The 144,179-nt window shown below is 45.8% G+C and overlaps 2 protein-coding genes across 2 annotated transcripts; both read right to left on the bottom strand.

Annotated features, from left to right (window-relative positions):
- Positions 1 to 15,464: 15,464 nt before the first annotated feature.
- Positions 15,465 to 18,789, bottom strand: SNTN (sentan, cilia apical structure protein). The gene is made up of 4 exons (XM_009479307.1): positions 18,680 to 18,789; positions 18,009 to 18,043; positions 17,108 to 17,247; positions 15,465 to 15,623 (listed from the first exon to the last, which is right to left on the bottom strand). Exons 1-4 carry the CDS (start codon positions 18,787 to 18,789, stop codon positions 15,465 to 15,467), a joined length of 444 nt encoding a protein of 147 aa, XP_009477582.1.
- Positions 18,790 to 26,919: 8,130 nt separating this feature from the next.
- SYNPR (synaptoporin) lies at positions 26,920 to 134,493 on the bottom strand. The gene is made up of 6 exons (XM_075714403.1): positions 134,291 to 134,493; positions 134,147 to 134,212; positions 54,967 to 55,091; positions 37,314 to 37,512; positions 27,952 to 28,143; positions 26,920 to 27,186 (listed from the first exon to the last, which is right to left on the bottom strand). Exons 1-6 carry the CDS (start codon positions 134,306 to 134,308, stop codon positions 26,920 to 26,922), a joined length of 867 nt encoding a protein of 288 aa, XP_075570518.1. The 5' UTR covers positions 134,309 to 134,493.
- Between the last annotated feature and the right edge of the window lie 9,686 nt (positions 134,494 to 144,179).

Genomic DNA, 144,179 nt, shown 5'->3' with positions numbered 1-144,179 from the left:
TTCCTTTTGATGCTACTTTACACATGCAATCAGCTGTCATGGGACCTTTTTTATTTCATTTATGCCATTCCAAAGTGAAAATAAAATGTTGCCATGCTAAAACCGCAGCCCCTTGCTCCCACTGCAACTGCAAAAAAAGCAGGTTACAGCTCTGCTCAAGAAGTTTACAACAGTAGTGGTGGTGCTGGACTTGTCCAGGGAAGACAGCAGGTTTGAAGGTTAAACCATGGCTGGGCTCACAGGAGACAGCTTGGCATGGCCAGCAGGCTACAAAGGTTGATCCGTTAAGACACAACACACCTCGAGGGGTTTCACCTTCTGATCCCAAGCAACAAGAACGGGAATGACCAGGTGGAGTCTCTCCCAGGGCATTTGCACTAAAATGCAGATATCTTGTACAATAATGTTGGTGGAGGGTGGAATGGAAAAAGTGAAGGAAAAATTAAAAGATGAAACCCAAGTTTCAGTTGAAATTTAATGATTAAAGGAAGCTAAAGAAAAAAAAACCTGGTTTTCCCTGTAAAAAAAAGAGATGTCAGAACATTTTCATTTCACAGCCAGAAAGTATCATCTTACTTCTAGTGCTCTCTTCTTTTTACTGAGGTGCTAGAAGTCTGCAGAATGAAACAACACTAGGAAGTATCACTTAGTAGAAAAGCAAAATTTTTGCTGAGAAGCCATTTCTGGGAGTTTTAACCATACAATGGGATGCAACACAGCATCTGCTCCTTTGGCAAACTACTGCCTCACATTTGTTTTGGGACATCAACAGCTTTATTCATTATTAAGGATTATTCACATGCCAAGGAAAGATTGGCATTTCTGAGTGATGCTCATGAAACTTCCGTGAGTTTTAGCACATGCCTCCTTATTCAAAGTTTGCACCAGAAATATGGCATCCACCATCCTCTTGTCCTTAAAAATATTTCTCATTCATCAGCGCATGGTTGAGATCAAAACCAGAAGGCAGGAACAATTCCTGTCTAATGGATACACATCCAGAAGTGATGAGCTGTTGATCACTTGAAAAAAAAAAAAAAAACCAAACACCACGAAAATGATTTGTAAAGGAACTGCTTATTGAGAAGGAAATCTAATTTGCAGCTCATCACCTGTGTCAGCTCCACATCGATTGCTGCTACCACCTTACTGATGGATGGCACTTCTGGAGACCACGGTGCTGCTGTAATGATCCCGCTCCTTGCCAAGGGCCAAGGCATGCACACGCTGCAGGCTCTTCCCCCAGCTTTGTGCACGTGTGGGTAAGATAACAGATGGAAAGATTATCAAAGCAGAGATAAAACCAGACTGGCCCTGGTCTGTGATGAACTGTACATGAAATCTGCGTGTTTCTTAACACAGATGCCCTCAAACTCTTCCATCATACCTGAAAGAAAGCCCAGCTCTCCTGTACACGAGCCCCTGGCTGCCAGCTGCCTGCAAGGCTTTACCTACAGCAAAGCTGTGCAGGCACAGAGAGGTTTTGCCCAACCACCATCCCTGTGCCTGGCAGAACTGGCAAGACAGCACCACTTTCAATAGGGAAACATGGACAAAACACCAGCAGAGTGGAAGATGTAACTCTTCCCAAGATGATAACCAGCTGAGCTTCATAAAAGCCAGAACTGATTCAGAAAAGGCAATGAGAGACCCTCCATGAGCAAAGCACAGGGCTGACCCCTTCCACATGGGGTCCCAGAAGGTTCCGTTAGCAATAACCCCATTCCAAGAATCCCTTTTAAGTCACAATTTCAAGGATTTTTTAAAACCATATATTTGAATATTTTCATGCATATAAAGGTCTGCTTCACTATCCTTTTAGGATAAGCCAGTTAACTGATAACCTCCACCTATAAAATCTGTCTTCTGGCTGCAGCAAGCATCAAGATGTGAACAGAATCAAGGCAGCACAAGGGTATGTCTGCGTAACTTCAAGCTTGAGCCGAAAGCCTGTGTTTGTGACTCTAAATGCTTGTACACACACACCTAACTCTGATTTACCCATGGAAACAGCTTGTTTGGGAACAAATGCAGCAATTGTGGCCTGCTCCCCACACCCATTCCCATGGCTGCTGCAGTACATCTCAGGCATCTATCAAGTAGCCACAGCTCCCAGCTCAGCAAATCCAGCCAACTTGCACAGGCTGTGCTGTGATGTACTCGTCTGCGCGCTGCAGCAGCTGCTTTACAGCCGATTGAGATGTCTCTGCCTCTGGCAGAGGGAAAAAGAAACCCAAGAAAGCCATCCTTTTTGTGAGTTAGAGCCCAAGCACGCACTTATATCAGGCTTTAAGTTACTTCACTTCATCCACTACGTAGGCAAGGGCAATCTTCTCCCCCTGCACACATGTAGCCATATTAAGTGTCTCCCTCTACTTATGAGGGTGCTCCATCTGCATCCCTCACCCCTAGGACATACCTTTTGCCAGGTGACACCATTTATCAAGCATGGCACACTCCCTCTTTCATTGGGTCAGGCACAGGAGCTAGTTTTTGTAGGCTTTCATGGGCCTTGGATACCTTAAATATCTTCCTGTTACTATACACAGAACCGAAGTCATTTCCAATTTGGAACAGGGCCAGTTGTAGCATGGCTTCTTCAACAGACAGGCTTAAAGTCTGTGTTCAACCCTGCAGACAGCACTGCCAGAGGCTGAGAGCCAGCGGCGGCGTAGGAAAGACATACGTACGTGCTGTTAAGTCTCTAGAGGTACTCTTCGTGTCAATGGCCACCTGCTGACATTGCTTACCAATTATTTACACGAAGGTGAGTTTATACAGGGAGGCCTCCTTTACGGAGCAGTGCTATGATTTTTGTGCACGCCTTTATTTAGACAGTTACTCCAGTATTGCAATACAGACAGAAGCTGCAAGGCACATCGGGGGGTGCCAGGTGTTTGAGGCCCCCAAATAAAGACGTCCTATTGCAAATCCTGTCCCAAAGTAACTCCAATTTTAGCTTGGGGAACCTGAGACCCTATAAACCAAGGCATCATGTCTAAAGTTAGAGTGCTTTTTGGGTTTTCTAGTAGATGTCTTAAAATGAGTTGTTTGAAGATACAGTACTACAAAGCCTAGGTTATTCATGCTTACATTAAAAATCATTTACCCTTCAGAAGAAGCTGTATTACAGAGACAAGGAAAGAATGTCATATATAAGGTGGGGGTAGAATCTATTGTGCATGACACACAGATTTCTGCAAAGATTTGTCTGGGTAAAGGTCATTTAATTTAGTGAGATATGTGGTAGTCAAGTGTTTAAATTAGAAACCTGCTCTGAGCTGAGGATCTTTGATTAGACAAAGAGAACAGTAATCACTTGGAGCACTGCACACAAGGGGCAAGCAGCCACTCAGAATCCCTAATTGTAACTTATTTATGCACTGCAAAGCCCACACACCTTAATGGTTTAGATATTCTGCTGTATGCCAAATGACTAAACGCTCCTTGTGTGAGCAGACAGCCACTCGCAGCAGGTCATTTATCTTTCAAAATAGCAACAGAGCAATCTTGTCCCCTCTGGTTGGAGGTCTCTCCCTAGGCACAGCCTTCTCGAGGTGGCTCCATTTCAATATGCATCATCTGAGAGCCTGCTGTGGGCCAGTTCAAGCAGACAGCAAAGTTGTAATGTTGCTTCTCAATATGCAAACCGCAATCGTTACTCTGTGCCGTGAAAGTACCAACACGTCACTGTGCACAGTGACCACAGGAGAGCTTCTAGAAACACAGTAAGAGTTTCCTTTATCCCAGCAACAGACCTCTATTTAGATAGGTTATGCGTGGAAAGCCTGAGCCAATGAGCTACCTATTCAAATACATCAGGACCAAGGTAGCATCTCCCCCGCAGGCACTTTAACCCGGCCTCTTCCAAGCCCAGTAACAGGATCATGGGGCTTCCTGATTTGTCTTCCAATCTAGATCTTTCCCTGGGGTTGAACTGCAGATGTAGGAGCTGGGAGCTTCCTTCCTCAAGCTCCAGCCCCCAGCAGTCACAGCTGCTTGCTGCAGCACCAAAGCCCTCACAGCAGGGAGGATGCACTTCTTGGGCAACCAGTGCAGGAGGATCACGGCATGCAGGATGGGGTTCACCTTCCACATCTTTAAAAGAAACCCTCTGGAGAGAAATAGTGTCACTGCTCAAGGACAGATAAAGCACTGGTAAAACCCAAACAGACTAAGGGGGGAAAAAAAAAAAAAGTATTGTTAGAGCAAAATAGCTCTGTGCCTGTCACCTCTGACCTAATGTGAGCTCTGTGGTGGAGTCAGAGATGGTCTGAGCCTTCTTTTTTGGGGGGAGGGGTGAGGGGCTACACTTTTAATAAAACGTACTGCAAAGCCTGTATTGCAATGAGCTAGAGACTCATAAAAACACCCCTATGATCTCTCCAGGAATGAAAGACCCCTGTAGTGAGCCAGGAACCCATGCTGGGGTCTTAGGCTGTACGGGCTGGTAAGACGCACCTCTGTCCTGTGCACTTGGGAGCACATTCCCACCAGCCTGCTCCTGTCTCGCAAAGACCATTGCTCCCAGTCCTATCTCAGAGGGAGAAGAGAAATGAAAAGCCACAAGCATCTTCCTCCAAGGTAAGCACAGATACTGCTGTTATTGTTATGGCAATTTTTTGTCGCATCAGCACGCACCATGCTCAGCAGCACAGTTGAAATCTGTTGTGTCTGGGATCAGCAGACAGATCTTTGCCTGCTGTCTTTGCTGGTACATTAGCATGTATTACACTAATTCATCAAATTAAGAGCCCTGCAGTAAAGCAGAGAAAACTTGTTGGGGAAAAAAGGTTGTTAAAAATTACACGCAATTTTCTTTTTTGCTACTTCGACCAACAGCATCCCTACCCCACTGTGTAGCAGTCACACAACAGAGTCCCTGGGACAAAGCCTGGGCAGGGGGAGTCAGGAAGGCTCCCTTAGCACAACGATCACAAACAGCCAGGAGCTGGGCTTGTACATCTTGAAGCATATGGAAGGAGACTGCTCAGTACAGTGCCTTCAGAAGACGTGAAGATACACTTAATGTGGGATATTTGTTCCAAAGGACAGGCGTCAGGGCAGTTTTGCAGCTTGCACTATTAACATAGGCAAGCACCTATGAGCAGAGCACCAGGAGCAGGGATTTGGCTGGGCTAACACACATTTAAAGAGAACACATGGTGTTGTGCTATACATCTCAGCGCATGAGTCACTCCAGTTACCCCAGTACAGGCACCATTCATCACCAGTCTGTCTCTCAGAGCTCCACCAACAGCGTGGCAGTCCCAGGAAGGTCACTTCCCAGGGACTCCCTGCTCACCCTTCCTCACCCCAGGCCACAGGTTTGGGGATTCAGCCGGATGAGTTTTTGATGGTTGCTCCTTGAGTCAGTCCACTCACCACAGCGGAGAATTTAGGGTTGTGCCCTTCTGAAACCAGGTTCACACAGAGCATCTCCAGGACATCTGTTACTGTAAATAACAGAAACCCTTTGTATTTTTGGTCTGGGGAGCCTGTCTAGAAATACAAGTCCCAGCCTTCCTTACATCCCCAAGGAACCATTAACTAATGAATAATTGAGAGACACGATTTTGGAGCAGTGTCTCAGAGCTCACTTGAGCACACGTCACGTGGGACCCGGCATTTGGCTCCCACCGCATGCACCTGTGAAAGAGGATCTCTCGAGAAAGAGCTGATGACTTTTCTGTGGTAATTACCTTCAGCGAGATGCAGTTACAATGCAGCAGCATGTTACAGACAAAGTGGCAAACCTGCAAGTCTCTGCTATCATCATGGCCTCCCTTCCTCTGCCATTTCCCTATAAACTAACAGGCTATATTAAAGTGGAAGAGTTTCTGAACAATCAGATAAAAAAAAAGTTGCCTGTGCCAGGAAAAACCCAAGCCTTCATGAAATATGTGGCACTTTTTGGATTCTAAGAAGCAGGAAAGGAGAGAAGAGAAATATTAAGCTATGAGAAAGACTGGCTTTGTACTCTTCATGCTCTTACTGCCAGTAAACCAGTACTCAGCTCACAGATTTTAAAATTAAAGAAGTATTTTTCAAATATCTTCCACCACAGATGCTAGCCACAACTGCCTATGGCAGAGTAGACAACCCCTCCCTCGTTAACATCAATACCAGAGACATGAGAAATGACAAACGTGATACCAGGTTTTAAGAGAGAGCCCAGGGACAGGGGTGGGGGTATGGAGACCTGCTAGCTTCAGTACCTGGCAAGCTGGGGGAACACTTTGTCAAGAACAGCATCAGCAGCAAGGAGGGACCAGGATGGCTCCGGGCAGAGGAAGGCACTGTTGCACCAGCACACAAGAGGAGCAGTGACCAGCAGAGTGGTTGCCTACTCCATTTAGCAGCATTTTAATGCCAAAGGGCTTTTGACAAAGCCCCTCTCCAAGGCACTTAAAGCTGCTAGGATGTCACAGGATGAGAGGGAGGATCCTTTAATGCATTAATAACTAGAGGGATTAAAAAAACCAAAACCCACAAGGATGGGAATAAGCCTCAGTTTTTCCACAGAGGAGGGATGTACCCAGGGATCTGTACTGCTCACTGTAGTCATAAGTGGCCTAGAAAGTCACTTGGAAGTGAGGCAAAGTTTGTAGGTGAGATAAGTCAGGAGAGTGAAAACTGGAGGAGATTTTATATATGTATATGCACACAGATATTTTATACATAGTTTATATATTAATAGCTCTATATTGTACATATTACATCTATAACATATTATAACTTGTGTATATAAGCCAAAATAAATTACATGTTATTTTTAACATCTATATTTTATATATATACACACACAAGTCTATATGAGCTAACGGCCACCCCCTTTGGTACAGTCTTTCCCCAGGTACTGGGCACTAGCCACTCTCACAGGGCAGACGTGGCAGGAGGCAGTTGGCAATACCAAATGCAACACAGCAGCATGCAGGGCTCCGCGAAGCGATGACAGCAGAAGCACCTTAGCAGCAAGTTAAATGCACTCCTTCAGAGCAAACTGAGTGCCAAACCCTGAGCCTGGGCTCCGCTGCTGTCCCAGAAGCCAAAGCCTCCTGTTCTCCCCTGGGGCAGCACACCCAGCCGGGCTGCATCAGACAGTTTCCATCCCAGCCAGGCAGACAACCAGGACAGCCACTCTCCACCGAGACCCACGCAACAGTTTCCAGAAGAGCCCATAAGGGCAGCGTGTGTTTTTATGAGTAATTACAGAGACCCGAGATGTTGCAGCAACTGGTATCATGGAGTTAAAAAATGTAACTGTTTCAATTAATTTGCTTATTAGCTAATAATTCAGGCTCTAGTCTATTATTTTAACAAACTGATTGGGTACTTCAACTGATCTTAAATTACCTATTGGCCCCTATTATAGTACTCATTAGTCATTAGGACGCATATATCTAGCCAGGAATCTTGTTACAAAAAGGTCATCAATAGCAAAACTCTCCCAGGTTGCAGGAGACCATGCAGATAGCTCACATGGCTTCCAGCTCAAGGGGACAATCCTGCCTTTCCTAAGCTCTTAGTGCTTACAAAAAGAAGCAAGGACAGACTGAACCTTCTTGAAGCTACTAGGATGCAAGCTTTGTGCTCAAGACAGCTTCACAACCGAGTTAGGTCAAGGACACCAACAACCCCCCCGCTCTGATTAATACCAGTGTTTGTTTTCTTGTATATTAATAAGTCTCTGATGCAAGGAGACATTTTACATACCTGTAAGGCAGTACAAAACAGCTCTTCTGTCTGCTCAGCCTGGGAAGTCCAGCACCCTGACCTCTCTCCCAACAGCTCTGCAGAAGAGGAGTGTTTTCCCTTTATCAGAATTTCTGAGCTGATTTGAAATGCTCAGCAGCTGAGAGATCCCAGTTAAATGCCTAAGGAAGAGCTGCTAAACATTTTTCTGGGCTAGAAGAAAGGAGAGAACCAGAGCCAAAATGTTCTCTTTTGAAGCCTCTAGCTATAGCAGCTCTGGGGGGCAGCAGGCATGTCCAGAGCATGGCTGCCACCCAGTAAAGTTAAAAGCCAGTTTCCTTAGGAGACCTTTTCCACCATGTTATGATCCAACATCATAAGAAAAACAGTCACATCAGATTTCAAAAGTCTCCAGACTCAACCTTGAGCTTCTTTCAAGTCCAAAGCCTGCTCTGCTGCTGTATCAGTGATCTCTTTCCTCCCACAGAGGAGGTAAATCCCCCCAGACCCTGCAGCAGAGACCTGCCTCCTCCACCACATCTCTGAGGTGCTGCCTGCCTGTCCTGGGGCATCAACACGTCATCCACACCCCAGAACCCAAACAACCACCCCAGCATCCCCAGCCCCGCTTTGCACCCATGCACTGCCCAGGCTGCAGGGCTGGGATGACCTCTCCCTCCTCGGGGGGCAGCTGGGCTGCGGCTCTGCAGCACCATTGCTCCTCAACCAGAGTCCAGCATCCCAAGCTCAACATAGCTTGGGATTTGCCAGATGAATTCAGACGCATATGGAAGAGCCTTCCATTTAACCCAGCTCTGCTACAGGAGCAGCTCTCGTCATCCTCTAACAGGGGTAAAAAGTCTGCAGTTCTCCTGTGGCCTCAAGGGCTAGAATAAATATTGGAGAAGAATTAAGCATTGCTCTTTTATTTGATATGCTTACCTACTCTTTCCCTCCCATATACTTGAGCACTCCCAGCATCGCTTATGCCTCAGGATACATTCAGCAGAAGGCTTTAGGTGCTCATTAATTAATGCCTAATTTGTGTGGGCCTCTGCTTACCATTCTTATGCAAATTGCTCTCAAATTGTGTTCTGTTTTCAGCTGAGCTGAATCCAAGCCCTAAAAACCCAGAAGAGGAAAGACAAATTGAGGAGTATATGTGCAGGTAATAAAGTCTTTCTCTTCCTCAGAGGCTTTGCAATAACCTTGGGTCATGTGTACTACAAGCATAAATTTAGAGAAGAGATAAAGAGCACTGTAATAGCTGAGTCTTGCAGAACATGCAAGTTAAGAGCTGCTGTTGGAAAGAAACTATCGATAAACACTCACTGCTGTGTTGGTTATTAATGTGATGTTTTTATATAAACTCTTCTTTCTCTAGGAATTTGATAGATTTTTACCAGAGGAGAAAAAAAGAGCTTTTTCTGTATGATTTAATCATTGTGTATATAGCCCAGCATTAACACAGCATTTGACAAAGCCTTGTCTAATATGATCTGGTTTTAATTTGTGCTCTTTATTACAGTTTGTTGTAGCTACCTAATTAAAGTTTGTCAGGGAAGTAATCAGCCTTATTTCCATAGTGAGATCAGTTTAATAAGAAGGTAATTTTGCAATTTGTTTTCATTAATTAATTAGGTAAAACCCTAATAGAATCCACATAGTGGGGTATAAACCCAGGGAAGCTGTGACACCAGCTCCAGCGTCCAAGGGAAGAGGGATATTTACCTGTTGACGTTCTGTCCCCAATGTGGTTTTTGCCCCTGCCAGCTTTAGAGAAGCAAGCTCTGTCATATAATGCTTAACCTGGATGTCTCTACTAGTGCATGTTGTCTCCAAACCCCCAAAGAGCATCATGTGGGGATGGAGGCAGGACAACTAGATTGAGAGAAATCCAGCAGCAGATGTGGGAAATGGGTCAACATCTGTACACAGGTTTTCTCCAACAGCCCCAGGTGTCAAAGTAAACCAATCTTATACTCCTGGGAAAAGGAATCCAATCAATAGTGGGAGGGCTCTCTGGGCCACTGCTGGAGGAGAAAGAAAGGTCTCTGGGTTGCACTGTAGATCTTTCTACTTGTCCGCACTGTAAGAATACTTGGACTGTTTCCAGTACTAGCCAGCTTTGGTTTTCAAACTCAAGCAGAGACCTAGCATACATCAATTTATCCAGTCAACGCTTTGTTCTAGCTTTAGCTGCCTTTCCAGAAAGTTCATATTTCATTTTGTAACATTGACTGATACTTAACAAGCCATGCAGTAATCACATGCAGCAAGACAAGACTTTCACCAAAGATCATTTACTGCGATGCTGATTCTCCTTTTCTCTGGTGATGCTAGGGTGCCCAGAGGCCAACTAGCTGCTGCGTGCAGGAGGTTGCAAGGGTGGAAGAGCTCCTGGTATCCTGTACATCATTTACTGATCATCTCAGGACAAACAAGGGCTTGGTTTTGCCCACTGATGAACTTCTGCATCTGTTTGGGCTGCCAGTTTTACTGGAGGGTTAGAAACGTGCCCACTTGAGGAGCTGCTTCTCTCCACCTGAGAGGTCTTGGCCTCTCATTGATTTCAGCAGCAGCTTCACAGGAGCATGTGCTGTGGTTTGTTTTTCTCTAGACATCAAGATCCAGCAGACAGCAACTGAGAAAGCTGGATCATGGCAAGGGGAAAAAAACGAAGAGGAAATCACAAAAAGAAATTGGTCCCTTGGCTCCAGGGGTTGCACTGTGGGTGTCAGAAATGTGACGGTGCCACCCATCCCTGCAAGGGGCTGCAGCTCGTGCTGCCATCACATGAGGAGCCATCACCTGGGGGACAGCTCAGGCAGTGGGGGTCCCTGCCTGCCCAGAGGCCCTTGGTACTCCAGGTCCTGTTTGAGACTCTTTGTCAAGCCATTACATGCTCATTTGCTATAAAACCCAGTTTGTGTTTTGGCCCCAAGGAACTGAGCACCGCCTGTGATTCTCTGCACAGGAGATCCTTTCCAGGTTGGACTTTTTGGGACCTTTGAATGGAAGGAATGATGATCGAGGGATTACATTAGATATGCACAATGATCCTCTGCTACAGACAGAGGGCTTGGGCTGATCCCATTTCTTTATGTTCATTTTGGGGCATCATGGTTTCAGCTTCTCTGTATGTGCTGGATGTTGGGACTGACTCTCGTTATGGCTATGCATAGCATAAACCCACAATAACAATGAATAAAGGATAAGTCCCATGGCTCTGAATCTATCTAAGTCTAATGGCTGTTTTGTGTGGTTGGGGATTAGAGAGACAGCCTGATATATCTGGCTGCTGAACATTATTTGCTATTTACCTTTGCTGGAGGAGGGCTCAGAACTAGGGCCAGAAACACTTGCAGGGTGAGGTAACAGAAGATGAACAAAGTGAGGAGAGAAGACAGCTTCACTGGAAACCTTGTAAGCGACTGGCTGCAGTAAAAGTGCAGGAATTAAAAGCTGTCAGTTCAGAAAGCCATAAAACCACTCTCTCTTCTTTATCTAGCTTCCCTGACTGAGCTTGAAACAAAGCAATTTTCTTTTTTCTAGGAGGCATTTCAGAGTGCTCCTTTATGGCTCACCAACTATCACACTTTGGAGAGAACATAATTCTGGGACAAAGCTTTCCCTCTGTTCTGTAGTGAGCTCCAAAGGGGATGCACCATGTAGCATCTTTCTGAGTCGTTCCAACACACTTGAAGAAGGTTTTCCTACCATGTAGCCACAATTTAACTGCTACCTTGGCAGGCTATGATGCAAACCTATACCTCTCTCTCCAAAGTGACCTGAGGCAATAACCACTTGAGTGGATGTAGCAAGCAGTTGCCAAGAAGCTTTCAAGGGCCATGACACATGGAAGTACCGAGGTTGGGGTGTGCATTACACACATACTTGCAAAGTGTGTGTAACCAAGGCAAGTTTTCTTTTACGTGAAGAAGTGACACAACACTTACTTTGAGGGAGGAGGAGACAGGCAAAATGTCTCTGAGACTGCAAGGTTTCCTCAGCATCCAGGCTCCCAACAGGAGATCTTACTGAAGGGGCAATAACAGCAAGACAGTTGGGGAGCATAGTTCTCTTTCCTGAAAAATTTATGCAAAATTGCAAGCACAGTGCATGTGGCCCTAGGCTCCTGGCAAAAAGCTCAACTTGCAAAACTCTGCTGTGACTCAGCCCCTGAAAGTCAGTGGACTGGATGTGAGAGCTCCCCTGTGATCTGGGAGAGGGAGAGCACGTTAGAGATTAGACTAAAGCCAGATTTTCAAAACCTTCCACGTCCAGCAGGCCATAGAGTTAAGGCCAGATATGAAGTAAGAAGTCATGGGGAGAAGCTGTAGGTGTGCTAATTGAAATATGAGAATGAACATGCCTTCCTGAGCTATTTGGAAATGGAAGCTAGAGATCTGAGGCTGAAGCTCTCCCTGACCCCTGTTTCTCCTCTGGCAGTCATTTGAAAGCTCATGTAACTGCAGAGATGACTCAGACTTTTCAGAACAGAACTTTAAACTTAGATCCAAAATCTGCAGAGCCTCCCAGAGTGGCTGTTCACACCTGGACAGTGTAGCTACACAAATCCCAACCCAACCTACACAAATCCCAACCCAACCCCAAGCCCACAGAGGTCAGGTTTTGACTAGCTGCTCTTCATGCTGCCTTCACTTCTAGGGGTATCAGATATTGACATGATGTTCACACTGGCTGAGGCAGAGGAGCCTGCAGATTTCATCAATTTAGCTGCCTGTTCAACTCCTTAGCAGTTGCGTGGGCTCTGATATGAGAAATCGATGATGAATTCCCATCGCTTCCAATAGGAGCAAACTAGGAACAAAATAAAGCACAACAGTAGCCTTTTAAGCAAGCTTTTAGCCAGCTCCCCGAGGACACGGCCAGACATGCTGTCTACGCCAGATCAGCTTCAAAGCCGTTAGCTGAGCGTGCTCAGGGCAGCCACAAATAGTCTGAGCTAATAAAAGAGCATCTTCCACAGCAGAGCTGCAAACTTCTGCCTACTCATAACTATAAGAAGATACTGGGGCTCTTCCAAGTGCGTCCTTCTGCTTATGAGCATCAGGTGGGACTTTCAAGGACTGATGCAGATCAAGTCTTGCACAGCCCATTCACTTTGTTCAGAAACTCTTGCAGAAACCATCACAGTGCCTCTTGGAAAGCCATGGTCTTGTGTGTGAGAAGCCCAGTGTGGATTGGCATCCAGTTCCAGCTCTGCTACGTGCGCCAAGCAAGGCACTTGGTTTTTCTGTGCCTCTGATTCCTTCCCTATCATTTGAATATCTTTGGTATTGAGTTGTTCAGGAATTGCTTCTTACTCTGGATTTTCACTGTGCTTAGCACAAGAGGCTTTTGATCCAAGCCAGGGACTCGGGATGCTAGCTCACAACACACTGCATTAGAATGAAAAGGGCTTGCGTACGCTGAGACGACAGAGTGAATTGATCTGATAAAAGGCTCTTAAGTCATTAATTCAAGTCACGCAAGATTAAGAAACATTTCAGCAATAACAGAAACTGTGTTAGGGCCTTAGCAATTTCAAAGAACTCTTTCTTAATTGGCTTCACAATATTGTTCCTTTCGTCTTTTTGTTGTAATAGAGGGATATTAGGAAATTTATGCTTTCAGAGTCACCAGCGGCTCTCAAACAAGCTTTTCAGGGCTGTTCCATGTTTACTTTAGTAATGGGAAAGCCTTCTAGGGACTCTCACATTCAATCCATCTTTCTGCCCCAGAAAAGGAGCATCAACTGATTTTTTTTAAGCTTTCACAGATCTACCTGGCCAAAAACCAAGGGGACAGAGGAAGAGACTGAGCAACACTAGGGACACATAATCAACAGGAGCTGTGATACCTGCATGCATGAGGCTACCAGATTAAGTCCTTGTTTTGATCCAGGGTGCTTGGTAAAGGTCTGCTTCCTCAGAGGACACAAGCCCAGAAGGGATGGTCTCCGTGAGAGGTTTTCCCTCCTCACCGATCCCTGTGCTCCCATATCCCATCTCTGGGCGATTTGGCATGCACCCCATGGGGGCAGTCATCCTCGCAGCATGGGGCTACTGGTCCCTCAGTGGGCAGTGTACAGGAGGGACATCTCCATGAGCAAGCAGATAGAAACAGCTGCTTGCTGGTTTTGTCACTTCTTGCAGCAGGATTGATACTGCCTATTCTTGCAACCCACCATCAGAACAAGGGACTTGGCTAGTAAGAGTATTTATCTGTAGAAAGACCATTTGTGAATGTTTAGCCTCCAGGCCAGGCCATGTCCTGGCTGAGGTTCAAACCCCACGGAGCAGCACCTTACCTGCTGAGCTTCATTTCAAAACCCACTGCGTCCATTTGCATTTCTTCTTTCAGCTCCATCCCATACCACACAAAGACACAGACCTTCCCTCTCAAAACAACTGGCTGCCGGCCTCCTGCTGCAATGTGTCTTTCCTTTGCACCAAAATCCATTACAAAACATCCTCCTTAGCTTCTGGAAACACTAAGAGCCTTTTTATGACAAGGAGTTAAATCTTGTTACTCAGCTGGCATTAATTTCCCTCTTTTAACACCAAAGGTTTTGATCCCTTCCTGTTTAAAAAACCATGCACCAAAGCTAAATCATTCTTGTCTTCTTTACAGAAGAGAAAATGAAAAGGGTTGCAATGTTTTGCCAGCTCACTCATCTTAACTGTCTTGGTAGAGGCTTGTTAAATTCTTACAGAGGATATTCTGTTTCTGGGGTGTGAGACTGCTTTTTGTGCCCCAAAGGGATGTCACAGTGGACTAAATGTTGGCTCTGAGCCAGGACCTTAGAGGTAGGAATCAAAAGAAAGATTAGGAAGATGAACATTTAATACTGAAGCTCTGGCCCTAACCAAGCCCATGGCTGGGTGGCCAATATCACTCAGCTCCAAAACAAACACTTTCTTGGCCACCCTTTTTCCCCCACCATCCCTCATCTGGACCACCTCTTAGCTTATCTGGTTTCTCCTCTCCACCGTTTCATGGAACAACAGACTCAGCTGACTGATGTGTTTAACTAAGTCATCCCAAGCACAGCACTGCCAAAGATGCATTGCAAATGCTGGACTTTAAATTCTTTCCATAGTAATCACTCAACGAAGAGGTCAACTGGAGGAAGAAATACAAATAAATAAAATGCCCCTTTCAGAAGGGTTAATGGTGGGTTGGAAACCACGCAGACAAAAGTCAATGTTTACCAAAGGCTGCAACAGATTTTGCGGTCACTGCCAATTGTGAAACCCATCACTGGGATCACTCTGCTCAGGGCTGAAGCAGCACAGGGTAACTGGGAGAGCCCTGGGGAGCTGACCAGCCATGCCATGCATGCTGCTGCCCCAAAGGGAGGTGGGGCTGCACATTTTTGCAGCGGTCTCCCTCTCACCTCCCCACAATGGTGCGGGAGATGATGGAGAGGTCTAGGAGAGCTTGGGCTGCCTCTGCCTGGCATTAAGCTGGACTGGGGGTGCACCCAGCTGCTAACTGGTGTTGGGGCCTCACGACCCACCAAGAGCCAGTCAGCACACCCCCCAAAGCACGTATGTAGCGCACACGAAGCCCTGAGCACCAACATCTCACTCCACGGATTGTTTCTACAGAGCAGTGAGTTCATCCAGGTTTAGACAAGACTTTATTCCATTTAAAAGGGACAAGCACAGGCTATCCAGGCACTCGGCATTATCTCTGTGTATGGTTCACACCTGCTTTCCTTATAAAGTGCCAAGACATTTCTTCTTTTAAAGCGCTGATCATTTTGTGGTTTTCACATCTTTGATCTCCCGCAGCAGGTCAGACATTAGAGTGAGACTGACCAACAAGATCATGAAATCTTCAAAATCAATTTTGTTCTCCGACTCCTCATCCAGGGCAGAAATTATTTCCTGGTATTTTGGTTTGTTTTCTTGGCCCTATGGAGAGTTTTAAATTAAAAAAAAAAAAAAAGTTAAGCATAAAGTTCCTTTTTTATTGCATCATTTAAAAAAAAAAAACAAACCAGACAGACACTATTTTTCTGTCTTCCTATTCAGGTTTTTATGTCCAAATTCATATTAGTTTTTCTAAAGGTATCCCAAGAAACTCAAACAGAAATATTATTGCAATCAGATAGAAGAACAACCAGTCCACAAAGTTTCCACCTGAATCCAGAATACATCTTTTAAAAGACACCTAGTCATAACTGAAAATCTGGCAACGGTGATGATGTAGCTAGTAACTGCTGAAAAAAAAAAAAAAAAAAAAAAAAAGTGGAGTCCTGTGTCTTGATAAAACCAGGAGGAAGAAACAACCAACCAACCCTCCTAACATTAATATTCAAGACAGGTCCTTAAATATATACTGTGAAGGTCTCAGAAACTGTTGATTTTACAGACATAACTTCAGTAGCTGCTATTCTCTGTCCTGTTGGACATTACCTTTGGAATGGAAGAGGTTATTAAAATCATGTCTGCTATTAATATTTTCTTATTAAAAAAAAAAAAGACTTCCAGAATATTTTTTCAGCTTAATAATCTTCCAAACATCTCATGATTCCAAATTTGATTGGCTATTGATATTTTCAAATCCTTTTCTGTAAGGTGCCTAGTTTCTAATTTGGTACCAATTTCCCCTCCCCAACCAGTCATGTGATTTTGTTATTCTTGGAAGCAAAGGTATCGTCAAGAATGTCTTTACTCCTAAACATCTCTCTCATTTACTTAGTTGAGTGCTTTTTCCTAGTCCTATATGATTTTTTTCTACCACTAGATAGAACTGTTTTGTGGTTTTTTATTTAGGGTGGGGAAAAAAAAAAAGCCTGCAAGAAGTTTACAGCCACAAGTGCTGATATAGCTGTTTTTCACCACACCCGGTGCCACTGACACCAGGGTGGGTGGCCGACAGACAGGTGCTTTCCGCTCCCTTTTTCCCAGTGGCCCCACCAGTGACCACAGCGCATGCAGCTCTGCAGCACGGGGCTGGCTCTCCTGCTACCGGGTCAGTGCTCTGGCAAACTACCGAATGCTTCATTAAAAGCAATGGCTTTCTTCTCTTCATACAGTCTCTTGTCATTGTCTGAGGGGTTTTTTTTTGTTTGGTGGTTTGTTTTTTGGGGGGATTTTGTTTTGTGGGTTTTTTTTTTTTGCAATTGCCCTATTTTCTTTAAAAAATGCAAGCAGGCATGTCAACCACGGTTTGTTGCCGTCGCCCCTCCTTTAGCCCTGTGTTAGACACAGGCTCACCATAAAGCAACTAATTCAGTGAAGATGTTTGCACCAAATTACTAGAGTCTCACCTGGGATTACCCCATGGACTGATGCCTGCCCAGCTGCAGGACAGCCCCCGAGGTGCCATTCCTGCACCCAACGCACCCGGCCAGCGCCGGCCCAGCGCCACCCACTCACCCAATCCCCCTCACCTGTATGAAACCCCAAAACTGGGTTTGCAGCAAGCTTTTGGTTTCAGCTTTGCTGAGCTTGCCCTCGGGGTCAGCGGAGTTGTTATACACCAAAGCTGCAGTAGCAAAAGCTTTTTCAAGGTCTGAGCCTTTTCCTAGAGCTAGGTGGAGGAAAAAAGGTTATCAGCCTGTGAGAAAAAGTGGCATTTGAGATATAATTGAAAGGAATCTTTCAGAACCAGCCTGAGTGGGTGGAAATCTGTGTACTTTCATTAAAGTTAATGAGACTGAAACTGTTTATACCCACAGAGGACCTGGCCCAGATTTTATTTGGAGTGGGCCAGCAACATGCCTCACGTCCCATGGAAACACATCCCGACAAGAAGCTTTCGATTGGAGCTGGGGCAGTAACTCAGGGTGATGTGTGAGACCCATCTAGTCTACCCCCACCCTGGGCATCCAGCAAGGACCTGCCATGCTGGCCATTTCCTGGGTGCGTTTGGACTCCCAGGATCCTGTATCAGGAAAAACGTGGCCCATTTGGGAAGCCTGGCTGAACAGAAGCGCCCGTGTCTGAGCATCAACGCTGCACTTCAGCATGACAGTACACTTGGGATTTTGGCTGGATCCATTCCCACCACTCCTGAGCCGCATCCTAAAGGCTGCGCACTCACAGCCCTCAGTCAGCATCAGCTACCACAGATGATTTGGGTTGTGATTTTTAACAGAAAGGCAAGCAGAAAAGGAGATGCGGATCAGCGCAGGAGCACATTGCACAGGAACCCACAAGACCCTCTCGCCTTGCACCGGCCAAGGGTCCGCATGGCTTCTGCGGCTCTGATAAATCACCAGGATTTACTGCACTTGGGCTGTGGCCTTGGAAGACCTGAATCCCCAAGGGGCAACGAATGGGTCCCCTTACCTTTTATTGATGCCAGCTGCTTGGCTATAGGTATGCTGGTAGTGAGAGAGAAGAGAGGTATAGTTATCACCTGGTGAATTGTGTGTGTATATATATATAGTTTCTCCATGAGCGAGCTTGCTCATTTCTGTTTCATTTAATCCCCCAGGAACTCAGGGCTTCCCAAGGGAGATTGGCTTTCCTTCCCAGAGGAAAGGAAAATGGCTTTACAAGCAGCACACAACATCACACAGCTTCTAATTCTTCACCTAAGCAAGTAGCCTGGGGTTATTATTAAAGATAGTCATTAAATAACTTCAAGAGGGGGGCATTGCAACATCCTTCAAGTAATTTCTTCAGAACATAGAAGAGCTCCAGGAAGTTTCTCAGTTTCAAGCCCATCCCCAGGGAAGTGCAGAGGGGTCTGTCATCCCCAACACACCAGTGCTCCCAGTTTGGAGCAGACACATAGCTTTTGTCTCCAGCAGGACTCACATCTGTGAGAAGCACCTCCCTGCTTTCTATTAAAACTTAAAGCCTGCTTGCTTTTGTTAAAGTGCTGGAAACTGATTATAGGGCAGCCAACACACAGCAGAAGAGTTTGCTTGTGACAGAGACAAATACATCCAAATAATGAATTTCAAGACAAATGGCAGATCACCAAAGATGCAAAGACCAAAATGATGACTTACCGCTTGGGCATGCCTGCTGCAGTTGCAGAGCTTTTTTTGGTGGAAGCAGGACCTGGCTGATTGACCGAGTACTGCTTCGTGCTGGGAACGCTTGCTGTACAGCCACACATCTCGAGGACGGGGTGTTTGTGATCTCTAAGCAACCCGAGTAATAGCAAACAGGTGAATTCAAGCTCTGCCCCGTGAAAGCAGCCTCCTTGCAGCCATGCCCTATCAATAATGTAAATGCTACCTGGTGATCACAGAGCTGGCTAAATACATCAGTCTAAAGCAGCCCCTCTAAGGCAGCACAGCTGGGCTGGCAAGTAGCATGGCTTTTATTTTATATGAGAATTTGACAGAAACAAGCCAAACTAATGGAGCCTGAATCCTCTTAGATCTGTAGGGATGTAACTGTGCATCAGGAATAACTAAGACACTGAATCCATTCAGCTATACACATTATCATTTTAATGAGAAACCTTTCTAGCGTGGGCTAATGTAACTTGCCCCAAGCTATAAAGTGAGTTGTTCCTATAGACAGAGTCAGAAACCAAGCGTTTCCCAATTCCTGACCCATCATTTTTCCTAGATGAGCATGCTCCTGCTCTAATATTTATTCCCCTGGCGCAGTGCACAGAGGAGATCTGCTCTTCCTCCGAACCACTTGCAAAGCAGCATCCAGCACAGAGCCTCTGCTTCGGTTTCTACCCGAACGGATACTGCCTGCTTCCAAAAGCAGCACGGAGCCATATGGCAGAGCAGTCGCACATTAGAGGAGCTGGAAGGGCTCCGATGAACTTTGTTATTTATTGGCATGGATATCGCTATTAGAAAACACACAGCTTGTCACACTGCCTACCTCTGTGCATGGTCTCCTTTCTGCGGATCCTTTGCCTAGAGGTGTCTAGACAGGATAACTTTGATCTAAAAGACCAAGCGGCCATTTTAATCCCAGGGTGGTCTGTTAACAGGTAGTGATTTCAACTACCTTATCCAGCTCATCATTCCTGGTGAAAGGATACAATGCTGATGTTAAAACTACCCAGGATGAGACTTTATGTAACAGGACACACAAAGGAGACTGCAACAGATGGCCTAGAGAATTAAAATGTTTTCTTCATTTAGTAGAAGCTAAATTACTGAAGGCTAATGAATAAGGATGTTCACCACCTTACTGTTCCTGGATTTTAATTATCTTAAAAAGCATGGGAAAAGAGAACCTTTAATTTTCCATCTAAGAGTGTCATTACTCAAACAATTCAGAGCCTTTCTCTGAGAGGTTTAAGCTGTCTTAGATCTCTAGTGCGTTCTTTAGGACTGGCTCATGAATAAAACAGAGCCTGTAATTGCAATGACGCAGCCAAAACACATATAATCAATGCTCATTATCCCATCAATTAACACGCTAAAATTAAACAAGAATTCAGGCTTAGTAATCTGCCATCAGCTAAAAAAAAGTCTTGATACCATGTTGAAGTGATAATTCCCTTTCACATCTGTTGAACCATACAACGAGGCATGAAAAGCCTTACATCGCGGTTAATCCGCAGAATGGTAATGTTTGGTCTTAGTGTCCAAGGTAAAAATGGGAGTGAGAAACAGACTCTGTTGCATGTTTATCAGCTACAGGCAGTGCTGTGAGCTGGCTGGCAAAGCCAGCCCTCTGCGTTTTGGGCTCTTTCCACCGTAGATCAGATTTCAGCTCACAGTTTCTTTAATCTAACTGACTTTGGAGAGCCGGAGCTCTAGAACAGGTGATTTGCTTTGCTGAGGTATTAACAAGTTCAAGCAAGCCTGGGGTACATTATCCCTCTAGGATATACTAATTAGTGTATGCAGGAGTGTTAGTGCCTACCCGTTAAAGGGTAGCATGAGGATAACCCTTGCCTCTGCAGATGATCAGCTTTGAAGACAGCAACATTTTGGCTGTACGTGTTGCTCGAGTATTCTGGTCAGCAAGGTATGCAGGGAGCCAGGCCATCTGCTCTGTATCTATTTTGACACACACTATTTATGTTTAAAATATCCAGGTGCTTTTATCAGTCAATTTTTAGCATGTTTCACACATTACCAATATTGTCTGCACAAAATACGCAACCTGATGCTTAAAACTGCAAAATCTTGCAGGCAGTTCCCTTAAAATAATCGCCGCTGCAAAAAGCCGCAGTCTCCACTTCACTTTTGGTATTTTCCCAGAGTTTTCCCATCCTTTTTTAAGCACTTTCTGTGATTCAAGATGGTTTACATTGTGAAACATTTGTGTGTGGTGGAGCCCCGGCTCCCTTAGAGATGACCCTACAACACTCGGCAGGGGCAGGTGTGGGCATGCCTGCGGCGGGCAGGCGTAGCCGAGGGACAGAGGCACAAGGGACGTGTGCCATCCAAAGCCAAAGATGCATTCACACCATTAGCCACTCAGACTTCATTTCTTCAGTCAACTCTTCAGCAGCTGCAGGAAAAGTGCTGCTAACTTGCACCCAGGGAGGTAATAACTTGGTTTCTTTGTGACCAGAATACAGTCATTTTTATCTTACATGATACATATATATTTTTTTCCAAAGAGCCAAGACTGAGAAGCTCCCCACTCCATCTTACCCCCAGGCAGGATTGGCTGCCACAGCCTTATACTATTTTTTCTCTTGCTCCATCCCTTTGAAATCAATTACTTAATGTGGGAAAAACTAGCAGAAGCAGCAGGTCTAATGTGCTCACTGTGGTTGGTATCTCAACACCAGCCACAACCCGTGGTGCCCCTGCACTGTCCATGCCCTTTCTGCTCGGGCAAGCGGGCTCAGCCCCGCTGGGGCAGGACCTTCTCTTCTTCTGCACGGTGGCGTGCAAAGAGGAGACACAACCCAGCGCAGGTTAAGGGGGGATTTAACCAGCTCAAGGGATCGGTAGCTGTGCTGCTGCAACATGCAATCTGCTTTGCACAACTGTAAATTAGCTAATGGCCACTGTACCCCTCTGGTCGCGGAGCCAAATCGGCTCCTGCTCACCGGTAGCTGGTTTACCATGAGAACATGCTGCTAAGCATCCAGAAATAAAAAACCCCAAACCTGAACCCCTGCATTTATTCCAGGAGGTAGGGAACGTGGAGGATAAACAAAATCACAGAGCGAGTGTTTCCTACCCATTTCTTTCTCCATCACCATGCCTTTTGGGGTGCGTGCTGCTGCTGCTGCTCCCACCTGCGCTGGGATGGCAGAAGTGATGTGCTCTGCGGCCCAGGAACATTTGCCTCTTGGCCATCGCCGTTCGTTTTTAAAATATCTCTTCATAGTCAATTTGATTTCACTCAAGGGTGAAATCCGCACCAGTATTTATCTGCAGCGGTCGTGCTGGGCGCAGTTTGCTGACCGGCGCCCGATGATTAACCTGTGACCAGCGCTCCTCCGGGTAATGCCAAAGGCGGCCCCGCAGGGCACACTCGGCGGGTCTGCGCGGGGGGCGGCGTGAGGAGGAGACCCCAGCTGGGAGGCACCGACGGCTCAGCCCCTCTCCCCTGCCGCACGCGCAGGAGAGAGCTCAGCCTGGAATTTAGTTCTGGGGTCAGGAATGATTAAAATACTTATGAATCCCATTGCTGAGACAGAGCAGGTAAAATGTCATTTTAAAAAAGCTACTAGAACTGGTCTGTCTGCAGGGAAACATCGTTTGTTATTTCACGTCCAGGTATTTTTCAGACATGGTACAGCACTTTGGCCAAAATATACTCCTGCCTCATATGGGGGCTGCCAGGGAGCAGAGTGGCTGCGGGGATCCCCTGCGTGCAGGCACCCAACTCCCTTGGTTTCTTGGAAAATCTAATGGATAAGGGACGAGCCCAACATTTTTGGTATGATATTAATTTTCAGAGGGAAGCCTGAAAATACTATTACCAAATAATTTTTCCTCTGAGAAATGTTTTATGATAGGTCATTTAGACTTTAAAAAGGCAGCTTTACTCATAAAAAACTACAGCTGTATTGAAGAAGGACACGACAATACAAATGTAAGAAAAGAAACCGGTAGCAAAATGCAACAAATGGGATGCCCCCCAAGTCAACTATTAAAATTTCCTATCAGAATGCTCAGATCTTCATACTGAGGATGTATGGCATTGATGAATGATGGGTCAATCAGCACCAGATATTAATACTAAAATACAGATTATTGCTGCAGTTAGAAAATGCCACGAGGAAAAGCTCTTGGGTTTAGCAGCAGGAGGGAATAAAAAGTAATCCTGAAAAAGAATAGTTAAGTCAGGGAGAGCATATGCTAACTAGCCCATCCATTCACATATATAAAGACTTTGATTAAAATCTGGCTTAAAACTAGTAGAGAGAGGACTAAACACTTATGACATGACACGGTGTAATATGAGAAGAACTTTTTCAGAAAAGGATGAAACAATACGTGGCAGTTTTTACCCGGTAGTTCTTTATCTGTCTGTAATATTAACTGTGAAACTCCAGAGATATTGTCAGGAGCAGACTACAGACAAGTGCAGTGAGTGTTCCATGCAACTGCCTCTTTCGCCAGTACATCAGCGATTCAGCCAGGAGTAAGCCAGGGCTAGAGCCCGATTTGCTCATTCAAATTGAGAGCATATACAGATTGGAAATGATTAACCTAATCAGGTCAGGCAGTTGCAATATGAATTCGTGCAACAGGAGCACAAATTTTCTCCAAGTCCTGGCCATCACCAAGGCTCTGTTATGGGCAGCTTGATGGCCACGGTCAAGGAAATTTGATCAGTCATTGGGCAAGTGTCACGCAATAAAGAAAAATACCCTGTCAAGTAGAAGCACAGCCCTGTGGGCTGGATTTGCATCTAAATTCATCCTTGTCTCCTTGATGTGCTGGGCGGGGAGCAAAGTGGGCTGCAGAGCCACTGGGTGTCCCTGCCCTCTCCAGCCCCTCTCCGTGGAGGGGACGGTGCTGCGGCTTTGCAAAGTGTATCCCCTCCCCAGTCAGGAGCAATGGGGAAACCCTAAAACAGTGCATGAGCATGCCTCTTCCTTGGCCTCTGAGGCACCTGGAGAGAAAGTCCTGTGCTCCCACCTCCCCTGCCACACTGGCAGAGGTACCTGCCTCTCCTCCGAAGCTCTACACTTGATAATGCAAATACACTCTCAACTTGGGTAGCTGAGAAACGGGCTATAAAGAGAAACACATGGGAAAACAGGAGGGACAGCACAGAAGATCAAGGAACATGTTTTTTCCCAGGCTGACCTAGTTATTTAACTAACTGGCAGAGATACTTACTAATGATGAAGTAGGAAAGCAATCAGTCTGCCAGCAGCAGTTTCACAGAGGATGCTCGAGTTTACTTAGCTATTTGTCTTAAACCCAAAAAACATCAAATAGTCTTTTCCATCTTGCTGCTCAACACTTTGCTATACAGTCACTATTCCCAGTTCAAATAAACTTCAAATTTCTCAACGATTGCCAAAGGATGTGACAAGACTTGAATCCAGAGGAACACAGAGGAAACACTCAGATACATTTTCTTATATAAGACAGACAAGTGCATGCATCATTTTTGTTTTCACTTTTGCTGCTGCCATACTATATTAATCTGAGAAGCTATAGATGAAAAGATTTTTCATCCCTTCTAATTCACAGTGAAGACTATAGTCCCCAAAGGATAACCACCAGCTCAACTGTTCTGCATGGCAGCAAGGAGCTAACGTACCTGTGAATGTCTGGCCAACTGGGCAAAGCAAAGGGCAGGTCTTTCATGAAAACATGTGCCTCTTTCACTGCTTTTGTAAACTCTTCTACCAGCTCTGCCCTTCATGAGAAAATCTTAGATTTGGAGTTCTGCAAATAATACCCAAAATAAGTCATCATCTTAATTCTGTCCCCAGACTTGTATTAGAAACCGCCCTTTCTCCAGCGATGTCACCTCCTGAGGGTTTGAAAGCTGCAGTTCCTGTGCTCGCATGGTTACACAAGAATTTCAGGTTGTTTGAAATGCAGGAATGAACCTAAGAAAACTCAGGTTTCTTACCCTCAGCATTGGACAGAAAGGTTTGGAAATGGGACCCTGCTGATCTAGGTGGAAAAGTTGAAGAGAAAGCTAGTTGACACAAAAAGCCCTATCTATTTCTAGTGGAGAGGCATAAATGACCCAACCTGGGATATTCCTGATCAACTAATACAAGGTGGAATTAAAAAAAAAAAAAAAAAAAGAGCAGAAGTAGGACTATGTGGGAGGGGGCATGAAGACCAGACATCTCATCCCCACCCCTTGCCACACACAGAGATTTCACTTTCTCCTGGCTTGCCTATATCTAACTTTTTCCAAACTTAAAACAAGGAACAAAAGAACTGAAAGCCAAAACAGAATTTTTCATTGACACAGAAAATTGTATTTTGCTCCTATTTGGAATACCAGGATATTTAGATATTCTGGTTTGTCCTCTCTACAGCTCAAACACATCTTTCCAGCAATCCACAGAACCGGGGTAGTTAGCACAGAACTGGGATAGTCCTCCTGACAGGTGGAAAGAGAGGTAAAGAGGCAGGCAGGTATTAAATTGCACAGTTTTAATTTTTTTTTAAACTTGTGGTACTGACCTTTAATAAGTGTCTGTAGAAGTGTCATACTCCACTGTACATTAAAACAATTCTCATAAAAGTGTTGGATAACAGTAAAGATATGACCAATAAGGTCAAGCACAGGAATAGTTCTTTAATAGTTTTCTTCTTAGTTATTTTGCAGTGACATTTTATTATTAAAATACTCTGAAAACATGCATTGTATGCAATAACTTTATTAGGGTCAAATAGATATCACAATATAGATTCATCCACCGAGTAGCCATAAATTGGTTACAACAATCATAGAAGAGACTAAGCTGTTTTAGGCTAAGATGCTTTCAACATTACAGCTCATACAATAAGATTATATACTGATACACTTTGAGTTAGAAATGCAGATGATCAGTTTTGATTAGTATATTGTGCTTCAGGCTTTCATTTGTGTCAATGCATCTCTCATGCTGTAGTGAGGAAGGGCTGAATTTCCCAGGGAGAAATCCAAATGGGCTACAAGTCTGGCTCTGGCTATTTTAGGATGAGTTCCTCTGAGCCTGGGTTATTTGGTCAATCCAGTTACATTCTCCGGTAGCACCAAGCTAGCGCTCAGAGCAGCGACAGAACACAGGGGTATCTCACAATCTTGAAACAGCACAGATGGAAAGGTTTTCTTATTGTAAGAGGGCATAAAGGAATATTTATGCTTTGTAAGGTCACAACAATACATGCGGTTTTCATGTTTTGCTGTATTAAGCAACAGGGCATTTTCACACGGTTTTGTATACTGATATCTGCACCTCTGTTATCTTAGTTAAATGAATACCTTTGTAAACATATAACACAGTTACTTGGTCCTTATTTTCCACAGCTCACGTTAAAAGATTCACAAAACATCCATAGAAATAGTGATTTATAGAATGAATACTTAGCTGAGTTAAATGGAATAAACATTGGTCGGGTACCATATACACTACTGAATGCCATTTCAAGGAAAAACATTTTAGTTACAAAGCATTCAGAACTCGGGTAAGCCATATATTCAACTCTGCAAAATATATAAAAGATGCATACTTTTAAACATACATTTAACAAAATGTAGTGGCAGAAGTTGAGAAGTTCCATTTACACAGTCCAGACATTTGGTAGTATGAAACTGCTTATCCATGCACTAAATTACGGATGACTCATTAACTGAAATAATAGTAAAATCTTCTGAAACAAAAAGGTATAACCAAAACAAATGCTCTGAAGAGTCACAGACAGGCAGTTTTGAAAATTTAGGTGCAATGTTACATGCATGGATATACAGAATAATCTGTAGAAATAATAGTAAAACACCGTTGTTTTTCACCAAAATGCAGAAGGAAATTCAATTGTATTATGCATATTAAATACTACAGACTTGAGGCTACAAAATGCTTCTACCATCTTAACACATACAAAACTACCATAAAGTTATCTCTACAGTACATACTACAACACTGACTCCAGGTCACCACCTGTGATGAGCACATCCCCTGTATCTGGCTACTCAGGGAAAAAAAGGCCACTCCAGCCCACCGACCACCTCCCATCTGTCTCAGGAGGTAGGCTTAGATCTTCAGTCAACATTGAACACTGTGTTGTAGCATTAATTTATGTAAAACCCTTAAAAACCTGGTGCCACTGAAACCGGAGACCTGTTAAACTCTCTACATGTGAGGGATGCAAGAGCTCGTGCTGCGTGAACCCTAAATTTGATTAGCGAAGGAGGTTGGCCCGCTCTGGCCGTAGCTCTGGGACTGGCCGTATTCACCCACCTGGCCGTAGGAGCCCGGCTGGTTGTAGCCACCGGCCAGCCCGTAGCTGTCTTGGTTGTAGCCACCTTGGTTGTAGCTGCTGGACTGCTTCTCCATGGTGTCTGGAGGGTGCCGCTGGCCCGAGGAATGCCAGCCCGTCTCCTTAAACACAAACCAAATGTTGCCTGCCCAGAGGATAAAGTTCAAGAAGCCAAAGACCTGGGTGGGGAGAAGAGGAGTTTGTCACCCGGCAGCCGTGGTCTCACAGCCCAGCCTAACATTACGGACCCTGCATGGTCCTGGGGGAAGTCAAAGCTTCTCCCAGTCCATCCTTCTCCCAAGACTTGCTGGAAAACTTTCTCAGCTTTGGAGCAAATTCTCAAATTCACCTCCCTTAGCTGAGGTTAACAAAGTTCTGGTTTCCTTTTTGTTTTGAAAAAAAGATTGAGTTTTTAGGCAAAAATAATTTTTTTTTTCATTTGAAAACATAATATAGCTTAAAGAAACTCTGGAAAGATAAAAATCAAAAGAAAATATTTTAAAACAGAGAAATTAATTGTTCTGCTGGCCTGAAGTAACTTTTTTTTGTATTTAAACATTCTGAAGACCAATTTTATGTTGTTTTTTTGAGGATTTTTAAAGGAATCTGTAAGGCACAAAACCTTTTCTTCCTAAAGGAGCACACAGACCCCTTTTCAAAAGCACTGCAGCTGGGGCAAGGTGAAAGCCGGCAGGCCAACAATGCACTTGGACAGACACTTTGCTTGCTCCTCGTCCCAACCCTGCACGCTCATCCCGCTGCTGCTCCGCGGCAGAGAGCTGTCGTGAGTCACACTCTGCCTTTCCCTGCAGCAAGACTGTACTTCCAATTAAATCATTTCAGCTAACTGGCTTAAGCCAGCCGATTTAGGTCAATACATGGGTGAAAGAGATGAAAATACGTTTGCAAAGTAAGGGTGAAAAGTAGTAATCAAAGTCACTTACAACCGAAGTGTTGAGGCTTGACATAACAGGACTGCGAACAGGCAAGCATTTGTTGGACTGCTGTTTGCAGGCAGACATCAGTAATAGCACTTCGTCTGGGTCGGTCGCAATCTTTACATCTGACAGTCCTTTAGCCCAGGCAGATGAGCCCACTAGCCACAAGAAGGAGAAGACCACTGTCACAATGAAATCCTAAAAGACAAATCAGTTAGAAGCATTATACTGGTGGGTCCACTGGGAAGAAAAAATATTAAAAATCACCGGAAAACCGGAAGTTTGCATCAGAGAAGAGAAAAAACAAGAGCTTGTTATTTTGTGGAAGGTTGCGATTACCGTCATCACCTACAGAGCTAATTTTCAGAAGTGCTTAACGTGCCTAATGGGGCAGAGCCCTTTGGCTGCCACTTGCATCTTCAGCCCCGAGGCCAGATTCCCACAAGCGAGTGGCTGGTACCCAGGGTGCTGAGCCGCCTTGGAAATCTGGCCATTCATGGCACCTGGCTGATGAATTGGGATCAATTAAAAAAATATAGATGCCTGGAAAGGAGCTGGGCCCCCCTGAGGACTGGCTGTCACCCCAGGTGCTCCTACAGTCAGCCGGGGTGGGTTTCCAATAGGAAGCGTTTCCATCCATGGCAGCATCTCAGGGAGAACCTGAAACTGGCTAATCCTCAGCTACCAGATGAGGAGTTTTCTCACCAGCTACAGGTAAGGCCAAATGTCCCTGCTCTGCACGAGCCGTGCAGCTGCTAATTATCACGAGTGAACAAATAAACAGCAAGACTTGCCAAGCACAGAGACTCCTCAGCTCCTCTCTGCCCCAGTAAAGCATTTGCCCCTAATTCCCATCCACGTGAAGAGAGGGGAGAAGGGGTGGCGGTCCCTCCGGGATCCAGCACCTCCGAGCAGCTCTGCTCTGAACCACTCTGCTCACTTTTCCCTCGAAAGACTCTCAGGAGCACGCACAGGCATAAACTTCTCCTTGTCTTAGCCAGAACAAGTGGCCAAGTGACACTGTTGTTGTGTGGGTTTGGGGGGAAAGGAGGGAGGAGGTGTGATTTTTCAAGCTTTCTTGTGTCTTGCTAAAACAGAAGAGCCTTTCTGCTGTCATATTTCATCCCATCTGTCAGCCCACAACAGATGGTAGAGGTGCCAAAGTCTAACATACCACTAACTGCATCGCTGCGTCTTGCTATCCCACCTCCCATGGGGGCTGCTTCCCCTTCCCCCTTAGAAAGTAAAGGTGTACATGGAAGGCAGAGAACACGTTCATTAAGAACACAGCATTTCAGGTTGCTGTCCAATGAAATAAGTGATCCCTGGGAAAACACCATCTTCTACAAGCGCACCTGACATTTGGGGAAGGAGCTCTCCATGGCACCGCAGGGATGGAGGACGCGAGCTTCTTCCACGATGGAAGACGCACCAGTCAATAAACCAGCTGCACAAGCGAGCCATGAACAAAGGATTTCTCCGCTCACGCAGATGGGATTAAATTAACTGTGCTTGGATGCTATCCCAAAGGATACATCCTTCCCTTTTAACAGTGCCACAATTTGTTTTCTGCATGCCTGTGTCTGCCACCGAGCTTTGAGTTCCTCTGACGTCCCTTCATGCCGGCCAAATGGGCTTTCCTGAAGACCGTGAAGCCTGGGAGCTGACAACTGTCTTAACACCCAAAGAGACTCTGGGTAGGCAGAGGTATGTAGACCAGAGTAATTTTTCTTCTCAGGGAGATTTCCAGCAAATTATTGTATCTTTTACGTCCTAGCAGTAACTGAATGAGAAACAGACTCCTAGAGGCAACAGTTCAATTGCAAACATTTCCTAAAAATTCCAATGGTAGAAACACCAGATATACACTGAGCTATGGATTATGATAGGATATGGACTTTATTTGCTATAAGGCTTGACATGTTATCTACCTGGATGCCAAGCCCCCATATTTTTGACTGACACAATAGTCGGGGACACACCAGAGTTTTGGGGAATACGTTTTTTAAATGGCAAGCAATTCTCTCTCAATGCCACCACACTATTAGACTTCACAAGCTAAATCAAGCTCTGCAATCAGTGCTTTGGCAATAACAATAAAATAAATGCGTAACAGCAGGTAGAAATTTGAAGCAAACTGACCAAAACTGACACAATGTAGGACCTTAAACTTGCTAAAAAGAGGGAAGTTTTAAGACTGAGCAAAGTTCTTCAAGCAGGCGACAGCAGCAGGGGTTCAGATCTGCTGTTGAGCTCGCAGATCCTGACCCAATGTTGGTGAGGCATTTGCACAACTCGTGGCACAAATGACTGCAATCTGCAAGAGTCCCTCACTCTAATTGCTAGTAGCTCATGTCTTGGGCTATAAAGTACTGCTGGGAACATCCAATAGCACTCTGCAGTTGAGGGGCTGGTCCTGAAGGGACGAAGTATTTCATGTTATTTCTCAGGTCTTGTCTTCTCCATCTCACCCCATCTTCCAGCCTTCTGCTGACTTCCCCTGCTCCCCTGCACCAGGGTGTCGACACAAGTCTAACCCTGCCTGATCCTGCCCTCTCTGCCTCCAGTTCCCCTATTTGAGAGCAGATCAGAGCCTGGGCGAAAGGGTCCCCGCTCCTTGGGGGGGGCTGGGATCAGCTCTTTTATACAGGAACTCCCAAAAACTGTAAAGTTTGGCTGGGTGCAGGAAACCGAGCCAGAAGGGAAAGATTGCACAGTGGGTCTCGGAGAAGAACCCACCCAAACCACTCCACCAGCCAGAGGACATGACCACTCCCAGAAACATGTTACAAGGCCAACAGCTGGTCAAGAAGACAGGACAGAAAGGCCAATTAAACACAAAGTTTTTTTCAGCAGGTGCTTTCACCAAGGCTATGTGGCTGGGCTTGGGCTCTTGGAGGATTTGTTCCATCTCCTCTGCACTGTGCAAGGAGCACAATATATGACTAGAGCAAACTTGCATCTTCCTATTTATTTTGAATCTTTGCTAACCTTCAGCTTTGGCTGGAACTTGAACCTCTCTTGTTTTCAAGTGGGTTTGGATTTCTGGCTGAACATTTTCACAGCTCTGGGTGGAACAGAGTTACAAGATAATGACATGCTGAAAATAAAAGTGAATTTCAAGCTAAGCTGTTCTGTAGCTTAATGTCTATCTGGGGAATTTCTCCTTGGTAATTAAAGCCAGAGTGTCTGCATACTAAAACAAATCTTGCATTTGAATGTTTAATATCCCCATAGCAGGGGCAATTTATTTTTTCCTTTGGAACAAAGTAATTTTTGTAGTTGCTCTCTTGAAATGGTGTCTACAGATCTCTTCAGTGTGTATTGCTGTATGGTTATACTATACTCCTAATTGCAAAGTTTCTTTCTCATATCTCAGCTGAGATACTTTAGTCTGCCTACAGGTGCCTTTGGGAAGGAGGCAAAATAGGAACGTGTAGGAGAAAGAAGAAAACAAGACTTAAAATATGCTGAATATCCAAGGAGGGAGTTTTTAAGAGTCTGAAGTATGTGTAACAAAAAAAAAAAAATTCTTGCTGCCTTTTTCAAGTTGAAACTTGCTATTACTGAGTTTGCCAAAAATGCCTACTTTAGAACAATTCTATGTATTATATGTTTTAGAATAGAACTGTGGATGTGCTTTTCTTTTCATGGTAACTGAAACATTTCTCCTTGCTATCAAGCCACTCGCTTTTGCAAAATGCCTGTCTTTGGAGGGGGCAGTCGCTTAAGTCTCCCGAGCACAGTTTCGAATCCCCCAGTGTCCAGCACAATCTCATCCAGCCAAAAGCATCTGCAGAAGCCGCTTGTTTGCTTGGAAAGGGGATGCGTTTCGCCTGCTCTGAGCTGGTTGGTGGCTTCAGCAGCCCCCGGCGCGCTGTAACGCACACGTCCCCGCACGCTCTCCGTGCCCTGCTCTCCCTCCCAGCCAACGTGGTCCAAGTTTGGCATGACAGCCCTGGGCTGTTACGTTTGAAAACATGCAAAACCTCAGCTCTAGCCTGGCCGGAGGGTGCCTGGCATCCCTGCCGTGCTCATGCTCCCTCCTCCCCCGCTGAACCGCATCTGCTGGCCCCATAACTGTCTTCCAGTGCCGCTCCGCAAGCGTTGCCATCCTCTAACGCTCATGCTACAAAACCTTTTTATTTGACAAAACCCTCTTGTACATTTACAGCATATAAGTGAGCAACTCCTCAAACGCCGAAGCCTATAAACCTTCCCAGCCAGAGCCTGTCTAGCCGGCAGCACTGCCAACAGGTTTCAGGCATAGCCACGCAGGAGCAGAGAGAGATTTCCTTGTCCCAGGAGGAGCAAAGCGCTCAGAGGATTTGCTTTCATAGTCACAACCAACCTAAAAATTCAAGAGCCACCCCAGTGAGAGCCATAGCCCTGGCCCCAGCCCAGGAAAGTGGCCAACAGCAGTTTGCTGCAGACAGCAAATGCCTTCCTACTGTGGCATTTTAGCTTTTTTTTGGTTTGAACAAGGTCCCACCCCAGATTTTCTGCCGAATGAAGCTTTGAAATAATTACACGCTTCTTGCAACGGTGTACGGCCTTGAGAGCTTGCCTCTGGCAGGGACGTGTGGAACCCTTTGGGAGGCACCAGCTTGTACAGCAAGGTCACTGTGGCTTTTGTTTCAAAAACGAGATGACAAAAGCGGGCTGAAACAGCTCTTTGAAATGCAAAGAATTATTCAGGTTATTCAAAAGTTCATTTTTTAACTGCAAAGGATTCAGTTTTTGTTTTTACAGATGGCTCTTTATTCTTTTCCTATCTGTTTTCTAGAAAGCAGGACAAAGGGGAGGAAATAAAACACGTCTAATCAAAGACATCTCCGAAGAGCAGTCTAAGAGTGTACTTAACTCACTTGGTCTACAACATATGTAAAGAACCAAATGCCTTTCTGCTTAATGTGATTATTCACTGGACTCCAGATGCAAAGGAAAGATCTCATCTTCTTACACGTAAGCATCTTTATGCACTGTAAGAAGGAGATTATCAAGTAATCACTATAAAAATGATATATCTCTTTTCAGGGCTATGTCAGTCACTTTTCTTGGCTAAATAATTTTATGCTTTTATATTAATTGATTGGAACACTAACAAAGTGATTTGCATTTATACATGAATGCATGTGTTTTTTCATGGCCACTCATAACTTCCGAAAGACAAACCTGAAGAGACAGAGTCGTCAGTGTGGTTTTTAAATGGAGTACATATTGGGTATAGAAACTATGGAAAAAGTAACACATCTGTGTGATGGGTACTGATACACATTGACCGTGACTATTCTTTATTTTCCTGCTCCAGAGATAGATGGAAGCATCTACCTCTGATCCCCTACAACTTCAGCACAGCACTACCTGTTGGGTCGGTTACTCTCTACTTGCAAGCAGCTGCAAACATACAGCTCTGAAACAGGGCATCAGGACAGAGGCGCTTGGGGTGGCGGTCCCAGGGCGCAGATCATCTCTGCTCTCACTGCAAACCAGCAATGCCTCCCCAGCGTACATGGTGTTACACAAGCGGAAATGAGCTTAGGTTAGGCTTAGAGACGCAGATATACTGAAAACTGGTGAGATTTTGTACGTCGCATTCATTAAAATCTAAGTCACCATGTCCAATTAATTTCTTTAAAAAGTTTCTGGCTCTCGAGCACTAATCAGTCATTTGAGAAACTGGCTTGCACTTCTTGTAACTGCCAAGGCGAGGCCCCTCGCTGTACACGTGCATCGTGCGGGAGCTCGCAACGAGATTAAAATCACAGCTGTGGCTTGCAGAGCTCAGAAACACATCGCACATATCTATTAGGCATTTAATCCCTGCTAAAGTGCTCCTTGTTCCTTTAGGAACTGGGAATCCAAGGCCCTCTCCTAGGTTTATCCGTCCAGTATGAATCCCCCCGGATGACCTCTCCATGGAGCCGTGGAGGCAAGCGGAGGGCACACACGCAAGGGCTCGCTGCTGACAGCCCCGCGGGAAGGGGTGACTCCCACCCCCACGGCAGGCGAGTGACACAACCGGGGCCCTGTGCGACCAAAGGGAAGATTTTTATCCCCAAAACCTGACGGGCAACGTTAGCAACAGACATGGCTCACTGCACAGTAAATAAAACATGCCGGTGCTATCCAAACAGCCGTGGAAGGAGTTAACAGCTTCTCCTACTGGAAATATTTCCTTGCCATGATGTCTCACTTCACACTGAACGTTAAAATATTTTTCCACAGTTAAAGTGATGCTTCGCTGAGATCTCAGCACATGCAGTTGGGTTTCCCTATATTTGTATAAACAAGGTAAACTTGAAACATTTGTGACAAATTTTCTCTGCGAGTTTCTCGTGACTTAGTGGTCATTAAATTCTTTATAATCATATATTCTGCATCCAGTCAGGCCACTGCAAATTGGTTATGCATTGATGGTGCTCTGACTGCCTGTGCAAAGGTTTTTTGAAAAAACATTTTAAAATTTCAAATGAAAGGGTTTTTTTTCCCCTCTCTCCACTTCTCCTGTCATACTCATTTTTCAAATCCTGAAAATTTGTCAGGAGAAAAGGCAGCCAGCTCTGAGAGGGTGCCGCTTAAAGGCAGATGTCATCCCAGACTGAGCAAATATCAAGCCAAGAGGAAGTACGAGGCTTAAAATGGGAATGGTTTTAAATATGAGATTGTGATCAGGCACCGCAGCAGAAGCAAGGCCAGATGAAGCTATTATCTTCTGACTCTTCACTAAGAGGTAAAAAATTGGTGCCTGACACATGGATCCCGCCTGGTGACAACGAAGGAGCGAGGGCTGCCCTGCCTCCTGCACCGACACGTGCTGGGAACTGCTGGCTGGGCTCAGGCGTGCACAAAGCACCTCAGATTTCTGCAGCACTTTTCTTGGGGAGGAACAATCTCGGGGATGAGACATACTCACACATCTGATCTGATATACGTGTGATCTTGCTGGGTATGCCAGTTCAGTGTAGCATCTGCCTAGAGCTGGAGGATGCATCGCCTGCCTCCTTTGCACAACGCATTACGTCCCTTAGGTGAGCCCTGCAGCCGTGGGAAGCTGGTTTTCACTTTAAGTTTCCCTTGGCTCTTGAATTCCTCCTGGCTACAGCTGCTTGCTTTTTCTCTGCCTGGGGCTCTGCATTTTCCCTACATCTCCACGCACAGTAGGACTCACACCCCGTCCCAGTTAGGCTGTGGTGCTGCAATCATTGCACTGGGCAGCCTCTGGGGAAACCAGCAAGGATGTGGTCCAGGTGAAAAAGGGTCTTTTTTCTAAAAATACCCAGCACAACAGAGCTGGCAGTGCAAAGGACATGCTGGAGTGCGTGGCTGAGGCAGATGGGACTCCCCTCCTGGCAGGCGCAAGCTGAGCATAACCCTCAGCCACTTCCCGACACCACTCACCGGCAGGAGCTGCTTTTGCTGTAGGACAAACTCAGAAGCATCTTTATATTCTGAACAAATAAGGTCATTTAGGCTTGGTTTAAAGACTGGGAAATTGCTAACAGAGGCTTTAACTGGTGTTAAATTTAACCTGTAGATTCAATTACAATCCATTACACAGAACAAATTAAATCAATGCCACATTAATGCTGTAGCGGATTGCACCGGGCATCCTGTGACAAACATGACTGCAGCAGCTGTGTCAGGAAAGTCCTGGACAACAGCAAACAGCCACATCATAATCTAACATATTTGTATTATTTTTTCTCTTTCCTTTTTCTATTGCTACACAGGATAACGTGGTTGGTCAGAAGAAAGAATTAGTTTCCGCAAGAAAATTAAAATGGCAGATCTCTGCAACTAATTTGTTGATGAGACAGTTTGAAATGAGATATTACTTGATATCAATTGAATCAAGCAGAAGCAACGCACTTTATTTATTCACTGTTTCTGTAGGGACCCCTTTATCTTGCCTGTTCTACCTCTCCTCTGTGAAGATTTCCCCTTCTTTCCTCAGCATTTTTCTAGGGAAAGAGGAAAGGTCCCAACAGCCCCCAAATGAACAGGATTAATTTCCTTTGATGGGGGATGAGAATTTTTCCTTCTGTAACAATTCATCAGTTTTGAATTATGAAAACTTAACTAAAACAACTCACATCTTGCAGCAGGAAAATCTTTCCCTCAAAACCCCGTGATGCTAAGATCACCTTCCTACAGTTTAATCTTTTGCTTACTGTTACTGTAGTGATTTCCTTTTACAGGTACAGCCTTTCTGCGTTGGTCATTTATTTTCCTTTCTGTTACATTTTTCTGATGCTCCTTATTGGTGGCTTTCAGTCACTGAAGGGGCAAGTCTCAGCCAAATGTCTGGTTTCTGTCAGTCATAAACTTTAGACTTTTCTGAAATCCAGAACTAACTCTTCCCTTACATCAGTCCTCACTAAACTCCCCTTGCCTTCCCTTTGAGTTGCTCTCTTCACACCAAGACTTCAGAGAAATATTTCCTCTATGTTAGTGTAACCTTACCCTTGCAGTCATGGAGGAGAGGGCTTCCCATGGAAGGGAGAGCAGGAGGCAACCCTAGAGCCTGCCGATGCAGAGACCTGACCCAACTCCAGCGCAGCGGAGGATCAGCACGCAGCCCTTAGCAGCCTAGCAAGACCAAGGGGTTTATCACGGGGCGCGATGCACTGACAAGTAATGGGCACCTAGAACAAAACAGCTCTCACTGGCTTTACAGTCTTCATTTATGAGAAAACAAATGCGCAGCAGCACTCGCTTTTTATCACAAGCCTTCAGGAATCAGTAAAAAGAAAAAAAAAAGGCATGAACAGCCACAGCTCGATGGGTGCATAGAATGATAACTGGAAAGTGAGGAGCCTCATAAACCAGTAGAGACACAATCGTGCTGGGAGCTCAGGGGAATACTGGTAAACCAGTCACATAATTCTCCAAAGCAAAATCATTTGGCTGAACCCAGCAGTAATTAGCAATAAGCAATCTCCCTGGCTAGGCTTTGGTCAGAGGCATGGTTTCATTTGTCTGCTAGGATGATGCCTAAGATCTCTTCCCTTTTTCCCCCACCGATGAACCCCTGCTGTCACAGACATATGGCTCAGACCCCAATCCTGCAACCACCCAGCTACATGTTCATTATTTGTGTGAACATCATCACTGCAGGCAGTGGGAGAGAAGCGGGGAATTCCACAAGCACATACAAGATTGGGACTACGCTCCACCCGCATATAGTCTCTGTTACCCTTGATGTTAAAAGTTTACATCACCATTAAGGCATAGAAACAGGTGAATGCGGAGATGCTTTGGGCATTGGGCCACTTGGATCTCCCAAGACCACGCCACAGCCTCAACTACCAAAAAAGCAAAAGGTTAAGACCTAACGCCTGAAAATGCTGCAAATGCACACTTACAATTAGAGGCCCTCTGTTGTTTTCACGGTACTTGTTCTGGAAGAAGATATAAACCACGGTGGCAGCCAGCGAGTAGAGGAAGGCGAAGACTGCAATGGTGACGAAGAACTCCGCCGAAGAGGAGAAGTCCCCTATCAAGGAGAGCTTTTCTCGGTGCTTGCCTTCACAAGTGGGAACATCGAAATTCACTTGATACAACCTGGAAAACATCCCAAGGAGCAGCAGGTGAAGTATAGAAAAAGGAAACTGTTACCTGAATAAAGATATAAATACATTTGCTCTGCCTCCCTATCTCATTCCTGATGCACATTGATGCCCTGCTTGAATAACCGGCTCTATAAGCAGTCTTGTGGGCTGTGCTCTTCAGAGCTGCTCATACACGTGAGGTTACTTCCATGTGAGTGTCGAGGTGAGACTGAGGACCTGAACACGTCTTCTAATCAATCTCAGAGAAAAGTTGATGTTCCAATGGTTTGGTACACCACCCCCCCAGGGTTTTGCCATGGCAACAACTGAAAAAGGATGACACAAGAAACAATTTGATTCTCGCATTCTTACAATCAAGGTGGCAGAAAACAGGTCTTATCCTCTATATTAAGTCCATGGGATACCTGTATTTGGAACCTCACAATTTCCTGACGTAAAATAGCTTAGTGCACAGCCACCTGTGGCTGTTAGCCCATGGGGCTGTGAGCCATACAGTACCTCTCCATTAAAAGCTTTTAAGACCAAGGTGCAGCAGAAATACACAACTTGGGTCAAAGAAAGAGTCTGCATGCCCTGGTTTAAGCAATCAAAGCCCTAACCTTGTTCTCACGCGCTGTTTGCAATCAGCAAGCAAGCTAATAGATTTGTGGTTCTGTCTGGCAGCTCCTGCCAGACCCTTCCTTGCTCTAATAATTTTAGTTTCCGATTCAGAAAGAGAAAGGGGATCCTTGGAAGGGGTACTTTGGCTGGTCCTGTTGCATGGCCCAGATTAGCATCAGTGGGGACACGGGGCCCAATGAGGGATCACGCTGTTCTGCTCCGCACAGGGAGAGCGGAGGGGACGAAGCCAGCAGCAAGTTAACAGCAGCAATTAAAGCTATGAACTGGTGCAGAGAAAGGATGAGGCCTTCTGGGAGACATTCCTCTGCTCAAGGGCAATTAATGCGTGCAACAGCAAGCCAATGGCAGCAGCAGCCATGAATATATGACTAAATAAAAAGTTAGGTCCTCAGAGGAAAGCAAAGTACCCGCGGTAGAAATCACAGAAGATGGATTAATGGACGTTGGAGGATTGCATGACTTTTTGCTTTTCCTGGTCCAAACTAAATGTACCCGAACGCGTAGGCAGAACCTTTTCATCAGCGGTTGATGCATAACGCTGGTTATTTGCCTCAGGCATTTTATTCCCTGAGCTTCTGTCGCTATAGTAGTGGTGGGATGAAAACAAGAAATGTGTCTGCCTAGATGCGGAGATGAGGAGCAGCTGACTCGCCTCCCCTACGCAAACACAGCAAAGTCTGATGAAAACTGAACACATGAGAAACTCTAATGCTCATGATCAGACAGTTTCCTGACTTGGTTTCAAAGCTTCCTGACATCAGTGCACACACGCTTTTTGTCCGGGCTTACTGTTTTTTTTCCCTAAAGGAGCGGGGAGAACAAGGAAGGAAGATTTCCTAGTGCCTGTCATGCCAATTCTGCAGCCTGGAGAGAAAGTGGCTTTGTTTTACCCACCACTAGGCTTATGGAAAGATTTGAAATGCATGATTTGCATGGTCAGAGAAGAAAACTTTCTCTGCTTTCCTCATGCACAGCTGCTGGGGTGCTGTATTGACACAGAACGAAACCGGGAAGCCGGTTCACAACCCCTTGAAAACAGTGGTAGCCTCTGTGGAGTTTTGGATCAGGAAGAAACTTGACCCCATCCCTCCTTCCCCAGGGCAACGCAATGCTGTGCAGCCAGAGACGGTGCCCACAGTCCTCCTCCGGTCCTATCTTCAGGGCTGGAGGCTGGGTTCAAGCCAGGTTTCACCCTCCACCCAGCCCATGGGGCTGCAGCCCAGGGCCGGGAGGATGCCTGCAATGGTGTGCAGAGCCCGAGCTGGGGACCACCCTGTGCTCCCATCCACTTAGCAGAGCCAGGGTCCCCCCGCCAGCCCAGACTTTGCAATTCAACACAAAGGTGTTCAAGGTTGGGTGTGGGTGGGTGGTTTGTTTGTTTGTTCCCCTCCCTGCCCTGACCACCAAATGCTTAAGCATTTTCTGGTTCTTAAATAATTCACCACGTTTGCTGTGTTCAAACGGTCACACTCAGGTACCGCAGCTGCTTTTTAAGGGCCCTGCTGTGGGGTGCGGTATCTGTTTCTCCAGCTGAGCACAGCGAGAACATTCCGGCCCCTCACGGGAAAGCCAGGCTTTGCTGCAATGGTGGGAGCTCCATGGTTTTATGTTACCACCTCACACTGCAAATAGGCTTTAGAAAATTGCTCTGGCCCTCACATTGCTTTCACAAGCACTACAGAACTGAGCTGAGCTACATTAAATACAATCCAATTGCTTGGGGGGGGGGAGGGGAAATAAGAACAAGGCAATTCTGCATGCATTTTATCGTGTAAAACACGTCTTTAGGGTGGTTGGGTTTTTTTCTCCCCTGGAGTCCTGAAATAGCACACCAGGCAACGTATGGTGTTTCAAGTAGCAGTTCAAACTCCTGTGCATACCAAAGATGAAATAACTTAAGGAATGTTTCTATCAAGATTTAGACCAGAGTTGCTGCCCACACCCTGCACCTCCGACTGGCCTCAGTCACCACAGCCCCATCCAGTCTAATCACTGACAACCCACCAGCCTTTCTGAAACATGGTAGGGTAACTGAGAACACGTTCCTTTTCTATTCCCTGTTTTCCTGACTCCACCTTAGTTCTGAATCATGGTAAGCCAGAAAAATTGCTTATATATTAACATCTCACTCATATATTCCCAGCAATGCTTTTGTGGCCAAGCATCTGTGAGTGACATCAGATCACAGAAGCCTTCTTCCATCAAGTTATTTTTATTCACTGGCTTTTCTTTTTAGATTTCCCTAGCCTCTAAGAGGATGTGCAGTAATTGGTGCCTCTTGTGGCCACCTCACCTCTGCCCAAACAACCGAGATCTCAGTTGTGCAAAGGGCCCCAAAATAGACCATGACTCAGACCTGCAAAGGGGAGATGGTGGCAGGGAAGAGAGGGGAGTGAGCCAAGCCCTAGGGTGGTTAGGGTGGATGCTGACTTTGCAAGATGCGTTTGAAAAGTTTCTTTAAGGCAGGGGAGGATCAGTGAGAGAAAATCCAGTTTTACTAATTGAAACCTCTTTGATCTGGAATGGCATCTCAGAGAGAATGTCTGATTTTGCCACTGATGTTGCTGAGTCAGCCTTTCTGGGGGCAGGATGGCTTGGCGATGACTCACAAAAACCTAATTGCCTCTATGTCTGCCTCCCACTTTTGGTGTAATTCTACCTGTTAAGCCTCTTACGTCCTCCGACTTATTCTTCTTTCCTCTTCTCTTATCTCTCATTCTTTACACCCCACCTTTTCCTTCAAGTCATCCTTGGCCAGTGTGTTCCTTCTGCTGCTTTTCCATCTCCAGCACCACCCCTGCATTTCACCTTTGCCTCTCTATTCCCTAAATAAAATCAGGAGCCCCGAGAGTGACCCTTTGCAATCACGCCCTTTGCACTTTGTTAACATCTGAGCAATGCTGTTGGGCTGCATTAGCAGAAGTGATTTTCACCGAGGGATGGATGATGCAAATAAGGAGCACTTCAGTGATAAGTTTACCTAATTAGGGAAAAAAGTAGTGAAAAACCTTTCCTCCCTAAGTGCCTCCAAAAATGAGCTGGACAGCACTTTTTGCCTTGTATTGCACTGAGGATTATTATTAATTCAGAAATAAAGCTGACGACTCAGGAAGGTGGCCTGGCACCCCACGCTGAGCAGAGCAGCGCTGAGGTCAGCCTCGCTGCTCACGGCTGCTGGCACCATCCCCTTTGCCTGCTGGGTCTGTTTGGTAACAGCAGCTGCCATTGCCAAGCCACCCAGGTCTGAATTCCCTCAAATTCACTTGAATCTGAAGCAAGTCCACCAAAGGCAGTCAAGTTTCACTGATGAAGTCACAGTAATTAAGGACTTCTGAGGTTTCTTCTACCATTTGGCAAACTTTCCGTTGCCGTGGGAAATATGATGACAAGACAGCTGTATTGTCTAGCTTGACAAGATCAAAAGAGGGCAGGAATGTTTTACAGTGAAAAAAAGGATTTTTACATTGTTCCACAGTAGCGAAGAGCAGTTACGTTTTCAGACTCTAATTACCCCTGCTCTGAAAACAATACATGAAGCCAGACACGCCGAACAAAGCTACAGCTGTTACACGTGCGTGGGGGAGCAGAGGCTGTGTTCTCTCCATGTAAATGTGAAGTTGCCTTTCTTTCCTGAACTTACTTAGTACAATATTCAAGCCACAATTTGCTTTTAATTATAGCCCCTCTTTTTTTCGAGCAGCCCTGTCCACCTGATGATCCTTGAGCACAAAAAATGGTCAGAGCCAACGCCCCAAAGACCCATCTTGTCCCATGTCCCTTGTGTCTTCCAGCAGACAGAGAAGAGCCCAAGCAGGAGAGTGTGCACCAAGTGATCTAATCTTATCTGACTCACAAAACCTCCCCCTTTAGCAACGTTGTCCTGGTTTCAGCTGGGATAGAGTTCATTTTCTTCCTAGTAGCTGGCATAGCGTTGTGTTTTGGATTTAGTATCAGAATAACGTTGATAACACGCTGATGTTTTAGTTGTTGCTAAGTAGTGCTGACACTAGTCAAGGACTTTTCAGCCATGCTCTGGCAGGTGCGCAAGAAGCTGGGAGGGGGCACAGCCAGGACCCAAACTGGCCAAAGGGACATCCCATACCATATAATGTCATGTTCAGTATAGAAACTGGGTGGGGTTGGCTGAGGGGCAGCGATCACTGCTTGGGAACCGGCTGGGTATCGGTCAGCGGGCGGTGAGCAATTGCATTGTGCATCACTCGTTTTGTTTATTATTAGTAGTACTTTCCCTTCCTTTTCTGTCCTATTAAAACTGTCTTTATCTCAACCATTGAATTTTACCTTTTTTTTTTCTCCCCCAATTCTCTCCCCCATCCCACTGAGGAGGGGGAGAGTGAGTGAACGGCTGTGTGGTGCTTAGCTGCCTGCCGGGTTAAACCACAACAAACACACATAGGACTTAAACTTGAAAGCAACAGAACATGCAACTAATGGTAAGTACGCGCTCAAGTATTATTGATGAACTGGCACAGATTTCCTGTCCTGGGCTTTGATCAGTGCCTGGATTAATAAATAACAGATAAAGTTCTGCCTCCAAAAATTCTCAATGGGGGTTTGTGTTTCTCCATTCCTTTACTAGCACGTGGTAAAAACAGGCAAAAAAAGCTATCTGTTTTGGCAGGTTGTCCTATTTTCTGAAAATAGCATCTGGTAATCCACCCCCTAACCCGTCTATGACATGCTTGAGCAAAATCTGCAACACCCACACACGTGCTTGCAAAAACCCAGAGATCCATTATCCTTTCATTGGGCTTTATTTCCTCCTCACTTGTTTCTGGTAGTCAAACTGTCAATTGTATTTACTGCCTGCAGAGCAGTGAGAGAAATACACCACTGGAAATTAGTTACTGCAGGTAGCGCTCGTGGAGGAATTTGTTGTGAAATGTTTTCTTAGCTGATAATCTCCTAAACAAGGGAAAAAATGAAATTTCAAAATACAATAGTGAAATGCTGAAATGCACAGGGCCCCTTAGCGAGTCAAACTGCTCTGGCAAGGCACAAGAACAGGACAGGGGTTTTCGCCTTCCTTTCTCTGGGGTACAAAGTAAAGGCATTTCTTTTAGTTAGCCCTGGAAACACTGCGGCTCCCTTGTTCCAGAGGACTGTGCTGATGTGCTTGCACACCAGTGCCTCCAGCCAGCCAGTCCCTGGGCAAATGCCCCTTCTCAAGGTGCCAAATATGGATTTTTCCTAGGTTTAGTGGAAGAACACTAATAAGGAGAGCCTTTCCTCTCACAGCAGAGCTCATCATTCCCATAAGACTTCTCTAGAGATATTACCTGCATGAGGAAAAATACTTCAAAAGTAACCTTTAATTCTCAGGTGAAAGTAGAAATCTGCCTGAGAAGGAAAGGTCTTTTTTTTTATTGAAATCGAGGTCCACTGACTCTTCCAACACTCTTCACAGCCTTTTTCTCAAGGTGGAAGCAATGCGCACAGTGCTCCTTGCTGCAAAGAGCATTTCCCCTGGTGCTGGGCATCCCTGCATATTCGGTGCTAAATCCTGGCTATCTGAAAGGCTGCCCGCACAGCAAGGAACAGGTCTCCTTCCAGCCTTTGGGAGGGTGGATGGAGCCAAGCTCTGCAGCTTTCTCCTCCTCCCCCCAGATCTGCTCTCCGAGGACAGAGGGGGGGAACCCTGCAGCAATGAAGCCACGCAACGCAATGAGCTTTCATACACCCCATGAACTCTTACAGAGGGAGCCACTGCTAAGCAGTTGCCCTCAGTCCGTATTTTTTGCCAATTCTAACCATTACCCAGTAATTCCCATAGGATCTGAATCTTTGCACCCAGGCACGCTGGAGCCGTTGAAGTTAGTCTCTTTTTGAGGCAGCCGGCCTGTTAATACCACATTTGAACTGCTTGAAGTCACTAATGCTGAAGTTCTCTCCAGCCCTTCAGAGCCCAATAGCTGAAATGTCAATGGAGCCCTGGACAGCTGTGGGGATGTGATGGGCTTAGCCCAGCAGCAGGACAGCAGGTACCACAGAGATGACAGCTCCCTGGCCCTTTTGCACCTGTTATGTTCTGACAAAACCAGAGTTTTCTGCCTCTTTGCTAACAGCGACAAGACTGTTTCTCACCCCAAGGCTGCTCTCTAACAGTTCTTTTCCCAAGATGAAGAAATTGCCACTTACTCAAGCATTCCCGTCCCCCACCTTTCTCACTGCTCACCTGCCACGATGCACATCCCAGTGCTGCCCGCATATGCCACAGCCATTCAAAACTGAGGTGCTTATTGACGTTTCCTAAATGTCCCAGCAATTTTCCATACCTCACTCTACCAGTCCCCAAAAAGCAACATCCCCTCCAAACTCCCCAGCATCCAACAGTGCCTTCAGCACCCGCTTCTCCTCAACCTCCTCCCCTTCCAGGGCAGCAGCACATTATTTTCTACCACATGCCTATCCCTATGAAATCAGTTCATTTTTCTCCAGACATAGGAAACAAAAATAAAATTCTCCAGCTGACTCAGCAATCCAAGCTTGGTCTTTTGTTTCTTTGCTTTCTAGAGGAAGAAAGAATACAGTTTGATCAGAGTATTTGAAAGTATTTCACTTCGAACTTCTGTCCTCTCAATGAAACCTCCCAATTTCTTCCAAAAAATATCCCAAAGCCCGTATCTCTCTAGAATTATTCAACACTACCAGTAATTTCACACAAATACATACTTCATCTTGCAAACATTTATTCCCAGCTCCTGTCCTGGACATATGAACATCCTAAAAATCTCCCCTTTGTCACAGCTGCCCTCAGTGGCTTGTACCTGTCCAAATGCATGTCCAGAACAGCATCACCAAAGAATCCCAGAAGGTGCTGCTGGGAAGCTGACCAGGAAAGCTGTAACAACCTACATTCTCTTCTGGTTTATGTATAGTCAAAATAATAGAAAATATTTCCCCCCTTCATATTTTCAATTTCTTAACTTGTCAGGTTCCCAGCCCTCGCTCACACATAACTGTTGTGCAAACATTTGGGCAGTACTATTTTCCTATTTTAATAGGACAAGCTGTCAGCCACAGTTGCTGTCTCAACACACCACATTGCGTGTGCCATGCTGGGAGGTGGTAATTCCCCAGTCCCAGCAGCTTGGAGCCGGCGTGCCATGATGCCTACCTAGAGCACTGCAATGCACACATCCTCTGCTCCATCCCTCTCTACCTCACATCTCTTCTCCTGTTAACACAGGAAGTCAGAGATCCTCCAAGGTGCTCAGGTCTCCAGGAAGAGAAGTTACAAAACCCTATTGAGGATGGGGTTTAAAGACATTGGAATAGGGACAACCCCAGCAGCAGTGGGGAGAGGGCACCAGTGCTGCGTCTGCAGCTTGGGATCCCTCTTGCAGGACCCACTCCCAGTGATTGCTTTCACAAAGCTCTTGGAAAACAGCCTGTGCAACAGCTTCATCATGCTCCCAGAGGAAGAAACGTCCCGGACGCATGCCAGCCGTAGCAATGAAAATCCCCAGACTGTGCGCGTACAGTAATGCAAATCCTAGTACTCCACCGTAGCACCAAAAAGGAAATAAAACGGCTCATTATAGAACACGCGCCACCGGGAGCACTTGGAAAGCTGAGTGGGTGATCCCAACCCCACTTCCAAGCCTACATCCACACCCAGATTTATCTCTTTCACAGCTCTTCTCAGAAACACACGCTTTTCCTTGCTATGCAAGCAGAGCATAGCACTCCAAGACATGCTCCACTAGTTTTTACAAACCCAAATACTTTCTCAGATTGGGTACTTACATTCTTTGTGGTACAGACCGGTGGCACTGCTCTCCGATTTCCCTTCACTGAGCTGTTTTCTTGGGGTGAACTGTTTCCTAGTCACTGGGAAGCTTAGCTACTATCTCTGAAGGAAGGTAACGCTTGCTTATCTTAAAGTCATTGTGTCCATGGAACAACACAAATTAGGAGGCCTGGGAATGCCACAGGCATGTATTTGCATTGCTACATACACAACTGTCCAACATTACCCTGTCCCACCATGAGATCCTGACTGAGCCCATAGCTCTGATGTCCCTCCTGCTGCCCTCGCCTCTGGACAGACACAGGAACCAGCTTCCAAACTAACAAGCCTCTGGCAGAGCAGAACAAAAGTTTTCATTTGGAGAAAAATCTACAAAAATCTAAATAACCAGAGATACAACGTAAGCAATAGAAAGCATAGAGCAAAGGCCTAAAAAACAGTCATTGAATCTAATAAGACCATTTCTGGGAAATGGGTGTATCAAATCCCCAGGCAGTGCTTTTGAAGGAGCGATGCGGGACTGCTGAGCCCCCGCTTCCTGCACCCCAACACGCTCTGCTGCTGCTCGCATCCGTTCATAACACACACCACCTCCAATCCACCTCGCCTTCCACAATCAAATGGGCTACGAACTCCACGTAAGATCAATCCAAATTCTTGGGCATCACCTGATGTTCAGCCAGAACCACCTGAAAACATAAATCCTTTGCCCTGTGAGAAGCAGGGTTCACGTATAGTTTAATTCAGGTCTATAAAACCTGAAAGCAGCAATTTCCCCTCCAAGACCAGCTGAGATAAATGCAAGAGCAATTACAGAAGATGCAGCAATGTTTATTCCTTTGTATTGTATTTTAACTGTAATTTTCCCAAGTATATTGTCCTAAGCTACTTAAAGCAATCAAATTAAGTTCTCTGTAGAGTTTTATGGCATGACTCCAATAAAACTCCCAGTCATAATATTTTCATTTGAAGCACACATCAAATCCTTTTCTCAGGGAGCCCATGGGCTCAATGGCAGGCTGAGCAGCACGCAGGGCAGGAGCCAAGGCTGACCCGCGGACCTGCTGACGAAGTGCCAGCACCTTCACGCTGAATAACACGTGAAGTGTCACTTCTGGGAATCCAGACAGGACAGTGAGAGGTTCCTCACTGAGTGGGGCTGTGCTGGATGGGGTTGGATGCCTGCCCTCTCCAGAGTCTATTGAATAAGAAGAAATATTGCATTAAACTCTTGGCAAATAAGTTATGTAGAGGCCAGGTGTGAGAGGAGATCAGAGACATCCCACATATCCAGTTCCCTACAGTGCTAGGGAAATCTTCAGGGCTGCTGCACAGCAAATGCACATTTGGGAGCAGGGAAAAGGGGAAAGACATGCGTTTGATTGTCCCCTAGCTGGGTCACCGCACGCCGTCTGGGGTATGGGATCAAATGCCAAACAAAGCAAAGCCAAAGGGTTTCTGCTCTGGTTGCTTCTGTACTGGCAGCATGAAAACGTGCAAAAAGAAATTTGCAAGGGAAGTTGTAAAAAGACTGACTTTTAGAAAAAGGCTTTGTGGCAGGCACAGATAAAACACCACCACTGCACAATACCATAGAGACTATTCATGAATATATATTAAAAATTCAAATTCTGAAAAAGCTGCATTATTAACAAATCCAAAAGTGACTTCCACTTTAAGAACAAATTCTGGCTAAAGTATTAATGAAGGATTTTTCTGGCACCAAAACAGTGTTAAGCATAAAATATAGCCTCTATGAAGTAAAATAAGTCAGTCTGGATCGACAGTATCCAAATTCATCAAGAATCCAATTGTTCTGAGTGCCAAAAGAAAAGCTTCTACAATTTAACAAAGATTTAAGCAGCAGCGTTCTCCCTTCTTTGCAGCAGACATCTCCAGAAAGGTGCTACCACTTTCCTTCTTCATTTACTTCCCAGCCGCTGTGCCTATGAGCTCTGTGTTCATGCAATGTTTGTGCATGGATGTTCATAACAGAAGACAACAGCTGACCAGACTGAAGAGTTGCAAAGCAAGACAAGCTTGCTCTACGGCCCAGATTCAGCACTCAAGGACGTGCTTGCTTCAAGTTTTAAGGGTTTAAAAACTACAAAGTAGAAGCTGGAGGATAGCAGCAACTGAGAAGACCTCAACATCTGGAAAAGTCATCACATCTGCAGAGCTGCTGTCCCATGACAAGTCCACTGGCTGGAGCAATCAGCCTCTCCCTGGTCAGGCAACAGACTGGGGACTTCAGTTTTACAAATATAGCCACATACGTAGCTACCCTTGGGCTGTGGCTTCTTGGCTGTGTGCCAAGAAGCTAAGCCATTCAGCTCAGCTAGCAAATTACCGGGGTGATCTCTTCCTTCATACGACACAGCGCATTGGCTGTGAAAGGACCACGTGCACAGGGTCAGCCTCAAAGAGGAGGTGAAGATGTGGCTGTATCAGATTTCTGGTGGTTTTCTACAGATCTCACACAGGAACAAAGCGTCAACTGACTGGAAGCATCTCCCAGTCCCTCCCTGCTGGGAAAAGGGTACTTGCATTTATCCACAGTTCAAACAAAAGTGCAAACTGGCAGTAATAACCATTCTTTGGGCCAGGTTGCCAATCTTGAAGATTTCTACAAAGTGGCTTTTGAAGACTGTAATTGGGGTCAGGAAGAGGCACTCAAAACTCAAAAAGCCACAAAGTCACCCTTATTTTTATCTGTTTTAATCAGACCAGGAATGATTTCAAACTCCCTGACAACAGGAATTAAACTGTACATTGTGCTCACAGACAACGACTACTGCAGACCACAGCTGTCCGAGTACAAAAGCACAGACAGTTTCTCCCATTCTACTATCCATTTGGTCTAAAAAAAACATCCCACAGGACACGTGGGAGCAGAGACAAAAAACAAAGACAGTATCCCCAGAGCCAGTGTGGTCCTTGAAGATCCACGGACACTGGAGAACACTGATTTGCAGATTTTAATTACTTCAGTCTGTAGCCATGCACAAGGAAACAAAAATCATATCAGGGCTCCAAATTATGGCATTCACTCTCTAATCGTAACTAGAGCTGGTTACAAAAATGTGAAATATTCTTTCCTATTAAAAACTATGTTCATTCAAAGCTGAAAAGAAATATATTTATTGTGCAGACCTGGATCACTTTTTCCTTGACCCAGGAGGCAATGTAAGAGCAAGCAGCTCTAAGCCAATAGCTCATTGATTAGAGCACGAAGCTTGGCTATGCGAGCTCCACGTTCAGGTTGCTTATGGACTTGCTTCATTTTACAGACTTGACCAAGGTCTCTGATGCCTTCACTGCCAGCGAAGCCATGTGCTGGGGCCATACTTTAAATACCTCAGAAAGTTCTTGCTTTCATGTCACTATGGACTAAAATCTTTTTACTGTGTTTCCACTGGTGAAAAAAAAAAGATTTTGAAAAAATTACCAGAATGTATGAATCACCTCTAAGAGGAAAAAAAAAAATCTGTATTTCCTAGTTAAAAAAAAATCTTAATGCTTCAGTCTGCTTTGCATCATTAGGTCACATTAAATAGGAAGAGAATTTTGTGAAGATGTCACAATTAGAGATATCTGTATCCTGAAGGATTTATTTCCTGAATTTTGCTCAGCACGATGCAACATTAAGCGCCTCACTCGCATCATTTCCAGTTTCCACTAACAGTAGTTAAAACCTAGAAGTCCCTGTTAGGCAATCTATTCAACAAAAGGCCAAAATTAGGTATAAAAAGCACTGCTGAGATCAGGGTTTGAAACTGTTGTGGAATAAGATAATTAAAGCCATGACCGAGTCCTTAGTGCACATCCTAAAGAGACAGTTTGTATAATCAGGGCATTGATGAAAATCTCCAGCTTCACTGTTGTGTTATTGAACACCCTTCCTTGTCAGTTCAGATGTTAACCCCAGATCTGCAGTGCTAGATGAGGTGGTCACAGTTTGGCAAGAAAAAGGACTAAATTGATGCAGCTTTCATGGACTGATTGCAGAGCCAGAAGGGACCACTGCGACCACGCAGCTTGTGCTCTTCGCTGCTCAACTTCACTCGACCATCCCTGCGACTCTTGTTTGTGCAAAAGCACAGCTTTTCAAAAGGCACCTAGCTTCGATCTAAGGAGTTCCAGGATGGAGATTTCTCCCTTCCTTAAGCTGGAATGGGTCATGCAGAGTTTAACCAGTGCCTGTCACCTTCCCGGGAGCTCTGCCCAATCTGCCTGGGAACTGGGGCATCTACATTTTGGCACAGAGAGCACCTGAAGCTAGTGCAACTTCTGCTGGCTTGCTTTTGCTTCCGTCTACCCCCAGACATGTTATGAGGCCACAATTTGCTTTTGCAGAAGGGGCATCTTCTGTGTGATGAACACATGCAAAATAAACTCCCTAGTGTTCATTCATGTTTTAACTGACTAGATGACTTTATTCCTTCCTATCTCCCACCCTCAACTGGTACGGCAGTCCAAGAAAGCTGGGAGGAGAGCCTGCCGTGTTTGCCTGAAAGTCAGCACTGCAGGCAACTACTTAGTTTAAAGACTTCCTATTTATCAGCAGCTCCTGGTCTCCCAGCCATAATAGACATTTATAATCTTCTGGCCAAAATGTTTTCCACTGAGTTCTGAAGCAAGATTTACTACAACTGGATAATACAAAAAGAAGGCTAGTACACTCTGGCATAGAAATGTGCTAATATTAACAGAGGCTTTTTCCAAAGATAGTTGCAAAGCACAAAGAGTTAGCTACTTTCTCCTTAATTATCATCTCTAGCTTCTAAGTAGGCAATTTAGATCTGGCTGTCATATTTCAAATGAAAGACTAGCCTGCCCATCGCATGCAGATGAGGTGTACACTTTAAAGGGTGCTCAATGGGAATGTCTTTATTCAAATGAGATGCTTAGAGAGTGAATGAAAAGCTCCCATAAAATAAAATTGCCTTTTCCTTCAGAAGCAAGGATTACTTCAAGAGACAGTTTTACTAGCATGCTGGAAAGATACTAATAGGTGATTTAAAATAAACTGGAAAATAACATTTATTTTGCTCACTGCTGTGATACGAAGATGTGTACAGACATATTTCATCAGGCTCTCACGTTAGCACCGCCAGGCAATCCCATTCTGTCCCACTAGTAAGTATGGCTCAATTCTCCTGACACCTAAGCACATACTTACCTTAACCATTGGCTTAGGTGAGACTGTGTTTAAAATTTAATCACGTGATCCTCTGGGCCAATATTTTCCAAGTAGCTTGCAGGATGAAAGCCACAAGAAAAGGCAAGATATACTCGAAATGAGTATACGCCCATGTGGCGTTTAACTTGGGGATACCCTGTGTAGGTAGGCTGGACTAAAGCACCTCCAAAAGCCAAAGGCAAAGAGATTTTAGTTCAGGATCTGCCTCAAGTCTGAGCAGACAGCACACTTACAGGAGTATATTGAAATGCTCCCCCCTTCCCACTGCGCTGCAGACCCGTGCAGCGCAACCCCTCCGCTCCTGGTGCTCGTCCCTACCACCGGCCCCATGCAGCGTCACCCTACAGCCAGAGTCTGAGCAAGACATTACTCCCTTGGTCAGGACAGGGATTTGCCGAAGTGAGATAACCACAAAGCAGCAGGTGGTGATAATAGCAGATAACATCTCTGGCTGGCAGTGTGATGCTTGTCCATGCAGCACAGCATTATGAGAGCATTTCTGCTATGCAAAGTTTCATTTAAATCAGTAGCTGAAGCCCAAACATTTCAGTGCATCTCTGCCAGTTACAAGAAAAAACATTAGGTTTGTGACATGAACAATTATATAGCAAAAATCTTCAGTACAGACTCAGTAAGTCAAGCCTGACAACTGAGCTGGCAACCAAAAAAAGTTTACTTTTAGGAAGATTGGTTAAAAAGCACCTTAAAATGATGAATACCAGCAACAAATGTGTGCACAGCAGGTATACTATTCAACCACTTACTATCAAAGTAAAACCAATGAATAGCAAATTACATGATAAAAATGCTGCTGGCATCAGAAAATAATAAACAAACAAACAGGACCTTCACCAGGACCCTCACTACAGAAAAAGTATTGCTTCAGGGCACTTGGATAAGTGACAAATCTGATCTGAAAGGGTGATGGACTGCAAAAGTAACAAATAATGCCAAGATGCTGATTTTTTTACCTGCCACTCAAAGAATCATTACTGGGGTGAGGGTCAGCTTGATGAACATCCTAATGTGTGCCAAATTTGCAGTAGCTACTGTACCAAGCATAGATCCTAATGCTGAGAAAAACTGATAGTTTGGGACCAGAATTTTTTTCCATATATGAACTTGTAAAACTTTTGAAATACTTACACAGGTATCCAGAAGAAAGCCTAATTTGTGTTTTAAAGCATGAGGGGGTAAAGAAATCCACGCTAGTTTTGCCCTCCTCCATCCTCTCTTTCTTTACCTAAGGTGATGGACCCCAGAAGCACATGGTCACAAGTGAGATGCCCCCGCTTTCAGTCTCAAAAACTCTCTCCCCATTCTGATCTTGCTTTAGTGGGAACATTTTCAGGTTCCTTCAGTCTCATTTCCAAAACATTCAAGTCCTCTTGCTTTGCCAAGCTGTCCTGTTGAGCCTTACAATTTTGTTTACTTGCTTAAAGCTCTTGACACTTATCAACTAGCCAAGGTCTAGCAGTTCAGCTTCTAGTAGAAGAAATCAAAACCTCAAACTCGCAGCAACAGGAATAAAAGCAGCTGCTAGCACAGCTGCATGACTTTCTTCATTTCAAGTCATGCTCAAAAAGCAGTGCTCAGGTATCCGACTGCTTCGGTGTCATTGCTGTCAGCCACAACAGCACTGCGGTGTCAGATGTTCGGCAGCATCTCTCCTTCCACCTACACCTCCCCCAGCTGTCAGCCAATAATTAGAACACTGAAGGCACTTGAAAGGAAAATGCCATGTGAATACGGACTTATTCAGACCTGGATGCAAGACAGCTGGTGGGAAATTCATCCTACCTACACAAAGCCTACATGCCCATACAGGCAGATGAGCTTCAGGATCAGAGTCTTGATGAGGAAGCCTGAACTTAAAATGTATCTGCTTTTTCCAAGGATATCAACCGCTCTAATACGAGATACTACCTTTCCCAGCTAAGCTCACCTCTGTTTTTAGAGCATCCCCTCTCCAATCTGTCAAAGGAGCAGTGGAGAAAAGTGGAAAGAGCAAATGTATGAGGAAGTCATGGGAATATTTAGATGAAATGACACTGAGTTCCACAGGTAGCACCAGTCCAGATTTTCCAGGCACACATCTGCTACCCCACATAGTCTGTATACCTTTAGGCACTTTTTGCACATGCCTCAGGTTTGCATGCAGAGTTCCAAATTGCACAAAAATTGAGTATCTTCATGCTTCTCCCCAAACACCAGCTGGCTAAGCATCATCTCCTTTCTCACCTGCAAATTACAGGTACGTTTCCACCACGCGGCCAGCCATCCCGCTGTACATGCCACACAGCCAATCTTCAGCTGCAGGCTCCTTCTATGTCCCACTCTGCTCCGAGCACTCCCAGCCACAGCTGGGAGCCACACAGACAGTTGAAGGGCCAGCTACAGCCTCAGTTGGATCTCTTCTGCAAATAAATCCTATTTTGCATCATCTTTCCAACATGCTGGAGTGCTACAATTACCCAGTAATGTTTGCAGTTTTCTAATAAGCAAGACTGGGAAATTGCAGATCCAGCCACATCCTTCTAAAAGCAATGGTCGACATGCCTGGTGAAACACCAGGAGATGCTGGCTACTTCGCTCCATTTTATTAACTTTTTACATAAAGTACTATTTTATAATCACACAAACTAAAAGCGCTTTACTATAGGGTGTATTCTGTAATGAATGCTGGAGATATGACCTATTTGGAAGTGAATCACATTACTAATTCACATAACTCAATTTTCGGGATCCATCTCATGCATACTAAGCAGAAATGAAAGAAAATGCAGACAAGTTCAAGACAAAAAATAAACATTTGTAATGCCAGAAAATGTGACTCTTTGGAGTAGTAAATGTGTGTCAAGGAAGAACAACCATTCAAGGAATCAAATTCAGTTTCCACTGTTTGTAAGATGCTATATTTTAGAACATGTTAAAGAAGTAGATGCTATTACATCTGATCTGTGCATAGCAATCATAAGCAAAACAGCATGTGATTTCCCAAAGAAGCAAAATAATTTTAGAGTCATAGTGTACTGGGCTTGAGATTGAATTATGTATTCTTTTCTTAATCATCTCAATTCCTTAAAGAAATCACTTATACAGGAGTGAAAGGTTTCTAGAGTGGACTTGACATCTTTAAAAACAGATCTGTGGATGTTCTTTTGAAGCAGGATCCTAAATGGCATGAATATTTTATGCATATATATATATATTTTAACGTCACTACAGCTTTCAGACTTAAACAACATAAAACCTGTTTTCCTAAGTCACTAGGTTCCAAGGTTTAAAGTATTCAGGCACCGAGAGATGCAGACAGGCAGTTAGTCAAATTTTCAAAGGCACTTCAAAATTATGATTCAAATTTGTTTTGCCTTTTGCTTCCCCTTCCCCATGGAGTGGCTCTTCCAGCTCCTCACTACTCCAATGGTTGGGAATCCTCCCTCATTTCCAGTTTAGTTAATGGCTACACCACAGTTAATGGCTACTTTATCTCCATTTTTTTCTTGGGCTAATGTTTTTGTTCTTTTTCTTTGCCTGCCATTTCCCACCCCCTGAGCTGTCCTGGCCTTTACAGGGCTCTGCACGCCCACAACTGCTGTCTTCTCCTTCACTGAGCTCCCATTCCCCAGCAGTTCCCACAGCCCCATCCACAGCAGCTCTAGCCAAATTCATTCCTCCTGCACACCCAGAGCCTGAACAATACCGCGAGGAGAATTCAGGACCCTCAGATTGGTGCTTAACCAGAAGCTGCTATAAATGATGGGAAACCCCACTGAAAATGGGCTTCGTGTCAGCCCCCGAACGCCTGCCTCCCTGCAAATGAACCGCCACGAACCAAACGGGGTTACCTGAAGGGGTAGGCAAAGGCTATGTCAATGTTGAGGTCACTCTCTGACTTGTTTGCACAGTCCACACTGAGGCGCAGTCCTCCAGAGTACCCACCGCATGTTGCAAATGCAAAGATTGCAAAAAGCTGTCAAAAACAAACAACATTTTTATTTTATTTCGTTTCAGCAACCACCACAAGCAGATCCGTGCAGCAGCTCTCGCTGCAGCACCAGCCCCCTGGGGTCAGGTTATCCATCACTCCGTGCACTCAAGGCGTTGCCATACATTACTCCTGCGCCCTTCCCAGAAGCAGATATAAAGAACCACAAAACGTGAAGCTCTGTTGCCACACGTAAACAGAAACATCACCATTTGTCTGTGCCAGGCATCTCAGCCCTCCCCTCCTGTCTTGAACCCCATTTGGGATTCACAACGCAGGCAGCTATTTAAATCATCCAACTGACAGGCAAGCTTGGACAAGAGAAGGATGAATATTGACTGAGTATAAGTCAGTCTTAACCCAAATAAAACACTGGCAGAAATATTCATAAGGAGGAACCAGGAGCAGCAATAGTAGATCAAGACAGTTCATGTGGCCACCATCCCATTACATGGCAAGACACAGAGTCATGCTGCCTCTCTTCAAAAAAAACACAATGATTTTTTGTATTATTTTTCCTAAATTACTACCATAACCCAAGACAGATACAGAGGTGCAGTAAACTAATACTCAGCAAAACAGAAAAAAAAAAAAATCAAGATGTAGGATAAGCTCAGGCAAACCAGACAAGAACAAAGAGCTTGGGCTGTTCTGATGCAAACCTGTATCGCATCTTAATCTTGCAGGAGAAAAAGGTGAAGGAGGGAGCATGCAGGCCAGAGACATATCAGCATTTATATTTATATCAAGGGTTCAAACAGAGGAATTGGAAACAAGAAGGTGTCTTAAAACATCATTGATGTAGGCTTCCTTGGAAGGCCCTGAGCAGAAGTGGGGACAGCTTATTTATGCAGTTGTAATTCAAATTAAAGGACAGGCTAGATTTTGTTGATTGTATCACTATAGATCTGAAGTAACTCCATCAGCTTTAATAGAGTTACTCTGAGATCTACAGTGGGGCAGATATGGGAAATGACAAGTAAACCCCTGATACCAGTCACAATTAAATAAGCTAAAAGCCAGCAACACAGAGGAAACAAACAGTGCATGCATTTGGAAAAGAAAATGTGTGCTTGGAAACTGAAAAAATATACAGCAAGCAAATGTAACAACAAAATAAGGGACTGAATGATTCAGTAAAAGCAATATGGAAATATAATAAACAGAAAAAATGGACCTATCCTTGCTGCATAAGGTTCTGAAAAACATGCCTTTAATCTGAGTTCTCCCAATTCACAGCACAAACAAGGCCAGGCATTTCAGCATCCTCCTTGGACTTCAGCTTTGCATGTGCATCTTTTCCCCAGACACTGCCAGGTTAGTGGTGACTCCTGAGCTTTGGGGTAGGGAGAGCCTCCCCAGCTGCAAGGTGATGTGCTGAGCATGACAGAGCACATAAAATAACAGGAGAACAACAGAAGATCCCACCCCGCTACTCACTTCCTGTGTGAGCAGGGCATATCACCAAGGACAGATTTGCAAACATATTTAGGTGCCCAATGATAAGGAAAGTTGATAAAAACTTTGACTGAATCAATTCTTCGTGCTGGGCTCGCTGAAAAAAAGGAAAGCTGAACTTTACTGTGAACTGACTTGTTAAATATGTGCCATGAAGTAAATGTTTCTGCTATAACTGGAATAGTGTTCCTTCATCTTAAATGAGACCCTTCCTCTGTAAATACAAGTTTCTGCCCTTACATGTAGCACAGCACTGAAAATCAGTATTAAACATCTCAGTTTAATTTGTAAGGTGATGACAGAAAACCATATAAGGAGAACAGGAGAGATTAGTGGTGACCTGCTTTCTGGCCTAATTAATGGAGTTGCAAATGCAAGTGTTTTGCAGATACATAGGGAGCCACAAAGATTAATGCAATGATATAATATAAAGAGGGAACTGAAGGACTGCGGTGAGACAGACCTGCCATAGCAGAAGGGCCATCACCCCTCAGCTACAGCTCTCAGCATGGGGACAAGCAGAGGAAAGACATACAATTGCAATGCATCTCCTTTAATCAACCGGAAATCAGCATAAATGCGTGCCACCGTGTTTACCCACCAAGGCCATGGAGCCATGCCCAAGAACACAGCTCAGGCTATTCCTTCTCAGAAAGGATCTCCTCCAGAGTTCCTAGTTTTTCCTCTCCTCTGTTGGCAGCATCTTTGACAGCAGACTCGGGCACCTGGTCTCAGTCCCTCAGACAGTTCAGATCTAGCCTTTACTCACCCTTTAGCCCCACGTTCAGCTCTTAGCCAGAGGCTTTTCAGATGCTTTCACTTGTTCTGCAAACTCTTCTCCAGCCCCAACCCTCCAGGGCTGCCCACCACTTTCCATCCTTACTCAGCACACACTCTGCTACAAGCACCCAGGCAGCATCCACAAGGCAGGAGGGAAAGGGAAAAGGACCCAGCTGGGGATTTTTATATCAAACTTCAGCAAGGCCTCAGCCAACCTGGGCTCAGCTCTCTGCCGTGGCTGGATCAGATGCTGCTAACACCTGGGATCGCCCAGCTGCCACTGATGCCCGGCCGGTCCCCACACCTGTGTGCCGAGGCCATGCAGCACCTTTTGGAAGCATATTTATGTTTTGCATTGCAGGAGAACAGGGTGAGGGCTGGAAATCTTTGGTGTTTCCCTGGGGCATCTTGGTCAAGCAGTAGGCATAATTCTCCTCTCACCCAAGCAACCTTCTCCTCCTACCTCTGCATTTTTCCCTTTTTTTTCCTCACACGTTTTGCTGCTTTATGTTGTCAGTGGAGCGCCTGGTGCATTAAGCCAAGATTTACTCGTTGGTTTTTGTGCACACTGTAATTCTGTGGCAGTTGCAGGAATGCTGTAAACACCACTGTACTTTATTATAGCAGGATTTGTGTAAATGGCAGTTGTAAACCCTATAATGGGAGCTTTATGGGCCAGATTCAATAAAACCTCCATCTGTGAGATAATTTTATTGAATCTGGCCTCTCTGAAATTGAAAAGTTTATGGAGAAAGGGAAAGCGTTTCCCTATGTTCCTATTTATTCTTTGCCTATAAATCCACACTCGGCTCTAGTCCCATCTGCCGTGTGCATGCATATCACTTTTCCCCTTCATATCAGATAAATCCCCAGCACGCAGTTACCTCTGGTTATCACATGGCTGCTGCCTCTCGAGGCTCAGCCCCGACGGCCAGCGCTGTGCCTGCCTTCCCTGGAGGAACGGCAGCCAGGAGAAACACGGTGCCCTTGAGGCAACAAATCTTTGATGCCGTGGCCGTGCTGGGTTGCTCCTGCCCGCTGGCACGGGAGCAGGGCAAAGCCCAGCCATCCCCTGCGCACCCCGTCCCTCCTGCAACAGCAACGCAATGGGGAGGTCGGTGCCTTTGCTCCTGCCTGGGCCCTTGAAGGAAATGGAAAATGCCCGTCCCCTGTCTGGATCAATGGCCCATGGCTGATGTGGGATAACACCCCAAGCAAGCATCGCACTCGTTTGATGTGCACTATCGAAGCAGTTACCCACACATCCGATGAGGCCATAGACCAGAGGGAGGGGGAGGAAGGGGCATTATTCACGCTCCCCGGCACGGACCAGAGCAATGCACATCTCCCATGTCCAGTCCAGCCTGGCTGTGAGATAACCCTTCTTCCACATGGTTTCAGACACATCTCTAACGAGGCAGGACATCTTCGAAGCTTGCAATGCCTTTCTCTATCGTGATTAACACCCCAACCCCTGCTCCTGTTATGGTGATATTCCCTCCATGACCTTGCAGCCTTGGCCTGCACTACTGGTATATTTTTGTAAGGAAGTCAGGTAAATCCCATAGTCTAGCTTAAACTTAATCAACAGAAATTATATTTATTATGGTACTGTACAATAATAAACAGCCTTCACCATCAAGCCAGATTAGCATGTTTTAAAGATCAGTTGGCTCCTTAGCACATTGAGAAAAAATAGCAATATAATTCCCAGCAGAGCACATGCTTCTCACGCTAGCTCAGGGCAGACAAAGGTTCATCAGCTGATTTACAGGATCAGCTGAAAGCCCTCCTTCTTCTGATGCCAGTCTTCAACGCAATGGCAATGGATCCTCTAATTCAGTATTCAGGAGCTGTTATTTATCCAGACTCCAGACTCAAGACTGGTCCCCTCGTTTCCCAGCCCAGCCGTCCTCGGTGGCCGGGAGCTCGGGGCGTGCAATGCCCTGGGGGAGCTGAAGTCCCAGCTGTGCATTAGACAGTTGGCAGCGCCTCAGCACGCGACCCCAGAGATCACTCATCCCGCCGTGGAAAGGAAAACCGGGATGATTTCTCATCGCTTCTCCGCGTTTGGCTTTCTGACAATTCCCCTCAATGCCTGCTGAGCGACAGGCTCGCCCTGCGCACCAGAAGAAGGCAGAACGGTTCCTGACAAGGCGAGTTAAAAGGCTTATGTAGAGCATGTTACAGCTAAAACATCCTGTTAGGAAGATAACACTGTCATTTAAAATTGATGGAACTTTCATGTAAACCACTTGCTTTTCCCGGGAGCACGTCTGCCCCATGCAGCAGCCTTTGGCAGCTTGCTGGCAGGACGTGATGGAGCTGGCCTGGGGATGCATCCCAAATCCCCCTGCCCCATGCAAAGGGGAGATCCCCACTCTGCCTGAGGGCTCCTTGGCCACTCCTCCAGAATGGTGAGATCTTAAAAAGCTGCGTCGGCCTTGCCCGGAGCTGTGGTGGCTGAAGACAGGCTGCAAGGGACAGGCAGCTCACTACGTGGGTTGGTCTTCAACAGTTTCACTTGGGGCTGAAGGAGGAAAATGGTAATGAACTTGCTGGACGCTTTCCCAGAGAGGTCCCTCCCTGGCCCCCCACTCCTGCCCTAACATTTGAAAGCCGAGGGGAACTCCTGACACTTTTAAAGAACGACCTGAAAGATTTGAAACGCCTACTCTTTTATTAGTCATTCTACACATTCAAAGTGTTTTACAAAGACCTATTTTTCTGGCACCATTTCTGGATGTAAGAGTTCCCTTTCTCCGGATCGCCATAATAAAAAGACTGCAAAACGTTTGCCAAATGTTATACTGCTTTACTCTTTCTGCTGCTGACTGCGGCCAACGGCACGCATGAGAGCGGGGAGCACGCTGCTCCGAGGGCCCCGGAGACATCCCCCCGCCGCCAGCATCACTCACCCAGCAGAGTGTCTCGTTAAACTGAGATTATTTATTTATAGAGCAGAACCAGTAATTGAACATTATTATTAAGACTGTAAAGGGAAGGTTTGAAGGCGCTAAATGACTGTATGGGAAAACGTTTACTGCAGAGCTGATGGCCCAAAATATGTCACCAGTGAAGGATTAGGAAGTACTCTCTCTTCCAGGTCTCTGCCTGTGTCTTTTTTAAAAGCTGGCATTTTTCCTGCACAGATCTGAGCTGCAGACTTCCTGGAATCACTTCTCCTACATACAAGCCTTTGTGTACTGGAGATTATCAGATTATTGACTTTGGGATTCCTAATTATATCAACTTGACTGGTTGATGAATTGGAGGTGGATAGCATCGCAGCCGACGCAGTGCTGGGGGGGTAGGCGATGACTAGCAGGAGTCATTTTCCTCCAACAACTATACAGGGAGAAAGCTGAAATATATTCTGCTCCTGCTGAGAATAAACCCTAAAGCAATTGTTCACTAATTGCTGGGATTTAGTGTGCCCCCTTACAAGCAAACAGCAGCACTGCAAAGATGATCCCATGCCTGCCCAGACTTGGTCTGCATGGAGTGGAAAGCCCAGGGATGAGGGAACGTCTTGGAGTTTGGGGCTCAAAGAACCACATATGCCCCAGCTGCGGAACGTTGTACATCTGCCCAAACATCGACGCCAGCAGTGCCTCAGTTTTAGCACTGAAGGACCATGCTGAAGGAGCACTCAAGCGACTGCCCACGCCAGGAGGCACCTGCAGACCACGGGCACCTCCAGTATGTGGTGGCAGCTGGAAAAGGGCTTTTGGGGTCACCGTGCTGGAGATGGGGATATACAACCTGTCCGGATCTCACACAAAGCACCTCATAGCTTTCACTTGGCTATCAGACTTAACGTTTCCAATGTCTTCTGAAAGGGGAACGGAAATGCAGCTACAGTTGCGTTGAAGGAAAATCTTTGCATTAACAATTTTGTATGGCTTTACATTGAGCTAAGCGAATGAGGCCCTTTCTTACGCATGCTGTGCAGCAAGATGGCTATGGCTGGAAAAACATCATGTGCTCCAGTCCCCGAGGCCAACGGGATGTGCCTGGAGGAGACCAACCCCAAGATCTGCCCACTTGGCTGAGGTCTCGCCGGGGCGTGTGCAGCAGCAAACCTCTGTTTTGGATTTTACGACACCCCACAGAGAGCAGCCCTCGATGGCACTGGGTGGACGGAAAGACCTGACCCCACAGTGAGCAGGAACCCTGCAGCATCCTCGCTTAAAGCACAGCATTTCATTTAATGGTTTGCATTTTTAAAATGAAAAAAAAAATACTTAATTTGATTCTTAATGGAAAGATTTATGGAAATGAAATTGGGGTATTTTTAGTGAGTAAAGATCATGTTATAATAATTTGGTTCTACAATACTTTAATCCCAAGGAGATAATTTTCTCTCTTTTTCTTTGAAGAAAACCTTTATCTTTTTTATTCATCTTTCATTGATTATTCTAAAAATCCCGTTTAGCTCCACCACATAATGGTACGGTAGTCTTTTCTCATTATATTTTAATAGAATAAAACCCAACTGTATATGAGAGGATTAGATAGCCATTCATTGAGGTAAAGAACATTGTTCCTCCAGATGGCCAGACAGAATCTGTGTAATGCCTTTCCTATTTATTCAGTTCAAAATGTAATGCAAGCCGATGAGATGTGTTTCATCCAGTATTTAATGGGTCAGCCATAAAGCTGAAAGCTAATGCTAGGGATGGCAGCATGCATGGAAGAGTTAACAAGCAGAAAATAAAGACATATTGAAAGCACCTCTTCTTGGACTCAGTGAAATAAAAGTTGTCAGAGGACAAAGCTACTTACACAAGTGGGGCAGAGATGCTAAGCTCTTCCAGCCCCTCTAACAATTTGTCAAAGCTTTGAGATAACTGAAGACATTTACAAGGACCTGAGGGTTTTTTTCTATTTATTGTATAAATTGCTTTCTGCACACGGACATTGACAGATTGGCAACGAGTCTTCCACGAAACAAAACACACCTATACTTGCTGCAGACAGATTTAGGAGTACCTGGGGTAATTACTGGGTGTACACTGCTTCATTTGGGATGCATCACAGAGCGGCAGTTTCACTGCATTTACAGCCTGCAGCCCTTTTTTCCCCCCAGCTGTAGAGCAGTCTGGAAGCTACAGCTCTTCCTCCGCAGTCTCCACAACTCCACATTTGTACCCTCTTCTTTTAAGGAGGTGGGAGCACAAGTTGGACAGATTTGTTTAGATTTGTACATATGATCCCTGAATAAGTCATGTTGTGACATACATCACTTCAGCAGAATGCGCTCCTTTTTGGGTCTGAAAACTTTTCCAGTCCCAGACTGCTAGCAAAAAAGACAACCGTGGTGGTCTCTACCAGGATCCACATTGCAACAGTGCCCAGAGCATCACAAGTGCCAGCCCAGGAGAGCGGCCACCCCCAGCCTGGGTCCCCTTCCTCTTGCCAGTGCCAGCCATCCCCCCCACGTGCCCACATCATCTCATGAGCTGCTTTGGCATAAATCACCTGTGACCACCACAGGCAAAAGGCAAGGAAAGCCATGGTCAGGTAAAGGAGAGGTTTTCTAACAGGTGATCTTAATTCTTGTTGTAGTAACAGGTAAGGTTAGGCATCCCAGCAAACGCTCAGGTTCATGCATAGATGTAATTCTGTTCCTGCTCCCTCCTGAAAACACAGATTTTGTGCAGGCTTTACAAGCTGATTATATGGGATTTATTGGGTAACAAGTGTAAACATTTAATTATAAAATATAAAAGGTTGGACGGTTGCTCATTTCCTTGCTCACTTGGTGGGTTTAAAAGCATCTGTGTTTGAAATAGCCCACGATCTAACATAAATGCATATAGAGCATGATCCAAGTTATTACTAAGTAGGATTTATTCCCTCTAATAAACACAGGAATTTCCATTACGGCTGAGTGATATCCACACATGGGAAGGACTCTGAGAAGGGAAAGTGACCCCAAACTTAATGTCACTAAACCCCTGATGGTCGATACAGCCTCCGGGGCTCAACGACAACCAAGACTACACCATAACTCCTCCGACACAGCACTTGGATGGCAGGGGACCGCAAACCCAGCTTGCAAAAGCAGTGTTGTACACGATGCACACACCGTCTGCCCCGGGCTGGGACAAGGCACCTCTCCCAGCCAGGGAGCCCACCCCAGCCCCAGCTCTCCCAGCATCACCAGCAGGCACCACCGGGCAGGTTGAGGCCCCTGGCAGCACCGTCTGATGACTGCTGCAATTGCTTCGTTATCTGATTTGCATCTCTGTTCTTTCCATTAGCTTCAGCTCCTCTTTCCCAGCACTACCTGGTAGATCCAGGCTCTGGTGGAGCAGTTTCCTGCTCTGATGACAGATGCACACAGCAGAAGCAAGAGGTGGGAGTGCACCTCTGACCAGAAAATGCTCTGACAGCTCCATCCCCGCAGCGTGGCACAGCATGGGGGCTGCAACAAAACCTTCCCCGGCTCAGCACTGACTGAAAATGATTATTACAGGAAAGGCTCCTGTCCTTCAGTCACACTGTATTATTTATGACCTAATGATCGCCCATTGACTAGCAGGGATTATACGTTCACTAAGATGTTTCTGGGTGAATGAAAGGGCATTAACCTCATTATTATCACATCCGTGCTCATCAGAGGCCATTAGTAGCTTCCTCACAGCTCCCTGTGCTGCTGCGTAGCTATTTGGTGTCATCTGCTGCCTCTCCACCCGCCCGCCCCACATGCATGCATGCCTGCGTTCAGCTCTGTCTCCTTTCTCAAGCAGATTTAAGGAAATGGGTGAAAATTACTTAACTTGGGAAGGAATCCCGAAAACTGTTAGGATTAATAATCTGGCGCAACAGCTTTTTCCCATGAGGATTTGAGAGTGCTTTCAAATTGCTAAGCAATGGGGCCTCCAATCCTTCTTACATACCCAGCAGCACTCTTTCAGATGATGTCTGGCCATTTTTTCCCCTTTTTCAGCCCCACAACACCCGTACAGGCAGGACCACTGGGAACCAAGGCTCTGCGTTTGGAAAAGCACGGCTGGTTTTCTAGGCAGCCTGCAAAGCTCTGCAGGGACCCCCCAGCCCTGGCCACTGAGGCCCATTAGGTGTGTTCTTTGTTAATCCAGCCATCACAAATGTCTCCTCCTTGCTCCAGCCCCAGCCTCACCGTGGCACCTTTTACATGGAGGATGGCTTGAGCCCGCCGTACTGGAGCTCTGCCTGGTGTCCCGTGCAGGTGGGACCCAAACGTGGGACCCATCAGCTCACCTCAAACCAGTTTTGGATGGAAAATTCCACTGAAGCTGGCTCCAACCTTGGCACCCGCCTCTGTGCAAAAGGCTGGAAGAAGAATTTGCTCCTGGCTAACTATCAGCCCACATGGTAAAAATAATTTCTTTTCTAATAATTAAAATGATAGGCTGTAAATGAATGTTTGCCTTGCTGAGCTCTGGGAATTCACAGGGAACATTTAGAGCAAGAAACATTTTTAAAACGAAAACCTCCCTTTCCTCTTCTTTTCTGCCACTCCTTTTATACTCTGTCCCCAGAAATGGCATTGCTTTCCTTCCCCACACTTAATGATAAGAAGCAACACCTAAACATGAACATTTTTAGGAAATGCTAATAACAATGTCCTTAAATTGAAATGAAAAAATATCCCTTATCTCACTAGCTCTTGACACACTTCATCTGGACAGCTTAAGCTGTCCTGTTTCCTCTACATCTTACCCCTTACTGTGCTCCTGCATACCTCTTACCTATCTCTTTTTCTTTTTACGCCCTTTCATTCACGTTCCCTGAAACCTGCAGCCATACCTGCTACTAAACACACAAAAAGGTAACAAGAAAAACCTTGGCAAAACCCTTGCCTGAATGTTCCCAATTTTCTTCATAGTTCAAAATACTTAATTCTGAAATAACCAGGCATCCTTTTCTTTCTCTCAACTGCTAGCAGCTGCTGGGCGTCTTCTGTGCCACTTCCCAATGTACTTTAAATCCTCCCAGACCCCGGAAAAAAGCAGGCACTTGTACAAATCCAATAATGCATCAATATGTTTTTTGCTGTTGCAATCTTTATATCTGCACTGCTGGAGATGATAATCTAGCTTTTTTTGTCTGTAGATTCAGGCCTGTGGAATAAAACCAGGGCCAATAAAATAAAGAAGGAAAGAAAACACAAGCAGAATGAACAAAGCAATGGAAAATCCTATAAATTCAGAATCAGGTGAAAGCTAATTAGGGCCACACTCACTAAAAAGACGAGGACACAGTGAGGGAGATAGACTTATTAATTATTTGTGTTATGGTAGCACTTAGAAGCCCCAATCCTTTATCTGGGACTAGCTGTGCTATACATGGCAAACACTCAAATATATCTTTGGGTAATTGCACACAGTTTTAAGGAAAATGTGCAAATGCTCTGTTCTTTCACCTTCAGCAGTTTCTGGTTTGTTAACACTGTTAAAGGAGTCCGAGTTCACCATCAGTCTCATTCTGAGCAGCTCACACGATGGTCTCGTGGGTCAAAGAACAAATCATGCAGCATGGGGGCACCTTCCACCCATAGGTGGATTGGGCAAACCACAGCAAACCCCCCAAAAGTGGGCATGAGATACATCCACTGCCGTCCCCACCCCCTGGCATGGGGGACAGAGCGCTCACTATTGCCAACAGTGACGTTTCATCCTCATTGACTCTGTACAAGTTTGATTGCTTTTCTAATTAAGATACATTTTATGGTAATCTACCAAGCCCCTTAGACTAAATCACTCACTTAATCTGTTGTTAGTGCCCATATGTTTACAGCTTTCCAGCCTGCTGCAGCACATTTGCTTTGCCACGGCGCCGGGGAAGTTTAGTGACAGATGAGCCGCTGTGCTGCCATTCAGGTGGCTCAGAGCCCTTCCACCCAGACAGCCTGTGCACGGCACGGACAGACAGACAGACAGCCCCGGCGCCCGGCAATTTGGAGAGGAGAGGAAAGGCGCAGCACTGCAGATACGGCACCCCATGCTGATCACCTGTCTCTTCCCCTGTCTCTACAGAAGGGCTCAGCGCATCTTGCTCATTTTCCTTTCATTCTTTTTCTTCCCCTCCAAAATAAGAGGTTGTACATGACAGGAGAGGAAGGCTGAAGAGGTTCACGGTATCATCACATCTCTGGCCCCAGAACCCACTTACCGAGGAGCTGCACTGCAGGTTCAAGGGCTCTGAGCAGCCCTTCAGGTGAAGGGCAACAATCACATTTGCAAACTAAGGACAGGCAGAGTCAGCCCCTCCATCTGCACTGGACACTGACTTAAACAAAAACTGAGCCAGCGGTCCACAGTTCTGCTGCCGCTGACCCTGCGAGCCCAGGCAGGAGCATGCGTCCCCAGCCCCAACCTCGCCTGCAGCCCAGACACACCGATGGGCCCCTTCCAACTTCTTCAGGGCTGCACTGTGCCACCGCACACCCTGGTGAGGAGCTAAATGTCCCCTTTGGGCCCGCCTGGGCTCTCTAGCAACCCTGCGTCCTGCGTACAGACATGCGTGTGCTGTGCTGGCAGGCAGTAGCTTCAGCTCTTCGTCTTACATCAGGCTGCCCACGCTGGCTCTAGATGAAGGAGCAGGGATGCGCCGAACGGGGATGTGGCTCTTGCCTGTCCCCAACCCACGGCTCTCCTCACACCCTCCCTCCCGCACGTCTGCATCCCGTGGTGGTACCCGCACAGGCAGAGCTCAGGCAGGGATCTGGGGACCCCAGTTCTGCTCAGACTAGCTGGGCTGAGCTCCCAGCCCACCCCACACAAACACGTCGTATTTATGAGGGTGTACCATGCTACTATTTGAAACGACTTGTGCTCAGCTTGCTGAAGGAAAGAGATCCCAAAGGCAAGATCAGGAAAGACCAAACTCTAGGTCAAGTTGCCATCTGCCATCCTATGCACAGGGAAATATTCCCTGAAAAAAATGGTCATATAATTGTACAGGAACTCCTAATAAAGAGTGACATGAAGAATAAAACACCACCTGCCATCACCAGCAGTGACAGGCAGCTGCTATCCAATATCGACACGAATACCTTTCCCCTTCAGAGCGCCTATTGATCCGAACAGGATTAACAGAGGTGAGGAAAGTACTCATTAAGTCTTCCAAGGACCTGGCTAAAAAAAGAGTATCTGGCGTTCAGGAGAAGCCAGATATTTAAGAAATCAATTTATTAAGAGTTTAAGGAATTTCTCTAGGAACTGTTTGAGCTGCTAGAGGAGCAGCCAATGAGGCAGGTCTCAAAGGAAAAGAAGCTCCCCAGGATCCAGGCACCCCTAAAATAATGCTTCAAACTCCTTTAAAACCGTGCTGCACCTGCTAGAAAAGGACAGCAGCTCCTCCACCCCACTGGCACAAATCTCACGTTTTCAGCCCTGGAGCTTGTGAAGCACCGTGCTGTGAACCTGCTCCTGCAGCTGCACGAAGCCCTGGTCCGCACATCAGCCTGAAGCCATCTTGCAGAGAGGATGTCATGCTCCTGGGGAGGGATGGGGGCTGCTCCAAGGTCTGAGAGGCGAGTGGTGACTGGGGGTACTGGACTGGGGAGAAGCTGCCCCCAGACCTGCTACCACCAAGTAGCTGGAGATGAAGGAGCACCACACGTTGCAACGCTAGGATGGGCAAAAGGCAACAGATGGAAAAGCATGAACACTGAAGACTTTTGTGTGTACAACATGAGGAGCAGAGCAAGCTCTCCTGTCCCCTGGAGTTTGTCTCAGCCGTATCCTGTAGAGACAGCATGTAGGGCTGAAGGGATCATTTCTGCTCAACCACAAGCTCCTCTGCCAAGGGAAAGTCTTGCAGCGATGGACTTAACTACATTGTTCACTTTGTGCCTTACACTCCCTTGGCCACTGGTGACCTGCCTTCTGCGAAAGGGGTGAGACCCCCCGCCCCTGCCTGCAGTCAAGCCAACCATCCCTGGCCATTTTTTCTGCTTCAAAGCTATTAAGATGAGCTGAACCAGCCTCTTAATAAACCGCAGCATGACCAGCTTTCAGAGCAGTCTGGCACCCCTGCTATGATGAGTTATGTGGCATAGAAACCCCAGGCCTTTAGTTTTGCAGGGTAGGAAGCAGCAATCCTGCTCCTCAATTCAGGCTCTCCAGCCCCTTCCCCTCCAGGGTCACTCAGATGTGCTCTTTGACCATTTTCCTCTGCTCACCTGGAGGACACTGCACTGAGCCAGGCACCAAGGCTCAGCAAAGTTAGAAATGTTTAACGCTGTCCTCAGGCAAGCAGGATTATACTTAGAAAGTGCGCGAGATGTGCACTGCTCAGACACCCATGTCCTCCACACCTGAGGAGTTAAACAACTGTGAAAAAGACAATTATTGTTATGCACCATGTTCTCTAACACTGTGCCGAGCACATACGTTCAGGTTACGCAGCTGGTATAAATATATGCGGCCCTTACGAAACACCAATCATGCAGATATCAAAAAGCCACTGAACTGAGTGCCTATCAACTACATTTTTGGGAAGGAAGCAGAACCGAGCTTGTGGGCTCGCCTGTACAACACCCTGCGCCCGGCTGCCTGCCTGTGGGGTGCTGCGTGCCAGCACCGGCTCCTGCCCGGCCGGGGCTTGGGCAGCCACGGCACCGACCCCGGCAGAGCTCATGAGCCCGCTGCGGAGGGGCACGCCGCTAAATATTTCCATCAGCTGCTCTTCAGGCAAGCGCAACTATTCCGTTTCGAAAAAACCAGAAACAATTAAACTGGCCCAAATGACTAAGCAGTTATTGCCAATCTGAAATTCCTCTCTGGAAAGAGTTTAGCTTGGACTGGCAGATACAACATCCTCACCTTCTCCTGTGGGTTTAATAAACCCAGTTACAGTCTTCTAACATCTTATTAAAGTACACTTCATATATCTATTAGCATACCCTGGTATCATGAGAGTAGGCAGCTTATTCTGGGTCTAATATGTTGATTTTCTGAGCCGGTATATACTCAAGCATGTTCTCACAGCAGCTCCAGCTTGTGCTACAGCTGGAGTTTTTAAAGACTTCCGAAACACCAAAGCGATTGGCTCCCATGGATATGGTTCAAGTATGAAAGAATCGAAGTGCTGATAAATAAATTAATATAGTGCTGCAAATTCAAGCATTTATTCTGTAGTCCGAAAGTATTACACGTATACATCTTGTTTTCCTCAGCAGTACTATTACAATCACTGTCTTGTACTGCCTCGGAAGCACACCAGGAGCTATGATGAGGAGAGATAAATAACTGCACCTCGCTATTATTTACAGGTAACAAAGAGGACTCCAAGTTAGCCGAAAGCGCTGAGGAATGAGGCTGCTGAGCTGTACAAAACAGAGGCAGGGAGCAGAAAGTCAGAGCAACAGTCTATTGACCTGTATTAATGATGTTACACTGAAAAAAAAGCTATTTTCTTAATTACTTTAAAGATTTTCTTTACTTCATTAATACATTTTGATAAGGAGCATGTTGCTGCCAACCTGCCATACTTTAGATTGATCTTTCTAAGGTAATATGAAGTCAGATATTCATACTTCAGCTTGATCAATATTAAATAGCTCTTACTGATTTTTTTTATATCAAACATTGCTGCATTATTTTTGAGGCACCTTTGATTTAAAATGCCAGAATGAACATGATAATTCAGAATCCCTTTCCTCTTTAATCCTCACTCTCCACATTTCTGCTGTAAAATGAAGTGCAAACCAAGTTTTCAAAGCAGGCACCCCCCTCTGCAAAGCAAAATACAAACGGAAAATATTTCAATGTATCTAAAAATCATGGAACAGTTGGGCTCAGCATGAGAGTACAAAGAAACCAAACCTAAAAACAATTTTGCGGGCTTCACGATTCCCGTAAAACCCCACTTCTCTCCCAAACAGTGCATTTACACAAATAAACAGAGATGCATATAACTTACCGGAGCAAATATCACCATACACATTTACAAAAGGATTTATAATCCAACTCGCGTCTCCTGAAATAAAGCAAGGTTTGTCTCATACTAAAAATAAAGGCTCCCAAAAGCTTCTCACAGGAGAGAGAGAGGGAGGGAGGGAGGGAGGGAGAGGGAGCGAGCGAACGAGCACCAGCTCCTTGCCTCGCTTTTTATGAAGCAAATAAGGAGAGCAAGAAAATCAATGCTGAGAGAAAGTGAGATGATATACCAATCAGGCAGCAGCCTCAGCCTTATTTGCAGAGGGATGGCAAAATGCTCATATTATTAGACAATGACTACACACAGCCTAAGTAGAGAAGGCGAACACTTTCCCCTCCGTCAGAGGCTGATTGCTTCGTTGTGGTGCAGGTACCACCACAGCAGGCTGGGAGATGCAGCCCCTTCCTCCCCACCGCTAATGCAGCATCGCTTTATTCCTTCTGCGTGCTCTAGAGGAAAGAAACAGTTCATAATTCTGGGCTAAAGTTGTACTAAGCTTAAAAAGCCTCCAGACCTCTGGCACTTACAGAGTGTCATCAGAGCAGCGCGTCTTCATTACTAGGTTTGGGGGCTTCTGGGGCTCTATTTTCAGATGCCTTTCAGTGCATCTCAGAAATCTGCCCTGCAGCTACAGCAAGGAGCCCATCCAGAAACGGGAAAAGACCTCTCGGGTCCCCCATACTGTAACGTGCACTGAACCCCTCCTGTGCTCGCACAGGACCGGACCTCCAAAGCATCTTCCTGGAACTTGAGCTTTTGCTCCTTTTTGCCTATCAGAGAAAACCTACAGGAAACCCATGGGCGCCCTTGCACCAAAAGGGAAAATTTCTGTGCTATTAATCCACCCAAACAAAGCCGTTGCTGTGCCCCCGTGTGTGTTGGAAGGAGGAGAAGGTAGCAGGAGGTAAGCTCATTGCCTCCGACACACAGGCACCCGCTTGCGAACGGGACGCATCAGCGGCAAACGCATGCCACTTCTTTGGAAAGATGCTACATTTGCTCCCCCCCCGGCAGCTGTACAAAGACACAAAGCCCACGCCCTGTCACGGCAAACCTCCTCACGAGAGGGTTTTCAGGCTGGTCCCGTGTCTCCGCTCTGCATTCAGGACTTCAGCACGTTAAGAGCACAAAATGGATCCAGGGACGCCTCTCTGCAAGGCGCCCGGCTCCGCGCTCACCCCGTGAGCCTCCGTCACCACGGCCCGTCGCCCCAGCGCTGTTCGGTGTAGCTGAGACTGTGAATCACGCTCTGTGCTATTTATTTATCAGCCCTGGGTTTATCCCTGGTTTTGCCCTCTTTTCTACACGCTGCATCAAATATTTTCAAATACATGTGACTTAACAGATGAGAGACAAGGTGAACTTTCTCTTTTATTTGGAGACAGAAGTTACATGCCGGTATACAGAAACACCTGCTGGGTGACAATAGTTCTCTACGCAGCAAAATTGGAGCACAATTGCTTTTCCCCAGTGGCCTGGGATTTACATTGTGCAAGAAGAGCTGGAATTCACAGGGAAAATCCTGAAGACAAAACCAAGGAGACTGAATTCATCCGATAATTCAATTTATCTGGTCAGGGCTTGCACTTCGAGCACAGTCTGGCACCGAGGAGACTCCAACAGCCCTTTATGGGCACTGAACCTCCAGACCCCTTTCCCACAAGCAGGAGCCGCATTGCCACGCTGACAGATGTCACTGCTGACGATGTGGCCCCGCGTTTCCAACAGATACAGCCTGATGCCAGCTGATGCTGTAATGAAGAGACATCGTGGTGCTGAGAGAGTTCTCCAGGCTGAAGCGCTGCTCTGCTGCTCAGTGCATTTTCACGTACGTGAAAGCATTTGCCAGCTACTGTGCACGCTGCCTGAGTCCCAGCCACAAAGATTAAACAACTCGGTGCCTTTGGTCTACAAAGCTGGGCAGCATTTGCCTCCCACTGCACCCTGAGCAGCCCTTTGGTGCTGTATCCATGTGGGAACTGCACGCTGCAGCCAAGCTCACACCACACAGGCTGCAGTAGTGTCTTGGCATTCGCCTGGTTAGCGTTGGCCAACACGCCTTCCTCCCCGAGGACAGGGCTCACGCGTCTCCCTGCTTCTTCCTTGCCACCTCTGGAAAAGACAGAGCAGCCCAGAGAAGGCGTGGAGGAGGTTTTGTAGGAACAACACAGACACAAAGAGGAACATGAACCAAAAGCCAGCCACGGGCAAAGGTGACTGAGGACCACACAAAACTTACCACCCACTGCATCAGCGTGAGGGGTGATGCTGGCTCTCCCACAGCCCTGGGAGAGCTCTTCTCCAGTGTGTGGGCACCTGGGTTGCTCCCACACATTGGCAGATGATGGCAGGAGGATGCTCAGCCTGCCCGAGCTCCCCAGCTGAGACACCTCATTGCTCATGGCCTTTTTCATTGCATTCAGCTCTCCAGCTGGCACTGAAACTTGCTGTATCTCATGGTGACCAGCTTCTTGCTGCAAGGTGTGACAGTAAGTGAAATGCAAACACCTCTCATTTTCATTTTCCAGTGAGATAATTTTATCTTCCCACAGCTACACCACTGCTGTTACTTAAACTCACTAAAGTCTTCTGAAAACTTTGAAAAACATCCACTAAAACAGTTTTGCAGAGGTGCCCCTGGGAGCTGCTGTGTCTCAGCCCTCCAAAAGACGTTCCCACTCGGGCATCTGCACAGGATGCAGTTTTAGCCAGAGCACGATGCGTTGGAGCAGACGATGACCCATCTTGTCGCACAGCTCCTTCAAACAATGCTGCAACATGGACTCCACAGCACAAGGAGATCAAAGCCTGCCTTTTTTCTGAACCGGTGACATGCCAAGAATTCTGTGGATCAGGTCTAATACTGCTGAAAGCAGATGTGTCAGTGTTTGCTGACAAGGCAAAACACTTGTCGGGCTGCGGTGGACCCTGCAGCACTGCAGGCTGGTGCTTTCTTCAGCTTTATTAGATTCCTTTGCAAAAATTCATCTGAAATACCGGACGGGGCACTCAGCATCTCCAAGCATAAAAACAGCTGCTGCCACTGCCAGTGCTGTTATGCCATGTCTCTCTCTGTGCTGTATCACAGCTTTCCACTTTTGATTTTTAAATTGGTAGCTTCAAAGCAGACTGAAAAGCTTCACAGGATTTAAGCCCCAAACTCCTTTAGTTACTACTGAAAAGCTGTACACATCCATCAGATTTCCACCAGCTTTGCCTCATCGCTCGACGGCCTGAAGAGATTTAATCCCTCGCCTGTTCACGGCCAGCGTAGCTAAAAGGGATGCAGCGACACCAGTAATGGCGAGGTCTGCAGCCTGGGGAGAGACTTCTCCTCCCCGGGCACAGCAGTACTCACGGTAGGCATCTGCATGAGGGCAGCATGAGATAGGGCTGCTCTTCTCCTGGCTCCCCACCTTGCTTTGCCATCTCTTCCCCCAGCCCACCGCAGGGTACCTAAAGCCCACACAGTGGGAGCCCAGAAGCACTGATTACGTTTAGACCCTCTCATTGCTGTGTTGCTTTACTCTTAGCGTATTTGCTCATATTACCCCAGGAGCCCTGTTCATGCTTGCACGTATGCATCCAGTTTTACAGATGCCTTTAAAATCACACATTGTGTTAGAGATGAAGTTTTATTGGTCCTGACATGGAGGACCTGAGCAGGAGTTCTTTCAGTGTCGTGGTCCTCAGCTCTGCCCGAGGCTGCATTGCACCCACACTCACTCTGGCCATGCCGAGGCAGGAGCAGGCAGCACCACCACGGGCCCTTTGGACCACTCCACTACATCTCTGCCCACTCCACATTTAATAATATCAGAACCTCCATCCCACCTGTGCTGCAGAGAAAATATCAATCAAGGCAACAGTGGCTGCATGAGCAGGCTGGAGCCTGGCAGAGGGGCTGCAGCCCTGGCTGGGGAGAGGGGAACTGGCCAAGCTGGAGCTGCTGCTGCAAATAACCCACCAGCCCAGGAAATATTAAGATGGGCTGCTGGTTTGCCAACAGAGATTTTCACATTTCCCTCTCAATCTTTATTTAAATTTGGGAAGACAGAAAATTAACGAAGTCTGGGATATATAACTGGAAACCATTTGTTTTTCTTGTGGAAATGGAACGTTTCCTAATGAACCTCCCCTCCCCCTGTGCCGTTCAGTTCTGGATGCAAATATTGCTGCGAGTTTATCAATCTGCGGCTTGTTTCACGCAGTTTGCAATGCTAATGAGTAAACCAATTTTGACATATTATGTAAGCCAGTTTCTGAAACAGAGATTCTTGGCAGGCCAAATGTAAACACAGACACCCTCTTGCATCCAATTTAAATGAACATGTTGCTGAAAGCACTAAGGGCTTGATTCTGTTGACTTATTCCTGATTTACTCCAGTATGAAAAAAAAAATAACACAACACACCACCACCAAAAAACACACCACCCAACCGCCCTTCAATTCAATTACTAGTGCAGCAGCAATTTGCAAAATGGATCTAATTTTGTAACAAGGAAATGTGCTGGAATAAGCTAATGCAGGGTGGTGACTCGGGCACCGTATGAGCATCAGCACAGCACACGATCAGGAGCACACATGCCATTCCAGATGGAGCTAATGGGGGAGATGACAGCTCTCCTCTCCCTCATCCTCTCAAGCCAAATTTAGGCCCAGGTAGTGCCCCATGGGTTGGACCAGTCCCAGAGGGTGACTCCTTTCAGCCTCCCTGCTCTTCCACCATGGCTTTGCAGAACAACATTGCCTACCTGGGCAGCAGGCAAAGCCCAACAGCAGCACCGGGCATTTCGAGCTGCAGGCTGCCCCTGCTGCAGTTATGCTGGGGGTGGTGGGAACCCAGGACATGAGGAAACATTTGTCTCAGCAGGCACTCAAGGTCTGCACCACACCAGTGCATGGCCGGATACCAAGACCCCGTGAACCACTCGCTACCTTGTCCACCTGGCCCAAAATTGGCAACTGGCCCCACCACCGAGACAGTTGGATACCCTGATTATGGATTATATCCAGTTTTTACAGACTATGATCTGAGCACCAGAATGACATGCTGGAAGGCACATGCATTGGATGGCAGACTGCAATGACCAGCAGCACACCTTCCAATGAGACACGGATAAGCTGAAGGTCACAAGCTCAGAGTTAGGGGTAAGAGAAAGGAGAAGGGATGTATTCTACAGGCCCCTTAAAAAAAGAGATCTACCAGAGAGATGAACAGGATTTATGAAAGTGAGGAAGGGCTGGAATCAAATCTTTCATTTGCACTTCTCCCAGTACCATCTGGAGCATTTGCATCTGCCAAAAGCACAGCGTATTTCTGTCGACAAGCGGAAGCAAATGGGGTAGCAGCATACCTGGAGGTGGCCTCTGTCCGGCTAATGGCCCTGCACATCTCCAGAGTGTTTTAAAATTAAAACACAAGTGTGAAGTTGAACTGTGATATTCCTGCCATGGCAGAGGAAAAGAAATAAAATAAGAGACATGCTCTGCTGTGAGGTCGGGTGCGCTGCTGCAGAGCCTATTTATTGCACGTGCCAGAGATCCTGCCAGGCACCAGAGCTGCAAAACACAATCTCACACTCAATCCCCTTCACAACATCAGGACCAGGGTATCATTTATCATACCTGCCTCTTTTACATTATAAAGGAGAGCAAGAGGAAGAATACTTATAGCCTCCAAGCAAATATCCCATCCTGAGCTTTCAGCGATGAGAGCAAACCTGAGAGCTCTCTCCTTTGTGCTGCACAGCACTTTCAAGCTATGATCATAAGCAGCTGAAATGCCACACATTTGCTGGCTCATCAAGTTTTACCCTGCAAATTTGGAAATACACAGTTGCTAAAGTAGTTTAAGTTTTTATGGCGTAAGAGAAAACTTACTGCTGTCTAGACACAAAAAAGAAAAGGACAGTGCTTGAAAGAAGGGCAGCTGACAAGTAAGCATCACTTGGGATGTAAAACGACAGGGACATGAGATGCCTGTACAGCCCCAGCCTGCCGGCATGTCGGTGCACATTGCAGCACTGCGGGGCTGCGGAGGAACAGCAACGATTGAGAAGAGAAGACACCCCGCAGACCTGAGGGACCGCGCAGGTTCTCGCCTGAACAAGTCCAGCTCTTTGCCAGCTGACAAACAGCTCCCCCACTCATGCTGCCATCCAAGCGCAGAGCCCGAGGTGGGAGCGAAGCCCAAAACCAGATCACTGCACCAGCTCCCATCCCACTGCACAAGGGAGGTGAGGGCAGCAAGCGACCGGCGTGCAGACCGAGGCACCACAGCAGCTCCCTCACTCCCGACAGTTTATCTACTCATGGCACCTTACTGGCAGGCAAAAGAATGCTTAGTTTCCAACCTCTCATTTTTACTGTAATTTTAAATGATTTGAAATAAATCCTGTGGCATAGATGCTTAGAAGTCTAGCTGTTATTCAGAGTGGGTCAATTTGGAAAGCCCCACTGTCCATCCAAGCATCCCTTGGATTTCTGATGCTCCAAAGAGTGTTACTGCCACCCTCTTATTCTTAGTGCTTTCTGCATTTTCAACATTAAGTCCTGTTTCTGCATGTCTTAAATACCAGACACTAAAAAACATACAAAATAATAATCTGAAGGCCAAATGGGCATGGACTGGATGATGAAACCAGCATGGGATAAGAGAGAATCAGATGAATTTCTATTGTAATTTTTATAGCTATTTAACAAGAAGAATGAAAAAAGTCTAATTACTGTCAACTGTAAGTTTTCAGCTACCCAGCCAGCAAAGCACTGTTATTAAACTGCTGTATAATTGCCTCTTTTACTCTGCTTCCCACAGAAGTTGTGTTATTTCACTCATAGTTAAACTCATAATATTGGCTTCATAACTAATCCTGTCAATTGAAATCCCTGGGGGCTTGTGCAAAGATAAAAATAGCAAGGCGTTGTTTCTTCCCTCAGCTTTTTTTTTTTTTTTTTTTTTTTTTTTAAAAGCTCATTTCTGCAAGTAGCAGGGCTGCAGCTCAGTGGTGCCATGGCTCAGCGGTGCCACGGGCTGTTGCACCTACCACTGACACGTGAAGGCCGCTCCTCCGGCTCAAGCAAAGCCCAGGAGAGGGATGGGTCCTTCAGCAGGCAAGTCATCCCCCCTATACTGAGTGTCTGTCCCGGACAAGATAAATCCTGTCCTCTCCCTCCTGACACAAGCAGCTTTTGTAAGATATTTGATGTTGCATAGCTGAGTCCCACCTCTAAGCCCAGATGTGACTGCCTACCCTGGGACTTCGTGCCAGCACTGAAGTTCAGCTGACACATCGCACTGTGGATGCATGAAAAGCACGGGCTTCTTCCTTCCCTGAACACCAACTGCTGGGATGGTATCTCACACACAAAACCACACCGAGACACCCAACTACATGTTCAAGCACCAAAGATACCCACTGAGATATGTTGAACTCAATGATTTTAAGGTCTTTTCCAGCCTAAATGATTGATTCTATGAGATGAGCACAATTTGTCTGTGTGCTTACTCAGGAGACTGCCTAAAGCACCAGATTTTTACCCACCCAAGTTTTGTAAGCTCTGTCTCAATCCCTGCTTGCACCCTGTGCATTGGACTGATGCTCCTTGCTAACTCCCGGGATGGTCCATCCCTGGAGACAACAGTGGATTTGCTGCAGAAGACCCAGGCAGGGTCTCTTGCCAGGGCTTCTCATGGCAGCACATCCTCCCTGCCAGGCAGGATGCTCCTCTTGCCCAGGACACAGCATGCAGAGTGGGGCCAAACCCACCGTTCAGCTCAGGTTTGGGATGAGGTGATAGGGCTGGAAGGGGTGAGGGAAGATGGATTTGGCCTCTGCCTCACACCCAGACCTATCATCCCTGTCTCTGTCTCTCTGGAGACAAGAACCCTGTACCAGGGTTGCTCTCTGGTGGGCACGCACAGAAACTGCCGAGAGCTGGCGAGGAACAGACGGGAAACAACATGTTTCCCAAAGTGGTGTCCCAGAGCGAGGGCCCGGGGTGCCCACGCCAGGAGGGAGCCAGCACCAGGGCTCTGCCTGCACCTGAACCAGCTCCGGAGTCATTGCACTTGCCTCTACCCTGCTCAGCCGCTGCTGGAGCTGCCCCTCGCTTTGCTGTGACTGATGCGCACAGCCTGACAGCACAAAGCACACCAGCACACTCGCTGCGCTACCAGGTCCGTATGGGAATTGCAGGAGACAACTTCAGCTTAGGTGCTTTTCCTCCTGGAAGAGCCACCACCCTGCCTACTACACCCGCAGACAGGTGATACTGCACTGAGCTGCGGTATTGCAACCTTCACTCACGTTCTGCAGTGTCCATCAACCCAGGAGTGAGAAAAACAGAGAAGCAGTTTAAAAATCTGCACAAAAAAAAAATTGCTCACCATCTCCTCCACCCTACAGCAAGGAGGGACCAGCCCCAGCGCAACACTTTGCAGCCACACGGAAACCATTGCTTCCCACACAAGTCTGAGATACCCTTACCAGCACTCAGGAGGGATCCCAGGGTTAAAAAACCCCTCTGTGTCCGCTGCGAGAGCATGGCCGTGCTCAGTGCAACCCTCTGCAGGAACATCTCTTCCCTGAGCTGCCTTACTCCTTCCTCCCTCCATCACTGTACTCACTTTACTGTTTGAGACAAGAGGATAGAAAATCATTTATGCCATTGCCCGGGCTGCCAAGCAGCACCATGGTGCTTTCAGGCAAACCAGGAGAGCTCCCAGCAAGCCCAGCCTGGATAGCCCCGGTGTCCCCAGGGGCTGAGACCCAGCTGCCTCCCAGGAGGTGGTCCTCACAGCTGGCAGACAGCAAGACTACAAGAGGACACCCCTGGAGCCAGCAGGACCTGTGGGACTGCCTTGACTGATGCTCAGCAGCCCTTCGGGTTCAAAATAAATGTGGCCTGACGCAGCACTCATTTCTCACCCACGGTGTTTATGCAAGTGAACCTGCAGGCTCATGGATCTCCTCACCCAGAAAGCTGCAGAGACCCAGGGAGACTGTGTTACAGGCCAAAGTTACCCCTGGCAATGGCTCTGTCACTGAACTGCCAGCCCCTGGCCAGCAAGCAGAGCTCACAGCCTCCACATCTGTGCCAGACATAGAAAGGATGAAGGAGGGAAGCACCAACGTATCAGGGCTGAAGCAAAGCCATTAGTGTGACTGAGAACTATCCCTGTGACCAAGAACAGGATGAGAGGGGAAGAGTAAAGGGCAAACAAGGAAAACTGAAGCTGCCAGGCACAGGGGCAGCAAAAACTCCTACGGGAACAAGTGTTGGTGATGGCACAGCATGCAGAGAAGCTCAGAGCACCAGAACAGATAGGGTGGCATGGGCCATCCTGCCTCCACTGGAGGTGACAGCATATACCTCCTCTTTGGATGCTCAGCCAGGTCCTCAAGGAGAGGATGGCAAAGCAATCACTCTTATAAACACAGGTCTTAATATCTAGATGGACATCCTTGGGGACCAATTCTTCAAAGTCTCAAACACTGCTGGGGGCTCCTGATCTTCCTCCACCTCCCCCAGAGTCTACTGCTTGCGGTGTGTCCATTTAGATTTGTCAATTCTTCACCTCCAAAGAAGAGGAACAAGAGTCCCAAGCTATTCTGTGCTCCTCCTGATGTAGCACAATGCATTTCAGCAACTTCCCATCAACCAGCAGTAGATTCTTCAGGAGGAATCTGGAAGAGAGCACAGGCTGCATAAGCACTGGGTAAATGAAGGCCAGTCCAACTTTCAAATTTGCATATTGGTCTGAGCATGCAAGAGAACATGTGCAGGGTCTCACTATTTCCCAAATTAAAGTACTATAGACAAAAGGTCGAAAGTGTGTTTCGACCGACTAGTTGGCCAGGGAAAAGGGGAAAAAAAAAAAGAAGTGCATTCCTGCTTCGATAACATCTAATCAGCAGTGGAATTTTAGATGCAAAAGCAAAGCATTCATCTTGCCACCTACTCTTCATTTAACAAAGTTCAATCAAAGGGACCATCAACTTTCCTAGATGGAAGTAATTAAGGAATGCAAGGACTGTTGTATTTGCAGTTGAGAGAGGAGACTTTCCTTTGACAAATCTTGTGCCCCTGGATGCATCCAACCCACCAAAAGTTTTCAGCCGCTGTTAACCCAAGGCTTGTTCCCAGATGTGGGGCACCCCACTGCTCCAGCTCCCTCAGATCTGCAATCCTTCCTCTGCCATGCAACTACACCCGTTATGGGAGCAAAATACGGCTGCTTCTGACAAGCGCATACCATGCAACAGACATACCCACATGCCTGGGTGCAGGGGAGAGGAGTTGTCTGCACATGCCCATCTCATGATGCAGGACACTTGCACCTTGGCCCTGTGATGGATGCACTTCTAGTCATACCCAAAGAAGTAGGTGGTCCCATGTTACAAGACCAGGGACCACTGAAGAACCTCCACATGGAGAAAGACGTGGAGGAAGGTAAGGGGTTGGCCATTTAGTGAAATATTACACCCTTCCAATTGATGCCCAGGCAGACAGGGCAGTGCAAGACCAAGAAGGTGGCTATGCCACTGTGCTGGGTATCTGTTTGGTTCTGCCTGAGACATGCCGACCACTGAATGTCAGGAGGGTATCTTGTATGGTCCCAATGCCCAGAAAAATCAGTCATGCCCCTAACAGCAAGTAATGCAGCCAATGCAAAAACCAGACAATATCTTACCTGAATCATCAGCAGCAAGGGTCTTCCAAACATCAGCTTCAGGAAGATCAGGTGGTGAGGTACTGTATTTCCCCTGTGAATGAAGGGGAATGGTGCATTTTTTAAATTTCACACTAGGCAGACGCACAAGTGCTTTAGGTGGACCTTCCCTGTGGATCGCAGGAGACTGTCCTTGTCCAACCATCAGAGGGTTTCTGTACAAATCAGCTCATTGTCCTTGGGCTTTTGCCCATTTTTGTTCAGATAACATTCAAGCATTTGTTATTATTTCTCGAAGTGGGGACCCCCAGGAGCACTTAGTGGGTTTGCATGGAAGACAACACTCTTGCACACCAGTCATTTCCAGTCAAGTACTCCACAAAAGTCTGGGTGTCCAGTACATGCTTGTTGGGAATTTATACAAATGTATTCTACAAATAATCTTGACAGATAATTCTAAGAGTGAATTTGAGCTGAGGCTGTCTGAGATCGAAGGTGTTAGTTAGGTTATCAGACATAGTGGGTGGCATGTTAATGAGTTCTCTTCTTAATTAGTGGGTATAAGTGAGAGGCCTGATCTACAACTGAAAGAAAAAACTGAAAGAAAAATTTAATTTAGAGCACAACAGCTATTCCTGAACAGATTCACATGTGGGCACTTGTTTTATCGCAATGCCTACATAAATATGCATGGAGCAACTGTTTCAGAGTAGCTCTGTGTATGGACAAGCCTGTAAAATTAGGTTTATGGTCTAAATATTAAAACTGGCTGTCTGCAAATAATACAAAATCACTGTTGCTATGAATTTTACTGGCATTACCTTTGTTTATCTGTGTAATATGGCAGGGAGGAGGAGGGGGAAGGGGGAAGAAGAAGCATCAAACAGGCATGAAAGCCAGCAAAATAAATTCAGAGTATTTTCAAGAGGACTGCTTGTCTCACAGTTCAGAAAAAGCACCAGGAGTTGGAAGAACAGGTGTAGGTCCCATCTCTACCACCATCTATTTATGGCCATTGTTAAATCCATACATTTTCACATGCTTAGTTCACTCACAACCTAAAGATTAGTGCCCTCCAGCTCCTGCCTTGTTGGCCAGAGCTGTGGTTTGGGTTCAAGGCATTTCCTGGAGAGTCAGAATGTAGAAAAGCAGGATGTATTTCTTGCACCAGACACAAAGCATTTTCTCTTACTTCATCCAACACTCATTTTTCCTGAACAGATACATCAAACCACTTATGGTTCTTTGCATCCTACTGTAGCTTTGTTTTACTGTAATTGTCCTTGTTTATTAAAAAAAAAAAAAGTACCTTCCTTCCCTCTTCCTTAAAGCAATTAGAAACATCATTCACATTACCCTCTGGATGTGAATTGACCTATTCCCAACAGCCACTCAAAAAATACATATCCACCATAATTACTGGTGGCATCTAATTAACATTCAACTTCCTCTCTACAGCAGCTACAGCTGGACAACCCATTTATTTCAGCCTAAAACTAATGCTCTCCTAATTATTTTCAATCACACAAAGCAGCCCACCTGTGTCCATCCTCACTGACGTCTCCATCTGGCACAGTGGTAAGAGGGCAGAGCGAGCCAAGCGAACACCTCCGCACGCACCGCGTGCACTCAGCCTGCAACCGGCTCGCTAACAAATGCCCCGGGCAAACGCAGGGACCGGCTCCCACTAATCACACAGCTGCTGGCTCTTAGCTTCCTTGACCAGGATTCACAAAAAAAGAAAAAGGCAAAGGAGCTGCCTACATCGAACGCAACACACGTGCATGGCACCATCGCTGGGGCAAAAGGCTGCAGTCACCCCGAGGTACTCGGTGCTCCAGGTTTGACCTTATGGGAGAGGGCAGAGGATAAGCAAGCCCATAAAACACACGTGCCTCTTGGTCCTGAGGATGCTGGGGCTACTTGCCCCTTCCCGTGCCCATGGTCCACTCTGACTGGCTGGGGTACCGCAGCCAAGCAGGAGGGCTCTGCCTACCCACGCGCTGCCTGCAGCTGGGGCACCACCCTGCACCCACACCAAAGCTGTTCCTCAGCCTGTCAGCTGCCAAAACTTACTCCCATCAGCCAGGAGGCAATGGGGTCAGGGTGGGCATGCTGATGGCCCCTAACCCTGGTGTGTCCTGGTGCTGGTCTCCATGAGGGAGCAAACCCTCTGCCATCACCTTTGTTCTCCTTCCCTGGCCACTCTGTAGTAGCAACAGGATCAAAACCATTCAACCCAAATGTGATTTTTAAAACAGGCAGGGATTAGACAGATAAAGCAGCCTGGTTTTATGAACTGCCCAGTATCAGGCACTCATTCTGAATAAACTGAAGTACATATACATCCATGATACCTCAGTTGTTTCAGTCCTAGTTCTTTGTAGCTCTTCCTACCCCCATTCACTAATCAGGCAACTTTTATTCTCCAGAAACACATCATCTCTCTTCGTAGGAAAAGCAATGCCTGCTGCTGCCATCTAGATGAGCTCCAACTTATTAGCGCTCTGTTTCTTCCCAAAACCTGGATGAAAACTTATTTTCTCTTTTGCTCACGCCTCTCCATTTTGCTCTCTTTGCTATTATCTATTACTTCATCCTGTAGTGATTGTAGTGCTCATAGGAATGATGCTCTGCAAAATTACCTTGTATTTGCATTTACGTTTGAGCTTTCATCATTACACTGATTAGATATGAAAAGGGAGATGAGAAGGGGACTCACAGTTACCAGAGGAATCTCTGGCTGAACTTCTCCCCAACTCAGGAATTACTAATGTCTCTTTCTTTCCATTCTTCCCCGCTTGCATTTGTCATCTTTTGTGTGAACCTCTGCAGGCACTAAGAGGTGTCTGCTCAGCCCAGCCACCTAGGGTCACAAAACCCACAGTGACACAATATTTACCCCCAGGCAAGTTTGGTTAAGACAGGCTAACAAAGTTCAAAATCTATGGGGAGAAGGAAGGAGCTCAGACAGCATGATCTTGTAGGCTTCATTTGCTTCAGAGATCAATGAAAAAAAAAAAAAAATGCAGATCAAGAGTTGTCATGGATGGCCTGAGTTTTGGGGGGGTGTGTGTGTGCAGAATCAATCCGTGCCTGCAGATTGGTGGGCTATTTCCATAATAGTCAAGTAGTTTTGATACCAACTTAAGAACTGTAAGCCCCAGTTAAACTCAGAAATTCAGTATTTTTAAACTCTGTATGAATTCTGCCCCACTCATCACCACCTGCTGAGTGGCACCCACCTCCAAATTGAATTGCCCAGGCCTCCCCAAACAAATTCCAAGCTCCACAAAAGGTAATACCATCTTGGGAGCTGCCCTGTGAAACATTTTAGACAAGGCTATAAGCAGATGATCAAACTTTATAAAAACACCCTAGCTCTTATCAGGTCAAATCAAGTTAAGAAGGATCAGAAAATTGAAGTCTCAGCATTTCATAAATCAAAGAGCTGCCTGTGTGCTCTGCTGGCTGTCCAGGAGCCCTTGTGTTTGAAGGACTAATTGCAAACCAGAATATTTTTCCTTGCTGTTTTTCCAGAAGATAATTTAACAGTTATCACATGCTATTCTCCAGCCAGCAAAACATTGCTAAGGTTGCCCAGATGAACCACTTGCATTTCATTTACCCTCCCAATGCAGCCCAGGTTTGCAGACACCTGGTTTTTGGGGAGCTCACCTTGCACACTGCCCTGCCCAGCCCAAACCTCCTGCTGCACATTGGTTCTCCTGGGAAAGGCACCCAAGAACATCAGCAGGGAAAGAGCCCTTGCACACCCCGGGGGCCCACGACCAGCCTGGCAGGGGATGAGGTGTGAAGGTGTCCGGCACAGCGTGGCTGCCTTGCGGCTCCACCACTGCCATAAGGACTCAGCAGCGTGGCAACCAGCCTGCCACCTCTCACGGTCAGCAGGCTGGGCTCCTTCGTGCATGCTCCCACGGCCAAAGAGGAGACAGGGCCTCTGACAGAGGCTGTTGCTGTCAAGCCACGTGCAATTTGTTGATCGAAAGAGCAGGCAGGCGCTTTTCTGAAGGCAGGAGCTGGCAGTACTAAGAAATTGGGGAAAATACATCAAAGCAAAGCATGAAGCATTAAATCCCAATGGTCTCCCCAGCCCCTGGCTAGCGCTGGCAGCTCTGCATTTCAGCCGATTAGACTCGGGTCTGCGGGGCTTTGCTGACACACTCTGCCAGCGCGCACCAGACCTCGCCCCACTGTGCTTGCCCGTTTTAATTGCCAATGAAGCAGAAGAAACCAGCTCTTCCCTTCCTCTTGCATTAGCCCTGAATGCGGTATGCTTCATGATGCAATGCCTTGCCACGCAACCCTCTCTTCTCCAAATGCAGCGATTTGTTTGTGAGCACTGGGGCTAAGGAAGCCCCCTGGAGCTGCCTTTCCAGTCCTCTCTACTGTGGATTCTCTGTTGTCTATAAAAAGTTGCACGTACACTAAGTACTCTTAGCCAGGGCAGTGCGGGAATTGTAGGGTTTCATTTATTTCTTTACTTTTACAAAACTTCCAGAAATGCAGACTCTTTGAAACCACACCACCCTGTCCCATTGAGTTGAAGCTGGCCAGCAGGTTCAAAATATATTTGTACACCTTGTCAGTCTGAAGGGAGCCAGCCACCACGCAAGCTGAGTCACAACCAAATTATTTCAGCTGATGCTTAAAGACAGGACTCACAGACAATAAAACAACCCCCCCCCCCCCTTCAAACTAATGGCCCTCTCCAAAAGCCAAGCGGGTAGCAACTTATCACGTCAAACTTCAGCTAGCACTCGCCTGCGTTCCTAATTGCTTTTTGTCTCCTCTTGAGGCAATTGACTCCATACCCACTCTCTGACACTTTCTCACTCCAAAAAGCAGTTCCCATTTTACTGGCACAGGGCTCTGCATTTGGATCTCAAGCTTCCGTGCTTATTCCCTTTCCTCCACAAGGCTCTGCATGTGTTTGTGTCTGGGCATGTGTTTTCTTACCCCAATGAATTCATTATTTATGGGGCTGAAAGAGCAAAGCTGCTGAAATGGTTGTTCATCATTTAGCTCTTCTACATGTCTCTCAAAGGCATAATAAACATTATGGGAAAGCAAATATCAGACTCGATGGGGTTGCTTGAGTGAAAATACAGAAGTGAACTCGCGGATGCTGCACAGAGGTTACGCCAACATGCGCCACACTTCCCTGCCTGGCACGGGGCTCAGCCCCTCCTGCCTGGAGCCTGCCAGGTTTCAGCCATTCCCAGCCCCCCCGGCACGATGCCCAGAGCAGCCCTAGGCCAGCATCCATCAGTGTGCTCCAAGGAACACTCTGGGTGAGGCGTGTTCCCAGGATCACCAGTGTGTTAGGTTTTAACAGATTTGGCAAACGGCACTAGAGGGCAGAGCTGTTTACCCTCAGCATATCTGAGACAAGGGAAAAAAACCCCTGACTTTCAAGCAGCTTCTGAATTCTCCACAATCCTATCCAATATCGAAAGCCTGTTAATAGGCAAAAGCCACCCAACATATCTCCACTTAGAAGCGACAAGCACAGGCAATAATGAGCCAACTGAGAGCCTGCACTTCTTCAAACTGCCTTCACTAAGACTGGGAGACCTCCAGGTGTGGGACAGCCTCTTGCCAAGGCAGCAGCAGCACTGCCAGCCAGGGCCAGCCCCGGCTTCTTGCAATCCAAATAGCCTCCGCAGCAGGGAGAGAACAAAGCCTGTTTCTTCCCATCACTGATGTTGATAAAAAGGCTTTACCCATCTAGAAGCTTTGATCACAGAGACCTGAAATTATGGGCCACACTGATATTCCACTGCCCAGGCTTGCTGCTAAGCATCTCAACAGATGGAAAAATAAAACCTTCCAGGCTTTGTTCAGCTTTGGTTTTGAGGAGATGACCACAGCCCATGGGAACCCCTGTAGTTGGGCAAGCAGGACTGTTTGAGGGCACATCCACTCCACCTACAGCAGGATCTACGTTGCAGAGAGCGACTCCACCAGCCACTGCTACAGCTGCCAGACCTCAGCTCGCTGCGCCTCGCTCAGGAGGGCCGGGAGGGACCATAATTCCCAACCCTGACACATTTGTGCTGTTACATGCAAAGGTTTTTGGATGGTATACACTTGCTAACTTTTTCATTGCCCCTTGCTGCAGCATTCCTGGTACCGACAGCACCCTCGGACGAGGGTGCCAGCCCTGAGAATCCCACTCCAAACCACTCACAAATCCTTTCCTTCTTATTTCCCCAGTGCACACAGTGTGCTTTTCTTTATTATCAAAATCAGTCATCCTGCAGGCCTGCCTACTGTGGACTAGGGAAGCACAGGAGTCTTGCGTCAGAAAGTCACTGTTTGTTCCAGGACCCGAGGAACTCGTTCATAAAGTACCCCAGCACCCGGCTCCCCTGCCTACGATGGCACTTCATAACAAAGTATCTCCTGAGAGGCAAAAGAAAAATGCCTGCAAAATACAACTCGGAGCACATTGCATTAATTGCTTAGGCAACAGCATAGAATAATGCTGACTATCTTGATAGCGGGGAAAAAAGTTATTAATATTTAAAGAGAAGGAAGGAAATAATAATGATATTGGTTTCAGGTCTCGGTCACATTTTGCCCCTTGCCACGGCTACTTTATTCTACATCTCTTCCTCCTGGGCATACCCTGTATCTCCTTTCTTGCAGAGGAAAGGCAACACGTTGACTTATTTTTGTGCAGAATTTGCTTTCACAGTCATCATAGCAAAGAGGGTTGGAAGGAGCCTCAGAGCAGAGGCAGCCCATCACCCCGCCTTGAGGCAGGGTCAGCTCTACCTTTTCTAGCAGATGTTTGTCCAACTTCTGACCCCCAGTGACTGCAACTCCACAACTTCCCAGGGCAAATCTATCCCAGTCCAGTGCTTCTCCATCCTCATCTTAAAATTAAGTATCCCTTAATATCACTTCTTCTCATCCCAACCACCACAGACACAGAAAACTTCCCATTCCCTTCCTGTCTGCAGCAGCCCAGGAGAACCCAAACAACATGATCTCATCTCCTTGTGGTTATCTTTTCTTGACAGCAAACAGCCTTAGTCCCATACCTTTTCTCCCCACAGCCTCTATTCTCAGCTCATTTTTGCTGTACCTTTCTGGACTCTCTCCTCAGTCATCTCTTCCTTTGAGGATGAAGCTCAAAGTGGGATGCTTTCCCAAGGTCTAACCAGCACAGAGTAAAGCAGGAAGGATTGCCTACCCTCCCCATTAGGCAACCCTCCCAGTTTGCTGTAGCCCCATACCTATTTGGCTTCTTTGCAATAACATACTTGTTGCTTCCAGTCTATGAAGCATCATCACGTTGTAACCAGACCCTTTCCTCAAAGCTCCCCTCCCTGCAGACTCCCACGCCAGGCTGTACTTATGAAGCTGTTCCTGCACCTCCCCAAAGGATGCTTACATAAAATCAGATGGCTCCAGATATTTTCTCAACATCAAAGTCATCCCTTAAACTACCTTAAAGAGCAGCCTATGTCTTTCCACTGGCTACACAAAAACCCCAGTCAGACTGCACAGCACAATTTAATTATCCTAAAATCTCTTGATCCCCTTACTTACTGGTCACTTTGGCTTGTCTTATGCATGTTTTGAGTCTTACCCCATATCTCTCAGCACAGGAGTTGTGCTGCAGAGAAAGGCAACAGCAAGGACCAGGCAGGTCTGACTTACGTGAGCACATCACCTGTTCAGCTTGCATCCGCACCAGCTGCTTCATCAAATACACTGCTTGCTCTCTCTTCCTCCCTTAAAAGCAATGGCTGAATGAGACTCTGCAGATGTGATTAATGATGATCGCTTAAACTTTCTGTCCAGTTGACCTGAGCTCACCTTCACTGACTTAGGCATTCAGGGCTTGGTGATTTAATTTCATGTTCACAAATCCCAAACTCACTGCAGGTGTGGCCACGTTCCTCCTCAGCTCATCAATCACGGCTCCCTCCCTCCCTCGACACTGGGCTTGGCCTCACTGAGAGGCTGTACGCAGCATGGGCAACTTTGGCTTTGTGCAAAACTTGAGCAACACTTAGATTTGCAGATAAACTTCCTTCGCTCCTTTCTGTGTACCGAACAATTTGGCATGCAGTTATCTTCTTTAAACAGAGTTGGGCAGAGCACTAAGATGGGTACTGTCCCTGTTCCCCAAATAATTACTAACAAATTATTCCTTGAAAGCAGTAGTAGTAGTATACTAACATTAGATATGTTTCTTTCACCAGCTGCACAGTCATCCCTCTAACTGTGACTGTGGTTGTCATATACACTGGTGGAGCACTGTGCTGGGCTCATTCAACTCACGTAACTCATTACACCTTATTTCCAGGTCTGCTGCAAAGTCTCATGACCAGTCTGAAAAAACCCAACTTCATTTTTTCATAGAAGCTGGCTCTGCATTACAGATCACTCAGGAAAAAAAAGCTTACGAAAATGTAAAGTGATAAACTGTATATGCATTTGAGTAATAAATTCAAAAACAGTATAAAAGGACTAGCTCTCTACCAAGGAGAAAACAAAATACTAGCGCCCCTGCATAAAATGAAATTAAGCCAGCCAAGGTTTAAGCAGCATTACAAAGATAACATCCCTCTGATGTTAATGACCAAGACTGAGCCAGGGTTCAACCCACCCTCCGGGTTTTAGCATATAGCAATTCTTGACTCTAGCCCAAATATACCTGCCAAACCTGCTTGTACGCATTTGCAGCAACTCATATGGTGGTTGTGCAACAAAATATCTGATTTGCACATGCAAATTCTCATTAAAATCATAAGCGCACAATTAGCTTAGACAATTTTTCAGTGCGTGCTCAGAAGCTGTTTGACAATTTAATCTTTTTAAGTGTAAAGCACCCTTTTTATTACTGCAAAACTGTGGCCTGTCATGAGGTTCTAAATAAAACACATACAAATTGCTGTCTGAGGGGTATGAACCATCAAAGCCAAAGAACACCAAGGTCTGGATGGATTTAAAATCAGAGCAGAGCTGGCATGAATCAATAGTGCTAAACAAGACTCTTCAAACAATTTAATGCATGAAGCTCTGTGTGTGCAGTTGGCTGTATGTATTATCATATTGCATATGACAGGTGCATAACACATGCTTATGAAATATTTAGGCATAGCCGGCCATCCAGGAGGATCTTGTAGAGGGAGCGTGTAGGTGCCATTTCACGCAGCGGTTTCGGAGCAGACTGCGCCCACCCCTGCCCACACGATGCTTCCCGCACCCGTAAAGGCTGCCTCTCCCGGCGCCTGTGGCCACAGCCAGCGCTGCATCCCATGGCTGCATCCCATGGCAGGGCGGGAAGCGACCCAGCTCGGGGGCTCCGATGCAGAAGACCTGGGCCTGTAGGCTGGGATTGTGCCCTTTTCCAAGCAGCCTCACAAGGCAGCTGGTGCGGCGAGGCGGACGGAGCGGATGGGCGGGCGGCAATGGGTGCGAGCAGCCGTGCAGCGGGGATGGGGTGGGACAGGCGGTGGCCAACCTGCGAGCCATGGCCTGGGGCAGCAGGCACGGGTGGTGGGAGCTGCAGCCGCGCTCCCCGGCGGGTCAGCAGGCGTCCGACTGCTCTCCCCGTGCCCCTGGGTCGCTGCCTCTGTCGTCTCTCTGCCTCGCACCTGCAGCTCACTTCTCCTTCTGTCTCATACTGCTGCCAAGTATTTTTGAAGAGTTATCTCCTCAGTCAGGGGAAAAAAAAAAGGGATTAAAGAATATCGGCTGTGACATTTAAAAACTGAGAATCACCTTGTAGCTGCAAATCCACATAATTAACAAACCCATTTTCTCTTCTTCTATCATGAAAGTATTTTTAAATTCAGACATACAGGCTTTAATAAAAACATGTTCCATATGAAAGGAAAAAAAGTCACTTTATTTGTAATATAACTATTTGATTCTCTTCTCAAATATTTGCATAGTTTTGCTTAATTTCATACAAACCCAAAATGGAGACAGATCAAAGAGACTGATTTCACTAGAGACAATAGGTTTTATAGAGCTCTGCAAAGTTCTACCATCGCCTGAAGACGTTTTAATGCAGGAAAGATCTTTACATTTCCAGCCCACCAGTTTCAGTTAAGACTAATCAATGCAGTCATAAATGGACTGCTCGTTCTTACCTGAACCACAGTTCACCCATTTTAACACCCAGTTTGGAGGCGACATCTTACTGGTCGTACTGGGCAATCTGGGGTAGGGTTAGAAATGCTTGTGTCAGTCAAGTCACTTACAGCAGGTGAAACCAGGGCTCATGTCTTGGATTAACTCAAACTGCAAATACTTCATTGTATGTCGAGAAGGGAAGAGTGGGAAATGAGAAAAAAAATCCCTAGTCCTATGTTTATTTCAGCCAGTCACGTAGTATTATACTATTTTATTAAATTTTCATATAAATTTTCTTTTCATTGTTTCTATCTAGAGTTTGCTGGCTCCTCCATATGAGGATTGTCAGTGACAAAATTCAATATTCTGCAGTACATGACTTCAAACATGCACAGGATTAAATGAGGCTTTGTAGGCAGTGATACTAACAGGTGTCAAAACAAGTGTATTCGCTCAGCTTTGGGGGAATCAATATTGTTTGTGACTAAAACTAGTTGCATCAAAATGAAACACAAGTCAGACTCTGGCCTCACTTTTACATCCATTAAGTTCTGGGAGGTGATGGGTGAAAAAGGCCGGTATTCATACAGCATATGTTTTCAGCCAGCCAACTGAAATAACCATGGTGCTGCAAAATTAATTACGGTTATTTCTTTTTTAAACCAGCATAATAAAAAAAAAAAAACCAAACCCAAAAAACTTCCCTAAAAATTTGGTATCATATTTTCCAGGCCCATGGCTAAGCTCTTTACTACCAGCACGTTCCCACACTAATGCTGAGGAGTGAAATGCAGTTCCCACGGGGGATGCCACGCATGGCTCAACCTGGGGCCACATATCCACATGCTGGAAAAAATCTCTGGCTTCTTCTGCAATGCTTTTCCTTGTTTCTCTGGAGCTTGATTATCCTGGAAGGGCAGAGTTCAGTCACTACCCACTCCAAGCTGGTGTGGCTGTACTGAATCTTCAAGATTTTAACTAATTAAAGAAATAGAGCGCAGCAATGTCGCTCTCTCCCCCTCCTTGATGTTTGGACCCAGGAAAGGCACAGAAGCTTTGAAACTGTCATACGCAGGATTCCTGGGAAAGCTGGCTTTGCTGCTGGTGGGGTTTATTTTGGTGCCAGCCCGCTCTGGTTGCGGGAGCCCCCCCCGGAGCGCTCTGCGGGGTCGGCCAGAGGCACGGCCAACGCTCACTGCTCCATAGGAAAGCCATCCTAGAGGCACTTTGTGTGGAGGAATTTGTGCAGAAATCCCACAGGCTATAAAAACATGCAGTTCTCCAACATGTCAACCCCTCTTTGAAGAGATGTTTTTGTTAAAAAAAAAAGAAATTATTTCTTCTCCAGCTCTCCGTCCCCCCAGGTATTGAGCAGTCGTCCCCCCCCCCAGCTGGATGTCCCTGGGCAATGCACCGGGGCTGGCTCTGCCACAGGGACTCCCTAAACTTGGGCTGGAGCTGGCTGGGTGCAGAGCAGTTTATCATGGGGAGATCCAGCTCCACCTACAGAGCTGACGCTGACCCAGTGGCGAGCGAGGGTCTCCTCCAGAGCCTGGTCTGCTCATCAGTCTTCTCTTCTGCAGATCCACCTCGTTCTCCCCAGGTTTCATCTCAAGCAGGTCAGCAGTTCCTGTTGCTGTTAGGGTAAACCACTGCTCCATTAACCCTGGTCCCAGTTTGGTGCCTGCAGAGATAATGTTAGACCAGAGCTTCCCACCGGAAGGTCAGGGTGGATATGCCACCCGGGACACAAGCCAGCATGTTTTGGAGGAGCTGGTATAAAAAAAAAAAAGAGCAAAGGCTGCTTCTTCCACAGAGCTTACAGCAAGTAATAACATAATGCAGGTATTTAGCAATCTTGTCATTGCTATAATCCAGGCAAAGTCACAGCTGAGTCCTTATGGTGCTTTGATTTTAAAGCTCAATCCTTGTAAACAAGTTGGCTGAACTAAGGATATGGATAAAGGCAGTGGGAGGCTTTTCCTCTCCAAAGAGCAGAAAACAGTTTGTCTTGAAAAAATTTAATCACAGAAACAGGCCTCTATTTAAGCAATTTCTTTCCAAAATTTTGGAAGGGATTTCATTTCCCCTTGAACTCGACACGAAAGCAGACATTACATTTGGGTTAACAAGCACCAGAAGTAAAACCAATTAAAATTTTACTGTCACTGAAGACAGAACCAACTGGGTATAACAGCCTTTCAGATTTTTGTTGATGCGGCGATGAAACACAAATATTTATGAGCTGAACGCTGCTTCCAACATCATTCAGAAAGAGTCATTTTTGTGCTCCAACCAACATGTCAGGACTACAAGACAGGAACCTTGCAACAGATAAGCTCTTCACCTTAACCCTCCCTGCAAGGCAAACACCAGCAGCTGTACTTTATCACCACATGTATCTCTTCTTTATCAGTGTTAGGCAAAGGCAAATGAGAATGTGAGACAGGATAATACCACTCAATAAAGAAAGAATGAAAAATCTGGAGATAACTTTGAAGTGATGAATCAAGCTACTGCACACAAATATGCAAAAGAAAGCCTTACTTCTATCACAGCAATGAGGCTGGTGCATTATTAAAAGGAACAGCCTTGAGCTCCTGGTAGAGGAAAAGATGATTTCCTCATTTACAGCAGAGGCACAAGAAGAAACTGCTTGCCAGCGGCTCACAGAAGTCTGTGACCCAGCCAAGAACCGAGCCCAGATTTCTCGGTGGCTGTCCAGCATCATGAACACGTCCTTCCTATCAAAAGAAGGCCAGAAGAAATGCCCTGGCAGTGCAAATCCATACAAGAAAATTAAAACTACCTAATGAAGAAAATATTCCTCCATGTCTGTGAAATCTATTACTACAGGTCAAGAGGAATTTGTCTCGTTGTCTCATAAACGTCAATCACGCCTCATGCTGCTCTGCGCTACCTCAGCAACACGTTGGTGGAGGCCCAAAGGATCTGGAGAGAAATACGGCAATCGTGGCACAGCCCCAAGCATCATTCCATGGCATCCTCCGCAGGGCAAACGGAAACGGCCATCCAGGGTCAGCCCAGGTCCACCTTGCTCAATGTCCTTTCTTCGCATCGCACAGCTGAGAAATGACCAATGCCAGCTAATACATAGGAAAAGGGGAGGAGAGGGGGAGAAGCAGGGCATGCACAGACCGATTCTCACTTTCCCCACTTCTGTCAATGAGTGGGTTAAAGACTTGCTGAGCTGGAAACCATCTTCTTAAAAAGCCACATTTTTCTCTGCTCTTCCTTCAATCTGCCTGCTCCTTTTTGCTTTCCACTTTCATGCCATTAGCAGGCAATGACTCCTACAACTTCACTCAAGTTCCCTCAAATAAAAAGCTATTCATTTATGTAAGACTCAGCTTTTTAAAGACTGTTCACCATTGCCTGCTACTATATATCCAGTTACACCAAAGTCACACATTTGAGTTTAGGAAGTGAAGTGTTTGTTTTCTCTATCATTTGAAATCCTACAGCAACAGGTGCAGTAGTACTGTTATGTGGTTATGGCTGTAACTGAATAGCTTTCATTTTTTTTTACATACTCTATCACACACTTTTTACATAAAATATAAAAAACTACTCAGCTTAATTTATATCAAAGCACACTATCCTAAGACTGATTGTGTGTGCCTGTAAAGCCAGGGAGTTTATCACAGTTGCTTAAACAAAGACAGAACAGAAAACAGATGCTTTGCTTTAAATTCGGCTGTAAGGGGTGCACCATTGGTGCACTCACTGAAAAAAACCACACTAAAACGCTTGTAATAACTATGGAGACTACCGAAACAAAACTTTGCAGTACGATGTCAAAACATAGGTAACCAGGAAAAAAATATTTTCAATTATCATTTCCTTAACCTGAATCGATATGTAATAGCCAGAGGCAAGTTTCCCAAGGTGTGAGCGTGCGATTACCCACAGGACTTCTGCAGCACCAGCCTGACTTTGGGGAGCATCTCCCCGGGTGCCACTTCAACAGCCGAGCTGTGAAAAGTTGGCAATGCAGAAAGGCACTTACCGTAAAAAGCCCGTGGAGGCGAGGAAACGATGGCAGAGAGTTTTGCAGGGCAAACCCTGGCAGCTGGGATGCAGGCGGTGCCGTCGGAGGGGCGGCCATGCCACCCACCGGCCCACGGGCATCCGCACCGCCACCGCCGGGAGATGTGCTCCTGCCTGCACCCCCCTTTTCTGCACCCCCCGCTTTTACCTGCTGGAAAAAGCAGCGGTGAGCAAGGAACAGCCAGAGAGTGATGCCTTCCTGGTGATGAACTCCAGACAGTGCTTTTTAAGGAGCTGCTTCAACTTATTTCTAACTTGTCTGACTCTCTGGGTGTGCATGGTGTAAGGTGCTTTTGGCACACACACAGAGCTCAGCATGGGATAATTTGCTATACTCAGAAATGCTGGTGTTCACCTCTTGACAAGGCAGCCTTTTTTGCATCATCCCTCTGGCGCTGCAGACAACTGGGTAATTCAACAGCTCAGAGCGCCAAGAAGGACAGTGAGGAAGTCTATTAAAAGCAAGGGAAGACTCCTAAGTGAGTTACAGTGCAACTACTGTCGGGGAAAGCTGCAGTCACCGCAGACCCCATGAAGGACAGACACTGAAGTTCATTAAAGAGCTCTCAGTAAACATTTCTTGTGTCAATCCCACTCCAGAGTTATCCTCCAGCCTCCGTCTACGCTGGCTGCATACCTGGTTCCTCTGGGATATTTCAGAGATGAGGAGCTCTCAGGACAAGGCATTGCCTCCCTGCTCTGCCCAGGAGAAGGGCCAGGCCCAGGACATCAGCACCCTCAAAGTGGTGAATCGTGCTGGGGCAGAGCCCCTCTAGAAGAGTTTGATTTTCTCTAACCTGTGTCTGCCTCACAAGCAGCAGCAGCCCATAGCAGCAGCCAGTTCCAGCAGCCGAGCTCAGTCTGTTAGCATTTTTCTGAGAAAACAGCATTGGATGTGGGCTGGGGAAAGACACGCTCCTTCTTTTTGTATTCTCCATCCACGAAGACAGTCCCCTCTGGGCCAGGCTTCCAGTGTGACCACTCCAAATATAACATACACACATCTGTTGAGGAATGGCTGGATGCGCTCCTGCCTTTTACACACAGTCGCTTATTTGTCATCTGTCCTTGCTGCGAGAGAAGGTCAGGCTGCCTTCTTTCTCGCCTCTGACCTTTTGCACTGAGCCCCATGCAAAGAGCATCCTTGTACTTGCCTTTAATATCAGGGTGATTGTAGTTGCCCAGATAAAGACAGATTCTGCTCATACGGAATTATCCCCCATGGCACAGGTTCAGTTGTGATAGGAGCAAGAGGATTTAAACGCGGCTGAAAGCTGTGTACATTCAATATAAGGCTGAGCCTTCAAACTGCCCCATATTACTTTTCTGGTTTTTGTTTTGGTTTGGGTTCTGTTGGTTTGTGGGTTTTTTTGGTTTTGTTCCCCCCCCTCCCATATCCTTATGTCGTAGATGGCATGTGCATTGGAGATGGGGATGGCAGCAGGTGAACAGGCAGGGAAGTGGGGACTGAGGCATTTCTCACATTTTGGATGTTACACGAGAACATGGGAAATTGTGGGTTTCTCAAATCCTTACAACTCTACAGTTGCTGCCAAGCACAAGAGCTTGATCAAAGCATGGGGAACAGGAGCTCACCCCAGAGGAGAGATGGGTTGCACACAAACCTTCACGCTCCGTATCTCACTGTCTCACTGCAGCAACAGGTTCCTTCCACACTATTATAAATACCATTAAAATACCACTCTTACATACAGTACACATAAATGTGCACTAATCCATGCACAGGAATACCTTTGGCTGTCTCTGATACCAAAGTTATAACCGATTGCACAGCAAATGGGGACCATTGCTCTTCATACCAAAAAGCTTTTCCCTGTATTCAACTTCATCACAAGTAGGTTCTTATATCCTACATTTATGCAAATGCTATTTTAGTGCATTCTTTTGTCAGCACTTTTATGACAATGGATACATACATAATGCAATGAATCCATCCCGCTGAAGAAAAAGGCGAGCATTTCTGAGAAAAAATATTCTGGTCTGGAATGACTGTCAGTATCTTCATAAAATTATTCATTGGTTCCTTCACTGGTGAAACTTATTGCAAATGAAGGAAAAGAAAACACAATTAAGGAGAAGCAGTCAAGTGTCTTCACCACCACCCTCTGCAAACCACCCCTCAGAGCTTGCTTGCCATTTACACCACACCAAAGTAGGCAAGGATGACAGGGCTGTTTTCCAACATGAGCTTGTGTAATACATGACCATCAGCAGCAAAGCTTCCCTCTCTGGAAGCTTTCCAAGGCCCTGACTCACCATCACACACATCTGTAGCACATTAAGCTGTGCACTTGTTATCTCCGAGCTTTGAGAATAATGTCCCCTATCTGACTAAATAAAATCACATTACTGCTTCAAGAGACATCACTGTAAGTGGTTGAGACCCAGGCAGATCACGTTAGTGGAGCATCTCAGTCCAGCACCGTGCAAGAATGTAATCCACTTAGTCGAGCCTTGAAAGATGAGGCTGCCAGCAAAGTTCAACATGTTGCACCTGGGATCTCCTTAGAGCAGAGCTGTTTGGATGCCATAAGAGCAGAGCATCCTTCCCCTGCTCCCCTGCAGTGGTGTTTCCCGGCACCAGCCAAAGCTGGTGGCTTTCAAAAATGGTTTTCTTAACCACAACCATAGACAGAACTGTGGGCTTCAAGAAGGCTCCCTCCATGTTTCTGATGAGAGTGCAAAGAAGTTTGTTGCACAGATAAGGCCAGGTACCTGTGGCGTTCCCCCCCCCATATATGCCATGATCTACTGATACGTGTAATGGACATTACAGAGTCTGTGTGCATGTAAAAATGGCAGCTTGCTTGGTAAAGAGGTCAGTATCACAAGGTTGTCCCAGGTCATGAACAAAAAGGCAACATCTTTCCTTAAAAATTTTAAAAAGTAATTAAAATCAGTGACTTTCTTCAACCTGGTGATGCTGCACCAGCTGTTCAAGCTGAGAGATGTTTTATCGAAAATACATTCTGTATTTGGAGTCCTTCATCCATGTGGCATAACCCCAATCACAGAATTTTTGACCTGGAAAAGTCCCTGCAATTATGATCTTGTCACTGTTTCCCCAAATACATAAGAAAAGAGAAATAGCTCTTTTTGGTTTGCTTTTAGCAACATTTTATGGGATTTGATGTAAACACAGCCACTTGTGCAAAACCAGGAACGTCCCAATCAAAATAATCTTGATTGCCAACATGACCCAGCTGCCATAAAGCACAATGAAACACAAACCCCCAGCCAGAGAAGGAAACATCGGTTTCCCCTCTCCTCCACTTCCCTGACACATGTGCGTGAAAGGCCATCTTCCAAATTAAAAGAGGGACAAACTACCAATTAAGCATGGCATCTTCGTATCTTCATATTCAGTCTGAATAATACAGTATTGAAGTGAGTTTCAATGCTTAATATTTTCACATTTATTGAGATGGTGCATTAAAAAAAAAAAATCTAATACAGATTCAGAACAGTTCCACAAGTTTACAGTGATTCCAACAAACACCCAACGGATCACAACAGATACACTTGGCTGGTGTTTATTATTAAATTCATTATTAAAATATAAATATATTTAATTATTATTATTTTATACTATAATTATTATATATTTATAATATAATTATAAATATATATAAAAATATATATAAATATATAAAAATAAAAATATTAAATTTATTATTAAAAAATCACCTAGAGTGGACAATGTTATGGTCTTTGTCCATTGCGGAAGCCAGATGAGCTCAAAAAGACACCTTTAAGTATTTTAGACCAGGAAAGCTCTTTATTGACTGTTTTCTGGGTGGTATATACAGACTTGACCTTGACTGAAAACAGTTGTCATCTTCATGCATGCACAGGCTGAGCTGTTCGCACACTATTCAAAATGTGTATATATGTAAAAAAAAATAGTATATGCTACAGTATTTTTTTATGTGTGTGTATGTATAAAATACCTTGGACTTCATAAAACAAGCTTACAACCAGTACATTCTTCCCCATTGGTGTCTGCATCAATAAAACTACACAAGTAAGATGTTGTAAACCTAATAAACATGGTTATACTACTGTGCAGACAACAGCAATACATGCAAAAATGGTCACAAATCTATTTTCAGCCCACCAGGACAAATGAAAAGATCTACTAAGAACATGGATAGAGTGATTTTGATATTACCGTGCCTGGGAAAGCAGGGAGATAATGAGCTGTCACAGCCAGTAACGGTTCAGCACCAGCGATGCGTCTCTGAACACTCGCAGCTACCAAATAATAATGTCTACTTCAGCATTTCTGTTGAGATCAACTTGATGCCTCAGGCAGTTTGGGCAAGAATCACTTAGTCAACATGCAAAATCCAAATTCAACCGGAGGAAACTAATTAAATTGAGAGCATAAAAGACTTCCAAAACATTAAATAATGTCTGAAAAGACACCTTAGTATAGCTGAACTGACTGGAATTCGGAAAAGTCTCTATTTCTCTGATCTTAAAACACTGGGTTTTTTAGGCCATCCAAGAAATACGTTTGATAGTTAATCTCTTGCAACAAAGCCATCACTGGAGAAGGACGTCAGCAGCAATACCTTCTGAATGATCCTTTCATGGCACTCCTCTGATATAATGATGCTACACTCCTGTCGCGGTTTAACCCCAGCCAGCAACTAAGCACCACGCAGCCACTCCCCCACTCCCCCTGCCCCGGTGGGAATGGGGAGAGAATCGGAGGAGTAAGAGTGAGAAACACTCCTGGGTTGAGATAAGAACAGTTTAATAATTGAAATAAAGTAAAATAGTAATGATAATAATAACAATGTAATCATAATAGTAATAATAATATCCAAAGCAAGTGATGCACAATGCAATTGCTCACCACCCGCTGACCGATACCCAGACAGTTCCCGAGCAGCGATCGCTGCTCCCTGGCCAGCCCCCCCAGTTTCTATACTGAGCATGACGCCATATGGTATGGAATAGCCCTTTGGCCAGTTTGGATCAACTCTTCTGGCTGTGCCCCCTCCCAGTTTCTTGTGCACCTGGCAGAGCATGGGAAGCTGAAAAGTCCTTGACTAGCATCAGCAGTACTCAGCAACAACTAAAACATCAGTGTGTTATCAGCACTATTCTCATCCTAAATCCAAAACACAGCACTATGCCAGCTACTAGGAAGAAAATTAACTCTATCCCAGCTGAAACCAGGACAAGACTCCAGGTGATTTGAGAAGACAGTATCAGCTGAATTCAAGCAGCTAGAAAAAGGCATGGACAGTCTCAGGGACATCATCCTGCCTGTGCAGGCAGGAACCACGTCAGAGTCGGGATGCTTCCGTTGCTGCACACAATCACCTACCAGATTTTACTGCTGCAAAACCCTGTAAAACAATAACTCTAATGTGGAGCATTTTGCCGTTGTCAGAAAAGAGCAGTAAATTCTGCAGAAGCACATTTAAAGGGCAATTGCTGAATCAGGGTCAGGCAGAAAAGCGCAGATTTTTCAGCGGGTTTCGCAGCCGGCCGGAGCCTGCCACCAGGTGTCACTAACTTCTTGATTAACGCAGATCAGAGCTGAAAATGCTTCTTTATCAGGCTATTTATTACTCAAGGGGAGGATTTTCACACATGCCACCAATAAGGAGAAAAGACGGCCACTCTCCCCTCCAAAATCTGATGTTGTTTGTCTCCATTCTTGTACAAAAGCTTTCAGTGCAGTTGCCTCTGGATAATTATCTTATGTTTGCAATCATTCCTACAGCCTGCCACCTTACAGAAAAGGAAAACCTAACCTGACCATTGAGTTTAACTCTCATCCCCATAAAGGATGTGGGGGCTCAGGGGTGTCATGTGCTGTCTCTGAACAAGGCAGACTGAAGCCTGACATAGTCTTTGAGGAAACCCTGTATTTCAGCTGTTGTTTTACTGTCAAAAACCAACCCACAGAGCAGTTATGGTCCAGATCTCCAGAGAAGAACTGGTTTGGGTCATTCCCACAATTCCAGATGAGGGGGAGTTAGCCCCCAGATGTGTAAAGCAAGGTATAAGACATGAGAGTTAGAGAGTACCTTGGAAAAAGGTAAGTCATAACTGTAAAAAGCACAGTTACCTATTCTGGTGTCTGGAGCAAATGGTGCTGAGACAGAGACTTCCTATGTCAATCCAGAATAACACGAAAGTGGGAGCGATGGAAAGAAAAACAGCTCAGATGGGGGAAGTTGCCTTTCCAAATGGTCTCACATCTTCATGTACATGCATGACATTTCTACAACCAGCACAATGTAAGAACTAGAGAGAAAACATGAGTTACTAATACTTCTGCATCAGTTACAAAACTGCCTGGAAAAAAAAAAAGTTATCACAGGAGATGATGTATCCCCAGCCCCCATGCAATGCCACGCGTGGAGGCAGGGACATACACGAGCAGCACCCAACACTAACTCTGGGAATACTGCCACCGTACTCGGTGCCTACAGACATTGCCATGCTTTGAAGATGATCAATGAGGAAATATTCTTGCAGCATCTTGACACTGCCTCACCATGTGAAAGACACTCCTGGAGGGACTCAAAACTCTCTTTTTATTCTGATTTGAGCTGCCATGGATACAAATGTCTTTAACTGGGAACTGACCTTCCTCACTAGCCGATAACCCCCAGTCCTTTGGTTGGAGCAAGCAAACCCTTGCAGGGTGACAAAATTTAACGGCAGCTTTGAAACCTTCAAAATCATATGAAAATTAGGACTTTCTGTTCTTTCTCTCTCTCCCTCTGATTATCCATCCCAATGTCAGAGCCTTGTCAAACACCCCAGAACTTAGAGCATCCACCTGGCAGGTCCTCACATCATCATATTCTTTGAGATTGTCACTATAATGTCCACTGAAGGCACCATCACTGCAGACACTATCCCTTAGGTTCACAGAGGATGTTGTCCATCTCTTCATCTAAGACAATCCCTGGAATCTGAATTTTTTGCAGATGCTTCATTAGGCCATGCAGATGCTGAATTCAAGAGACAAACACAAGACCAGAAGGGTTTAACTTTGTTTTCAAGGCATCACTTTATATGGCATCCATTCCAGGAATATTTGCACTTTCACTGGATGGCCACCAAAGCCCTACATCCTCTACATCAAGCTTAAGCTAAGATCTTCATACCAAAGCTGCCAGAAACCCTTCAAGATTTTCAATTGTATTTAAAAATCTGAAAGTTTTCAATTCAATGCAAAGCTGTGAGTAAAAATGCCTCCGACCTGTATTGATTTCAAAGATGCTATGTAAAATGTGCAGCCCAGCCTTGCCTGATAGCAATGCAAAATCTCAAGGGTATTGTACAAGGTGTCAAAAAAAAAAAAACCCTGTAATCTGGGACAGCAGAGATTTTTGACAGTCTGAAAAGCAGAGGTGCTAACTGTGGTTTTAGGACAGGCAAATTAGCTGAATTGTTCTGGTAAGATCTTCAACAGCGAGTGACCTTGGTGTGTTCAGTTCATTTATCACCAGGAGTCACAAATCTTGCGCCTCTCTCTGGTTCTCTGCAGAGCCAGAAGGATGCTGTCTTCTGCACAAGGAAATGTACATCATGCCTTTGAGCCCATGGTACGTTTCACACTGCATATTCTGCTGCGAAAAACATAACGCACTACGGAAATGCGCAGTGAATGAGGCAGAAATGTCCCAGGTTTGGCCCTGCTCCCGCAGTGGATCAGGGCAGCACTTTCCTCACAAGCCCAGGATCAGGTCCTTTGCATAAACAGCACTCAGAAACGGCTGAGCAATTTTCTCAGTGAAGGTGCCTTCTCCTCTGACAGCGCCTGCCTCAAACAAGCAAAGAGGGCTTGTGTTCTGCTTTGATTTTGCATCTCGTTATCCCACTCTTCACACTGAGCAGATGCGAGGAGGCTTTTCACTTTTTGGAGCACTGCTGTATCCAGACCGGGTAGAAAATACAGCATGACACCAGACAACTGCCCAAATACATCAAAGCGCTATATCCTCTTATGCCTTAACCTAGTGGTTAGTCTAGAATTCCAGACCTCCTCCCTCTATTGAATTTTTGTTTTTCTTGGTGTATGATGAAACCCAGCTTCATTAGCAGCATCAGTAGAGGAAGAAGGCATCATTAAATCAGCGATGGGAATCGGGAACCCTGGATTAGATTCCCAGCTCAGACACCCATTTCCTGCATAAGCAAACACCAGCCTTTCCTGCCCCTTGCTTTTCCATGCACTAAACAGATGTGTGGTGGCTGTTTCTCCAGCCTGTGAAAGCAGGGAGGATATTTGGCAGCGCTTACAACAAGCCACGTTTCAATACAGCAAAGGGTGAAGTGAATGCCTAGCCCATACTGAAGGGTTTTAATTGTGGTTTTATCAATGGTGAGGCATTGCAAGTCAAGAGCTGTGACAATATACCCTAAATCATACAGGATTCCTACATTGTGTCAAACAAACATATTATTAAGCAGCTTTAATATGTTAACAGTTTGGAATCAGATTAGTGTTGTATTAGGCTAATAGAGTTGGTCCCCATTAATCCAAATCAATTGCTCAACTCTGTTAGTTTATTTAAGATTTTTCTCAGAAATTTAAAAACATAAATCTAATTCTCAGCAGAACGTGCACATGCTGTAGGGCAGGATTAATTCATCAAGATATCTGGGCACGTGGATAAACCACGCGCAGCTTAACTGGTTCAACCTCACAATGCAGAACTAAACCCTCTAATCCCCTGAGATGAGATTTTTGTGCTGTACGAACACAGAGGGTACCACAAGAAGAGATGATGTATCTGGGCAGTAACCTCCTGAGGCACCTCTCCACGTGTGCAAATGCACGGATCCCCGTGGGGCTTAACACACCCCCAGGACCAGTACTAGAGCCCAGCACCACCTTACGTCGCAGACGCAGGTGACAGAGGGAATGCTGCTTTTGGAGACAAAAATGCAGGCATGCAAGGCACAGATGCATGTAAAACCTGCTGCCCAGCTTCCCCATGCTATCCAAGCTTTAAATACGGGGCTTTAGGGATCACACACATCACGAGAGCAATGCTGGGATGTCTGCACACATTCATCATGAATAATCCCAAATGCAGGGCTTGCACCACAGCAGGCTTTGCCAGCCAGCTCAGAAAGGGTCTTTATTTTCCATCCATAGATTACTCCTAAGGATGACTATATGGAAGCACCCAACTGAAAGAAGCTGTGAATACTGGGGCAAGGAGGGGGGCCAAGCGCCAACCCATATTGCTAATGACCTGTACAGCACTGATGAGATTTAATCCAGCCTCATTTAATGCAGCCTACTCCTGGCACATCCAAATACAAACTACCACAGAGGTGACATCTTGCCCCATTAAGGTTCGGTGCAGATTTCAAACTCAGAGGTGGTGCTTCAAATCCAGATTCCTACAGCCACCTACACACGCACTCTCTATTTAATTTCTATATATAAGTGCACGCACAGGCGTGTGTAAATATATACTCTCCCTACATATACTTATTTTCTATAATCTATACATAGAGGTACTCTATATTGCAGCAGCGTAAGGGCAAGATTTTACTTCTTTAGTTAATCTGGCTAAGGCAAAATCACACATGATAGATGCAATCTCTTTCAAACCAATTCTGCATTGCTTTATACTCGCAAAACATGGAGTAAGTGTAGACAAAAGCAATGCATACTTGTCTTAAACTGGATCAATTGACCACATTTTTCTACATCACTGCAAACAATTAATTTTAACAGTTAATTTAAGCTGATAAACAATGCAGTTTCTAACAAGACAATTTCTGAAGTTATTGTCTACATTCAAGGTAGCATTCAGACAGCACAAGAGAGATTTTATTTACATTGCACGAGTACTAGTGAGTCACCCCAGCACCCATAAAGCAGGCTACACGTGTAGAAGTTGAGTGCCAAAGAGCAAATTCATACCCGTTCTGAGACAAATCCTGCAGTGCAGAAGGCAGGATGCTGTAGTCACCTGACATGTGGACACCAAGCTTTTATTCATGGCAAGATGTTATTCTCAGTACGGAGTATCAGGCCTTGAGTTACAAAGCATAAATCCTGATCCACAGTGTTTATGCTACTGGGGACAAAAAAGTGTGTGTAGAAATATTGCCGGGAAAATGTCAAGCAATGAGCGACATGTGATGGAATGACATAGAGACGATGGGTTTTGTGCTGAGAGTAAAATGGCAAAATACAGAATGTAAATAGGTTTGGACGGCACTGATTTTTCCAAAGCCTGAAGCTCAGCACACAACACTAAAAAGAAAAACCACTTGCATCTGTTTTGTTTGTGGTGGAGTCATAAACAGCAGTCAGATATTTTTTGTTTGCTATCAAGCAGTTATTGATGCGTAGCTCACTAAGGTGAAAATATTTTATGGCAAAGACATTGGCGAGCATCCTTGCACCAGCAGAAGACAATACTGTGCTGAAGCAATATGGTATAAACACTTCTCTGCACATATATTGGTATTTACAACACACAGCAGTAAACGACACATAAAAAACATGGCCATAGACACTTACCTTCAAGGGTAGCTTCAGTGATGTGTCATTAACATGCATTTGTTGACCATTTTGAAAGCAAATAGGAAAGCCTGAGCTGCAGCTATGCTGGCAGACAGCTCACCGGTGCAGCTCTACCTCCCCTCACTTTCACCACTTTCTGATGGCCAGGCATGTTTTCTCATTAACAGTGGCTACAAAACTAGTACTGGACACAGTGCTGCACACGGGTAGTTTCCCCTGAGGGACAGCAGGCTCATCTTGATTTGGGAATGCACCCTTGGAAGGGTACACTTGCTCCTGACTGCTCTGCCCCCATAGCTGATAGAGGTGCCTGCTGCTTTTGGAGGGGAAGAGCGGGACCCATGAGGAGGCACTGTGCAAACCTGTACTCCACAAACCCTGGCATTTCTCCCAAGATCACCTTGTGAATCATATTTCTTCCCTAAAGACCTTCACTTCTCCTTACCATTCTGTTTGCAATCAGCCACTTGCACAGAGCCAAGGTTGCAGAGCTGCTGGCTCCTCGGTTTTGTCTTTCCATGTCCAAATGCCTCAACATTTCTTCACTCTTCAGCGGATAAAGCCACATGCCCCACTGGGACTGTGACAGCAGTGCCATCAGCCACGTCTGAAACCTCCTGGCTTCTGCTAACGGGTGGCAGCAGTGGGACATGATTTCCTGAGAGCTCCCCCAAGCACTGTTGGGATAGCAGAAGACCCATCTTCCTTTCCCATCAACAAGAGACCGGCTGACTGAGCCTCAAGAGAATTGCCATTGATTCTCAAAATATGCTACAGGTCTATACTAGCCATTTCCTTTTTCATTAAAATTGAAATAATGTATCAAGCGATGCAGCTGGAAAGGAATTTCCCAAAGAACTATGATTGTGCATGTGTGTTTTCCCCTTAAAACTTTGATTTGTCACGAATAATTGTAGACAGAAAGGATGGCATGTTCTGTACAGAAATTTTTTACATTGTCAAAATTCTTGTTCTGAAGCTTTCAAAATGAACAGTTTTGGTTGAAAAATGCTCTGTTACAAAATTTCCACACACATAAAAAAGAAAGTATAATGGATCAAAATCAAAATACTTCAGCTGACCAGATCTGAGTTTTGGGGTGTTGGTATCTTTTTCAATACAAACAGACTTTCAAGATTTCAACATTTCTTCCTGACTCAAAACAGACAAAATTTTGGCAGTCTTGCCTTTTTTCAGTGAGATGTGAAGGCTGTTTCACACATGGCTTTGCCAAGCATCATTGAGGAAGAAATTACCCTCACATGTAGGGAGAGGGCAGATTCTTCTCCTCCCATGCCCTGCACTCCGTGGCAACGCCTTGAGAGCGTGGTGGTGGCCACAGAAGGAAATGACCGGCTATGGCAAGCAGGGCCACCCTCTGCCCCGTCCTGTCCCGTGGGCATCGCAACCACCACACTCTCCTGGCTCTCACAGGGCTGGAAGTGACCGTGAGGGTCACCGAGTGTCCTGCTGCTGAGGAAACACTGCAACATCACTCTCATAAATTTCTTAAGTTTCCTCACAAAACTAGCTTTGCTGCCTTTCTTCCCACCACGCCAGCAGAGGAGCCTCATCCTCCCAAGGGCTGTGTTCCTCTAACCTACGGTGTGCTTATGGCGACACAAAGTTGGTTCATTAGCTCAAACAGCTGCTCTTCCCTTCAAGTGCTTGAAGAGCGAAGTTATTTTTAAGTGTGCCCATTACACCAGAAACACCAAGCCAAGCCCTCTTTCATCTCCTTCTTGCACAGCAGTCTCCGTTTCTCATCACACCAGCATTTTTTCACACTTTTTCCCTGCTATCAGAAAACAATTTAAAATCATACGCCAGGCAGGAAAGCTCTCCTTGGCCACGTCTTTCGCTCTTTTTGCAAGGTGTGGCCCAACCGTAAACCATTATCTCATTATCTTCCACAAATAGTGCCTAACCTCTACAAACACAGAATATTTCAGCCTTTTCGGTGTGATTGCTAACGGATTTATCACCTCCCTCTATTACCTGGCCTATGGCACTGTTAAGATTAATTCAGTTTCTAGTACATTGAGAAGCAGACCATGCTGAGGATGAGTTTTACCCAGAAATCAGACTTCCAGCAGCATGTAGAAGAAAGGGAGGTACAAGGACCCCCGACAAGCACCCCACTATCTGCTCCAGCAAGCCGGCTGTGGGCATCCACCGCACCCCAGCATCCAAATGGCTTGATGCCCAAGGGGAGACCAGAAGCTTGTTGCTCCTTAACAAAGGCACCACAAACCTCATGGGCTTCACGCTCAGCCTGGCAAACATGGGTTTGTTTTCTTCATGAGCTTCTCCTTCTGCACTTGAAACATGTAGGAAATGCAGTTGTGCCTCTGCAGCCAGGACACCGGGACCACAAAACCCACAGCCACACATTTTATCCCACATAGAGGTAGAGATTGTGGCCGCCATCCCCAGCCCAACCTCCTCCCTTTGGCACTTACGTGTATTGTTTGTGGATAACAAGCCTTTAAATCATTGCTTTTAAGACTCTGCCACTTTCAGTAAATCAGATGGGGTCTTGGTTTGGTTTTATATTTTGGAAAGGAGAAGGAGGAAGGCTCTGATATTGCCAAAACACACACACACACAAAAAAAAATCCAACATAGTCAAAATAAACCATTTGCTTATCAGCATCAGAAGCTTGAACTAGCATTTTATTTGTGTTTGTATACAGTGACGACACTCAGGTGAGACCAATAATAAAGTACTAAGTGTCACAGGCTCAAAAGTAATGTTTTCTAGGTAACAAAGCATTTATGAAAACAAATCTGCATCACAATTTCATTCATACTCAAATTCAAGGGAATGAGTTGGCATAATTGATAACTCCATCATTTTGATATATTTGCAATTTGCTTTAAAAAAATTAATGCAAACACAAAGTAAAAATGTTCAACATAGAAGATTAAGAAACACACGATCAATGTCTCCAACTGCCCTCAGCTGGAGGCAACACATTCCCTCAAACACAGTATTTATCTTGGCATTTCTGAATTATTTGCTGTTATTACTATTTTTTTTTTCCCCTAAAGACACGCCAAGGTATTACTTTCCAAATTACTGGCTTCTATTCTTAGTTACCTGCAATTTCCATCTGCCACAAAAGTCAGGGCAGCCACGTGGAGCTGAAGGCTGGAAGCATGCGGGACTCTTTGCCCATGAACCCCACGGACTTCAGGATGCCACGGCTCCAGGACTCCTCCAAAAACACACCGCAGGAGCTGCTGCCCGTAGCAAAGTGGTAGACATCAGAGGGAGGGGAAGGGAAACTGAGTCACAGAGCAGTCACGTCCTAGGGATCACCCAGGAGAAGAGGTGGGTGAGGCGTTCTGGCTATCGACCTGACCGGTGCTGCTTTCCCCCACCACCCCAACGAGCAGGTTGTACGATGAATACACCACGCTGCACGTGGCCACGGCCTCTACAGAACATATTGCTTAGATAAGTGCCAATTGTTTGGCACTTGCGAGAAATTTGGCCAAGCCCTGTTAGAAGATGCTGTTTGGAATAATGTTGATGCATCATCCTCTTTCCACAGTATTTTTAGAGGTATCTGTGATTTCTAGCCCTTTCCAAGCTAGAAAAAAATCCCACTGTGGCCATGATGGGCACATGTCAAGGAAAAGCAGCCACGTAAGCACCATTGTACAATGAATATGTAGCGAGCACCGGTACCCTTTTGCTGTAAAACAGAGGGAGCAGACAACCGCAGCATTTGGATCCAGATCTTCTTCCTTCAGGTACTGACTTTAAACACTTTGCAACAGCTAAAGCAGCACGAGGATTCCACATTCAGTTCTGAACTTCTCCCTAACCTTTGTGGTGGCATTAGCATAAGGCAAGGAGACATATTTTGACTCCCATCTGTGCAAATCCTCCCCGTGCTGCAGAATCAACATTCTGTCAACCAATTATTTTATGCTGTATCACAGCACCGGGGGTGGGGGGGTGGAAGGGGAGGGGGGGATGAGGGGGACTCATCACACCTACAATCAAAAGAGCAAGGTTTTGCAACATAGCATGTACTAAAGATGTCTGTCTTAAGTCAAACTAGCAGCCATATTTTATTCAAGAAGCATGTAAACAAATCTGGCACATTCATTATAAAAAAAAATTGTGTACCTAGCATGTTCATCACATTTCAGATATTCCATTCCTCCCTCCCCACTGAGCTCCATGGAGACAAGTCAATCACAGTTAACCATCTGGTAATCCTTAGCCCAGGCTGTGCAGCTGCTACCTACCATTTTTAATCAGGGCTATGTCTTCCATTCATGCTAAATAGGAGGCATGAACAGCTGCTTGGCCAACACTTTCAAGCAAGCTCGCTCTCTTTTTAGTATTCCTGGCTTCTCTTCCTTTCAGCTTTACATTTTGCCCATATTTTATAAGCTTTCACTTTAAAAAAAAAAAAAGTAATAGTGAAACAAGAGGAAAACGCTTCTGATCATTAAATCTTTAGAGGGTGAATCTGCTCTAAACAAGTTCCTGGGGAACACAGACTGCAATCACAGTCTCTGCCTTTAGAAAGTAAAAAACCAGTGCATCCATGGAAATACGTTGTTTTTTTACCTACAGAGCCTCGCAGAATGGCTCTCCATTGCACATTTCAGATAGTGAAGTTTCAAGCATGTCAAAGGTGAGATAAATTTAAATTATGAATACAGGGATTCATTTTTAAAATGGGCACAGTAATTTCTCCAGCTTGCAGGGGAGGTTTCCTGCAGGCTTTTCTGTATCCCAGCACGCAAGCAGAAGGCTCCCTGCCTCCAGGAGATGCAGGGCAAGGGCACATGCCAAAGGCTTGTTATCCAAAATCACCACCAAATCAGGCTGTCTCACCTGCTTTGTTTGGATCCAGAGGAACTGCTCCCCTGTGAACTATGTCTTAAGTTTCTCCCATTGTCCAAAAAACTTTGTGTTTATTTTTGTAGGAGGTCCAACTTTTATAGCAACCAACCATCTTTTCCAGAGATCTGAATATTAGAGCACCAGCATGGCAGTATCCCAGCTGCAACTGCTCCAGAAAGCAGCACGCACCCTGCGCAGGTGACAGACACCAGCCCAGCTCCACACTGGGCACGCACACACAGTCCCTCATTCTCTCTCTTGCATGCATCCAGAGCAGTGACTGTAAAGGTCTTACCAAAGGAACAAAAAAAAAAAAACAAACCATAACCTAACTTTTATCCATTGCCAATGGCAGATTTGCTGCAAAGTCAAGAAGATGGTCATGGCATGGTCTATGGTGATGCCACCTAGTAGAAATGACTCGGAGAGTATCGGTACCCAACCCAGCATGATTTCCACCCGGATTTTGCAGGTGCAGACACCGAGGTGTTAGTCGAGCCTGTTTGTTTAGGCCAACTCCTCCAGCATAGGCTGCTTTTGTAAAACATTGCTTTGCATTTGTTTTTTCTTGAAATCCTCCTTCAGCCAAGAGATGCGTTACTTACACCGGCCTTTTCAGAAGAGTATCTTGGAGTATGGAACTCGCCCATCACCTCCATACACTGTGCAACAAAAGCAGTCATAATTTACACCCCAACACCAGTGTTACAATGTTGTAACACTGCAGAACATTGCTACTTGCTCAACATAACAACAGACAAAACCAACATGAAGGTCACACTGAAAATAATAATAATAATAATAATAATAATAATAATAATAATGAGATAATGCTATAGCTATTGGAAAACACTCTCTTTACTAACTACATGTCACTGGGGAGGTAAAATCTTGCATGGGCAAATCAATTAGTTTGTCTTAACAGAAAATAAACAGAGGACATTTTCAGTACAGAATAATGCGTAAAGGTTAATGCAATCACGTATTTCCCCGTAGCACACCATAAATTCCGCATTTAACTTCTAAGAGTTTGCCACAAGTAAAATAATAAAGAAATAAATTAGATGACAGGATGGTATTTCCTCTTGTGGAGGGAAAATTCCTCCAGAACAGAAAACATGTCATAGCAAATTTTAAGAGAAAACAAAAAAGATCTAGAAATGTGGTAGAAGGACCCTGTGAAAAAATAGCTCTAGGCTAATGAGTGCCATCAAATCGATAAGGTTCACTTCTCTTTACGGTCTTTATGCATACACACACATAAAATTACTACCAACATTCTGCTTTAATGGCATTTTAGTATGTCACAGAGGATAAAAAAAGCCTTCACTGCTGTATCTAAATGTGCAGATTCACTTCAACTCTTACATCAGTCAGAGTAGACTGGAAAATCTTTAAGTTTCTCTGTTACAGGTTGAAGAATGAAATACAAACCCTAAGTTAGTCCTTTTGGGAAGTCTTGTTTCAACCAACTCCTCCTGAGTGATGGACCAACGCATGTACGTCTCTAGGCAATGCTCAAGGCTGACAGCAGTGAAAACAGGGCAAGAGAAGAGTGCAAGGAAGTAAAACAGCCAGTGAAAAGCACAGTACGGATGATTCCTTGGCGGGAAAAATAATGCCTAATACAGTGGAACAGTTTTCTGCTGCAAACTAACTAAACTAAACTGGAACTATGTGCTGTACAAATTGAACTGGCCCTTGCTGAAGGCTGTCTTCTGCTTGTAGGTCAATATTCCCAGCCTGCAAATTTTTTATATGTTCTCTGATAACCTCTGATGCATCCTCCCTGTTGTGCACCCCTCCATGTTATGGAAGTGAATAAAATTCAAATTTAGGATAGAAAACACAGCAAAATTCAATCAAACTTTACATACACTAGCAACAGGCAGCACCAAACTAGAGGAGTATTAGGAAACCATGAAAGCCAACAGATTTTATGGTACTTGCTCCACGGACAATACTGAGAATGCCGATGCTTTTCCAGAGGTGATGGTGTGGCAGAAACTGAGGCTCAGCAGCACCACCTGAACAACTTTTACACAAACTACCAACATGCCAAAAAAGAGCAGGAAATACCTTCTGTGACTGAAGCGAAGAGTAAGAGATTTCCTCAGTCACTGTAACGCTACGAAGATGTAAAAAGCTAAGCTTTGCAGCCAAAATACTCTTACATATTATCCTAAGCAGCAATGCCCATGCTGTAGCCAGTGGTTGCTATTTCTGGCAGACAAGCCGATTCTCCGATGACACTACTGCGACACCAAAAGGGACTGTCTTTTCTGATAAGGAACCATTTCCCTGAGCCTTTGATTGCAGTGTTACAAGACGAGGCAAGGGATGTTACCCCTTCCCCAAGCCAGGGATGTCTCCTGTAATTAGGAAAAGCTTATGGCACTTAAATCCCTTGATAGGCAAGTGAAATGAGTGAAGTACCATTAATCCTCACAGCAATTCATTCAGTGTGGAGCAAGCCCTGGACAGACATCCACTGCTGCAAAGACTCAGAATGGCTATGTGCTTCCACACTGGCATCAAATGTGCACATCTACCTCAGATTTTTAAAAGTCCAGTGTGCAAATACTGGATGTGCTGGGATGCTAGGCACAAAACCCATGCAATGAAAGGTTTGGATTTAATAATTTAATCTTGTGGGTTTTTTGTCATAAAGGAACACCTTCTCTTTGGGAAAAATCTTGTTTTTACAGAACGTGGTCCCAGTAAAGGAACGCATTCTTCCTTAGATTTACTCCTGAATAAAAACCAGCTTGGCATCTTTGCTGGTTGAAACAAAAACAAATCACAACCTGCCAGATGTAAGCTATAATAATGGTGATAATTTTGAGTTTGGGTTTTTTTCCCCCCACCAAGTATAGTAGCTATGAAACAGAGACTGAAAGGACTGAAAGAGAATTTCAGCATCTTTAATTAAGAAAACAAAATGAACTAGAAATCTGGAAAAATAACTTGTGACTAATATGCAGATTTTATCAGCTTGTGGATCTGAAGCCACAGTTTGCTGGAAGTTGTCTCCTTTTTGCTAATTTTCCTCAGATGAAAAAGGCACTTGTATTCTCTCTCTAACTGAATGCTTTGCCTCCATGCCTTTTGCAGCATATGCTCAAGTTTGCAGTTACTACTGATAGAATGGGAAAGAATTACAACTCTTAAGATTGTATAAAAATTGTTTTTAAGCCTAAATGCTATAGAATTTAAACTATAATTCAGATATTCACACTCAAACATCAGTCCTGGAACCTTCCCTTGCAATATTCCTACCATAGATGGAATTTAATGTAAATAAAGGCTGCAATGGTGCATGTTTAGACTGTGGCCTCACTGGAGCCTGCGTACATGCACGAAAGCTGGCAATGACAATAAAACTGTAGAAGACTATTTTAGGCCAAATGTTCAGTGGGACACTTGAAAACTGCTAATTTGGAAGAGGATAGACACTTGACTTTAGATAGAGAAGAGAAATCTGCTCTGTCATCATTAGCTGAAACCCTGGGAGTATCCACACGATTAGCAGAGGGAGCTGGCTTAGCAAGAGGGTGCGGGCTGGGAAAGCAAAGCCCCACAAGTGAAGGATGCCCATGCTCTACGTACGCCTTCATATCAAGCATTTTTTGAACCCATCAGCCCCAGTGCTAAGGTATGGGAAGCTGAAGTCATCAATCATAATCTGCAAAAGAGACAAAACCTGTATCACACACAAGATTACTCCTGCAGGATTGGGGCTTATAATCACTCTCAACCACAGTTTTCGGCAGGGTTCAAACCCTTGGTTCCCTCTCCCGTAAGAAAGACAAAAAAAAAACCAAACCAAAGCGGGGCTGGGGGGGAGCATCTGCTACAGTGCTAAGGCACTAACGCCCATGGAGTCTGGAAAGCATCTCAGAGGCTCTGTAACAGCAGCAGTCGATTTGGTCCCCCTGCGGCTGGGACAACTGCTGCCAGAGCACTACCCCTGCCCCAGGCATTGGTGCAGCACTTAGAGTCTGGGGGAAAAAGCGCACGAGACGGTTCATATGGGCCCAGAGGATAGAGCAGCTCTGTCCTGCCATTACGCACCTCTGAGGCTGCAGCCATGCCATAGGAGATGGGATGTGCAACGGGGAAAGTGCAGATGGGGCATTACACTGCCTACCTCTGTGTTTCTTCCTCCTGCTCTGATTTGAGAATTTTGCAAGGCATTTCAATCAGAAAATGCTAATTATGCCAAACTTAGATCACATCAGTGTACCACAGTACATAGCTCTGAATAGTAAAACTGATTTCCATGTTATTAGGCATGCAATAAACTAAAGGCACCACAAATAGGAAGTATATGCATCTAGCTATAGGAATGCCTTTGCTACACTCGAGGACTATAAATATGAATTAGACCTGGAAACAAAATTTCCATTTTCTAGGCTTTTTTGTAAAGCACCATCATATGGATACAGGCACAGATATACAAGCTCACGCAATCTCTAAGATGAAGTGACTAAAGTTATGATAATATGTATGACCGGATAAGAAACACGATACTGTCACTCAGTTAACAACACGATACATGAGAATGTAACACAGAAAATGTGTTCCTAAGGAGTGTGAAAATACGTTAACTCCTTGATGCTCTTCACAATCCATTATCAGCTAGAGAAGGCACGCCATCATATCCAAATCCCGAGTGTCAAACATTAAAGACATGATACACAGCCATAATCAATTTTAATTACATTGTTTCATCCACAATCACCCTGTAAACAGGTCGGGAGCTAATTGGATCAATAAAAAAAATTCCCATCAAGTGCAACGAGCTGCACATTCAGCAGCATAAGTTATCCCTGCCTATGGGTACAGAAAAAGAGTTTGTTCCCAGCGTTATCGGAACAAGATCAGTTTTAAATTGGCTCAATCTGCAGATCACAGCATTGCCAGCCCACTGCTTCCCAAAGGCTCGCTGCAAAGGGCAAGGCTTTCAGAGTGGCTGCGGATAGCTTACATACCCACCACAGTGGTCTTCGTTATATTCGGTATTTGAAGCATAAAACATTCAACAACAGGATATTTTAACTCCTAAAACCAGTCAATTATGCTTGCTGAATTAGACCGTGTGACTGAGTTGGTAAGCACAACAAAGGAATAAGAGTGAAACAAAAGCCCTGTTTAAAAAAGGTTGCTCCTTTAGAAAATTTTGTAATTACACACTGCAAATGCATTTGCATGTTCAATGAGTAATACATGTCTCTTGCGATGAGAAAGCCTGGAAAAGCTTAATCAAAACCTAGCTTATCAGCAAAGGCTAATTGGCTTCCATAGTGCATCATCCGGCAGAATCTAGCATTAGTGCGAGCTTCGCCAACCGTTAGTTGGCAGAAAATCCCAATTTATTTTGATAAGAGAGGTCTTACCTCCGGGGGTTTCCATGACCACATAATCAGGTGGTGCATCAGCGGCCCATCCCATGCCCTCCAGTCAGCATCACACAGTTAATCAACTCGACAGCCAGGAAAGATGGGAACTGACCATGATGCAAAGAGTAATTTGGGAAGGAAGAAAGGTACAAGGGTGATACATCATGAGTTGAAATCTTTTTCTTTTAAGAAAGAGTGCAAAATAGAAACTAATTAATAAACTGCCATGAGTAACACAACCCAAAAATGCAAAATAATGATGGACTGAAATTTTCCCTACAGTGAGCTGTCATCTCAGTTTGTGAACCGTAAGGCTGATTTCCCCAGCGTTATGCAAAGAAATGGCCCTTTTTTTCTTTTATTTAGACTTCCCATTTTAGCTGCCGAGTCTTCTTTACACTGAGGTGGGTTTGCAGGCAAGGAATAAACCTAACCCTTCTCTTCCTGGGCATGATCTGCCTGTCAAACAATGTGGTAATATTCTAAGGAAGCACATCTTCGTACTCCCAGACTTGCATTTCCACCAGGATGACACATAACAACAAACGACAAAATCTAAAGAAAGTCAGACCTTATAGGGAGTGGGGGTTAAACACATTTTATATAAAGATGAATTTATTCATTTAACACTCTTATTTGAAATCATCTTACATCTGTGCCACAGCTTGAAATTGTTATAACCAACCTCGTAGAAAGTATCATGAGATATCATTCGCTTGGTGTAAATCAACAGCTAGTAGCTAGAACCAGAATTTATTGCCGCTCTAAACCTAGTATGCAGGAAATATTTTTGGCATTTCAATTCAGTGACTAATTCAAGCATGAAGAATCAAGTCCCACCACGATCACCTGTAAGCATCTGGTGGCTATTTGCCACACAGAACAGTATCTTCTTGGAGTCTTATATCGCTATTAAAAAAAGCATGCATTGTACAGTGCAAAGGTAAACAAGATGATAGCTCTGTAAGCATTAGAGACTCATCAGTACAGCACTTCATTGCTGAAAAGCTGAGCTAATTAGCACGGCCCCACTGACAGCATCACATTAGGACCCAACCCATCCCCTCCACATGGCACTGCCTGGTGTTGAGTAGGTCCACCAGCTCACCCAGAGTTGGCCAAGGCATCTTAGGATGACATGTGGTGCACATCCTGCTAACATTTGTCATTCAAATCACCCAGCTACAAAACTCCAACTACAACAGTTAAACACAAGCAAAACAATCCAATTTGGTGCTTCAGAAGACCAACTAAGAGTCCCCCCACCGCCTGTAAATCCAAGTGCCAGACCTGGGCGATTAGGACCGCATGTTTCCTAGGTGATAAGCCTTTCATTTTTCTGGAAGACATTTGAAATAGAGCATAGGAAGATTAATCCTCCCCAGAGAAGGGAGAGTTCACTGGCTAATTTCTCTTGCATTTAGATGTAATAATTAGGCGTACTGATTCTTCTGCTTTGTTCCTTACCATTATAATGAAATAATTAAGACAACTTCAAGGCAATATTTGAAAGCTCATTTCACATTGTCTCTTCAAACACAGGCCACCTAACGCTTACGTGCACACTCAAAGGGAAAAGCAAAGGCAGACTCTCGCCTTATTTATCTCCGTAATTCATCAAGCACCAACTTCAGGCAGCAAAGTGTTGCCTCAGGCTCCCCTCCATTTGCTGCCTATCATGACTATGAACAGCAACACAAATGAGATCCATCTCGCGCGACCAGGACACATATTGCTCTGTTAAGCTCTCACAGCAGCTTGTTATCAGGGGGGACTAGAGAGAGGCTGACCCCCTCCAAGAGTTATGAAGAAAAAAAAGCAATATTTATAATTCCCCTTGCAGAGCCTCATGGTAGCATTCTTCCAAAATACTATGCAAATGTTATTTCTAGTTCAAATTTTTAAGTTTAAGATTTTTGGAAGATGCCACTGAAGTGTCTATGCCAAAGAGCACTCATGATCTGCATTCTCTCAGACAGCAGCACAACCATGTTTTTCAAATACAAGTATGAAACTATCCAGGAAGGACTCAATCTTTGCCAGGGCAAAGTGCATCCAGTGCACGCACCCAGTGATGCCAGTGCACGCACAGGGGGAAACATATCCCTGAGACAAGTGGTTTGGGGGCTCCCTGATGGTCCTCAAGGATGTACAGCTTGGCTGAATGGGTCAGGGCCCAAACTGCATGCATTGTGCACATCTGCATGGATACTCAGGGAGAGCCAAAACTAGAATAATTATTGGAAGGATGAATGAAGTATTAAACTTGTAAAAAGTTCTGTGAAAAGCCACTTAAATTGAAAAGGATTTTCTCATGTCTAATTCAACATTACTAATTCAACAGTTGATAAGAGTTCTCCCATCTACCCAGCATGTCTCAGATTTAAATAATTTTCAGCAATTTTGTATTAAATAGCCTTTAAAATATTAATCTTGTAAAAACACAGGGACATGCATATGCATTTTAACACATGCTTGCCTCAAAAATACCACTAAGCCCAGTTGATACAAAATCATAGTCTCCCAGCTGCTGAGGGGCAAAGGGGATGACTGAAAAGAAAGAGCTCGCTCCCCAAAAAGCATGCAGATATGCTGTCCTGGAATACAACACCAGATGTGTTAGATGTGGATAAGCATTTAGGTCCAGAGCGAGTACCAAAATTGCCAGAAGTGAGGCATGTACTGCAGACTGTGATTGCTGGAGTATCTTGACCCAAGAATTGAAGTCGCAACCTTCTCCACCTTTTCCCTTTGTGCAAAGCTCACTCAGACTCCCGTGACTCATGTAGCTCTTGCACAGTATTAGCTATTAACATTTAATAGGCGTCTCCTGTATCTAGTGGTCACTGACAGCAGGGGACCAATGTTTATGACTGAACACTTCAAACAGAAATCTTAGATGTGGCCACCTCTCACGAGGAGGAAACATCTGAAGAACGTGTTTCTCTGATATTTATATTCCCTTAGAAATGAAGGGTGTTTTCTGTATGACTCACATCCATGTTTTTCACTTGTGATATTTATAAACTCTGAGATCCAGCACTGATTGGAGTGCAAAAAGTGTGACTTTTCTCCCATCCTACCCTGAAGGGCCTTTCAGCCAGGTACAGGTGACAGTAGGAACTGGGAATAGGTCATCTCCAGGTTTACTATGGGAACAGAAAGCCTAAAAGAAATAGCTTTGGGATTTAGGAACATCAGTCATATGAGAAAGCTAAAATCTGACAGGTTTAATAAAAAAGAAGTACATAGACCCATTTCCTGTGAGAACATCATGTATATCTGAAAACAAACAGAAAAACCCACCCAGAATAGGGGCTGCTCTCTCCTCCACCCAAGAGTACCTTTACAGTCTAGATCAGAGCTAAATTTAAAAAAAATGCAATTAATTAAATAAACAATTTGAGGAGATATTCTCACGAAAAGCTATCCAATGCAGATAGTTTACACGAATTTCCTCCCACTGCACATCCCTTCTCAAATTCAGCATGCTCATATGAGGCTATCACGGAGAAACCCATGCCTGTCATAGCTACATGGTAGGGGCTGCAGCCGAAGTGTCCAGGCCTCAAAGAGCCAAAAGATGCAGAAAAGAAATACAACAAAAAATGATAAAAGTTTCAGTGCTCTGAATCTGCTCCCTGGAGTCCAGCTTCTCTTTCAGCTTGGAGAAGGCTGAAGGGTTCCTTGCTGGACGAAGGCTCACCATGAAATCTTCCTGGCTGGGCTAAAATGTCTTTAACATCAGGCGAATGTAAATGCTGCCTTTCTTTAAATACAGTTTAGTTCCTTCATAGCATCATTCAAGAGACAAAAATGCAAGCCTCAAGCTGAGACAGACACAACGAGCTGTTCAAAGGAAAATCATGGGCAAGATTTTGCTCTGGGAGGAAGGATTTTGCTAATGGTTTCGCAAAACATTTTTTTCTTCAGGAGCCAGAAAAAAGAGGAAAGTTGAGGCAGAAGAACCACACAAGCAGTCAGAAAACGATAAAATCCAGAAACTTGAGAAAAGGTAAGAGAGGGCTTTCTGCCCAGCGAAGGGGGAAGGAGGCTGTGAGCGGACACAGGAGCGCACCAGGCTCCCCATACTGCTAGTGCAGATAAACACGAGTGCATCACCAAAACATCTGAAGCAACTTCTTCTTTTAAAAGAAATAACCTGCAAAGGTCTGAAAATTTGGCTAGCGATTCAGATTAAAAAGGGTAAGTAACATTATCACAGAAACCCGCTCAGTCTGTACAAAAATTTCTCCAGCTCTCCAAGTGACAGGGAATACATGGTTTTCTTTGCAGTAACCCAGAACTGTACAACATAGAGTTTAAATACATTTCCATTCAGGTAAGTTATCTCTTCCCCTCCCCACCAGCAGCTTTTAAAAGATACATCTTGAACTCACAGCACTGCAGGGCTTTTTCTTCTCAGATTTTTAATTCACTGGCATCATAAAGACCTTTAGCAATTTACAGTGTGAAGAGCACTTTCTCTTCGGATTCCCCTGCTTTGAGCCAGTTTGTACATTACGGTTACTTCATTACTTACATTGCATTACACAGGGGCAAACACGCTCCTCTCTGCAGCAGATGTGCCCAGGGGCCAGCACGAGCCAGATGTTTCCCAGGGCCCCACATCAGGCGCAGAGGCTGGGCTGCCCGGCTGCTTTACCCCAACTGCCCCTCCACAGTGCCAAGCCAAACACCACACTTCCTTCATGCTAGCTTGAAAAGAGGGTAAATCAGAGAAATACTGCAGAGGAGGCAGCCACTTCATCAGGCTACACTAATCAAGGTGCTGCAATTAGCAAAACAAACAAACAAAAACCACCCCAAACCAATAAAACAACAACAACAACAAAAAAAAGACTTGTGGGAGACATCCAAATTCTGCTGAATGATGGAAGGAACACCAGAGGGACCAGAGCATATTTCTTCCAGCCTCTTGCCATGATGGTTTCGGCTATTTGTCCTCCTGCAAGTCAGCAGGATGCAAGCCAGACTCCCCAAACGCTGAAGCAACGCTCCCCACGTGTGGTTTTGGTGACAGTTTTGTCAGGGATTGAGAGTCACAAATTTCAGGTTTAGCAACCGTGACCAACCAACACCCAAAGCTTTCGCCCTGTTACTCAGCTACTGTCTAACAAAATGGCATCTTGGCCAGAAAATCCAGTGGGTTTTCTTCACACATGTTCAAAGCAGAGCGCTCCCACAGCTCGTCGCCTAATTCCTGACTGCTGCTTCTGCAAGACATCTCTTTTCCCTGGGCTCTTCCCATCCGTACATGCTACCTGTTGGCTTTAAACATCGCAAACAATACAGGTGGAAAAAACCAGAAGAGACTGCAAGAAGCTCACTTTCCTCTTTGAAGGCACCTGTGCTTTCTCGGTAACGCAGTAAGCTGATGAAATGCCAGGAGGCCAGTTTATAGGGAATAGAAGAATGCTATACATGGCACGTTGAATCCGATTTTGCTGCGTACCACCATATGGAACAGAATCTCAGCGGCATCAAACGTTTACCTAAACTCCATTAATGTCTTCTCCAAGCCAATATTTATAGCATACACACCAGTAGCTGCTGTCAGAGTGTGTATAAATGTTAAACTGAACTGTTAAAGAAACATAATGACAGATGTAGAGATGCTGAAGAGTGCAATCTATTCTAATTTATGATAATTTATTTCCATCATCTGGAGCCCTATTCAGAAGAGAAAGCTGAATGCATCCCAAAGCGCATCACGGGGTGGAGTGTAAAAATCCCCAGGAAAAAAAAAAAAAATCTCTTTTAAACCAAGCACGAGTACTCTTGTCCTAATACCCAGGACATGCTTAACAATCTCTCTGTGCAGAAGTCATACAGATGTGGGGTACTTGAGTCCTGCCTCCCGGCAGCCCAGTGACACGCAGGTTTTATTGCAAGTTGGGAATAGCTGGGAACTGTTTGTCCCATGAGAGATGTTTGATCATTGCTGAGTCACTACTTTTTAGGGACTAAGCTGTGCAAAAAACCCATTTATTAGCTCTGTCAGAGCCTCTTCAGCTGCATTAACAACCAACACTGCACCCATGGGTGGCCAGCGCTAATGAGCACATAAACAAAAAGATGGAAAACTATTTTTGAAAACGAGTGAACTATGCCACGGTGAACTATATGGCAGAAATTCTGTTTAACTCTTCAGTAACGCAAGCTGTGCCGGATCGGTTCTGCCATGAGACCTGAGCCTCTTCTCAGTCTCCTCTTGCTGTCGTTCTACTGTGGAAACCATGATTGGAGGGGATGAAAAAAGGAAAGGGGTGGGGGGGAAAGCAGTGCCAGCACTTGGTCCCGACAGCGCAGAGTGCCGCCAGGCTGTAGAGGACCGCAGGTAAGGAGCTCATTTTCATGGCATCGTCCCTCCCCGGGCAGCGCCGTAACACGCATGGCGGCGGCAGGAGGCTTTCTGTCGTGTGGCACACCCAGCATCCCTGCATATGTCGGCCCGCCGCGAAGCCAGCTCCTGCTGCCTGCCAGGGCCTCGCAATCTGGACAGGCACAGATTTTGTGCTGGAACAGGCGCCCTCTCCGCAGAGTCGCCTGACACGAGTGACAGGCTGCAATGGCAGAGCGGGAGCGTGCACAGCCCACGGAACCGACGCAGCAAGACAAGGAGGCTCACAAGCACGGCTCGCCGATTCTCTGCTAAGTGGACTGTGTTGCCTCTGTGCAGCTCTGAAAAACTCCACGTTTGACCAAAAAAAGGGCGAGGCACACAATATAAACATAGACTACAACACCGATATACATATGCTGTCTTAAAAGTCAGATGAAAATTTTCCACCAGGACATTTTCTGCATTTTAGACTTGCTCATCTTTCTCCAAAAAGTTGTCATCTTCCCTCCAAAACTGTCAACTCTTCTTTGCAAGTCCCAATGCTAAGGGCTTGCAATATCTGTCCTGGGAACTCTACTGCTGTGCCTCCACGGGGTTTGGGTTGGCCCCTTGCGCTGCCCCTGCTCTGTAAATCAGGCTCCACAGCCAGACTACACGGCCCCGATGCACAGGGCGGTCACGCTTAACGTGATCCATCCCTGACTCTTCCAGGAGGAGCGAGCCTGGGGCATCGCAGGGCGATGCTCTGGGCTGTGGAGAGGAGAAGGGAGATACAACCCAACCACTGTTTCTTCACAGGAATATTTTGAGCTGCAATATTGTGGTTTCTGGCAAAAAAATATTTCTTCATTCACAATCTCACCAGAACACCACAGTTTGCAATGGAAATTTAAGTTAAAAATTATTCTTCCCCCAAGAAAATGAAATTCCTTTTTCCAAATCAGCTCTACCAATGACTCTATTTGATGCAGCCATGACGGCCGCTTCCCTGACACCAAGGTACAGCCCAAATCACAAAAGCCGGATACTCCACATGCCCCTCAGTCACCTGCCCCAGGCTATAAACCATGAGGGAGCTCACTCTAATACTTTTCCTTGCCATGAAAATACCGCATGCTCCCAGCTCTCTTACCTCCTCCCATCATCATCAAAGCCCAGCCACCAACACCACAGGGGAAACGTGTAACCGTGTCTTTATTTGAAGACTTTGCCACGTGTTCAGAAATCAGCTGCAGTGGGGCTGCTCAGCTACGTGCCGTGCCGCTCGGCACCCACATTTTGCATGGCTGCGTAGAAAGCCAGGAGCCTGCCAAATGCTCTGAAACCAGGCACTTGGCTGGGACTAAGCAATAGATGTGCCCAGTCAAAGCCATACAGCGCTGCTTCTGCTCTCTGACTTAGGGATCAAACTTTATTAATTATCCCACTTGAAACTGATTCTGTTTTGCAATAAAAATCTCAGCTCCTGGCTTCAACCCTCTCAATGAGTAATTCCATCAAGGAAACTCTTGCAGCACCATTCACAGAAGGAGATTAAAAGTGGGGAGAGAATACGTTCAGAAAGAAGCTCTATTGAGCCATACTCGTGAATAATCTCCCTGTCCACATGCCTTTGGTCACCAATTGGAAAAGGCAGCTTGCGATGCACTCGGTACTTGGCAGTGTGCAGCTTCTGCACTTTCATCCATACCCAAACGCATCCTTGTGTCTGTGTGCAAGATTAGAACGAAACACTGCTATGACACAACAGCAGACACCATGTATATCAGCTCACTGAGATCAAAGGCACGCAGCAGCAAAGAATTTAATTAAAATGTTAAAATTAAACAGGAAGGCATCCATTGTTTAATTTTTTGGCAGGCGTGTTCTTTCAAACTGGGACCTAATTCCACGCCAGCACGCTGACTGCCCTTGGAGATGGCAATCGCAAGAGCTCTGCTGGATTTATCGGCTGCTGGATTTGGCGGTGGGGGAATCCCACACTTGCTTTAGTTTTGCAAGGAGAGGTTTTCAAGCACAGTCTCTAAAAAAGCACTAGTAGAAAATTCTCAACTCCAGCGGACAATTATTGCAATATATGTATTCTGCAGTCATAAGCTGATTTCCAGTATCAAACCTAACCCCACTGGGCTGGGCACGATATGCACCCACAGGCATCGCTCCCCCCTTACAGTCCCAACAGGGAGCTGCGACCTTGCCATGTTCAACCGCTCCCAGCCACCACTCTCTCCATACGGAGGTTGTTTTAAATGGGGTAAAACACTGATGCAGAGCAGTGCTTTTCTGTGTGCAACATCGCCTCTGCGTGAGGAGTAGCAGGGGGAAGGTACTATGTAGTTTTTAACTTGCACACAGATGAGGGGTTTGTCTTGTTTTGGTTTGGTTCGAGCATACCCCCAGCACATAGCCAGGGAGAAGATTGTTCCGAAAACACTTCAAGCAAGGCTCAAGTTTGCTTGTTAAATAATTGTAAGATATTTCCTGGCATCCTGGGGTATTTTGACTTGGATGCTGAAGGCAGCCATAGGCCATAATACGGCCCACATCAGGGAGGCTGAACCAAGAAACCAGCTGTCTCCTTGTCTTTTGGGAAGTTGGCAAGGAAGATTTTGCTACTTCTGTAGTATTTTTTGGGGTGCCAAAGCCAGAGGCTCTTCACCTAATATTAGGAAGATAGGCAAATGCAGTGTCAAACATGGGGCTCAGATACAAGCACCCAGCATGCAAGTGCCAAAGGACTTGAGCTGAGGCTTATCACGTCAAGCCAAAGACCCTTTGCATTTGCATCACCTGAGAAATAGCACAGGAGGGCAGAGCATTAACATCAGGAGAAGTGCAGACTGAGGACAGACACAATAAACTTCTTAAAATTCAAAAAGCTACTGAAGAGCTGTTACTATCAATTACATCCTGATGTATCAATGATCTTGCTGATGTTAGGTAGCATTTCTTTCAGAGATCTGGGCAGAATTTCATCCTCAATACTTCAGGTTCTTGAACACTTCTAGTGAATATTCAGTCAGGCTCATTGCAGCAGGCACTGGTATTTCTCATGGAATAAAGATCAAGTAGACAGGTCAGGAGTTTTGCAAGACAGTCAAATCAGATTTATTTCTGACAGTGGGTCTGGGACTGTACACCTCCCATCTGAAAATTTGTAACACTTCATTGAAATCTTCCTGCTCCACAGTTGTTCTCCTGCTTCCTTAACACTGAGAACCAGGAGACTACCTCCCCACTGCTGTCTGGCACAGCTCAGTGCCTAGGATGCTTATTAGGATCTTCTTAGCAAAGAGACATCCCCAATCCCCCAGCAAAAGCCCCCCGTGTAGCGTGTCGCGATCTCTGAGCACTCTGAAAATACCCACGCCAAATTCTGCTTCGCGACGGCACTGCCAAACCGGGGCTGGGGCATCTGCACCAGCACTTATCTGGGAACAGGAGCCCACAGAGCTCCCTCAGACTTTTATCCCAAGCTCCAGGCTGCAGCACTTTCTGCTCCCCACAGCATTAGCTCAGCAGCTCCCGCAGGCTCTGCCTCTCCCCAGATGCTAAGGCATTTTGGAAAAGGCACAGACAGAACAGCTTGTTCAGAGAAACGCATTTATCTATCCATTAGAACATCACAAAGAATGGAAAGGTAAAACAATAAAGGGCAATAAGCACATTACTTCTGCCTTTCCTGGCCAGTTTTCCTGGATCATGCACATACCCCACTGCTTCAAGGACCAAAGTTGGCATTAGGCTCATGAGACCTTTCTGCTTTCCTTTCCACACTGAGGACCATAACACTGCTTCATGCCACGATGGCTGCTCGTCTGGAAAACCCCCTCTTCTTGAGCAGCCACGTCAGTCTAATCCTCTGCTGATCCTTCTCCCCCAGCAGCATTACAAAAATACCCAACCATAGCACTAACCGAGCTGTCCGGTGCAGGACTCCTTGCCTGGACCTCACTCCCTCTCACCACAACCCACCTCTGAGCCTGACTGACAGGAGTTCTCACCTCACCATGCATTTCAGCTTATCTTGGAGCAGTTTGCAAATGCATGCAAATACTACATGAAAAAATCTTTTGGATTGAGCACCCATGGACGTGCCCGCATCCATAGGCTGCTAATGAGGCAACGCCTAATATTTTTTGTTTATATAAAAGGTTCTTAGAGAATACTTTTTTACTTGACTCAGCACCATTACCAAACCCTTTTAGTGTCATAATTTGTATTTACAGTTATAATCAGTGAAACCCCCATCATTTTATGCAATTTAAGCATTTCCTTAAGAATGGGGAACAGTATTAGCTCTTCTAAGAGAGTGAAGTATTCTGAAGGGGAAAACACTGCTTCCAAAGACAAACCTGAGAAGTCTCTACAATGGCCAGAAAACAAAACTGTGCAAATTAAACAAAGCAAAAGCTTACAGTTTGTCTATATTCAGTATTCTTTTGCTTTTGCCAAAAAGCAAGCTGTCACCTTAGCAACTATGTCACACTTTGCAGTACATATGCCACTTTGAACAAACACCTTAAAAGCAGCACCTCCACACTGTATGTTCCTTTCCATAATGTTCTTTACAGCACTTTGCAGATCCCCCCTGAGAGTAAAAGCCATTAAGACCCCTTTGGCCAGTTGCCGGGCTGGACAGCCAGCCAGACTGCCAAGTGCTGTTTTCCACACTGCACCCCAGGACCATAACACTACTTAACCGCTTTTATTCAGTGCCAAAGGAGAAAGCTGCACTTTCAGAGGCGTGGCGCGAGCCCTTTGCCTTCCATCGCCAGCCCTGCACAGAGCCCAGCATTACGTGCTTTCTGCCGCCCCTTCTGCCACGTCAGCAGGCGGTCCCCTCTCCCAGAGCAGAGTGGAGACCAGCCAGCAATCAGGAGTCTCCTGCCCCATGCGATCACACATAGTGCCATGAATCCAGGTGAACCCAGGGACCACAGGATCCAAATGATGAAAGGGTTTTATCCCAAGCACCTCCAAGCCTGTCCTTCCCCAACTGCAACATTTGAATCCAGAGATGTCAACATGCAGGGCTTTCACCTGGGGCTCCAATTATGCAGATGCTGATTTACAGGAGTGAGGACTGAAACATCTCCCTCATAAAAATTGGTAAGGAGACTCTAACCGTGTATGTCTAACGGCAAAACCCTCTATCTCCATGCATCTTCTTGCTAGTTTGAAAGTCAGATCATTTTTGTTCTTCCTTTCATAGAAACCTGGTTTGCATATATAATCAAACTTAGCATTAATGAGTCTCTCTCCTCATCTTCTATTCTTAATGTTTCGAACAGCCGCACTCGGATAACACCAGTGGATTCTGCCATCAAGATGGTGGCTTACCACGAGGAGATTTTACCAGTTTCACCCAGGGACTTCCAGGGAAGCAGTATATAACTCCAAAAACTCCTGCCTCCTGGAGCACTGTATCTCAACCATATGTGCTAATCCTATGTAACTCATTTATACCAGGTCCCACTCGGGGTTGCCTGAGAATCATCAGGATTTAAATGAATTGTTAGGTGACCTTTTCAAATCAACTCTTCCACAATCGCAACATGAGCCTAAGTGGAAAATGGTAGGCACTCTTCAGATGAAAGATGTCATTCATTAGCAATGTGGTCAAGCATTGCTGACCTTTTATCCTTCCCTCCTTGCCTGTACCAGCATTTGTACCATTTCAACAGCAACTTTTTGATGGGACAAGATTAGCGCAGTTCTCAGTTTCCAACAAGATACGCACACAGATAAACATGCATGTGAACAGCGTGCAGAACCACCAGCTCTTTGCAGTCTGTGTAAAACCATGGGATCACAAGACAGATTTTCTGCTCTTCCACTTGTGTTCTGGGTTTTCAGTCTTTAGGGCTTCCATCCTTCTTCTGCTACCCTGATCTAAAAGCATATGGTTTATCAAAGCCAAAGGTTTTGGAATCACAAGACTCCCAGAAGTTGAGACTTTTAAGACCACAAAGTAAAATACCATGTAGGCACTGCTGTGCTGCTGCTGCCTTTATCCCAGTCCCACCGACAGAGTGGCCTATGGCTTTCACATCTGTCTTCAGTGAGACTACAAAAGCTTTTCAGATCTTTGCTATCACACACAACAGAGCCTGATGTGGCAAAATCCACCTCCCAGTTCTTCCTCATAAAAATAACTTGTCCAACAGCGTTTCCTGCCTGCAGATTACCAATGCCTCGATGTGTGTTCAGAAGTTGTATGTCCAATGACAAGGATGGATAAAGCCTGCTCGCAGGGCCTGGGTTTCTTGGACGCTCACATCCCATTGTTTCGCTGTGGAAATTTTTGTCTGTACAGAGCTGCGGTGTATTTTGCATGCATTATGCTAAGCTGCCTATAAGAAATCATCCAATTAATGACAGCTTACAGAGAAGGGTCAGTTACACAGTAATCACCTTTCTAATATTAAAATACCATAGAAATGGATTTACATTTTTTGATTAAGTGGCATATGTTTTATTGACCTGACACTACACATACAAGACCTTTGAGATAGTAACTGGGACCAGGTTTTCAAGAACAGCTAGACACCTACATCCCAAGACAGACATCCAAAAAATTGACAATACATTTTTTACATGTGTTTGTGTATCTTACACATCAAGATGGACCAACCAAGCTCTAAATGCAGCATCTGATCCTGGCATTGCATAAGCAACATCAGCAGGCAGAAAGAAATATTCTTTTTATTAAGGCTTTTCTTTCAATTTGAGGGTAGAGAAGATCAAACACTCAACTCTTCCAGCTCTGCATCCATGAGGAGCATTAAGCTTCAGCAAGGTTACCCTGCTCCATCACCTAAAGTCTCTGCCCATGCCAGAGTAAACAGGAGCTTTCTGATTAAGCAAAAACCAAACAAGCACAAGAAAATGTGATGAAGAGTCTCAAGCAACTATAAAATATCTCAGGCCCATAATACACTATACAGAGCAAACTACTAATCACACATGCCTCATGCAAGCATTACCTTCTTAAAATTTTTTTCATTTATTTTCAGCATCTCAAGATATCTAGGCTTTTCTAGGACACACTTGAAAGCACGCAGCTACTTATGTCCATTCATATGCATGCAAATATAATCCAACAAAAGCACTCCATGGCCAGATGAGCAATCAGCATTAGGACAAAAGACAAGACTTATTATCAGTCTTTCAAGATTCAGATTCCCTTTGCCTTCCAAATATGCATCTGTTTGCAAGGCAAGGGGTGCTAACCCTTTCAGAAGCTATACAATCAAAGCAAGCTTGTCTCTTGCCAGGCTGGCAACAGCCTGGCCTTTTTCCTGGCTCACAAGTCAAATGATCACATCGTGAAGGCAAGGAAGCAAAGTAAAGTTAGGTTGGTCCACGTACACACAGAGTTTTGAAACCACCTTGCAATTCCTTTGTCCAATTTCCACCAGAGATGAACGGGGATTTGTTGTCCAAATGCCCTGAGCTGCTTTGGAAATCTTTGGCACATCCCATGAAGATGCTCAGGAGCAGTGATGATCTGCACTCAGGCAAGGCCTGGAATGTATTTTTTCTGCACAAGGGCAAGAATTAAAACAACTCCTCAGACACATTTGGGTTCACTGAACATCCTAATATCCACTTCTGAGTTGTCCTATCAAGAAAAGCCCCAGTATCCACAAGATTTGTCCTGCAACATAAACGACTCACATCTGCCCTGATAGAAGCAACACTGGCTTAGACGGAGTCACTCGTAACGGTCTTTGTGCCCAAAATACCCCTCTGCTGTGCCCATACCAGCCTAGACAGGGCTGCAAGCTGGTAGAGCAGGGAGCTTGTTGCCTGGTATTTTAAAACAACAGCTTGCAGATAATCAGCAAGGCAATCACAGCACTTCCCAACTTGCAAACCAGTGGAGTTTCTGCATCTCTGCTATTTATCAAGGATTACAGTGAAAGGTGTGACAGGCAGCACTGCAGCTCCTGTTATTTTACACAGAAACTGGACAAATGTCAGGTTGCTTTGGGTCTGCAGGAGGAAAAGTTGTGGCAAATCACTGTGAGGAAGCAGCAGAAATAATTAAAAACCTCAGCCTAGTGATACATAGTTTCCATTTTTACAAAAATATTTTTGCAGGTAACCACCTGATTATATATGAGGTAGTTCACATACACACCACACAGCATGCAGAGCCCTGCTTTTCACTTGATTTGCTTTTGTAGGGCTCCAGGGAGGCAACGACTACAAACCAAACAGCCCACAACTGACAAACTTGCTTGTCTTGCTTACTTTTTGCAGACCCCAATAAAAGCAGTCTAAACACATCCAGAGATCCACAGGACTGAAATTAATCCAGGGAGACGAATGAACATATTTCTTCTCTTTCATCTCTCCTTATTCACTACTGTCAGGTGCACATACAGGACAGTCATTTCTCAAGTGAAGCTGTAATAGTGTTCGTGACATTGCAACTGGTTGTAGTGCCACAGTAGATTATCACAAGAAATAAGCTTCAGAAGGACGCCCTCTTCTCATACAAAGATCTGTGGGGTAACAGCCAAGGGAATAAAGAGGAGCAAGAACAAACACAGCTTTTAAACAGCTTTTCCCTGCCCCCAGCCCATGCCACGAAGCAAGAATTGACTCAAAGCTGGAAACAGCCAGGGCCTATCTTGTTCAGCTGTGTGCACTTCTCCAAGCCCAGATTTGTGATCCACATACTGTGAGTACACCATCTATTACCAAGGTAGAGTTCAAAAAATGCAACTCTTGCTTAATTGCTAAAAGTCACTTTTTTTTCTTCCCTCTCTCTCAACCTTTCCTGGGCCTGAGCCAATATTGTCTCTGAATAGCTTCTAAATGCAATTTGTTGGCTGAAAATAAGATTAGAAACTACATGAGAAATACAAATGAAAACATATTACAGTGCTGTGAATATTCAGAAGAATCAGTCTTATCTCAGCATCTTCTCGCTGGGTCCTAGGGAATAGTCAAAGTAGAAGACTGCAGAAGGTCAGATCAAGTCCCTGCTCCTCAAGACAGAGGTCCATGTCCGAGCCAGACTACAGGTAAGCTGGAATTTGCTCACCTATAGATTGCTTCCGCAACAGTTACAGTTTCACACTTGAGAAACCTACAGCCACCCCAGCTGTCTCCAGACTTGCAAATGTCTGCACTTGCTAATACACAAACCTCAGTAGCACCGTTGTACAAGAGATTTATTAATAAAGACGCGCTGACCCCAAGCCACCGTGGACCTACCCAAATTGCCCAAAAGATGAGAGTGCAAATTCAAGGCTGGACTGCCTGGACCAGCTGAGGACATTTTTGGTCTACACCATCTTGACCCCACCAGCCCTTCTGAGGAACCCCCCCACCTCTGCCATCTGTGCTGCAACACCACAAAGCCTCCCCCCAAGCACAAGAGCCACCCAACGCCCAGAATCGCTGCGTCACCAGCTGGGCTATGAACTTTATTTCTTTGCAGATGCTATCTAGGACTCAAGTGGGAGGTGTTAAGAGGTGCCATGAGTAGCATATGGGCTATAGTAGACAAACAACAGGGCAGAAACGCCACTTGTCCCCTTCTGAGCTTGCGGAAAGGGCTTTCCCCACCTCTGTGTCCTACCTGCTTGCTTTTCACACTAGAAAGCCAAAACTTGGCTTTCTGGGAAATATGCATTAAAAAAGCCTAAGTTGTCCAAAAGCAGAAGTTAACACCTCCCTTTTAGATGACAAATAAGCCGAGAGAAGATAACATTAAAATTACTTGCACTTGCTTTCCCAGTTCCTAAAATTCTGTAAAACTGGGTGTTATGATTCAGCCGCCACGCCACTTGCGTGACACCGGTCACAGCCTCTGACAGGGGATTGCTGTAAAGCTCCTAAAAATCTCATCAGCAATAACAAGAGCAGGTTTAATAAATTCCACTGTCACCATCACTTTTTGCATAAAAAACCCTATTCACACATCATTTAACACCTGAAATGAAACAGCTGTAAATCCAGCAATTAGCGATGTAGTTTGCCTGTTCTGATCAAGCTGGCAGGGAACGTGGAAGCGGACACGGAATCGGCTGGAGCATTTGGTGTTTCTTTAAAGTTTAAAGTGATAATTAGGCTGATAAAAGGAGTTTGAGGGAGGGACGGATGCTTAGTTGAGACTGGAGATGGTAGAGAGAGGTGGACAGCAGTTGGTAGGCATGGTGAGAGGAGAAGGAAGATGGGAGCAACAAGATGAAGTGAATAGAGCTGGAATTTGGGTAATCCAGAAAGCCTTTCAAGTATATTAAAACCAACCAACCAAAAGTCTTCCACACTCTGAGATACCATGCACTAAAGTCTTATTAATTCTACTTACACATACGTGTCAAAAGGGGAAAAAGTAATTTCTCAGAGCATCTTACATGTTAACACACTCTGCACCCTTCTCCCACTTGCCCTTATCGCCAAGGACTGATACACCTCAGCCACGTCAGAAGAGCTCTGTTTACATACAGCCGCATGTGCATTTATATATATATATATATACAAACAGGCAATGCACAGCTAGAGCAGCCAAAGAGTTCTACGTGTGGCTTTCAACCATGACAAAGGCAGCTTTTATATTCAGCTGCTGGAAGAAGTTACAGACCTCAGAAACTGCCAAGAAAAGAGAGCTCCCGCTTGCTGTCCCGAGGACGCCAACGCACCGGGGGGGAGCAGTTTCCTTGAGGGCACAGCCCGCACGCCCCAGCCCAGAGACCTTCCCGGAGGAGCTCGCTTCCCAACCACCAGACACGGCTTCAGCGGGCAGACAGTGAAGAGACCACGCTCCTAGCAGCTATTTGCCACAGAAATAGCTTTGCTTCCCGTTCTTCTGCTTCGCAGCGAGCGCTGCAGGGTGGTTGAAGCAGTCTGGGGCTCAACCCCTGGATGTCCTGACCTCTCCTCGAGGTAAGAGCAGCAGCAGCGCCGGGTGGGTTTGCAGGAGCTCTGGGTGAGGAACATGAGGGACTCTGTCCACCCTCCGCATGCAGGTCACCCTGCTGTGGGGCCACCCTGTCCCAAGCACCACCACATCCCCATCACCCAGTTCCGCGGGACCTGGTGCTTCAAGGCGCCCGGCGGGGAAGAGGAGCTGCTGACCGGGTCCGGGGCGAGCAGCTGAGCCCAGCACGCCGAAACAGCCCCTCGCAAACAGCCCGCGGCCGGGCTGCATGCGGCGGGTGCGAACATGTGGATAAACGCACCCGCACAGGGACGCGCCCCCCAAAATGCGCGGCTTACATAATTCCCCAGCCAGTCAGCGTTAGGGGAATGTGATTAATCCTCCATGACATGTTCTGAACTTTCCGTTCAGAGAGGCTCTCTCCTCCTGCAGACCTACTGGCGATGAATGTCATTTGACCTGCAGACTTCACTACAAATGAGCATCAGAGCAACAAACAGTGACATTGCTCCACAAACCAATTATTTGCCTCCTTCCCCACTCGGCCCAGAGACAAGTTTGCTAAATGCATGAGGATTAACACCCACACCCCCCCCCCCCCCCCCCCGTTTTTTATAGAAATTCTTTTCCATCCAGCACGAGGATGGCGGGAGGGGGGGAGGCACTCACAAACCCAGCCCCCGGCCCGCCCCGCCGGCCACACCGCTGCAGGGTGAGAGCCCCCAGCCTCAGCCCCTCGCCCCCGGGCCCCCCGTCCCCAGCCCCTCCGCAGCCCCCGCCGCCGTCCCAGCCCCGCTCCCACCTGTTCCGCGGGGCGCAGCGCCGTGCGCGCACTTTGGGGACGCCCCCCCCGGCCCACCCGCGGCCGAACCCCCCGCCCCCGCCGGGACTCACCCACTCGAGCACCCTGAGGAAGGCCAGCGGCTCCTTCACCACGCGGAAAGTGCCCGCGGAGGCGAGCTGCGGGCAGAGAGAGGGAGTCAGCGCCGCGCCCGCTCCGCGCTGCCCCCCGCATCCCGCCCGCGGGGCTCCGCGTACCTGGTCCACCGCCTCCATGGCGCCGCAGCCCCGCCGGGCCGGGCCGAGCCGAGCCAGCCGAGCCAGCCGAGCCGAGCCGAGCCGAGCCGAGCCGAGCCAGCCGAGCCGCCCGGCAGCCGGGGATGCGCGGCGCTGCCCCCGCGCACGCCGGGCGGAGCAGCCGGGCGGGGCCCGCGCCCCCCGCACCGCCCCGCGGAGCCGCCCCGCGCCCCGGCCCCGCGCCCCCCGCCGCTTTTTAAAAGTACTACCCTTTTTTAAAATTATTATTTTAAATTAACTTTTATTTCGGGGCGGGAAGGAAAAGGAAGACGTCGGGGAAAGAAGAAGAAGAAGAAGAAAAATAAACAAACTGCCTCCCCCGCTGCCTGCAAAGAAACTATTCGCATTTTGGTGGAAGCAGCAGGGACCGGGGATGGCACCACCTTGCATCCTCCTTGCCCCTCTCGCCCTCCCGGGGCGAACTTGCCCGCCGCCCCCGGCAGCTGCCAGCCTGCTGGCCAAGCGCTCCGTCCCGCTTTTGTGGCATTTCCTTGACAGCAGAGCAGCGTTTTCTGTCTTGCGTTGCCATCCTTCTGGCCTCGTTTCCCAACAGAGCCTTAATAATGATAACACATCCTGGGTGGCACAGCCCGGCAGGAGCAGCAGTTCCCTGTGTCCGTCCACGCCTGCTTGCTGACAGCGTTTCCAGCTCCTTGGGGCATTAAAACACCACCGGGAGGGTTTTGCGATGGAGCCAGGTCCTGCCCCAGCAAAGGCGCAGGGAAGCGCTGAGGGCACAAACCCATCACCCTATTTAACTGCGCACATCCAGCAGCTAGATTGAGGCTCCGATTCTGCAAACGTTTGTGTATTCACTTAACTGCCACCCTGACAACCAGTTGTGCCACCAGAAAGACATCAGTGCTCAAATAGGATTTCGGCCCTAAGTAGGTCAGAGACTGCACTATCTGCCTAAAAAATACCCAAAGCTTTTACACCCTGTAAGGAATCAGCCATCTGCAAAAGTTTAACAAGTCAATTAGTTTTCCTCAGTCTAAAGCTCTATTAGAAAAAAAAAATCCAGCTGTATTTTTGGAGTAAACAAGACGCATGGGGGCAGGGGGGATTAATTTTTGAAGGTTTCATTGGAATTTGAGGCAGAGGATTTTGTGTCAAAATCATGGATCTGCAACAAACACAGCTGAAGTCTGGGGTAGCAAGGGGACTGGGTCCAGTTCGATTTATTTTTTAAATAGTCTTTTTTTACCCTTCGAGGTCAGAATGACAATGACACTTCATTTTTTTTCCAAGAAAAAAAATGTTCTATTTTGTTCCCTCCTTTCTTTCTGCCCTAGGAGAAAAAACAGGAAAGAAAAATGGAGAACTTTTCCTTACAAAATGTTATCAAGCAAGCTTTTATTTATTTAACTAACAACCTCTAAGAAACACAAAATACTTCTCAGCAATTCTAGTAACTGCCTGCTGGTGGCCTAGTGCCATGGGAGGCAGAGTCCCTTCACAGATGCATAGGGACAGAGCATCCCTAACTCTCCAAAAGGCACAAGCAGGTAGTAAACCAAAATTTGCCCTCTGACTTTCAACCACAGCTTCCCCCAGTGGCGCAGAGATGCAGGGCCAGGTCACTGCGAGCCACCTGCCTTCAGCTCTCATGCATGAAGAAGAAATTAGTTCAAGTCCCCAAGAGCAGCAGGGTAACCATGCTCCCTCCTGCAGAGGTTTCCAGCTCCAGTATCTGATATCAGCCACAGTTAGTTTGCACCAGCACAAGTAACCACCGAAGTTCTTGACTGTGGGAAGTTTCATTGCTTGCAGTTGACTCTGACTCTCACGTGCTGTTTCCTTTAATAGGTTTCTTTCACAGAAAGACTTACAGCTGTGGATGTATTGAAGCAGTTCAAAAATGTCCCGAGAGATTAAAAAAATACCAAAACATTTAGTCAAGGCATTACTGAGCAATAGATTGGGGAAATGTAGAGAATATTTTTTCCTTAGTTTTATTGGTACTATATTCTGGAAAAAAACAAACATATGCACAATCTCCATTGCCTGCCATGGAGAACTGGAAGCCTAATTCACTCACCCTTTATTAATTACCTGCTATTGTAATCCTGAGATTTTTAGTAGCACTTGAACTTCAGTTTTCAAGAACTGTCAAAGACAGAAAAACAAAAGCAATTATTCTTAAGACCTTCACTGCTGGCAGGTTGGGCCCTCTTGAAGACTGGGATGGTTTCCCCACTGCTCCCTAGCTCAGCACACTTGGGCTTGCAGCAGCTGCGGGAGCTCCCTCGTGTTGCATTTTCCATTCCCCTCCTACCATCCCGGGTGTGTTTTGGCTTGGCACTCTTCAGTGCTCAGCCATCCCCACCTCAGCTCCCCCTCTGGCTAGAAATCCTTGCAAGAACCATGGCAGTAACCTGATTTTATAGTCAGTGCTTGGTGCCTCTTCTAGCCATTATTAGGCCTTCCAGATGGCTGTTAGCATTTGCACTTCAATATGGCAGAGGGTCTCTCTTTGGCTTTCACAGCTGCTCTCTTTCCACACAGTCCCAGTTAGCTCAAAAATAAGAGCATCTCCTTCCCAGTTCTTGAGCCTCCTAGTACAAACCTTGCTCTGCAAATGACATTACAGATCCACACTTTTTTGATACTACATAATAAAACACATTCTGAAACCTATGTTCAAACTAGCAGAGACGATATGTCTGCAATTACCGGAGATACAGCAAGAACCTATACACCAAGATACCAAATTATATTCACTATTCTCACACCTGAATGACTGTGCTTGACACGCATTGATCAAAAAATGCCATAGAGGCACAGTCACAAATCTCCATGATGAATGAAAAATAGTCTGGGGATACCTCCAGAGTCAGGGACAGGACTTCACACCATGTACATGCTCCCTAAAGACAGGAACCTCCTGCCCTTTCCTTTCCTTGGAGAGGGTCCACCAGTAATGCCAGTCCTGCATCACTACTGGGGGCCAAAGTCCCCCACAGGACACTATTTCTTTAGTGCTCTTCTCTCTTCACTTCGGAAGAATAGATTTAATTGGCACAAATCCTGATAGGGCAAGTTTAAAAGCCAAAGTCCTCATTTCAGGAGTAGCGCCTTGTCCAGCTACAAGCAGTGATTTCCTTCCTGCTTCTAGGAAGCATGTATCCTGATTTTTCATTTGGGTACAGAGGGCGGGATGTTCCCTGACTAATGGCAAGCATAAGAACTACTTCTGTGAGACGTTACGTATCAGTAGGAAAAGCAACAAGAGGTGCCTACCTCTCACTCTTACCTTGGAAAGATTTTCTCCCAGGGCTTTACCAACAGATGCATTAGACTTCTTCTGACCTGTCTGAACCTATATTCTGGCAAGTAATTTCCTACTGTGTCCTCCAAGCACCAGGCCAACTAAATTCAGCCTTTTGCTGCACACCCATGGACTGCAGCCCACGCTGCGCTGGAAAGCAGCAGACCAACGCAAGCAGCAGATCAATGCAAGCAAGGCTGTGCCTGCACCACTCCTGAGCACGTGGCTCAGGATCGGATTGTCCTTGTGGGAATGGAGAAACGGTCACTGCAAGAAGGGGACACTAACTTCGGGGATGGCAATGATGCTGCCCCTGCCCAGGGCTGCAGCAGGCAGAGCCACGCCAGCCTCGAGGGGCTGAAAGAGGACAGCGGGGATTTGTCTTTGCTTGGGACATCTTTGGTTTAAATCATAGAATCATAGAATGCTTTGGGTTGGAAGGGACCTTGAGAGATCATCGATCTTACTTCCATCTGCTAATGGGGAAATGGTAAGGAATGATCTCTTGTTCTGCTAGACCAGACATTAAATGTAAGCCAGATATACTTACATACATATATATGTGCACACACCTATAAAAAGTAAAGAGTTGAAAATGCATTTCTCCTTGCATGTGGCAGAGCAAAAAGCCTATGACCCATGGGCCATCCAGGCTGCAGCAGCGAGGACCAGACGGTGGGGTCACCCAGTTTAAGGCAACTGGGGGGTAGCACCAGTGCTATTTTTTTTGTGAGCAGTTGGGTGTGGAAATGAGGTCTCGCACACGCGCTAGGAGGACCATATGGCACTTAGCACACCAGATTTCCCAGCTCCAGCCAGGCCTCAGTCTCACACTCTACCTGTCACTCTTCTCAAGATCCACACTGTCGAGGGTCATTTCATCCTCTCGGGGTCTCCATCAAATTTGTTCGCAATACATTATCCCCAGAAAGGGAGAGCTTGGTGCCATCTCTTGGATCTTTCTGTTGTTTTTAGAGCTACCAGTCATTTTGATTAGGTTACAATATTTTCCCCTGGGGCTGTATTCTGCACCAGGGAGCTTTTAACCTTTTCCTGGTGCAAGGGAGTTCACTCTCCCATCCTAATGCCTATTGCCAGTCATTTCATGGCTTGGCTTCATTTGTTTGATGTCTTTACTCTAAAATTTAGTAACAGATAAGCAACAAAATATGAGGCCTTGGGATATCCAAGAATTGCCTTCCATGTGACTAGGAAACACATGTGGGGATCTGTGGGAGAGCCCAGTCTCTATGTTCCTTAGGTCTCAGCCAGCTCCTGTACTGTGTTTTCCAGCACCCGTGAGCCTCCCACCTTGTTCCATTTTCACATTCTAGGTTTGCACCCCTGCCTACAAATAATCCTTAATAAACCTAATTTCCCAAGGAACTTCATTTCCTGACTTTCCTTGTGTCCAGAGGATAGGGCCAAGGAGAGACATCAATCCCCCGCACATTATATTAAGGTCAATAAAATAAAATGCCACAGGACTGCAGAATATTCCACCCTCAGAAGCTGAAAAAAGTCTGCATAGAGAAACCCACGTGTGCTTGTTTCAGAGCAAAATAGCTTGGAAAAAAATGCATGTCTCAATATGTTGCCAGATAGACAATAAAAAGTCTTCAGTATTCAAATCAGTAGAGCAATGAGGCCATTGCTCATTATTAAGCTAAAGGTACAAAAATATTTTTGAAAGGAGCTTTGTTGAATCAGCATTTGTTTTTCTAGCAAGATGAACAATTTCTTTAAACAGGGTTATTTTCAGTGTATGGTATGAAAATAATTATGGAGCACTTTCTAAAGGTTCAGTGATTAAGGCAAGCAGCCAGCTGTTTGGCTGCACAGCTGATGTTGACCAAAAAGTATCATGTCTAGAAGTCAAACTGTCTTAAGATTTCTAGATCTCACACAAGACTTACAATTATTTCTCTCCTGATCTCTAAGAACAGCTGCAGAAATCATCTTTGGTGTTTCTTTTTGGATTTCAGTTATATGCCCATGAAATGAAATTAATAGTCATATTATTAAAAGCCAAGTTTTCCCGAGTCCAAAAGGTTTGCCTGACTTCACTGCAACCTTTGTTCTGTGTACAAAGAGCAATCCCAATTTGATTTTAGAAATTAATCAGTCATTTTTCCTTTCCTTCTTAATCCTTCACTGACATCAAGTCTTGTCATTTTTGATCCTAGCTTCCAGAGCGCATTGTCTGGCTTTAATCAAAAGCATTCTGTAATTAGGTTCCAGCTAATTTAGCTTAGACTATTTAAAAGCAAAAAATAACCTTGCTTCCTGGTAAAACCCGGCTAAGTTTCAAAGGAGCTGAACAGGGGTAGCTTCATTTCATAAATACAGTGCTAGCAAACAAATCCTTCCATTAAAAGCATGGGGATATAGTTTATCCTGGGCATTTTAAGGGTGATTTTGTACACAGGAACACAAAGAGCACAAATGAGCACGAGAAGCACTGCCACAGTCATATTCTGTCTCTCTCCAAAAACTTGGGTCTGGAGCTCTAGAAGGGACGCTGTCAAGGCTGGGATCCTTCAAATCTGACCTACTTTTCCATTGCATCCTTTACCAAAGCAAATGTTTAAATGCTGGATTTTTTTTTTTTCTTAAAGAGGGAAAATGTCAGTGCACCAGCTCCAAGGTGCAGCTGCAGAAACCAGAGCGGCTTTGGGGTAACCAGAGAGGAAGGTGCTTGCACCACGTCCTGCATGGAGATGATGCCCACAGCTATCCCAGCCCCATGAGGGACACGTCTGCACACCTGTGCTGTACCCTGGCCCAATGCACATTTAGGGCACCAGAGCAACAGCAAACCCCTAAACTGTCCTTGCTGCTGTTTTGCATGAGAAGCTCTTTTCAGGGTAAGGGATTAGAGTGTCAGGGCTAGCCAGCGGTGGGGAGGATTCACCTTGACAGCTCCAGGATTGAATGAGAAATACCGCAAACCCAAACTTTGCCCCTAAGTACTGGTAATAAAGGACATGCACACCACTTACATCCTTAGAAAGCGATGAGGTAGGCACACTGCATGCACATCTCTGTATCCCAAGAGGTATTTCCCCTGTCCTTTCCTTGCTAGGGGAGCATCTATTTGCCTCCCTCAGTCTGGATTAAAGCTCTGCAATTTGGCAGCACAGTAGGTGCAAATCTCCCAAAACATAAAGTGGAAAAAACAAACTCACTGAAATTCCCAAATTCACACCAGCACAGCCCTGCAAGTTAGAAGGCATTTTTCACAGCTGGCTGTGCAAGATAGCTAATAAAAATGCAAATGGTAGGAAACATCCCAAACACCATTGCTCTCCAAGGCATACCCACGTAACTCCACGTGCACCCACAGCCTGGAGCCGGGAGCTGGTGACCCATCACTTCGGAGAGCAACAACAGCTCCTTCTCCTTAAAACTGCTACTTGCCTTTTACCCTGCTGCCTGCTCATCTGAGCTCTCACGCAAAGCATGGGAGGAAAATTCAGTCTCTTCTCCAGCCAGGGAAAGTTCAAACTCACATCATCCTTTCCGGAGGGTGCCCCAGGCACAGGGCTGCAGATGAGGCCAGGCTGAGAGGCAAAGCATCATCTGCTGTGCAGCCCAGGCAAGGTCACAGCAGCAAGGGGGATGCTCCAAATAAGATCAAAATACTCGGCAGGTTTCACTGGTGAAAGCCTGGCCATGCGAGGCATTAAAGACAGTGACCCACTCGGATGTTCTTGTAAAAGGCACCTAATTACTGCTAGGCATCTAGTAACTTGATGGGTAGGTAGAAGAGTTAGGCATGACACCAATTCCTGTAATCTGCAACAGGATTTCTATAAACCATTAGGAAATGAGCAACTCTCTACATCCCACTTTTGGGGGTCAGAAACAGCAAATGGACTAGACAAGTGTAAATTATGGGAAAGCAAGAACCTACAGATCTCAGGACTGCCTATAACATCCCTGAACATCAGCCCCCACTCCTGCTCTCCTTGCAGGCAATTCACACATCATCTTTGCTTTCCTCACACTGACTACAGTTTTCCCAACTGCTTTCTCAGGCTTTGGGGTTGGGCAAGAAACAGCGATGTAAACCTTCAGGTTTTAATAAGGAACTTCGCTGGATTTAATTGGAAATTTTGCTAACAGTATGAATAGTTTGCCAGCATGTGCTGAAGTCAGATTATCAGTAGCACCTCAAAACAGAAGATTTATTACCTGTCATAAAGAGAACTATTTAAAACAATAGGTAATCACCAAAAAACAACTGGAGACATGCCTTTTCATAACAATTAACATAACATCCCTTTCCCATGCTAAACTTTATCTGAATTTCCTTCAGATCTGCAATTTGGCTAAAGCTGTTGCAACAGTCATGCTGGTTGCTGACACACTATTTATAGCACTGTTGAGAACGCTGAAATCCATTCTCTCCTCCCAGGACTGTGTTTTTAAATTTGTGGGGTTTAAAATTTGTGTTTCATCAAATTGAAACTAGTAAAAAAAATTTCAAGGTTTTTTGAGATTTGGTGGAAGGATTAAAAGAAAAAAAAAAAAAAAGCGACTTTTACTTCCCATTCCAACAGCCTGTTGAGTTCATTTTCTCTTGCAGCACTGTGCCTTGCAAGACACTCTCAGGGAGGGGTGCAGCTCCCCCAGCTCAGCACCAGCTCTCCCCAGCCCAAGATGGGCAGCACTGATGTCTCCCTTCCCCGCCAAGGACTTCCAGGCCCTGCTGCATCCTCCTTTCAAATGAGGACTCAGGTACTCGAAGGTAAAGCTGACTGTGCAGCTTCCTAGGTGCCCACAAAGGTGGAGCAGAGCCTAAATCCTCACAACTAGACAAACCCTGACCAGGCTCTCCTCTGCCCCAGGGACACTGTGAAAGGGGAAAGCCCCTCTTCTCAATTTGTTTCTGAGGGAGTCTAGTTAATACTCCTGAAGTTATTATTTAAGCACTGTAAAGAACAGAGAACCAGCCAGTGTATTATTCCTACTTACCAAAAAATCAGTTTTTATCGGGATAAATTAGCTTTCCCATCTGGTTAGAAATAGCCTTCTAGAATTGTCCAAGCACCCACGGTCCATAAAATTGCAGAGAAAATAATTGTCTTTTGTTTTGAAGAACTTAGACCGCCCTTCTTTGCTGGAAAGAGAAACACCAGGGGACCCTGCAGGACAGAGAGCAGGCAAAGCCCACTGACATAAAATCCCTGGTGAAAGGGTGTTACCAAACACAAGAAACAGCATGAAATCTAAAGTGGAAAAGTAGGATGGAGCAAAAATGAAAAGGAATTAAAACCGAACAAATATAACCAAAAAAGGCAATTAAAAAGAAAGCAGACACAGCCCAGCAAAAGAATCGCAAGTAGCTGCAGTTGGGCAGAAGATACAAAGAGCTTTGCTGGAGGAAGGAATTATATTGAGTTAGCTCCTCCCAGAGGCATCATTAAGTCAATTAGCAAGGGGTGGAGAAGGCTATGTATAGTGTCTGAGGGGGCCTTCTGGCATTTTTTTTTTTTGGGGGGGGGGGGTGGCAGGCAGGGAAGGAAAGGGGGAAGGGGTGGGATAGGATAGGATATGATGTGATATGAGAGAGGCAGGTAAGGCTTTGCATGAGGCAGCAGTGCAGTAGAGGGTCATTCCAAAGTCCAGCTAGATCTACTGAGCATCTCCTGGTTTAGTTGTCTTTATAGCTATGCACTTCCTAAGAGAAATACATTTTTTTTCTTGCTGAAGGTCATTTTTCTTCAAAATGAGAAAAATACTCAGTTTTGAGCCCTTAAAAAACCAAAGGGGAGTAGCAGAAGGGGATTCTGCAGCATCTTTCTGTTCTTCTCCTTGAATTTTATCACCTCGTCTCTCTTCCTCGAACTCTGGCTTTTGGCCATATTTCCTGCTGTAGTTTTCAGAAACATTTGAAGTCCTGCAAGGACATTTTTTCAGGTGCAGAAGGAGCTGGGGGCTATGGCAGCTCGCACAGGATCAGTCTGGGAGATGGAAAACAAGGGCTTGAGTCTCTGAAATAACTTATCTGGCAGAAATTATAAGCTCAGGCTGTCTGAGAGCATTTGGTAGGTCTGAGGAAGAATGAGAGGCTGGAGAAGAAAATAAAGAAGGTTCCTTTCCCCCCAGGCTGTTGTCAACAACAGTGCAGTGACATTGCACTGCTTTTCTCCAAATCTGCCTTGGCAGAAGCAACTTCTAGAGCGGCTTGAGGTTTATGAAGGCCATATAGCTTATTTCAATGACCTGTATACACCAGAACTTCCTGGTGAGGCTGGAGATCTGTAGACAAGTCCAATGTGGGTGTACCCATATACATTCATACACTTATCTTAGTGGGTGACAGTCCTAGCACTTAAAAGGAACAGTGACTTCGTTGGCAGCCTCCCTGTTGTGGTGTAAGCTACAGGGGACACGTGTGACCAAAGGACCAAATCCAGCTGTTTTGACCTTAAGCAGGGAGCTCAGCAAGTGAGACTAGAAGGACAGGGTCTGGCTATTCATGTGTCAGAGGACAGCTATGAGCCAGCGGTGCGATATGGCCACAAAACGGCAAACACAGTTATGGACCCCCTCAGGAGTGGTATTTTCAGT

This window comes from Pelecanus crispus, chromosome 7 (genome assembly GCF_030463565.1).
Source record: "Pelecanus crispus isolate bPelCri1 chromosome 7, bPelCri1.pri, whole genome shotgun sequence".
Taxonomy (NCBI): Eukaryota; Metazoa; Chordata; class Aves; order Pelecaniformes; family Pelecanidae; genus Pelecanus; species Pelecanus crispus.
The sequence above is the reverse complement of the archived record's forward strand: the minus strand, read 5'-3'. Positions and strand labels throughout refer to the sequence as shown.

Excerpts from the sequence above, each read along its gene's own strand:
- SNTN (XM_009479307.1), bottom strand. The coding sequence starts at position 18,789 with ATGTGTGGCTGTACAGCAAGCGTTCCCAGCACGAAGCAGTACTCGGTC. Across the intron at positions 17,248-18,008 it reads GCAGCTGGCATCAATAAAAG|CTCTAGGAAAAGGCTCAGAC; the intron begins GTAAGGGGACCC and ends TCCTCCACCTAG. Across the intron at positions 15,624-17,107 it reads AGTTTTGGGGTTTCATACAG|GGCCAAGAAAACAAACCAAA; the intron begins GTGAGGGGGATT and ends AACTCTCCATAG.
- SYNPR (XM_075714403.1), bottom strand. Across the intron at positions 28,144-37,313 it reads ACAACAGAGGGCCTCTAATT|GATTTCATTGTGACAGTGGT; the intron begins GTAAGTGTGCAT and ends TTTGTCTTTTAG. Across the intron at positions 27,187-27,951 it reads CAAGCCTCAACACTTCGGTT|GTCTTTGGCTTCTTGAACTT; the intron begins GTAAGTGACTTT and ends CTCCCCACCCAG.